This window comes from Myotis yumanensis, unplaced genomic scaffold (genome assembly GCF_028538775.1).
Source record: "Myotis yumanensis isolate MYYU_CA2020_CCGP unplaced genomic scaffold, mMyoYum1.0.hap1 SCAF_5, whole genome shotgun sequence".
Lineage (NCBI taxonomy): Eukaryota > Metazoa > Chordata > Mammalia > Chiroptera > Vespertilionidae > Myotis > Myotis yumanensis.
In genome coordinates, this window is record NW_027223756.1 from 76,040,358 (window position 1) to 76,155,009 (window position 114,652).

General features: G+C 54.7%; 8 protein-coding genes, 1 non-coding gene and 1 pseudogene across 16 annotated transcripts; 6 read left to right on the forward strand and 4 right to left on the reverse strand.

Annotated features, from left to right (window-relative positions):
* Positions 1 to 580: 580 nt before the first annotated feature.
* C2CD4C (C2 calcium dependent domain containing 4C) lies at positions 581 to 3,557 on the reverse strand. The gene is made up of 2 exons (XM_070415576.1): positions 3,432 to 3,557; positions 581 to 2,833 (listed from the first exon to the last, which is right to left on the reverse strand). The coding sequence occupies exon 2, from the start codon at positions 2,797 to 2,799 to the stop codon at positions 1,537 to 1,539; it is 1,263 nt and encodes a 420-aa protein (XP_070271677.1). The 5' UTR covers positions 2,800 to 2,833; positions 3,432 to 3,557; the 3' UTR covers positions 581 to 1,536.
* A 4,351-nt stretch (positions 3,558 to 7,908) lies between these two features.
* SHC2 (SHC adaptor protein 2) lies at positions 7,909 to 24,612 on the reverse strand. Of its 2 annotated transcripts, XM_070415560.1 has the most exons (13): positions 23,990 to 24,612; positions 20,109 to 20,179; positions 19,634 to 19,694; positions 19,287 to 19,406; positions 18,894 to 18,947; positions 18,713 to 18,764; positions 18,491 to 18,617; positions 17,158 to 17,320; positions 16,136 to 16,193; positions 15,507 to 15,650; positions 13,103 to 13,410; positions 10,193 to 10,326; positions 8,516 to 8,602 (listed from the first exon to the last, which is right to left on the reverse strand). In XM_070415560.1, the coding sequence occupies exons 1-12, from the start codon at positions 24,461 to 24,463 to the stop codon at positions 10,198 to 10,200; spliced, it is 1,761 nt and encodes a 586-aa protein (XP_070271661.1). In that variant the 5' UTR covers positions 24,464 to 24,612; the 3' UTR covers positions 8,516 to 8,602; positions 10,193 to 10,197. The 2 variants fall into 2 exon arrangements, with proteins under 2 accessions (XP_070271660.1, XP_070271661.1); XM_070415559.1 differs by lacking the exon at positions 10,193 to 10,326 and having other exon boundaries at positions 7,909 to 8,602; positions 23,990 to 24,514.
* Positions 24,613 to 27,113: 2,501 nt separating this feature from the next.
* On the reverse strand, positions 27,114 to 31,883 carry CIMAP1D (CIMAP1 family member D). The gene is made up of 4 exons (XM_070416958.1): positions 31,757 to 31,883; positions 30,812 to 30,919; positions 28,711 to 28,824; positions 27,114 to 27,649 (listed from the first exon to the last, which is right to left on the reverse strand). Exons 1-4 carry the CDS (start codon positions 31,881 to 31,883, stop codon positions 27,114 to 27,116), a joined length of 885 nt encoding a protein of 294 aa, XP_070273059.1.
* Positions 31,884 to 32,073: 190 nt separating this feature from the next.
* LOC139011415 (small ribosomal subunit protein eS8 pseudogene) lies at positions 32,074 to 39,572 on the reverse strand (annotated as a pseudogene).
* A 9,273-nt stretch (positions 39,573 to 48,845) lies between these two features.
* On the forward strand, positions 48,846 to 54,815 carry MADCAM1 (mucosal vascular addressin cell adhesion molecule 1). Its single transcript, XM_070415577.1, has 5 exons — positions 48,846 to 48,924; positions 49,267 to 49,539; positions 50,444 to 50,764; positions 52,193 to 52,609; positions 54,504 to 54,815. The coding sequence occupies exons 1-5, from the start codon at positions 48,864 to 48,866 to the stop codon at positions 54,668 to 54,670; spliced, it is 1,239 nt and encodes a 412-aa protein (XP_070271678.1). The 5' UTR covers positions 48,846 to 48,863; the 3' UTR covers positions 54,671 to 54,815.
* A 995-nt stretch (positions 54,816 to 55,810) lies between these two features.
* On the forward strand, positions 55,811 to 63,470 carry TPGS1 (tubulin polyglutamylase complex subunit 1). The gene is made up of 2 exons (XM_070415589.1): positions 55,811 to 56,184; positions 62,665 to 63,470. The coding sequence occupies exons 1-2, from the start codon at positions 55,811 to 55,813 to the stop codon at positions 63,200 to 63,202; spliced, it is 912 nt and encodes a 303-aa protein (XP_070271690.1). The 3' UTR covers positions 63,203 to 63,470.
* Positions 61,428 to 61,613, forward strand: LOC139011969 (U2 spliceosomal RNA). The gene has a single exon (XR_011471765.1). It is a non-coding gene; the product is annotated as a U2 spliceosomal RNA (small nuclear RNA).
* A 2,208-nt stretch (positions 63,471 to 65,678) lies between the features above and the next one.
* CDC34 (cell division cycle 34, ubiqiutin conjugating enzyme) lies at positions 65,679 to 76,348 on the forward strand. The gene is made up of 5 exons (XM_070415605.1): positions 65,679 to 65,910; positions 68,859 to 68,945; positions 69,070 to 69,167; positions 70,004 to 70,138; positions 75,208 to 76,348. The coding sequence occupies exons 1-5, from the start codon at positions 65,734 to 65,736 to the stop codon at positions 75,413 to 75,415; spliced, it is 705 nt and encodes a 234-aa protein (XP_070271706.1). The 5' UTR covers positions 65,679 to 65,733; the 3' UTR covers positions 75,416 to 76,348.
* On the forward strand, positions 70,062 to 93,170 carry GZMM (granzyme M). 6 transcript variants are annotated; one of them, XM_070415600.1, is made up of 6 exons: positions 80,544 to 80,618; positions 84,686 to 84,845; positions 85,914 to 86,049; positions 86,153 to 86,416; positions 92,529 to 92,644; positions 92,883 to 93,170. In XM_070415600.1, the coding sequence occupies exons 1-5, from the start codon at positions 80,555 to 80,557 to the stop codon at positions 92,613 to 92,615; spliced, it is 711 nt and encodes a 236-aa protein (XP_070271701.1). In that variant the 5' UTR covers positions 80,544 to 80,554; the 3' UTR covers positions 92,616 to 92,644; positions 92,883 to 93,170. The 6 variants fall into 6 exon arrangements, with proteins under 6 accessions (XP_070271703.1, XP_070271701.1, XP_070271699.1 ...); XM_070415602.1 differs by lacking the exons at positions 80,544 to 80,618; positions 92,529 to 92,644; positions 92,883 to 93,170 and adding exons at positions 70,062 to 70,138; positions 86,930 to 87,219; XM_070415598.1 differs by lacking the exons at positions 92,529 to 92,644; positions 92,883 to 93,170 and adding an exon at positions 86,930 to 87,219.
* A 5,939-nt stretch (positions 93,171 to 99,109) lies between these two features.
* On the forward strand, positions 99,110 to 108,951 carry BSG (basigin (Ok blood group)). Of its 2 annotated transcripts, none has more exons than XM_070415596.1 (8): positions 99,110 to 99,269; positions 105,549 to 105,705; positions 106,373 to 106,461; positions 106,621 to 106,757; positions 106,832 to 107,105; positions 107,820 to 107,844; positions 107,997 to 108,074; positions 108,153 to 108,951. In XM_070415596.1, the coding sequence occupies exons 1-7, from the start codon at positions 99,206 to 99,208 to the stop codon at positions 108,055 to 108,057; spliced, it is 807 nt and encodes a 268-aa protein (XP_070271697.1). In that variant the 5' UTR covers positions 99,110 to 99,205; the 3' UTR covers positions 108,058 to 108,074; positions 108,153 to 108,951. The 2 variants fall into 2 exon arrangements, with proteins under 2 accessions (XP_070271697.1, XP_070271698.1); XM_070415597.1 differs by having other exon boundaries at positions 107,997 to 108,065.
* The last annotated feature ends 5,701 nt before the right edge of the window (positions 108,952 to 114,652 follow it).

Here is a 114,652-nt window from a genome sequence, read left to right on the forward strand (position 1 = left end):
GAACAGGAGGGGTATGAGTTCCAAGCATTTAGCTCCTTGCAGGGCCCTCTGTTGCCCACAAGCCTGGCCCTGGTGGTCTCCAAGTTCCAGAGTGAAGGGGGAGCCCCTATGAAGGCAGGAGCAGGAGCAGGAAGGAGCAGGCACAGGACAGAGACCAAAGGGGGCACTAAAAGGGACCCCAGCTCCAAGGGCCTCTCCATCTCAGCGCAGGGTACACTGGTGCTTTCCCCAGCCCTGGGGGAAATCTGCCTCTTCACCTCTCCCCTCGTGGGGCTGGGAAACCTAGAGTCAAGAGGGACAGTGTTTGAACAGGGAGGGGCGCCCCAGGATTCAATGCGCTGCCCTGGTCCATCCATGCCCAGCAGGCAGCCCAGGAGAAATGCAGGGACAGAGCTGGCCCCTGCTTCAAACTGGGCCATTTGTTTCTCTGAGCTGGAAAACCTCCTCAAAAATTATCCTGACACAAGCAAGGCTATGCAGCCCCCTAGCAGCATGAAAAGTCACACCAGGGTACCCCCCTCCCAGCCTGCCCCTTTGTCCCTTTATCCCACCCGCCCTAACCAAAACCTATTTACACACGTGGAGTAAAAGCCACAGCCATCAGTCACTGGGCACCACTCCCTGGTGTCCAGTTGCCAAGGGTGCTGGGCGGGGGAGGGGGAGGGGGAGGAGGAAGGGGGGGGTAGCGTGGGAGGGAGGGGGATGGGAGTCATGGGCTGCCCTCTGGTGCTTTCAGAGCATCCCTCTCCAGGGGAGGGAGGGTCCAGAACCCCAGCAGCACGAGGGCTCCCATGCAGATGCAGTGGACCAGCCAGGCCCGCCTGTGCCCGAAAAGCAAGCCAAGAAGGTGCCGGAGGGAAACGGCCCCGGGAGGGCTGTCTGGCTCCAGGGACAGAAGCGGAGCCATTGTTCCCATCATTGTTCCCATTTTCATCCTCCGGGATTTCCTGCACCATGAGCTCCACGGCTCTGCTGCCTCCCACAGCCCCATGGGACACTGGCGGCAGAACCTGGGGCCTGGCACTGATTTGGTGGGGGCGGGGGGAGGGGGGGGCGTCTGGCAGACCTGGGGGATGAGGACACTCGTGCCACACAGGAAAAGATTCAGCCCAGGCTCAGGACTGGAAACCTCGGCCGCCTCCTGGCACAGGTTCCCAGCCACCTGAACTCTGTCAGTGGTGAGACCACATCGAGGGACATGGAACTTGGGGCTCAGGGGTAGCGCTCAGCCCTGCAAATGGCCTTCTCTTCCCTGGCAGCCCCCTCTTTGCCTCCTCCACATAACTTAGTCCGTGAAAAGCAGTATCCTGGTCACCATGCAGCATCCCAGGAGAGCCCCCGCCGCAGCTGCAGCATCCGGCCGGCCCAGCCTGAGTTTAAACCCCCCTCCTCCTCCCCCGCCCCCCCCCCCCCCCCGGCCCCTGGCGCAGCCAGTGAGCCTCCTGCCGCCCGCCCGTCGGAATCTGAGTGGGGAGGGGCGGTGGGTCTCCCCTGGGCACCTGCGGGAGGCACGGAGGGCGGGCAGCCGGGGGGCCTTTACAAGAAGGGGAGCAGGGAGGTCAGCGGCAGCTCCTTCTCCCCCAGCAGCGTGTCCCGCTTGAGGCTGCTGCCCTTGTTGACCACCTTGATCCTGAGGGCCAGTTTCCGGGCGCTGGCCGGCCCGAGGCCGTCGAAAAAGAAGTCCTCGTTGAAGACGGGGTGGCGGCTGTTCTTGATGATGGTGCTGCGCTGCTTCTGGAGCTTCCCGGGGACCAGGCACAGGCCTACGCAGCAGTTGATGCTTCGGGCATCGCAGAGGTGGTCGTACAGACCCTCGGCGGCCAGCAGGCGCACCCGCAGCCGCGCCTGGGCCGCCTCGTACTCGGCCAGCAGCCGCACGCTGCCTCGCGGGCCCATGCGCACCGCGTGCTCCGCGCGGGGCACCGGGCCCGGCTCCGCGCCGCCCGGCTCCGGGGCTGCCCGGCGAGTGTGGCGGCGCCGGGCGCCCGGGCTGGTGTCGGGCGTGCTGTCGTCCGCCGACAGGGAGCCGTGGCGGCCCACCGAGTGCTTGAGCTGGCTCACCTTGGCCTGGCTGTCCTGGGCGAAGCCTTTGAGCAGCGACACGGAGCGCGAGAGCAGCGGGGACCCGAACGGGGACGACTCGGCCGAGGACCCCGTGTCACTCTCCCCGCCGCTGAAGTAGCGGCTGGGGCTCATGAGCGCGCCGCCCGCCTCCCGGGACGCGCCGTCGCCCCCGTTGGCCTTGCCGCCCCCCTTGCGGCGCCGCGCCCCCGGGGAGCCCACCTGGGCCAGGGCGCCGTGCTCGCTGTGGAACAGGGACTCCTTGCGCCGCGTGTGCGGGCTCTCGGCCAGCGTGGCGAAGCCGTAGGACGTGTGCGCCTTGGGCACGGAGGGCAGGGACATGGCCCCCTGCGCCTGGGGGTCGGCGTTGGTGGCGGCCTCCTCGGCCGGCCAGTCCTCGGCGCTCTCGATCTGGATCACATGCCGGGTGGCCGCCTTCAGCAGACTCTTGCTCTCGGCCGCCAGCTTGGCCGGCAGCCGGGGGCTCCGCGGGGCGCGGCGGGGAGAAGCCGCGGCCGGGGTCGGCTCGGCGGCCGGGCCCGGCTCCGCCGGCCCTTCCGGCTCCGCGGGGCTGGCCGGCAGCTTGGGGGGGATGAAGAAGTCGGGGATCTTGTCGGGCGTGAGCACGTTGCTGTACAGGGGCCCCTTGGAGGCCTTGTCCCCCGCCTCGCCCCCCGCCGCGCCGTTCTCCCCGGACCCCCGCAGCCGCTCCAGGAACCACATGTTGGTCTTCTTCATGGGGGCAGCGCAGGAGGCCAGGAGCGCGCAGCGTCTGGGGAGGGAAGCGGGGCCGGGAGCTGCAGGCCTGCAGGCACCGGGTGCCGACAGGGGTTCCTGGCACCTGTCTGGGGGGCCACCTGGACAGGCCCTGGGCCAGCAGGACCCAGCGGGGCGGGGGCGGGGGCGGGATGGGCTTGACCCCCACCCCCCGTCCCCAGAGGTCGCGCTTAACTTCCAGGCACAGCCGGGGGAGGCGGGGGTGCCCGGACTCTTGGGGAGCTCCCAGGGGAGAGCGGCCCCTCTCCGGTCCCCACCCCCGTTTTGAGGATCTCAAAGCGCTTTTTAAAGGGTTTCACACTCTGTCTACAGGGACCACACCTCGGGGTGTGGGTGGACCCCCGCGCGTCCCAGCTCCGCCCCCCCCCCCTCCGGCTCCCACCCACCTGTGGCTTCTCCCAGGGCTGAGGGTCCAGGCAAGTGGGGTGGGGGCAGGGAGAGGGAAGGAGTCTGGGGACTCACCGTGCAGCCGGCTGATCCCTCCCCTCCGACCCGACCCCCTCCCCGACCCCCCACCCCTCGGTTAACCCAGCTGGGGGTGGGGGTGGGGTCCTCGTAGCCCCCGCGGATGGTGGCGGGGTCCCTGAACTCACCTGCCAGGGGTGGTGTCCCGAGGCTGAGGCTGTCCCGCGGGCTCGCCGGGGTCTCGGCGCGGGGGCTCCGGGTCTGGGGTGGGGGCCGAGGCTGCTGCTTCCACCAGGGCGGCGGCGGCAGCGCAGTCGGACTCATTCACCGGCCGCGGCGGGAAACCGCCCAGCCCGGCCGCCGCGCCGCCGTATTCTCCCTAGTACCGCCGCCTCCGCCCCCGCCCCCCGCCTCGCGGCGCACCCCGCGCCACCCCGGGCCCCGGCGCACCCGGAGCCTCGCGGGCACCAGGGGCTGACGAGGGCAAGTGGGAGTGGAAGCAGGTGGTCGCGGTTTGCTGATGGACATCCCTAGGGCTGGTCCCTGCGGATGGGGGAGCAGGGGGCGCAGGAGGAGCAGGAACCCCACGCCTCTGCTTCAGTTCATTTGGGGAGGAGCGCAGTCCCATACTAGCCGTGGGCCCTTTCTCCGGTGAGCAGCTTTCCCGACTTACAATGAAGAATAAAATAGCAGCAGCAATAATAACTGCATCTGAATTGACTCCTGGGGCTCTCTCAGTGCCAGGCTCTAACTTCCTTCCCCCAACTCTCCCCTCCGTAGACGTAGATGAAGAAGGTGAAGGTTTCCTTCTAGAAATAAGGACCCACCAGCTCCTCCTGGTGAACGGGCATCGCTCAGCGAGGCCGCCCCAGACGCCAGAGAAGGGGCTGCTCCTCCACGTCATGGGCAGATGTTTATTGAACACTTACTGGATGTTGGGCAATGACACAGACGCTAGGGACACGGCTGTGACCGAGGGGTGCAGGGCCCACCTTGTGATGCATCCCACAGGGGCGGTGCCAACTGAGGGACACAGGTGAACAGAATTGTAACAGGAAAATGTGATTGGAGGAGAGCAGGGAGAGCGCAGGCATGCTACCCACAGAGAGGGAAACCAAGGCAATCCCAGGCCGGCAGCTTCTAAGATCTCAGGATCCCTCTGGGGTCCCACCCCCCTGCCTTGTGACCTGCCAGCCCTAACCCCCCTGCTTCCTCACGCTCTGCCCTCCCTCTCAGCCTCACTTTCCCCTTCTGGCACCCAAGGCCGACCAGTCCCAAGTCCGGTCTCAGTTTGTGAGGGGCCAGCAAGATAATGTGGCCAGCTGGAGGCCCCGCCCCTCCAGTGAGGTGGGCTCAGAGGGGGCCATGACTCCAGGAGGCCTGTCTCAGATTTGCTCACCCAGCAAACACTGAGCCCCGCTTTGTGCTGGGGCGACACCAGCATGCCAGGGGAGGCAGATACCAGTGAATGCATCACCCCACCACTGCCTGGGCCAGCCCCGTGTTACAGCCTGACAGAGCCCTCTGAACCTCAACTTTAGCTGCCATGTAGAGTGCCCTAGAGCAATTACTTGTGTGAGTCTGCTGCCCCACTGGGCTTGGAGCTGTGGTTGGGAGGGTGGTTTCGGTCTTAGCCCTGCTGTGTCTCCAAGACACTGGGGTCTTTAATGAAAACTTGCCAGACAAATGGGCAGATTACAGGGAGGATGACTCCTGGAACAGTGCTCCTTTCTGCAGCGGGGGGCCGCCCCCACCTTCCTCCATTGACAGGACAGGGACAGTGGGGCCCAGGAAGGGGAAGTGACCAGCTAGGGTCTGCAAGGAAGGGCAGTGCCAGGCTGACCTGGGAATTGGGGGCTTCAATCCCCACTCACCCTTGCCCAGCTGGGGGCAGGGTCTCTCTCCCCAGTTGGGTTGAAAGAGGATGCAGTGAATTTATTCTGTGCTGATTCCTATGCTAAGCAACTTAGACATTAATCTGGAGCCACTTAATCAGGGTTAGGATCCTAATACCAATATTTCCTGCTTTGTGACTTCTGGCAAGTGTCCAAACCTCTCAGCCTCCTTCTCCTCAGTGGTCCACGGCCATCACAGCATCAGAGCTACTGTTTGTAAAGTACTTAAACATGTGTGATGTCAGTGTTGGTCATCGGTTCAACTGGTGAGGAAAGACACTCAGCCAGGGGGAGGTCTTGCCAGGCCTCAAAGTGAACCCCAGAACCTGACCACAGCCCCGCTCAGCCAGAAGCCCCACCCCATCACATTTGGGGGCTGAGGAAACTGAGGCCCAGAGTGGGAAAGTACCTGGGGATAGATTCCAAGCACCTGTCCTGTGGGCCGCCCTGGAAGGGACCAGGGCAGGGAGGCCACCAGCTCTGACTCCAAACAAGAACCTCTCCAAGTCAACAAAACCTTCTGCGCCCTCTGCAGAGCCCTGTGACTGACAGGTGTGGTAGCCCCCCACCCCTCCGCCAGGACTCCCCCAAACCCTGAGCTGTAGCCTCCCTGGAATCAGAGATGAGGAGGCTGCCGGTTTCAGGCCCAAGTTAGGGAGGGGGCCCAGACGGTACCCACCATCCCCACCCACCCTAAGCTGTGCCCCTCATGCTGTGGCCTTGGTCGTCACCCCTCCCACCTCAGTCCTCACCCTCTCCTCCATTCCCAGGAACATACTATATGGAAAGGGGAAAGGGGCAGGTCTCAGAGGAGATGCGGGAAGGTGGTACTTCCCAGGATTCAGGCCTGAGTCATAGGCTGCCCCCTGTGGCATCCAGCTGACAGGCTTGGAGGACACACAGGGAGGTGGCTCAAAGACAAAGAGCTGCCATCCCAGCGCCAGGCCTGAGGAGCCACCTTGTGCCCAGGCAGCTCCGGGCTCTAAGCTGCCTTTTCCTTTGAAAAGGGGAGGAAAGGCCTGTCTGCAAGCTCCCAAGAGGGACCAGGCCCAATAAGGCACTCGGGGAGGGGGCAGTCTTCCAGATAAGGAAACGGAGGCATGGCGGAATGGCCTGATTCTGCGGAGGCCCAGTTCAGGGAAGGGAAGTAACTGGTCCAAGGCTGCACAGCAGAATTTGAACCAACATTTCTACTACCTCCCACCCCAGGGCTCCCTGAGGGCAAGGCTAGGGCAGGGAGCATTTGCTAACTAAATAACTGCAGATAGAATGGACTGGAGACAGGGTGGGAACCCAGCTAGAGCCAGGCTCGTAGCTCCTGTCACCATGGGGGCTCCCCAGATAGAGCTTTCCTGGGTCCAGGAGCAGGATGGGGGAGGTAATGAGGTTCGAACCCTAGCTCTGCCACCTCCTCACCCCTCTGAGCACCCTGAGTTTGTGCAGTTCTCAGCATATGCCTAGCAGGAGTGCTAGGTGAAACTTTTAAGGGGGTGGTGCCGGGCCTGGAAGGACCCAGGGCTATGAATGAAAGAATGAATGAATAAAGTGCATTTAGACCTCTCTCTGGCCTACAAATCTTTGGAATCTGACACTTCTTCACACTATTTGGTCCAACCCTCAGAGCATTCTCTCAGCCACCCCCATTCCTATCCTGCCCCCAACAGTATGTTTCCCACTCGGGAATCTTATCACCTCTGTGCTTAATAGGCCCCTAGCAGCTCCCCCTGGCATCCAGCTTTGCCTCCGCTGTGTCCACTCCACAGCTGGCACTAGACACTCTGTGGTGATTTGCTGATTGATGTCATTTGACTGCTAATTCCACAAGGACAGGTCCGCCTTGGTCACTGTTGCATCCCCCTAAGCCACCAGAGCTTCTGGCAGATAAGAGAAGCTCAGTGCAGACAATTAAAGGCTCTTAGGATGCAGGAGGAGGGGGTGTGGATGGACGGACTGATGAATGAATGAATAATAGATGGATGAGTAGGTGGGTGGATGGACAGATGGATGGATGGGTGGGTGGATGGATGGACAAATGGACCAATGGACGGACTGGTGGCTCTCAGTCTCCATGTCACTGAAGTAAGAGACATGACATCAGAGTCCCCTTCTGGCTCTACCTTTGGATGGTTTCACCCCTACTTAGGGGCAGAGCAGAGTGGCTTTAACTCCCCACACCCTTACTGGGCCCCCCAGGTCTGCAGACCCGAACCCTGGGCAGGGATGTGGCCCTGGTGGGATGTGGAGAGGGCTGGGGACACCTTTGGGAGAGATGCCTCCATGTTTGGGGGCGGAGTTAGAGGAGGGTCCCGGGAGAGTGTGGTCTCTGGGAGGGAGCGTCTCAGAATCCATGTGCAGGAAGTGCTGGAAGGTAGAATTCGGTGCTGGAGGAGGAAGTGGGCATCAGGAAGAAGTAGGGGCTTTGAGGGTATGGCTGCTTCTCAAGAAAACGGGGAGGAAAGAAGTTGGGACCCCCAAGGGATCAGGCCGAGTTCAGGGGCAAGATAGGAGCAACTCGAGGAAAACAAGGAGCTTTTTGTCAGATATATTGGGATATCTCAAGAGAGAGGTTTGTAGCAGTGGGGAGATAAAATAGGTGTTTCCAAAGATAAATTAGGGTGCATTTAATAGAGAAATTGGGGTATTCTTATCTCTAAAAATAGAGGTATTTGAGAAATGTTGGGGGATTCTAGGAGAGTGGACCACCCTCTTACTCCCCCTAACAGGCCCTCAGCCCCCCCCCCCCACCTCCTCCAGCCCCCAGGAGGCCAAATCTGGTGCCACCTGGCTTTCCACTGGGGAGACTGACTGCAGCCCCCAACCAAGAGGGCCCCTTAATGTGCAGTGGGCTCACGCTCCTCGTGGTCATTCCCAAGTTTAATTACAAACAGATTCGAAATGTCCAGTGCAGGTCAATACCCCCAAGACTGCTCCCCACTTCAACATCAGCGTGTGTCCTGGTCTGAGGACCCAAAGCACCTCAATTCTCCCTCAAAAACTGTGCACCCATTTTTCAGGTGAAAACACTGAGTTGGGCCAGAAGAGGACTCCAGCTCTAGGCCAGGGGCCTGGGAACCTTCCCCTCCCAGGGTGATGAGGTGAAGTCAAGCCAGGAAAAGAGGCTGTGTCTCCCTACCCAACCAGGACCTCACCAGGACACAGGGATTTCTTTTATATATTTTCGTTAAAGGCGAGAAACGGTTCTGTCTTTGGTATGTACACCCTCACTCCAGGCAGAAGAGAGGAGGTAGGGGGCTCGGTGAGAGAGAGGGGGGTCTTGGGCCCCCATCTCCTGGCATGGTTGACCTGGCCCAGCGAAGAGTGGGCTGGAGAAGAGAGATTCAAGGCCCACGTGGAGAAGGAGAGACTGCAGCGGTTCAGCCTGACCAGGGTCCAGAGAAAGGCTGTAAGGCCACAACAGGGACATCTGGGGAGCAGGGAGAGGAGCCCGAGGTGGGAACCATCACCTGAAGGAGAAAGCGGAGAAGTCAAGGGTCAGCGGAGACAACAACCAGAGACCTGGGTTCACGTGTTAGGGACTCCAAACCTTGGTTACACGGCAGTAAAGTGACACAGCAAGGAGGCTCAGGCCCAGGGGCCCGGGTTCAAGTCCCAGCTCCTCCATTTTCTGGCCGTGTGCCCCAGGGGAGAGTCTTAATCTCGGTGCTGTTTCTTCTGCAGAATGAGAACGCTGATAACAGTGCCTGCCTCAGAACCTCGTGGGAGAGTGGGGAGTCGAGCACAGTCCTTAGACACAGCAACGGCTGCATTAGCAACTATGATAATTGCCATCGGCGTCATTTCTCAGGCCACAAACAACTTCGGGGACAGAAGGCAATCAGGCCATACCCTCGCACATGCCCCAGAGCACTGCAGATCACTTCAGGCATTCCACAGGCCCACCCCCGACTCCTGAAGCCCTTCCCCAGACTGGGAACCCCAACTCTGCCAGCAGCCAGGCCTGTCTGGGGGCAGGGAGGAGACCGGCAATGAGTGGGGAGGAGGCAGGAAGGAGACCTTTGTCATGGGGATAGGAGAGCAGCCCAACCTGGCCCAGAAGCTCCTCTTGCTCAGCCCTTGGGGGAAATTCAGCAGCTTCCTTCCCCTTCGGTCCCTCCCTCCCTCCCTGAGCCCAGCTCCAGCTCCCAGATCCTGGGATCCCCAGGCCCTGTCTCTCCCTCCTCCACAAATGCAGCTCATGTCACTCTACCCCTCGCACCCCAGCTCAGCCATGTCCTCTCCTGCCTGGCCCAGCCCTGAGTTCACCCCAGAGCCCTCCTCTCTCACCAGAGAGGTCCTATATCTGCCTGGCCCTTCCCCCACTCAAGGCTTCCTGTGGCTCCCCAGCACCAAAATCGAAAGGCCAAGGATGCACCTTCTCATCTCACCACCCCCCTGGCACTCTAGCCCGCAGGACCCAGGCCACACTGGTCCCCTCTTCCAGGGTGGCCAAATGCTGCCTCCTCCTGGAGATCTTTATCACCAATTAAACAGTCACCATAACAACTCAGCCATCCCACTCTTAGGTATAGACCCACCCAAGGGCAATGAAGACACAGGCATACAAACACCTGTACACACATGTTCACCATGGCCGATGACGAGTGGATAAATACAGCATGGCCCACCCACACACTGCAATATTCATCATGGAAAGGAGGTAAGTACTGACTCTCTACAACGTGGATGAACCTTGAAGACATGAGGCTCAATGAGAGAAGCCAGATAAACAAAGCCACATAGTGTGATTCCCATTTATGTGAAATGTCCAAAACAGGCCCATCCACAGGGACAGGAAGTGGGTTAGTATTTGTCAGGGGCTGGGGGAGGGGGTGGGGAGTGACTACTAAGGGGGACAGGGCTTCTTTGCGGGGTGATGGAATGTTCTGGAAATAGACAGGGGGACGTTGCACAACTCTGTGAAGATACTAAAAACTACTGAGGTAGCCACTGTAATGGGTAAACTGTGTGGCATGTGAATTCTTTCTCGGTTTTTAAAATGAGAAGAAGCGTGATGGATGGGTGATGGCCAGAAGCCAGCAGGGCCAAATACACACCTGGCTCAGGGCTCCCGCTTGACCACACCTCGCAGGTGCAGCTCGCTCTCAGCAGCCACAATGGGCTGCCCATTCTGCAGGTGATAGTCAATCAGGTGGCTGATGCTCTCAAACAGCACATCCTTCGTCCGAACCTGTGGGGACAGCGGTCTCAGCATCAGCACCGCCAGAGAGCAAGCTGGGGCAAGCCCGACCTGCTGAACTGGAACCTGCATTTTCCAAGCCTCCCCGTGGCTCTGATGCACTCAGGTGTGAGAATCACTAGATCCAAGATTTACAGAGTTGGCCTCAGGATTCCAGCACTAATTATGGTTCTGGAACCACACTTCCTAGCGGGTTGAATAGTGGCCCCAGAATGATATGTCCACGCCCTGACTCCTGGAACCTATGAATGAGAATGTATTTGGAAAAAGCATCTTTGCAAATGTGATTAAGTGAAGGGTCTTGAGATGAGCTCATGTTGGGTTACCTAGGAGTCCCCAAATCCAGTAACTTGTGTCCTTAAAGGAAGATCATAGCCTGTTTGGCAGCTTAGTGGTTAGAGCATCGGCCTGTGCACTGAAGGGTCGCAGGTTCGATTCCCAGTCAAGGGCACATATCTGGGTTGCAGGTTCAATCCTCAGCCCCTGTTGGGGTGTGTGTGGGAGGCAACTAATCAATGTGTCTCTCTCACAACAGTCTCTCTCTCTCTCTCTCTCTCTCTCCCCTTCCCTCCCTCCCTCTCTCTAAAAATCATTGGGAAAAGTATCCTCGGGTAAGGATTAACCAAAAATAAATAAAAAGAAGAGAACAACTTGGACACAGAGACACAAGAAAAACATATGAGAAGATGGGGGCAGCGATCCAAATGATGTGTCAACAAGCCAGGGACTAGCAAGGACTGCGGGCGACCATGAGAAGCGGGGAGAGGGGCATGGGACAGATCCTCCCTCAGAGCCTCAAAAGGAACCAGCCCTGCCAACACCCTGATTTCAGACTTCTAGTCTCCAGAGCTGAGAGAGAAGAAATCTCCGTCACTTTCAGACACCCAGTTTGTGGTCATTCGGTAGGGCAGCCCTCAGAAATGAATACCCCTGGAATCTCAGAGACACGGATCTGAAAATCAGAATCACCAAATCCTACAACCATCTGTGTCTTAGAATGAGAAAATCTTAGCATCGCTGCATGCTAGGTTGGATACAGCACAGAGACCCTCCGGCCCCCTGCTTGCCAGACCTTGCATGGGTAATGCTGGGCTCACTGAGCACATGTCACCTGGACCAGTGGTCGCCAACCGGTGGTCCGCAGACCGCTGGTGATCCGTAAGATCCGAAAGGTTGGCAACCACTGGCCTGGACAGCAGGCTTAAATGCACATTTCTGGCCACACAACCACCTTCCACCTGAGTCTGCCCTGTACAAACAGACAAGGAGTGTATGCAGACTGAGGGCGGTTCTGAGGATTCTTCTGGACTGGTAAGAGCAGTTGGTAAACTCTACGGCTTTTAGCTTCTCCAAGCACCTACCAACTGAGAAATAACTTGTAAAGCCCAAGGCCCTGGGATGCTGGAAAACATTTCACAAATCTTAGAACTGCTTGTAAATCGGAGCATGTTCTTTTTATTTGTTTTTGTTGATTTGAGAGAGAGAGGAAGGGAGAGGGAGAGAGAGAGAAACATCAATCCATTGCCTCCTACATGCACCCCAACCTGGGATTGCACCTGAAACCCAGGTATGTGCCCTGACCAGGAATCGAACCAGCGACCCTTGGGTGCATGGGATGATGCTCAAACCAACAGAGCCACACTGGCCAGGCTGGAACATGTTTTGTAACAACTGAAATGCTGTAGGAACTGTAGAAGACCAAATCTCATTGACTCAACGCAGCTGTTAGATGCATCACCATTTCATGAGCCATGGCGGTGGAAGGGGAACATGAAAAATGAAATAATAATGTGTTCAAAGATGCAACTGATGGGGAAAAAAAAAAATTCAGGCCCTGGCCAGTGTGCTCAGTTGACTGAAAGATCCCAGGTTCAATTCCCGGTCAGGGCACATGCCCAGTTTGGGGGCTCCATCCCAGTCGGGAGTGCATGCAGAGGCAGCTGATTGATGTTTCTCTCTCCCCCCTTTCTCTCTCTTAAAAAATCAATAAAAATATTTTTTTAAAACACAAATTTATTATCTAAAAAGGGGAAAATTTTTTAAATAATTCAGACCTCAAAATAAAAATAATTCAGACCTCAGAGACGTCAAAATGAGAGGAAAGAAAAGTGTGCATCAGAGGGCTGAAGCACTCAGTAACCTCAGATCTGAAGATCCTTGTAAACTGCAACCTGCTCTGGAACCCTAAAACACACTAGGAACTGAACATTTCGTATTGATCAAAGACATCACTATTTGTAAGAGGCACTAGTGATAATAGAACATGAAAAAAGTGCATCTTACAATTGTTGAGATATATTTTGTAAACCCTGAAAGGCCTTGAAATTGGAAAAGATTGTGTAACCCCATAACGCCTTATAGACTAAGAAATACTCTGAAAATCCAAAAATTCTTAAACTGGAAAATAGTTTGTAATTCTAAAGTACCTGGTAAACAGAACAGAATCTGTGAACATAAAGGATTTGTAATCCGAAAAAATACTTCATTAAACCTAAAGGGTGCTAAGGAGATGGGCACCTCCCACCCTCCAATCCCACACACCCACATCCCACACACCCCCACATCCCACACCCCCACCCGCTACTAGCCAGCCCTCCGGCGCCTGGCCCTGCATCCCAGCCAGAAGCCTGGCCCGGCTCCCAGACGCCGCCCGGCCACGCCCCCACCCGCCCCCGGAGCGTCGCAAACCCGGCTCAGCCTCCAGCACCGGCCTCGCCCCACCCCTCGGCCCACACCCAGCCGGGTTCCGGCCGCACGTCCACCTTACCACGCCCTCGGGGTCCACAAGAAGCAGGTGCTTGGGCTGCCCCGCGTGCATGCCTGTGAGCACGTACTGCCCGGGGTTGGTGACGCTGTCGCGCACGAGGAAGTCCCCGTCGGCTCGCAGCAGTTTCTCCGCCGCCCGACGGCTCATCTGGCCGTGGTACCAAGGCTCCTGCCGCAGCTGCTCCTCTGTGGGGGCGATGGGGGCCCTGCGGGTGGGGGGGCTGGGCCACTGGTCCTCCAAGGGAAGGGAGGCTGCTGCGCCCGCGGCCACGGAGCACTCGTGCAGCTTCAGCGCATCCTCGAAGGGTCCTGCGGGCAAGGACGGGTGCGGGAGGCAGGGGGTGGGCAGCTGCCTCCTGCTGGGAAGGAAGGGGGCTGGACAGGAGGAAGGATCCACCCTCGGGACCCACCCGGGTAACATTGATGGAGCACCTACTGTGCATCACACCTGCACTGAGCCCACCACAGTGGGTCATCGGCTATGCACTGTGTGCGGGCCAAGCGTGTGCTGGTCTGCGTGCTGTGTACTCAGTGTGCGCTGTGTGTGTGTGCAGTGTGTGCTGTGCTGTGTGTGCTGAGTGTGTGCTATGTGCTGAGTGTGTGCTGTGCTGTGTGTGCTGAGTGTGTGCTATGCTGAGTGTGCTGCATGCTGTGTGTGCTGAGTGTGTGCTTTATGCTGTGTGTGCTGAGTGTGTGCTATGTGCTGAGTGTGTGCTGTATGCTGTGTGTGCTGAGTGTGTGCTATGTGCTGAGTGTGTGCTGCATGCTGTGTGTGCTGAGTGTGTGCTATGCTGAGTGTGTGCTGCATGCTGTGTGTGCTGCATGCTGTGTGTGCTGAGTGTGTGCTATGTGCTGAGTGTGTGCTGTATGCTGTGTGTGCTGAGTGTGTGCTATGTGCTGAGTGTGTGCTGCATGCTGTGTGTGCTGAGTGTGTGCTATGCTGAGTGTGTGCTGCATGCTGTGTGTGCTGCATGCTGTGTGTGCTGAGTGTGTGCTATGTGCTGAGTGTGTGCTGTATGCTGTGTGTGCTGAGTGTGTGCTTTATGCTGTGTGTGCTGAGTGTGTGCTATGCTGAGTGTGTGCTGCATGCTGTGTGTGCTGAGTGTGTGCTGTATGCTGTGTGTGCTGAGTGTGTGCTATGCTGAGTGTGTGCTGAGTGTGTGCTGAGTGTGTGCTGTGTGTGCTAATGGGAGCCTGGCAAGAAGCACCTCTTTCTCCACAGGGGTTGGTGGGCCTGTGGTGACCACAGGGGACAGCCTGCCTCACAAGGAGCTCACATCAGCTCCTTCCCTTCGGAGGATTGTTGTGAGGAGCCAGTGGGGCTGCGCTCAGTCCGGTGCCTGGCTCACCGGAGGTGCTCAATAGAGCCACCACATGTCATTATTGCAATAAGATAGCCAGTTGTCAGGTGGCAAACATTGTGAAGAAAGAAGTTTCCAGCTGGCTTGGGAGGTGCCCAAGGAAGGCCAACTAGGGAGGTGTCCTGAAGGAGGGACACCCTGCCTGGCCAACATGGGGACCACCCCTCCCACAGTGCTGTGGGAGAGGATGGGACTGTGGGGGAGATAAGAAGGGCATTTTGAACACAAGCCTCCTCCATCAGACTGAGCCCTCCCTCAGGCCCAGGCAGAAGGAAGGAACAAGCTCTACCATCGACTATCAGGACCTGATTAGGATGCCCTCATTGGACTAGGGATCCCCCAGAAAGCAGACAGTGCCTCCCCCATCAGGCTGGGATTCCCATCAGAATGGTTTGGGGCCTCCTCCCTCCCTCAGACCATAGAGTCACATGAGGATAGAGCTCAAATCCCTCCTCAGACCCAATGGTAGGGAGCTAGGCACCCCCAACAGACTGAAGAGTCCCCCAAAAGAAAAGGGGCTGAGCCTTCCCCATCATACTAGCCACTCTTTCTAGGTATATGAACTAGGCCTCTCCCATCAGACTGGGGACCCCCATAAAGAGGAAGCTGTGTTACCCCCAAGAGACTGGGGCCCCACAGAGGGGGAGGCTCACCTCCCTATCAGACTAGGCCAGTGATGGTGAACCTTTTGAGCTCGGCGTGTCAGCATTTTGAAAAACCCTAACTTAACTCTGGTGCCGTGTCACATATAGAAATTTTTTGATATTTGCAACCATAGTAAAACAAAGACATATTTTTGATATTTATTTTATATATTTAAATGCCATTTAACAAAGAAAAATTAACCAAAAAAATGAGTTCGTGTGTCACCTCTGACACGCGTGTCATAGGTTCGCCATCACTGGACTAGGGGGTCCCGTAGGAAACAGACTTCCCACCCCACCAACATCAACTTGGAAAGTCCCAGGGGGAGAAGTCCCCAGGGGAGGAGGCTGTGCCTCCCCCCTAAGACCTTCCCCCTCAGAATGGCTTGTCCCCACATACGCATGTCAAACAGGTCCTTCTTAGGGCTGTCCTCGGGCTGCAGAGGCTCTGAGGCGTCCAGACCCTGCGTGTTGACGTACAGGTGGTCCTCATAGTCTCGGGGCCCCTGGGCATCTGCCTGCACGTAGCCATCCCCTGGCGGGGCTGGGGAGGATAGAAGAGACGGTGAGGTCAGCTGGTGGAGCCAGGGGAACACCGAGGCCCTAGGGCACAGAGGAGGGCAGGGCGGGACCCAACCTGGGAGCCCCACCCATACCCATCTCACTCTAAGAAGGAAGCCTCATGCCCATTTGAGCAGCACCATCAAGAACGAAAAACCCCAAAGATACTCAATCAGGGGCGGTGGGGTACCAGAGGTCCCTACTCTGGTGGGACAGCCAGAGGGAACAGCCACCCACCTAGCCTGCCCCCCTCCGCCAGGCAGGAAAGCGGCCCAGGGGGCCAGAGCTTTCCAGTTTTCGAAGAAACCAGAAACCTCGATGAAAAAAGAAAAACTGATGCTGTCAGATCTCACAATCTCGCAAGTGAAAGTGAAATGATGCAGAGAGGAGAATCGGTGAAGGGGGACCCAGGCACCCAGTGGGGGAGGGGCCGGGCCACTCCTATGGCCCGAGGGCACCCTACCCTACCTGAAGGGCCCAGCTCCCAGTGCAGGCCATGGGTGTCTCTTCGAGGAGGAGATGCTCCCTGAAAAAGAAAGTGAGGGTTCCTCCTGCAATATGCAAGCCCCTCTCCCAGCATTCCCACCCAATCTGCCTAAATCACTAGGGACATAAGTCAGATGGGAAGTGCAGCTCACACCCTCTAACCCAGTGGTTCTCAACCTTCCTAATGCCGCGACCCTTTAATACAGTTCCTCATGTGGTGACCCCCAACCATAAAATTATTTTCATTGCTACTTCATAACTGTAATTTCGCTACTGTTATGAATCGTAATGTAAATATCTGATATGCAGGATGCATTTTCATTGTTACAAATTGAACATAATTCAAGCATAGTAATTAATCACAAAAACAATATGTAATTATATATGTGTTTTCCGATGGTCTTAGGCAACCCCTGTGAAAGGGTCTTTCAACCCCCAAAGGGTCACGACCCACAGGTTGAGAACCGCTGCTCTAACCCTTCCCCCAAGCCCTGGCTCTCCAACTGCCGGGTGTCCACTAGGCCCAGCTTCGCATCCACTGCCCACCTCTGCTACAGCTTCATAAGGCCATCTCCCCTCCGGAAGGTGGTCTGCATGCACCTTCCTGCCACCCAGCACATGCTATTCTCTCCTTCCCTGCACTGCTCTCCTGGGCAACTCCTATTCACCCATCAGAGCCCAGCCCAAACACGGCTTCCTCAGGAAAGTGCACCTGACCACAGACCAGTCAGTCTCCCTTTCGTACAATCTTGTTACCTTCCTTGTAAGCCCTTAGCACAGCCCTGCTTAAATCACTGATATAATTATTTGCTCAATGTCAGTGTATACATCTGAAGGGTCTAGAACAGATCTGCGCAGTCTGGTAAGGAGGGAAGGGTAGGGGGCCTGAGAGACCCTCCTCTAGGATCGAGAACAGGAACAGAAGGAAGAGCTAGGGACAAGGCCCAAGGAGTCAGCACATGGGGACGGCTTCCCGTCCCTCCCCCATGACCATAGGCACTGACCTGGCTGACAGCTCCGACGGCCCCGAGGGCACAGGGCTGTGTCAAGGTGAGCCTGGAGTCCACCAGTCCTCCCAGGGGCGGCTCCTTCCCTGGGATGCTGTTGTAGTAATTGTGTTCCATGTCCTCCTCATCCCCCCAGGCCGACTCCTCCAGCCCGGTCAGCCTGAAGACAGACAGCAAGCAGGAGCATAGGCAGGGACCCCGGTACCCAGGGCACAAGGAACAGGGACGCCAAGACCTGGGGGCTGGAGCTCTGAGGGGTGGGGTGGAAAAAGCCAGGCCCAAGGGAACTCTGATCACACCTCCCATCCACTGAGCCTTCACCCAGGAAACGCTTGCTGGGTACTGTCTTTCTCTTCCCTCTTTTATACAGTGGGACATGGCACAGCTACAGCAGGTCCTCAGAAAAGGTGGTCTCCGTCTTTCTATCGGCTTCTGGCCTGGCCAGGCAGCCAGGACACATCAGACTTGCACCCAGGACCGGGATGCCTGCTGTGCGTGATGGTGAGACACCCTCGGCATTTAAAACGCCCTCACCGTCTGGCCCTGTGGTGGCACCTGCAGAAATGTATCCCCCCAGCGCTCGTTCAAGTAAGCACGGTTCCTAAGAGCAAAATGGGGGAGACCACCGCCTGCCCCTCAATCAGGCACAAACCACAGGTTCCAGTTCGGGCAGCAGAGCAGGACTGTGCCGCCCATGGAGGCAGCAGCAGCTCCAGGTGCCCAGCAATGGCAGGTGAAAGCCACCAGGCACGTGTGACAGATGTGCAAACCCATAAGAAAGGCAAAGAGGCCACAGCATCCCGGCAAAGGCCTCGCGCTGCACTGTGAATTCCTCTTCCTTAGTGTATGCTCATTTGAATGTCTAACAATTAATAGATATTCAAGTAGCTGAGAGCAGGGGTCGGCCCAGGAGCCATACAACGTTTAAATGGTTAAGAAAACATCCAAAGGACAATATTTGGCGGCATGGTGAACGTTCATGAAATTCGGATTTGGGTGTTTATAAATACCGTTTTGCTGGCACGCAGCCCACCCATTGCTTTATTACCCCCCACAGCTGCTTTCACAGACAACAGCCAAGACGCTGAAAATATTGACTGTCTGGGCCTTTGCAGAAGCGTTGACTGCCCCTGTCTGCACGAATGACAGTAATGACGGCAGCGCTGACTGGCTCCTGAATCCTCACCTCAGCCCAGGGAGTAGGGGCTGCTTTCACCTGGGTTTTACAGCCAAGGGAATGGGGATCCTGTGATGAGCTTGCAGGGAGCACAGGGGGTGGTGGTGGGACAGAGTAGACCCAAGCCCAGGAGGAGCAGGTGGGGGCTGGTACCTTTCAGGGGGGACGACCACCTTGGGGGGGCTGTGCAGGTACTGTTTGAAGCGCAGCTCGAAGGCTTGGCCCACAGTGCTGATGACGCTCTGGGCGAGGCCCTCGCAGCACTCCAGGATGTGGCAGGCTGGGGGGGTCGTTTGTGACAGCATCAGTGTGGCCTGGCAGCTGACTCGGTCTACACCGGGGCCCCCCACCACCACCACACCCACTGGACCTCACCTCTCTGGTTGATGGGGTCCTTGGCGACATAGGCCACATAATCTGTCATGTCCTGGGGAGAGAGGGGAGGGGTGAGAGGGGCCGGCTGAACCTGCCTGGGCCCACTGACCAGGATTCCTGGCTGCCCACCTCCAGCAATGCAGGGGACAGAGAGGCCAAGGCCACCCACCCAGCCCCTTACCGTGTCGCCACCCGACGCGAAGGAAATGGACTGCATGTGGTGGTTGGCGATGATCTGCCAGAGAGACACATGCGGTCACAGGCTGTCCTGAGGTCAGGGACCTGAGGCTCGGGCGGGCACTAGACCAGGGCCACAGGGAGGGGACTGGCACATACAGGCACACAGACACACACAGGTATACGCTAGGTGCCAGGAGCACCCCCAGTGGTGACAGCTGTGGGGCTCTGTGAGGGCAGCGGCTGCATCCCTCCGGGGCTCCAGGGTGGGGCCTCAGCTCACCTCCAGGTGATCGTGTCACATGAAGCCCTGCACCCACCATCCCTCCGGGCTTCACCTCATGGGAGTCCACAGAGCCTCCCTTCTGGGGCCGAGGACAGGCCACAGGGCCCTCACCTGGCGTGTGGCAGGCACAGAGAGGTTGAGGCCATCAGTAGAGATGCTGACGGCAATGCTCATGCCAGCGAAGCGCAGGTTGCTCTTGCCCAGGATGGAGGCCAGCGCCTTGTTGGGGGCCTGAGGAGGCAAAGGACCACAGGGTGGGGGACCTGAGGGAGTAGAGGGCTGTAGGGTGGGGGGCTTGGAGGGGCAACGCAGGGTCACAGAGCGGGCAGGATAGGGCTGCAAGGTGGGGGGCCCAGGCTCTCGGTGGGGGCTGCAGAGGGGCTCCAGCTGGGCAGGGTCCAAGCGTGGCCTTGATGTCCCCTCCAGCCCCACTCGGAGACCACAAGCCCCTCACCAACCTTCTTCTTCCAGGAGCCCCGGACTCCAGGCACAGCCTCATGGAGTCGGTTGATGGCCTCCCTGTGGGGGGATGGGAAGGGAGCTTAGAGATCTTTGGGGAGAGGGATCTGGGGAGGAACAGGAGCTCCGAGAACGGTGTGGGTCAGAGGGCAATGGGCTGAAAAAAGGGGTGCAGTGGACCCTGAGATGAGGAGGGCTCAGAGGAGGGAGGGGATGAGAGAGGCAGGGGTGCTGGGGTACCTGGGGAGAAGAGGGACAGAGGCATGGGGTGGGTTCCTGGGCATCTGGCAGATACCCTCCTCAGCTGCTTCTCTCTGTGGGTATCAGATTCAACACAACCCCTGAACTTAGACCCCAACTTCTGTGTGGCTACAGGCATTGAGAGGATGACCTCTGCTAAGGGCAGAGCCAATGAAACCAGCTTCCTGGACCCCTAACCCCATCCCGGCTTCCACAGCCGTCTGGAAGGCTCACCTGGTGACCTGGGTGCGAGTATTGAAGTCCAGGGATCGCATGGAGCGTAGCACCTCGATGCAGCCCATGTACTAAGGGAAGAAAGAACGGGGTGAACTGGTGGAGCCCATAGGACCAGCGGAGGAGCCCAGCTGGGGCTGACAGATGAGCTCTCCGCCTCCTCTCCTGCACCTGCCGGATTCCAGTCCTTCCTTCTGTCCTTGACAACGTCCAGCCTCAGAGTCTTTGCACCTGCTGTTCCCTCCCATCTATTTTCATACTGAGTCCTCCCGATCCCCAGAGTCGGCCTCACCTCCTCAGAGCCGGCCTCCCTGGCTCTACATAATTTGTTCCACAGAATCTGGTTGATTCCTCCAAGCTCATTAAACTATCTGTTCAGCCCTGGATGGTTTGGCTCAGTGGATAGAGCATTGGCCTGCGGATTCCAGTCAAGGGCACATGCCTGGGTTGCAGCCTCGATCCAGAATGGGGGGGCGTACGGGAGGAGGCTGATAGGTGATTCTCTCATCATTGATGTTTCTATCTCTTTCTCCCTCTCCCTTCCTCTCTGAAATCAATAAAAATATCTATAATAATAGAAGGGTAATATGCTAATTAGACCGGACGTCATTCCGGACGTCCTTCCAGAAGAAGCCAGGGCTGGAGGGAAGCCCTCCCAGGTGCCAGTTGGAAGCCAGTACCAGCAGCCAGGGGGAAGGAAGGCCTACTCTTGCACGAATTTTGTGCATCGGGCCTCTAGTATTTAAAACAAGTAAATAAATAAACTATCTGTTCAATCTCTTTTTCTGTTCCACTACAACACAAGCCCAGGAGGACCAGGATGGTGGTCATCTTGCCCACTTTGTGTCCCAGAGCCCAGCAGAGGGCCTGCAAGCATACAGGATGGAGACCGTCTGGCCTATGAAGCCCAAAGCACTGACTATCTGTGATCCATTACAGAAAAGCGTGGTCCTGCCTAGATCACCATTTCCATGGAAAGGTAATTCAGGATCTCCAAGAGAAAATGCTGAGGGACAGAGGAGGTGGAAACAACCAGCAGAGTTCCCAGGCAGCTTCTACTGCTGCCAAGGGTTGGGGCATGAGCAACAGACAATGGCCATAACCATCCCTCCAAATTCTAGGCTGCTGTAGGGTAACTGGGTACAATTGGAGAGCGGCGTGGCAGCATCACAAGATCCCATTGGCAGGAAATGTCAGAAAAGGCAAATCCACAGAGACAGAGAGTGGGTCTGCGGTTGCCAGGAGCTGGAAGGGGAGAATGATGGGGGTGACTGTTCATGGAGACAGGGCTTCCTATTGGGGTGATGGAATGTTCTGGAACTAGATAGTGGTGATGGTTGCATAACCCTATGAATATACTAAATGCCACAGAATTGTACACTTTACGATGATTAATAATTAAATTTTTCATGTGAATTTTACCTCAATTTTTAAGGTAAACTACGGTGATAGAAGCTGGGATAATGGGAGTGCTGTGGGCAGTGCCAGCGAGGAGGGCATCAGGCAGCTGTCTAGCTCAGTGTGGGCTCCAAGCACCTGAGACTTGCTTACACACGGTGCTATATGTATGTTGTCCCTCAATTTTAAAGTCTGACCAAGGAAAAAAAGTACATCCCCACAGATACTTATTAATTACTAGTGGCCCAGTGCACGGATTCCTGCACATTAAAAGGAAATTAATTAGAAGATTCGTGTGAGAATTACATTACTGCAAAAAATTACATGTCAAAATAGTATATATAATATAGTATTATAAATTAAAAAAACAAACTATTTTAATATCGCTATTTGCCCTTTATAATAGAAGTGTCAGGGATGAAAGAAAATTAGTAAAATGTATATGAAAATAATATATAAATTGATTAATAAATAAACCATATTCTGTCGACGCCGCCGCTTTCTTTCATCTTCAGAGGTATGTTGTGCCAATAGTTGGTCTTCAGATACATTCTGGGGTCGCCTGTGATTGGCACCAGTGAGAGCTGTATATGCATTGCGCATGCTGAGTCAACATTTATTTTTAAATTGCCAGTGCGGGTCATATGTACCAGTTGGTCTGACGGACGGACGGACGGACGGTAGGTCACTTGGCCTTTTATATATACAGATAGATAAAGGAAACAAATGATAACTTTACCAGGGAGAAATGTCACCTTAACCAAGGTGTTAGTTTCCTGGGACCACATAACAAAGCACCACTAACTGGACAGCTTAGAACAACAGGGATGTATCCTCTCTAATTCTGGAAGCCAGGCGTCCAAAGTCGAGGTGCTGACCAGGCTGAGCTCCGATTGAAGAATCCAGAGAGGGCCTTTCCTTGTCTACTCCAGCTTCCCATGGTGGTGGCCAGCAATCCTTGATTTGCAGACACATCAGTCCGGTGATTGCCTCCATCTTCACATGGACTTCTCCCTGCATATCTACGTCCAAGTTTCCCTCTTTTTATAAGGACACCAGTCATGTGAGATTTAGGGTTCCTAATAGAGTATGATCCCATCTCAACCTGGTAACATATGCAAAGACTCTATTTCCAAGTAAATTCACATTCTGAGGTTCTAGTGGACATGAATTTGGGGGGACACCATGCTCCCCAGTCACTAAGTGATCACAGTTTCCAGTATGAGTATTGGGCCACAGTGGCACCCCAGCCTCCTGATTCGAAACACAGAGGAGATACAGCACGCCCCTGTGCTTCCTGCCCCAAATGCACAGCCTGAGCAAACACCAAAAGCTGGGACACCCCTGGCGTTTCTCGCACTGACGTCGGCCGTATTCCTTTTGTGTTGTTGTCCAAATTTTCCTCTTCTTATAAAGACACCTGTCATTGCATTAGAGCCACCCCACCCCAGGATGACCTCATTTTAACTTGATTACATCTACAAAGACCCTATTTCTAAATGAGGCCACATCCGCAGGTTCAATGGACATGAATGTGGGAAGGACACTATTCAACCTGTTCCAGAGGAGGGGACTTTGGTAAAGGCAGCAAAGGTACAACTAAATGCAAACATCACTTTCCAGGGTGCTGGTTCCAAAAGGCCAGCAGAGATGTGAATTCTGCCCAATGGTCAATGACACTCTGGGATGCCTGATAACTTCCGTACATGGAAAGATGAACTGTGGGTGTGCAGGAAGACAGCTAGCTCAGGAGACCATGGGGAAGCATTTAACAGAGAGTGTCATGCACTGGCAGCTCACGCCTAGTGGTTCACCAGGGATAGATAAACTGCGCCTAGAGAATGTAACATTTTAACAGTCATAGGTGCAGGCGCACAGGCGATCCATTCGTCCAGCGTTTCCGTATGTTTGAAAGGCTCATTTAAAAAGCTGGGATAAAGACCCATTCCTCTACTACCCCACATTCTAGGTCCCCAGTCTCACACGTCGAATCCTGAGGTCTGGCTGGGCGCCGCCCCTTTGTAAATACCCCTTCCCAGCGCCCCCTACCTCAGGCCAAGGTGGCGGCGGGTTCCGATTCTGCTGTCCGAAAAGGAGCTTTTAATGGGGGTCTGGGTAGCAGAATGCCCCCACCTAGTCCCCTTGGTCCAGACTCTCCCGCCGGACCCGAATGGGGCGGGGGTGGGGGGAAATGCTTGATCTGCGCATGCGTGTCCCCCACCCACCTGCGGGCCTCTGCCCGCCTCTCCACACGTGATGCCGTGGGAACCCCGACCCCAGGGCCTCCCAGCTGGGGGAGCCCAGCGGAGATCGGGCGGGAGATGGGGGCCTGGAGTGGTGGGGAGAGAAGGAAGGATGGAGAGGAGACACCTGGCCTTCAGGGTCCGGGGTGTCCGAGAGAAAGAAGTGGGGGAGGGGAGCCCCAGCCCCCAGGTTGAAGTGTCCGAGGATGGCACCCCCGCAGACCCGGCCGGCGCACTCACCCGAACGATGTAGGAGACCCCGGGCCCCAGGACCCTGGCGTCTGGGTGTAGCCAGCCGTGCGCTGGCTTGTGGATGAAGCTTCCTTTGCGGATCCACTCGTCGGCGGCGGCGTCTGGGGCCCCAGCGGTCCCGCGCGCGCCCCGCGACCCCCGCGTCCCGGCAGTCCGGCAGCGGCTGAGAGTCGGCAGGGGGCAGGGCGCGGCGCAGCGCGGCTCGCAGGCACCCAGGACCGCGGCCGCCAGCGCGGGGACGCTAGCCGGACCGGCGGATTCCGCCGGGGGATCGGCGCCCCCGGCAGCTCCTGCGCCCCCCGCCGCCCGCGCCGCTGCCGGGCCGCGGCCCAGGAAACCGGCCGGAGCGGCGAACTTCCACTGTGGCATGCGCGGCAGCAGCGCGCAGAAGGTGGTGGGCGCCTCGGGCTCCGGGGGCGCTGGAGGCGCGGGGGGCGCGCGCCCGCCGGGACCCTGCGTCATGGCCGCGGCCGCCGGACCGAGCCCGACCGGGCGCTGAGCCTGACGCGGAGGAGGCCCTCTCTCTCCCTCCCGCTCCCTCCCCGCCCCCGGCCCGGTGATGTCATCCGCCCGGCCCAGCGCGCAGCCGCGGGGGGCTGCGCCCCTGGGACCCCGGCCCTCGGCGTCCAGGCGCCTGGCGGGGCGGCTGGGTGGGGAAACTGAGGCCCGCCGAGTGCAAGGCGCTAACTTCGATCTGGCTGTCAGGGAGGGAGATGTTTCCAACCCAGGACCCGGGCGTGGGTCCCCTACTTTGCCCCCCACCCATAGACCAAGTTCCTAGGACAGAAGTGGGAGAGACTTCGAAATCACTTCCCTTCTTCCCTTTTTGACTGATGGGGAAACTGAGGCCTGGAGAGGAGCGGAGGCGCGGTGAGAGAAGAGAGCCCCAACCCCAAGGTCAGCCCCCTTCATTTTCACTGCTCCAGCCGGAAGGTACTCCAATAGGGAAACCGAGACCCAGGAGGGAAGGGGTCTGCCTGGAGGCCGTGCGGAGACGGACTCGGAGCGCCGTGCCAGGTTGGGTTGCCTGGGTCTGCAGAGGGGGAGGCTCAGAGCGAAGCTTCGCGTCCACTCTGCAGCCTTTCGCTGAGCCTGTTTCCCAGGCTGTAAGCCAGGAGCGCGCGCTAGAGGGCCATAGGCTCCCGCATTTCTGGGGAGCCCTATCGGGCAACAACCCCACTGAGCCCTTGGGCCTCAGCCTCCCAGGCCGCCGGTCTCTCCGGCCCCAGCCAACTAGACCCCACCCAGGCCTCAAGGGTTGTCACGGTCACCCCAGGACCCAGCTGCTCAGACGGCCTCTGCGGATCCTCCTCCCCCTCCGGCTCCACCCCAGCAGGGCGGACTGCTGGGAAACAAAAGGAGGGGGCCGGGCGTGCGGGCAGGTGAGGAAGGAGGGGCAGGATCGATACATCAGAGAGATGAGATCACAGCCCAGCAGCCAGGATGGGGGATGGGGGCCCAGCATGGCTGTGATTGGCCCATAACCGGTGGGAGTGGGGGGGCGGGGAGGCGGTGATGCTGCCCGAGTGTCACACTGTAGTCGCCATTGTGAGTCCATGTCCGTGGGTCTGGGGTGAATGAGTGCAGAGGGCGTGGCCTTCGGGTCTGTGTAGAGGGGTAAGGCTTGTCCGGCTTGGGAGCCCCTATCTGGACTTGTGTGTGCTGTGTCTCTAGTATTGTGGTTTACATGCATGTGGACTGCGTGAGGGTCCGGTTGTGTGTATATTGTGTGCAGATGTGAACACGCAGAGGGGTTCTGGGTCCCTCCCAGGTATATGGTTGGGGGTCCATGTGCATTTCAGTGTGGGTGTGTAGGGTCCTAGTGTGTGTCCCTGTGTATGTAGGGGTTTTGGTGTGTGTCCAAGGGGTGTGTGTTCAACTTTGGCACCCCCAGGCTGGGGAAGGGGACAGAGTTAGGAGAGAGCTAACACCCACCCTAGGTCCCCTCTGGGGTCTCCCTGTGGTGCTGTCCCTGGGGCCATCTCCTCCAGGAAAATGCAATGGCAGTTTGTTCCTCCCAAGTTCCTGAGTTAGGGTCTTTCTGGGTCGGAGTTTTTAAGGCCTAGGCTCCGGTGTCATTACACAGAGGGCTTGGTCACATGACATCATCCATATGTTTCCTTTCCATCCTTAGGAAAGAATGGCAGGAACAGAGCCCAATGGCCAGAATTCAAATCCTGGCATCAGACAAACACTAAGTTTATAGTGTGCCCTTAGACAAGTATCCAATCCCTGAAGCACCATTTTCTCTCGGTAAACATCACCTAACTCCTGAGTTGCTGGGAAGCTTCAATGATCTTTATCAACATCTGGCACATTGTAGAATATACCAAACTCCTATGTATCCTTCAAAACCCAGCTTCAACGTCCCCTCTTCCAAGAAGCCTACCTGGATCCCCCCCACTCCAAGCTCTGCCTCCACCTCTGGGCTTCCCCCAGGTCTGGATCCCTCCTCTGGTCCCATCCAGACTCCAGGATGCTGCAGAGCTGGGGGTCTGGATGCTGAGAGCAGTGTTTCAGATCTTCTGTGATGTAAATAGACCCTGGGTTAAATGAACTTGGGTGTGTGTGCGCTGCTGACAGCTCTTGATGCCACAGAGATTTATTGGCAAACAGCTAGAGGGTGGGATGGGGAGGGGAGGGCATCAGGACTACGTCCAGCCTGATTTTGGGCTGGGATCAGGGCAGGAAGCTGTGCTTCCATGAGAAACAATTTAGATCCCAATTTTGGCAGAAACCTGAGCTGTGTTGGGGACCCAGGTCCTAGCAGCGTGGACACCAAGTTCTAGGACACAGGAAGCTCCGTCTCCAGCCAGCCACTGGGGAGAGCCAGGGTGTCTCTTTCTCTGCCTGGCCTTGCTTGGCCTGGCATGACCAGGAGAGAAGAAACTGGGGCGCTGGAAGGAGGCTCACCCTGCACAGGGCCACGGGGTCACAGGCCCCAGGGATTAGAGGACGTAGGTGGCCTAGAAGGACCTCAGACAGTTCAGAAAAGTGGAAGGAAGGAGGTTCTTCCCCCTCCCCCAGCTTCTCTAAGCCATCTCACCCCAGCCAAAGCCAGGCCCAGGGGGGCCTGCCCACACCCCACTTCAGGGGGTAGGAAATCTGAGGCTTAGCCCAGGTGTTGGCCTGCATGCCTGCATTCTGTCCCCCAAAGGCGGAAGGGTGCTGGTGTGGCCGGGGCCATGGTGGTGGCCCGTTTGGAGTGTCGGATGCCCATGGTGAATGCCGGGGCTCTGGCTTTGGTCACCGTGACCCGCTCGGGGCTGTGGGTGCCAGGGCCAGGAGTCTCATCCAGGGGATGTGGGGCCCGGGGCCGCCCCAGCATGGTGAAAGCAGGTGGGCGCTGACGGTAGGCATTGGGGTCTGAGCTCTCATACTGGCCTGGGCCTGGTATCTCAGTGGGGTCCTGTGGGGGGCGGATAGGAGGTGTGCGGCCCACCACTGTGTAGCTGGGGCTACTGGGCTTGATGAAGATCTGGGCACCCCAGAGAGACGGCAGAGTGTAGGCATTGGGGGCGGGGGCTGAGGTGTCCAGGGGCGGTGGACGCAGGCGGGAGCCCAGGGTGAAGGCCGGGGGGGTCCGCTGGCGCACGGGGGCCACCTTCTCCGGGCTGTAGGTCCCAGGGCCGGGTGTCACCTCCAGACCTGCGAGAATGGGGCAGGAGGTTTGGCAATGGCCAGAGTACTCACCTGATCAAAGACCTTCGATGGCTCCCGCTTGCCCACATGCATCCCGGAGCTCATAGCACTTCTGAAGAAGCCCCGAGTTACTTCTCCCTCTTCCCTACCTTGCCACACAGTGTGTTCTCTTTCAAGCCTCCAGGCCTTTGCCCAAGCTCAACCCTCTGCCAGGCAAGCCTTCTGTTTCCCATTCTTATCCTTCCAGAGCCTGAAAGTCCCTGCTCCCGGCTGCCTTTGCCACAGCCCTTCTAGGGGTCCCCTGGCCTGATTCTTCCCTTCTCCCCAGACATGGCCACACTGAAGTGGGATGGTCCCCACCTAAGTCTAACTCCACCATCCTGAGACCTCGTAAAAAAGCAAGGACCTGTCAAATCTACTTCAACTCCCAGCAGTTGGCCTAACATATGTTTGGGAGGATGAGTGAATCAAGGATGGGTGGTGAATGGTCGGGTGAGTGTGAATGAGTAGATGAATGGATCCAGAGGTATATAGATAGATGGATTGATAGATAGATCCTGGATGGATTGATCAGTGGATGGGAAAATGGATCAATAGATGGATTGGATATGAACAGGTGAATGGGTGGGTAGATTGATGAGTAGATAGCTGGGCAGATGGAGGGATGAATCTGAGTGAATGAGTAGATGAGTGATAGGTGAAAAGATGAAAGGGTGGGTGGATAGGAGACTGGAGTCAGGTGATTAAATCTTTAGGTGACAGTAAGCTGTTTGCAGCCTGTGAAGGGGATTTCCACATTTGCCACAGTCCCCACTGCACCCTGTTGTCTCCTGATGCCGAGAATGAGCCCCAGATGCCCAGGTCACCATCACCTTGGCCCACTTCACTCATTCAAGTTCTCTTAGGGCCCCCAGCCCCTCTTCTGAAGTCTTCCATTTCATCATTGCAAAGACACTGAAGTTCGAAGAACTTGGGGATGGGAGGGGGAGAAGAAGACAGAGGCAGGACAGTCACTGAGTCCCTGAAGGGACAGGGTCCTCTTGGGGTAGCACAGGCCAGATACTCACCTCGAGATTTGCCCCTGCCCTGCATGGAGTAGGCAGGAGCACAGCTTCGACCAAACCGGGTGACTTTTGGGTCCAGGAAGTAGACTGGCCCAGGGCTGGAGTCCTGTGGAGAAGCTGGAGGGAGGAGTCCAGGGTCCTGAGTACATCCCTGATGGCCCCGCTGCCCCACTCAGTGCCCCTGGTTACCCCTGAGGCCCTTCCACCCTCCACACACCCACAGCCCCACCATGGAGAGCAGAGACCTCAGCCTCCTGAGGTCTGATTGCCCTGACCGGGAACCTGGATCTCAGCTTGACTTTGTCTTGAGCATGCCTGTGCCTTCCTGATCAACGCTGTCCACCCCTCCACCTCTCCTCTGCCATGAGCTAGGGGAGCAGTTCTAGAGAAAACAGCTCCTGAGTTGGTTAGAACTGTACATAAAGTGAGAGGAACTAGGCTCTGGCTAAGGTTCTGAGGAGGGTCCTTTTAATGCCTGGGCTCACTGGCACGTGAACAGCTTAAGGGAAGGGCTCTAGGTCACATTTAAATCCCAGCAAGGCCTCTGTGAGCTGTGTCCTTGGGCCTGTCAAAGCCTTTTTCCTCAGTTGTAGGATGAGAAGCTTGACAAGTGGCAGCATCCATGGGAGGAGTGGTCCAGAGCCTGGCTCTTAGTAATTGGGACCGATGACTGTGATCGTCATTACTATTGATAAGCACAACCAGATATAAGTGTATAGTCGGTTTGACAAGTATTCATTGGTTTGCATGTGTGTGCCCACACCCTGAAGCATGTTCTTGATAAATGAGCACATCCCAACCCATCTCATTTCCCACCTCCAGGCTTTTGCCTCTGCTACAAACTCTGCCTGGAGTCCCCTTCTCCTCCTGGGGCCTCCAGTGAACTCCTACTCATCCTATAAAGCCCAGATCCCATGCCTCCACCTCCAAGAAGCCCCTGAACATTCAGCAAAGTCTACACTAACCACCCCCACCCTGATTTCCCAGGTGTGTCCTAGAAATAGAGTCGGGGACACAGGTTCCTCAGGGTCATAGGCTAAGTTTTTAACCTTCTGGGTGACACTGACTCCCTCACTTGCCTTCCGGGCCCCCTTGCACTTCTTGAGTTCTCTCTCTTTTGGTTCGGGATGTTTGCTGATTCTGAAAGTGTGTCTGCCAGCTGCTCCCTCCCACCAAGCCTCTGTCCATGCAAATCAAAGTCCCCACACGGGACCCTTCTGGGCCCTGACCCTGGCCTACCTGGGACCTCAGAGCAGCTCTAGAAAACGGGCTGATGGGGTTTGTGGTCCCTGATATGAAGGGTACAGGCTTGCTGGATGAATGATGGAATGGACAGCTGGGAGCCACCTGCATCCCTGCATTTGGTGTTCCCGCACACATTCTGGCCGGGAGAAAAGTCTACACTAGGACTGGCCACCCTGGTGCAGTCACGGTTGATGTAGCCGACAGTGGATGGCAGGGCGTACAAGCCTGGCCCGGACCCTGTGACCTGACGTCACAGAGGTCAGGTCACCCGCTGACTAGGTGAGCCCCACTTCCTTCGCTCTCGCCACCCCTGGCTTGACAAAGGATTTTCATTCTACTCTCACCACACGCTGTGAGGTAAGCAAGGCCCGGAGAGCCCCTGGTTGTTGATGGAGCAACCTCCTGCACGCTGACCAGATACCCAGCATTGTAGCTGCTCTTAAGGCGTTTAACCCTCACTGAATAAACATCTCCAGGCGCCTAACCTTTGTTTAATCCTGACAACTGTGTGTGCAAGAAGTCTATTGTCATTGTTTACAGAGGAGGAACCTGAGGCACAGAGCAGTCAAGTGGCAAGAAATGTGCTAAGTGCAGCGGGCAAATGCAGGTCCTGACCACCACACGATTCTTCCACTCTCCTCCTCCGTAAGGAAGCAGGACCAGAGAGGCACAGCAGCTTCCTGAAGCCCCACAGCAACCCACCCAGATTCCCGCCTCACTCAATAGGGCCTAGATCTATCCAGTGAGACAATGCTCCCTGGCCGGGGGTGGTGTGGGGAGGGGGGGGATTTTGGGGTTTCAGGAGGCCTCTCAGAACCCCTCCTCCCACCCCCACCGCCCTGCCCGCCGCTGGCCTTACCCTGGCTGGGCCTCCGGAGGAGGGAGTAGGCAGGACTGGCCACCCTGGTGCAGTCGTGGTTGATGTAGCCGACAGTGGATGGCAGGGCGTACAAGCCTGGCCCGGACCCTGTGACCAAAGCCCCCAGATCACGGCCTGGGCCTAGGTCCCCTGAAACATGGTGGGGAGCTCAGGGCCCAGCCCTGTGCCCCCACCCAGGCTCCCAGCCACCCCCCATGGCAGGGGTGGGGGGAGCAGGGGCTCCTGCTGCAAACAAGCATTGTGAGTCAAACATGAATCACAGGGGGAGAGGCTGTGGAGCCAACAGCCTCCTCCCACCTAAGGGCACAGGGGATGGGATGACTGAGACCTAGACTCAGAAACGTGCTGTCGCAGGTGGGGAAACTGAGGCCCAGACCCAGACAGACACTCGCAGGGAGGGAAACTGCCAGCCAGATACAGAGAGACACTGTCACAGGTGGGGACACTGAGGCCCAGACACAGAGAGATCCCGCTGCAATGTTCGATGGCCTCTGCAAGAACGTCAGCGCTGCAAGAGCCAGGAAACCCAGCCATGCAGCCTGACTCCAGATGTTTTGTTACAGACGGGGAAACTGAGGCACGATCCAGGACCCAAACCGAGATCCCACAGTGAGTGTCACAGTCGGAACGTTCAGCTCACTGACTGATACGCCACAAACGCCTCCCCGTGCTTTGCCTGGGTCCGTCCCCCCTGGGCCCTCGGCTCTTTGGTTCATGGCTGTGCCCTCAGCCCCTAGGAGGGTACGTGGCCCATAAAATGCTCAGTTCTTGGTGGGTGGGGGCCTATGCAGGGTCCTGGAAGCACTATGTTCACACCCTCCTACTGGGCAGAAAACTGAGGTTTGGGGAAGGGCAGGGACACCTCAGAGGCTCCCAGAAGGGGTCCCACCGCCACGGCCCCCCTCCTCCACGGCCTGCATGTACCGTTCTCCAAGGTGGCCATCCTGCAGGTCTTCCTCAGGCCGGTCTCTGGGATCTGGCACTCTGTGCACCGCCGACCCAGGGGCGCTGGGGTCTGCCGCGGAGCGGGGTCGCAGCTGAGGGTCCCCATGGTGAGCAGGGGTGGGCTGCAGGGAGCCCACGGCTGGGCAGCGCCGACACTTGATGCTGTCTCCTCAGCCGCGGTGGCTCTGGGTCGCAGGGTCCAGCACCGTCCCCAGTCCTCGAGGCTTCTGCCGGTGTTGGCAGCGCCCTGGCCTCACCACACCCTCCCAGGGACCGCACAGACGGCCCCTTGTCCTTCAGCAGGGAGTCTTGGGGCCCTGGCCCAAGCGGGCTGGTCGGCAGACGCTGGCCTGGAAGTGGGGCTGGGATCGAGTGTCGGCCAGATGGCTGGACAGTCCAGGAAAGAGTCCGGTGTCAGCAGAGCGGGTCCCCTGGGAGACGGTGGAGCTGGGCAGCTGGGGCCAGAGCAGGCCCCGGGGGAGCTGGAGCCACAAACACAACACCCACAGCCTTGTAGCGGGAGGGACTGGTGAGGTCATGGACTGCATGGCCCCATTTCTACACCTGGGGAAACTGAGGCACTGCCCAAGGTCATACAGCAAGTCTGCCACTCTGGGCCAGGAAGCTTACTTCCTTCCTTCCTTCCTTCCTTCCTTCCTTCCTTCCTTTCCTCTTTCCTTCCTTCCTTCCTTCCTCCCTTCCTTCCTTCCTTCCATCCTTCCTTCCTCCAACAGTTACTTAATGAGCAACAACTGTATACTAGGTTTTGTTTGGGTTAGTGAGGACACAACAGGACAGACAGACAGGGAGCTGATGTTCTTGGAAGGAGAAAGAGAAAATAAACAATAGCCCAGCCAGCGTGGCTCAGTGGTTGACCAGGAGGTCACGGTTCAATTCCCCGTCAGGGAACACGGTTGCAGGCTCAATCCCCAAGGTGGGGCGTGCAGGAAGCAGCCAATCAACGATTCTCTCTCATCATTGATGTTTCTATCTCTCTCTCCCTCTCCCTTCCTCTCTGAAATCAATAAAAATATGTTTTAAATGATAAATTCATAGATGAGCATAGTATATTACAAGGTGTTAAATGTGTCTTAAAACACAGAGCAGGGTCAGGAGTCTGAGATGGCAATGAGAGAGCCGCCGAGAGCTATTAGGGTTGGATGAGAGGTCACTGCATGGAGAAGGTAAGAGAAGAGGATACAGAATGGCTGTGCAAAGGCTCTGGGGCAGGAGCAAGGACGGCGAGGAGGCAGCATGGTCCTCCAGAACAGCCACTGCCTCCCAGGAGCCCACAAGGATTTACTCCAGCCCAATCTAGAGTTAATCTAGAGTAACATTCCTGCTCACCAAAGGCTGCTATTATGTCAGGCTGCAAGACAGGGCTCAGGAAAACTTGGCTGAACAGAATACAATCCTGTCTCTTCCATCACATCCTTGTTTGTGGCTGTATTGTCGGGCCCTTTTACACTGTAATGTTTTAACAGCTTTATAGAGTTACTAGAGGCCCAGTGCATGAAATTTGTGCATGGGTAGGGTCCCTAGGCCTGGCCAGTGATCAGGGCCAATCTGTGGGGTGACCAGCCGGGCGATGGGGTGGGGGGGCCCTGCTGGCACCGGCCTTAGCCAGCCTAGGGTCTACTGGCTACGGGGCAGCTCCTGCGTTGAGCATCTGCCCCCTGGTGGTCAGTGTGCATCATAGTGACCAGTCATTACACCAGTTGTTCCGTGGTTCAGTTGATTTGCATGTTAGACTTTTATTATATAGGATAATTCACATCCCATACAATTCACTCTGCAATGTAATTTTAATACATTCTGTAATTTTAAACTTTTTAATAAAAATGTTATTGTCTATGTAAAAGGTTATAAAACAAGTCTTAAATGCTTGTATTAGAAAAGAAAAAAAAATCTTAAAATCAATGACCAAAGGTTCCACCTTAAAAATTTTGAAAAAGGCCCTGGCTGATGTGTCTCAGTTCGTTGGAGTATCGTCATCCCATACACCAAAGAGTGGCAGGTTTGATTCCTGGTCAGGGCACATGCCAGGGTTGCAGGCTCAATCCCTGGTGGGGCATGCAGGAGGCAACCGATTAATGTTTCTCTCTCACATCAAGGTCTCTCTCTCTCTCTCTCTCTCTCTCTCTCTCCCTTCCTCTCTCTATAAAATCATTTTTTTAAAAGTTAGAAAAAGAAGAGTAAGTGGCAGGAAGGGGATCAAAAACATAACAGCAGAGCCCTAGCCAATTGCTCAGTGGTTAGAGCGTCGGCTCAAGGACGGAAGGGTCACAGGTTCAATTCCAGTCAAGGCCACATACCTTGGTTGCAGGTTCAATCCCCAGCCCCCGCTTGGGGCTTGTGTGAGAGGCAACCAATCAATGTGTGTCTCACACATCAATGTTTCTCTGTCTATCCCCCTCCCTTCCACTCTCTCTTAAAAAATCAATAGGAGAAATGTCCTTAGGTGAGGATTAACAAAAAACATACAAAACAAACAAACAAAAATGTAACAGTAGAAATGCATGAAATAGGAAATGTAGAAAGAATTAACTACTCTCCCCCCGCAAAAAAAAAAAAAAAAAAAAAAAAAAAAAAAAAAAAAAAGCTGGTTCTTTAAAAGAATCAACAAATTTTATAAACCTCTAGCCAGACTGATCAAGGGAACAAGAGGAAGGGATACCACATCAGGAATACAAGAGGCACATCCCTGCAGACCCACACATGGGAGTGAGCACACGCCCACATGCATATTCTCTATGAGCATCATCTTTCATTATCACAGCATCTCACTGAGGAAGGCGCTGTGACTGAACCTCATCTGTGGTTACAGACGGAGGAACAGGCTCAGAGAGTGGACATAACATGTGTAGGTCCCTCAATAACTCATCAGCAGCACTGGGACTTGAACCCAGGACTCTGTGATCAAAGCTGAGAGTCAAGGCTTCTTCTAGGTTCTAATCCCAGCTTAGCTTTCTGGTTGTGCCCAAAAGCCACGGTGGATTCCTGTGGCCCTAAGAATAAAAGCCAAGTCCTCCCTGTACACAAGGCTCTCTTGTCCCCTCTGCCCTCGCCTCCACCCCTCAATCCTCGCTCCTCCACTCCCACCACGTCAGCTGGCTTGTTATTCCATGAACCACTAAAGTAGTTCCCACCTCAGGGCCTGCACCTGTCCTCCCTCCACCTGGATTTCTCTACTTGTCCTCCCTCCACCTGGATGCCTTGACCAGCAAATGAGCCCACAGTTGGCTCCACCCTCAGTCCCCTGTGGGCCCCCCACATTGGACGGGCCATTTGATTTTTTCCAGAAGCAGCAGAAACTCCAGAGCTGTGGACAGAACTAGGCACTGAGGAGGGAGATGACAGAAAAATACCCCAAACTCTCTCTCTCCGCCTGCCAGTCAGAGCCTCCCAAGGACCAACACTGGCCAGAAGTTCAGGAGCCCAGGGACCCCACCACCGAGGTCAGCCAGGCACAGAAAAGACAATTGTCCCTCTGCAGGTTGCTCCCCGAAGCCAGCCAGGCTGCATCAGCCAGCATGGAGTGCAGATCCCTGGAGACACTGGTTCCAGCCGGAACTCGGACCCAACTGCCTCAGCTTCCCATGGAAGGGAAACTATGACCGCCTTCCAGGACTCAGCTGGGGCTTGGCCCTCATTGCCTCGGTTTCCCCACTGTAACTCGGGAAGGAACCAAGAGCAAGGGCAGCGTGGAATGACCACCTGAGCCTGTGAAGGGCAGCTTTGAGGACCTGAGGGCCCGGCCACCTCACCAGACAGAGACCAGCCCCACTTCAGTCCTCAGGTCCCCCACTGATGGTGCCCGATGGCACCCCTTCTCTCTGTGGCTCACATTTAGCTCAGGGCTCTTCCCCAGCTGCCAAAGAAATGGCATGCAAATGAGCTGCTATTTCACTTAGTTACACATGTGCAAACAAGCCATGGTGGGGGTTTTTATTATTGATTTCAGAGAGAGGAAGGGGGAGAGAGAGAAACATCAATGATGAGAGAGAATCATCTATTGGAACGGACCCCGAACGGACCCGGAAACCCGAGCATGTGCCTTGCCTGGGAATCAAACCGTGACCTCCTGCCTCATGGGTCAACGCTCAACCACTGAGCCACACCTGCCGGGCAAACAAGCCATGCTTTTCATTCAGTCTGACTCAGTGACAGAAGAGAGCTAATCTGAGGGAAAGACTAAAGGAACCTGGATTGGGAGTGAGAGTGTGAGGATCCAGGGGAGGAACGGCACCTCCTGGGCCTCAGGATTCTGAAGGATTGATACAGGTGGTGCTCCCTAAATTGTAGCCTTATCCTAGTTACTAACTCAGCCAGGATGTATCTGTCTTCCCACTATGACCAGGCACTGGCAGGTGCTGGGGAAACGGGTATGAACAAAACACGTAAACTCCCTTCCTCACCGTTTTGTTGCGAGTGGCGAGTAACTGAATTTCAGAATACTTTGGAAGGTAAGGAGTGCCGTGACAAAAGATCACGGACAAGGAGGGTTGGAGGTATGGGGAGTTTGCAGTTTGAAATGGGTGGTCAGGCCCTGGCCGGTTGGGCTCAGTGGATAGAGCGACGGCCTGCGAACTGAAAGGTCCCAGGTTTGATTCCGGTCAAGGGCACATGCCCAGGTTGTGGGCTTGATCCCAGGTGGGGCTTGCAGGGGCAACCAATCAATGCTTCTCTCTCATCATTGATGTTTCTATCTCTCTCTCCCTCTTCCTTCCTCTCTGAAATCAATAAAAATATTTTTTAAAAAAAAGAAAGAAAGAAATGGGTGGTCAGGGGAAGCCTCGCTAGGAAGGTGGCATTGGATAAGAGACTGAAAGAGGTGAGGGGGGCGGGGCGTCTGGAGAAAGGGCTTGCTGAGCAGAGGTCACACAGCCCCTCAAAGGCCTTGAGGCTGGACGGTGCCTGGCCTGTTGGAGGAACAGCAGGAAGGCGCAGGTGACTGGAACGGAATGAGTGAAGGGGTGAGAGGGAGGAAGTGAGGGCGAGGAGGTGACAGGGCAGGTCGTGCGGGATCCTTTTGGCGCGGGAGGACTTGAGCTATTACCTGAGGGACGTGGGAGCCATGAGGGCCAGAGCAGGAACCTGCCCATTCGGTGCTCATCGCATCCTCTGGTGGCTACTGCCGGGAGGACAGGCTGTGGAGTCCGAGGACCAAATCTGACTCCGCTGCTCACGGGCGCCTCCTGGTGGCTGCGAGGGAGAACAGGCCGTGGGCGGCGCCGGGAGACCGCGGTAGAGAAGACTGCGCTGGCCCAGGAGGGATAGTGGGGGAGGTTGGGGGAGAGTTTAAGAGGACCCGGGGTGGGAGGTTGGAGGTGAGGGGGGAGAAGGATGGTGGGTTCCCAGATGGAGGTGGAGGATGGGGGTGATAAGCAAGTGGGTTCTGGGTGTGTTCTTAAACTGGAGCCAACAGGTGTGCGGTAGATTCCGTGTGGAGATTGAGGAAACCAGATGTATTGAGGCCGCCTCCAGGATTTGGGCCTCAGAACCGGGAGGATGGAGCCCTGTAAGGAGGAGGGGGAAGATGCAGGAGGGGCAGGTTTTAGGAGAAAACCCAGAGTCCAGTTTGGAATTGTACGTTTGGGGCTCTGCTAGGAGGTACATGTGGACACATAGTTGTCTATGTGTCTATGCTGGTTGTCTATGCGTCATAACAAATCTCCCCAAAAACAGTGGCTTAAAACAACATGTATATTCTTTATCTCAGTTGTCGGGCTGCAGAGCTGGGTTGTCTGCTCGGGCCGCGTTGATGGTGTTGGCCAGCCCTGGGCCTTACTAGGCTGGACTGGGGAAGGGTCCTCGCTCGGCTCCCTCAGGGTGTCCCAGGATTTGTTTACATGTTGTCATAGGACTGGGGTCCCCCTCCTTGCTGGCTGTTGGCTGGAAGCCACGCTCAGCTTCTGGCCATGTGGCCTTTTATCCTAAGTGAGGTGGGAGCCATGGAGGATTCCAGGCAGAGGAGGGGCGTGGTCCGGTGTAAGAGGAAGGGAGGAGTCAAAATGGCTGTTGTTGTTGTTCATTATCCATTTCTTCCATGTAACACACACACACACACACACACACACACACACGCACGCACATGCACAGGAAGAGGCAGGAGCCGAACCCCTTGTGTCCTGAGGGTCCAGAACATCACTTACCCGTGGCAGGTACACAACAAATACCTGTAGAAGAGAGGGGTGAAGGGGATCTCTCATCAACATTGTTGCTACTGCTGGTTTGAGTTTTCACCTCCCTTTTCTAATATCATTTGGGGCTGCAAGTAAGGGACACCCCCCAACCCCCGCCCAGGAGGCTGGGTTTATCGGATGACCTGTTGTTTTCTGCCCTTGGTGTACAGGAAGTGGCAGGCCAGGTGTTCACAAGAGCTGCCACCCCATCCAGTGTTGGCTCATGCTGGATATGTCACTTCCCACCTCCCCAGTGCCTCAAAATTGTCCTTTGTCCAGTGGCCAGTCTCCTGACTCAGACTCACGTGCCTCTGTGGCCGCCTGCCCCTCTTTCCGTGAGGACTCTAACAAGGAAGCCTTGTTCTTCCCGGAGGACTAGGATGCAGGGAACCTGCCAGCCACCCCCACCCCCCTCTATCCTAGAAAAAGCTGGCTCTGCATATGGGGCCGAAATGACTCTGTTCTATTGGGTACCCTGCTGCGTGGCTGCCAAGCCCCCATTTCACAGATGAGGACACTGAGGTTCGGAGGAAAAAGTGGCTCACAGTCAGAGACTGGGGGCTGAAGAGGGGTCCCAGCAGGCTTTCCTGGAGCCCACAAAGTCCTACCTGACCAGGTCCTTTCTCTGCTCTGGCTTTATCCATCCCTCTGATATAGCCCCTCTGGCCCCTTACCCTCTTACCTCCCCCCTTTTTTTGAGAACAATAAACACTTTTATTACAAGAACTAAGAAAGGAGGGAGGGGAATTTATTTGCCTTTCTGGGCCTTGGTTTTCCTCAGCTAGAACTCCAACGCATAGCCATCTGGATGGCCACACTGGTCTGCTTTTTTTATCCTTACCCAAGGAGTGAGGATCTTTTTTCCATTTATTTGTTACAGAGAGGGGAAGGGAAGGGGGAGGAGGAGGAGGAGACAGAAACATCAAGATAAGAGAGACATACTGATTGGCTGCCTCACACACACACACACCTCACTGGGGTCCGGAAATCACCCACCCAGATATGTGTCCTTGACCAGTGCCCAGGATGGCACTCTAACCACTGAACCACACAGGTGAGGCACTGGCCTGGTCTTGAAGCAAAGCATGCAAGAAGCTTGCCCTGCCGGAACTGCTCCTCTAGAAAATTGCTGATTTGGGCATTCTTTTCCCTTTCATCCTATTTTTTCTGAATTTTCTTTGATTTTTTGTTTGTTTGTTTGTTTAAAATATCTTCCTCCTCAGTAGTTAGCTTGGCCTCCTTCTTGTAGCCCAGGCGCAGTGCATAGTGGGACTTGTACCACTGTCGGTAGGGTGTGCTGTCAATGAGCACCAAGCAGTTCTTTACTAGGGTTTTGGTGCAAACTAGGTCATTGTTGGATGCATTGTCGACAACATCAATAATCCCTGTTTTGCACAGACAACACTCTGAGCCCCAGAAGAAGATGCTCATGTCCAGCCTTACGGCAAGATTCTTGTTGCCTCCCTGCATGCAGTCTGTGTATATTCGGTAAGGGCCAGTCTTAGTGGTAACAGCAGGGTGCCCAGCTCATATATTCACTTTTTGTGGTAGGGCTTTCTCTTGCCCCTGGTCTTATGGTGTTTGTGCCAGTTGTCCTGAGAGATGCCCATGGCTCAGCATCCCCTAGAACAGAGGTTCTCAACCTTGGCTGCACATAAGAATCACCTGGGAATCTTTTTAAAATCCTGATTTCTAGGTCTCATCCTCCAGAAATTCTGTTTCTTTGTTATGGGGTGGGGCCACAACATTAGTAACAAAGAAACAGAATTTCCAGAGGATGAGGCCCAGAAATCAGGTTTTTAAAAAGATTCCCAGATGATTCTAATGTGCAGCCAAGGTTGAGAACCTCTGCCCTAGAAAGAGGCAGCCCATTTGCTTTTTAAAAACATACCAGGCAACCCAGCCAGGCGTGACTCAGTGGTTTAGAGTTGACCTATGAAGCAGGAGGTCGCGGTTCGATTCCTGATCAGGGCACATGCCCAGGTTACGGGTTCAATCCCCAGTATGGGGTGTGCAGGAGGTAGCTGGTCAATGATTCTCATCATTCGTGTTTTTATTTCTCTCTCCCTCTCCCTTCCTCTCTGAAATCAATAAAAATTCAAAACAAAACAAAAACGTCAGGTAGCCCTGGCGGGTGTGACTCAGTCGGTTGGGACCTTGTCCTGGGCACTGAAGTGCTGTGGGTTTGAGTCTAAGACAGGGCACACACCCAGGTTGCAGGGTTGATCCCGGTTGGAGCACCTGGGGGAGGCAACTTATCGATGTTTCTCTCTCTCTCTCTCTCTCTCTCTCTCTCTCCCCCACTCCCACCCCTTCCTTCTTCTCTCTCTAGAATCAATAGAAACCTATCCTCAGGTGATGATTTAAAAAAAAAAAAAAAGCTCCAGGTAGCTCCAGCCTCTGGGCCTTTGCACTCACTGTGCCTTCTACCTGGTACATCCTTTCCCACACAGATGCTTGCTAATTCTCTCCCCTTCCTTCAAGTTGTTGCTCACACCTGTTGATCTGAACAAATCTTCCTCTGACCATCCAACTTGATTCTACAACTTGCCCCAGCTGCATATTGCCAACCCCCCTTCCATTTTACTTTTTCTTTGTCTTCGTAGCTTATCACCAGCTAAGTGTGTATTTGTAGTGTAGTTACTTGTTGCGCAATGGTGGGCTGGAATTTGTCAGAGGTGTGAAATGTGCAGTTTTGCAAGCTGGCTGATGTAGCTGTGATGCAAGAATCAGGACCCACTACAAAGCAGGGCTTTTTGCCCTGAAGGGCCAGTCGTTCAACATTTACAGTTGTCTGTTTATTATGCTTAATGTTTGTGGTTACCCTGGGCCCCATTAGAATGTGAGTTCCTGGGGCAGGGGTCTGCCCACCTTGCTCTCTGCTGTCACCCTGGCACCTAGGACAGTGCTTGGCAACTAGTAGGCACTCAAAAATATGCCAAGGTTGAGGGTTCGATCCCCAGTCAGGGCACACACAAGAATCAACCAATGAATGCATAAATAAATGGAACAACAAATTGATGTTTCTCTCTCTCCCTTCCTCTCTCTAAAAATCAATAAATAAAACATTTAAAGTAAATATTTGTTGAATTACAACCCCGGTCAGGTTGAAGCGGCCCCGGTGTGGTAGGGACGACCCCAGTGAGGTTGAAACAGCCCCCGTGAGGTAGGGACGACCCTGGTCAGGTCGAAACGGCCCCAGTGTGGTAGGGACAACCCCGGTCAGGTTGAAACAGCCCCGGTGTGGTAGGGACAACCCCGGTGAGGTTGAAACGGCCCCCGTGAGGTAGGGACGACCCTGGTCAGGTCGAAACGGCCCCGGTGTGGTAGGGACAACCCCGGTCAGGTTGAAACGGCCCCGGTGTGGTAGGGACGACCCCGGTGAGGTTGAAACGGCCCCCGTGAGGTAGGGACGACCCCGGTGAGGTTGAAACGGCCCCCGTGAAGTAGGGACGACCCTGGTCAGGTCGAAACGGCCCCGGTGTGGTAGGGACAACCCCGGTCAGGTTGAAACGGCCCCGGTGTGGTAGGGACGGCCCCGGTGTGGTAGGGACGACCCCGGTGAGGTTGAAACGGCCCCCGTGAGGTAGGGACGACCCCGGTGAGGTTGAAACGGCCCCCGTGAGGTAGGGACGGCCCCTTTGAGGTTGAAACGGCCCTGGTGAGGCTCAGACGGCCCTGGTGAGGTTGAGACTACTCCAGTGAGGTTGGGACAAATAAAGGGGACCAGTATGGACTGATGAACAGGGGTAGATACAGAAGCAGAGCAACATTGAACAGAATGTTAAACTACAGTGGGAAGCCTGGGGAGGGTTGGGGGGGGGATTAAGAGACCAACTGAAGGACTTATATGCATGCATATAAGATTAACCAATGGACACAAGACACGGGGCGGGGGGGGCAGGGGGTAGGGGTCGGGGGAATGTCAAGGGGGGGAAAAAGGAGACATATGTAATACTCTTTGTAATACTTTAAGAAATAAAAATTATTAAAATAATAAAAAAAAAATATTTGTTGAATTAATGAGTGACCCTCGTCCCTAGCAACTGATACTCACAAAGTAGGACCCTCCTGACAAAATCACTCCTCAGCACACCCTGGTCCCTAGCACCATTATGTCAGTTCCCGGAAACATCTGTTCAACCTTAGATCGAACAGTGGCTGTTCCCTAGCACCTGGACCCTTGGCCAGGCATTAGACTCTGGATGCCTTAGCAACATGACTCCATCCAAGCAACACGACCTTTACCATCATCCCAGCCCCATAGCGAGATGCCGGGTCAGCTCCTGGTGTCCTGATCCCAGCCCTGGGCGGGGGTGGGGGTGGGGGTGGGGTGACAGAGAAGAAACACTACACTATGGCCTCGGACTCAGGTCCCAGGGATCATCCTCTGTGCGTTCATCCAGCACCTTGCGCACCTGCTGCCGTCTGGGTTGAGAGATGCAGTACCTCCTTACCTCCCCCGTGGCCTCCCCCAAGGCAACACGACCTGCCCCTGTCCCTGGTTCTAGGCAATGCATTGCAGCAGGGAACTGGGGGACAGGACGTTGGTTTAAAGAAGCACGGGGTTCTGTAAAAGCGGGGGGCGGGGGGAGGGAGGAAAGTGCGGTGGCGCCGGGTAGGCGCAGCGCCTCTAGCCCAGTCCCCGAGCCGTGCACGTCGGCGGCGCAGGGTGCAGGTGATGGGCGAGTGGGGAGCGGGAGGCTGAAGAGCCGCTGCGGGGCGCGTGGCCTTGTGGGAAACGAAGCCCCTGGCCACGGACCCGCGGCGCCCGTAGCATGCTGGGAGGTGTAGTCCCGCCAAGGCGAGGGGGGACACCGGAGCAGCCGGGAGAGTCAGGGAGCGCGAGTGCGCGGCGATGGCAGCGGAAGCGGCGGCTGAGTCCGGCCCGTAGTTGCTGACCGCGGTCGAAGCCAGACCCGAGCTCCCCCCGACCCCCGGGGCTCCGGGCTGCAGATACGGGCGCCCCACAGGGCCAAGCCGGGGACCGCGGCCGGGGCACCATGCCCGCGAGAGGACGCGGATGAACCGCAATGTCCTGCTGGTCAAGAAGATCGTCCAAGGATGGCGGTGCCGTGAGTACCGGAGGGCCGGCCCGACACGCTGCCCCCGACAGTGGGCACCCACAGCCCATCTAGACCAGCTGGGGCTCAGCGTCGTCCTTGGAAGATGAACCCTGGCCTCATTCCCTGCTCAGGACCCGCAAACCCAGCCTGGTCCACCCAGGCACGGCCCTGCAACCCCGACCCCCCACCTCCCTGCAGATCCACCCCCAACTCCCCCTTGACCCTTCTCTGAATTTGGCCTCACCTCTTCGCCCAGCCTGGCTGCCCGCCTCCCATCCCGCCCGGTCCCCCTGGCCCCCCTCATGTTGCAGGTACAGACACTGCAACTGGAAGAAGCTGCTTTGGCAGAGCACTTCCCTGAGGGGCTCTGGTCTGGGCGCTGACCGAGGACACCACCCCCACACCCCCGCCCCTCTACAGTCAGGCCTCTCCCACCCAGGGTTTCCCAGCCTCTGACACTCCCAGCACTGCTGGCATTGGGACCTGACTATTCTCAGGGCATTGTGGGGTGTCGAGCAGCATCTTTGGCCCCCACCCCCCTGATGTCAGGAGCACCTCCAATCTTGACAACCACTCATGTCCCCAAATATCACCCAATGTCTGCCAGGGTGGGGAGTGGACAAAATTACCCCCAGGTGAGAACCACTGTCCCAACCCCTTCCAACAGCAGGGTTCCCAGGTCTCAGCCCGAGGTGAGGTGGAGAGGGGAGCTCATTACGTGACCAAGAATATTTCCGTTCTGTGTCCCAGGCAGGCCACAGACCCAGCCTGGGGCCAGAACCCCCTGCCCACCAGGAATGGAATTTGAGCTACACAACATCATTTAAATTCTCTAGCAGCCACGTTGAAAAATACAAAAGAAATGGGTGGCATAAATAAAGTTAGTTTTAGAAAATATAAAATAAAATGTACTTTACTTAACCCATGTTGACCCGGAGAAGAATATACTTCGCCAAGAAGGAATCCTAGTGGTTTAGTGGACCCAATTTCATAGCCAGAGTCTAGCAGCCATTTTTTACAGGGGCCTTTCAGCCAAGCTACATGTTAGAGAAAAGCCACAGGCTGGGCTGTCAGGCTCCTGCCCTGTGCTTCTGCAACAGAGTCGCTCTTATGAGAGAACTCCGAGGATCAAAATTTGACCAATAGGACTGAGATATCCCCCACCTAATTGGAGCTGTGCAGCTGTAGCATTTGCAGCTTACTGACCAATCAGAGCATTTCATTCCAACTACTCCGTGCAGTGCCTTTTTTATATATCTATAATAATAAAAACATAATATGCTAATTAGACCAGACGTCCTTCCAGGCGACCTTCCAGATGAAGCTGGGGCTGTGAGGGAAGCCGAGGTCCCGGGTGCCAGAGGGAAGCCGGTGCTGGCAGCCAGGGGAAGGAAGGCCTACTCTTGTAGGAATTTCGTACATCGAGCCTCTAATGTGTGTATATATATATATTGATTTCAAAGAGGAAAGGAGAGGAAGAGATAGAAACATCAATGATGAGAGAAACTCATTGAATGGCTGTTTCCTGCACGGCCCCTACTGAGGATCCAGCCTGCAACCTGGGCATGCGCCCTTGACCAGAATCAAACTAGGGACCCTTCAGTCCGCAGACTGATGCACTATCCAGTGAGCCAAACTGGCTCAGGCCATGCAGTGCTTTTTGGACCAATCAAACTGAAGATTTGGAGTCCTCATTTACATGAGGACTGACCAATCAGGTATGGGCTGGAACTCTTGTTTATATAAACCAGCTTTACCTCTGTCTCCATGGAGGACACTTTCAGTTTTCATTGAGGACTGTGTTTCCCTGACTGAAGTTTTCCAGTAACTGAGTTAAGTATCTGTTTTTAAGTTGAAATTAAAATTAAAATTTACAGCCTTCACCCGTGTGGTTCAATTGGTGGAGCATCATCCGAAAGATTGCTGGCTCCATTCCCAGTCAGGGCACATACCCAGGCTGCGGATTCCATCCCCGGTTGGGGTGCATATGGGAGGCAACCAATCCATGTTTCTTTCTCACATTGATGTTTTTCTCTCTCTCTAAAAATAAAATAAGCCCTAACTGGTTTGGTTGAGTGAATAGAGCGTCGGCCTGCAGACTGGAGGGTCCCGGATTCGATTCCAGTCAAGGGCACATGCTCGGGTTGCGGGGTTGATCCCCAGTAGAGGCTGTGCAGGAGGCAACTGATCAATGATTCTCTCTCATCATTGATGTTTCTCTCTCTCTCTCTCTCCCCCTTCCTCTCTGAAATTAATAAAAACATATTTTAAAAAATAATAAGTAAAAATAAAATATAAATTTTAAATGACATTTCAGGTGGTCAGTAGCTGAGAGTGGCTGGTGGCTGTGCCCTGTCCTGTTTGTTGTGTGACCTACCTGGTTGTTCTCTGCTGGGTCAATCATCCAGGGTGCAGCCAGCTGGTCTGGGACAGGAAATTGCACACATGGGCCCAAAGCTCTGGTAGCTTTGGTACCTTTGCCAAATCCTCTATTTCAATTCATCAGCATCACCCACTCTCTCCAAAGTAGACCACATTCCGGCCACTCTTCCTCTTCTGTACCTGCTCCCAGAGCCCCTTTCATCCACCAGCACAATCACCTGGCCCTGTGGCCCAACACCCACAAGAAGCCCAGTGATGGGTCCCTGAGGCTCCCCCCCCACCCCACCCCACTCCTGCAATTCCCCACTAAGGAGCAGCTTCTAAAGAACAGCATGGCCTCAGGTAGCCGCAGGGCCTGAGGTCAGGGATCAAGCTTCAGATCCTCTGCCTCAGGGTGAAGGAGCCAGCACTCCCAAATCCGCTGTCACCAAGACAGGCCTCCCTGCCCTGTGGGCAAGTGCGGGGCCTTGGCACCCTCAAAACTCCTCCCCACACCTATCTCCCTTGGAGTTGCTCGCCTGAACCCTGTTCCCCAATGGGGGACCAGCTGCAGTCTCTGGGGAGCTTCTAGCCACTTCCAACCAGTCTGAACCCAGGTGTCACCACTCAAAGCCTTCGCTCCCCTTGACACTCCTGGTGACTTAAATCTCAGGCCCCCAGATGGCCGGAAGGGCTGGGCAGCATGCAGACCCCTGGCTCTGGCAGCCATAGGATGGCCACCTGCCACCACCTGTTTTGCCAAACTTGGGTTCAGCTTCGCAAACAGATTCATCAAACAATGTTATCTTTACAGGCATTCTGTTAGTTATTTATTCGGGGTCCTGACCCCCCAGCTTGGTGCCCTCCTTGGTGTCACTCCTCCTGCCACGCCCCCTCAGCTTAGCTCAGGGGCCAGCAGGGGATGGAAGACCTGATGAACTGCAACAGCCCTTCCTGCTCCAGAGCCTTCTATGTGGTTATTTATTAAACAGACCCACCCAGTCTTCCCCCATCCCCCAGACTCACCAAAACAGGGAGCTACCCCAAGGGACAGGACTTGGGCTGACATTTCAGGTATGGGGTCCTCCAGCACCAGAGCTGGGTGGGAGGACCTGACAGGGGTCCCAAAGGACCCAGCCCACTCCCAAAGAAAGAGCCTCGAGGCCCCCAGCTGACCAGTGATGCCAGTGAGGGGAGCTGGCCCAGGCTGGTGGGAAGGGTGTTCCTGGAGAGAAAAGGCATCTCCAGGACGCCCTCTCCTGGACACCCTCCTTGGCCCAGGTCCCTGCAGAGCACCAGTGTTGTCATGGGGCAGGGAAGGCCAGGATGTTGGGTCTTGGAGAGGGGGCTGGGACCCTCCGTGGGAAGGCGGCTTCCTGCCGTGGCCCGCTGAGGACTTCCTCCCTGGTGGGGACAATGCCGGGAAGGGGATCCCAGGGCAGTCTGCAGGAAGCCCAGGCCAAGGGTTGGGGGGAGGAGGGATTGAGCAAGGACCTCAGCCCAAAACCAGGCGGCTCCCATGGACTGAGTCTTCCAGGGACAACACCACATGTCCCAGATGCAGGTGTGAAACTGGTTCAGCCCACAGCTACTGTTGCCCTCAGGCTTCCAGGGGTCTCCCCCTCACCCCTCCCTGGGGTCCACCCAGACTCCTGCCCCATCCCTTTCTTCTCTCCCTCCTCCCCTCCATCGTCTGTCTCTTTCTCCACTCCCTTCTTTTCCCTTTCCCCAGGCTTCACCTCTGCCCAGAACCTTCTTCATCTCTTCAGCCCACCTGTCCTCAGGGTGGTGGCACCGGCCACCCCACCCACCCCAGGTCACGGGGTTCTCAGTGCTCTCGTACAGCGATGTGAACCTGAATGTGAAGATGACCCACCACTTACACAGACAGAGCACAGATCTGGGAGCTTGGGATGGGCAACAGTGGGGGAGGCAGGGCCCAGAGAGCCGGTCACGCCCTGCAAGGGGCCGCAACTGCCAGGGCAGCAGGAAGTAGGGTCAGAGCCGGGGAAGAGACCCATTCACCAGGCCAGCGGGTTAAGGGCCCAGCTTCCCGAGAAGGGCCCACACCTCTGGGCTGGGGAGGACCGACACTGGAGTCCATCTTCCTGTGTGGCCATTCCCGGCACCAGGGCAGGAGGGGGGTGGGGACCAAGGAAGATGGACACTGAGTTCACACACATGGACCCTTGCCTCTTGAGGCCTCAGTCCCTCAGCCTCCGTGTACCCCTTCTGTTCCCAGCCTCTCAGAGCCTCAGTTTCTGCCCCTGACAAGAGGCCGGGGACACACAGACAGGCAGAGTGGTGGTGCTGAGAAATCCCATCTCCGGGCTGCCCAAGGGACACAGGCACAGGCCACACCTTGAGTTTGGATTCCTCCGTTCCTCCTGTGTGTCTGCTCTGATGGGGTCTGGGGTCAGGGGGGCCGCGGCGGACAAGATCCCCCGCCTTCAGTACTGGGAGTTCAGGGCTCTGGGGAAAGCACCGCTGGATTGAGTGAGACGGAGGAGAGGGCTGTGGGGAGGTGGCAGCATTCGAGCAGAGACGGAGCAGGGTGAGGGCACAGCCGTGCCAAGGCCTGGTCCCCAAGGGCTTTTCCCTTATGCCATAGGCAGCCTTGGGGTGTCTGTGTGCCCAGTGGTGACTGGCGGGAAGGGCCGTCGGGGAAAGGGGAGCCCGGCTGAGCGTGGGAAGGTCGGGCGCCGGGAAGATGAGGTCTCAGGACTGGCTGCTGACTGCTGTGGTGGGGAGCCTGGCCGGGGGCCCTTCCCAGGCCGCCTACGGACCCCAGACACTGGTCTCCCGATGGAACGGGGTGTGGAGGCACCCTCCGGCCAGGGGCTCCCGGCCTCCACCAGCTGCCTCTTGGACAGAGGGGAGCACGCTCAGAGGTCGGCCCTGCCGTGTCCCAGGCACGGGTGGGCCTCAGCTCCATCGCCCCAGGAGACCCCCACCACCGGGAGGACCCCCTCCCCCGGAACAGAAGGTTCCATCGGGAAAGACCCTCGCCCCCCAGGAGATCCCCCGCCCCAGGCCGCAGGCTGGAGCGGGGAGGCGGCTGCTCTGCACTGACCCCGCGCGGCCGCTCAGGGCAGTGAAGGCCGAGATTCGCCCGACGGGGCGCGCGCGGGTGGCGCCGACCCTGGGCCCCTTTGGGTTTTCCATTCACTTGACCTCGCGGTCTCCTTCCTCTGGCCCCACCTCCCGATCTTTCCGTCTCTGAGAGTGAGCCCTGGAATTGGCCCAGATCTGCCCTCCACACACACCCCCTTCATCTGTGTGGCCTCGCCCCGCCCCCTGGCCCCCAGCCCCAGCCTCTCTGTCGCCTCCAGGGTCGGGGGTCAGGCTGGGAAATCCCGGAGGAACAGCTGCGGGCGGGGGAGCAGCAGGGTCTTGGGGCGGCAGGAAGGAGCCCGAGGCACCACTATTTAAGCCACTTTTCTCGAGGGCCATGGACAGAGCAGGGGACCCAGCATGGAACCGGGCCTGGCCTTCCTGCTTCCCCTCTTCATGGGGCTCCTCCAGCCAGGCCGCGGTGAGCCCACGGGGTTTGGGGGGGGGGGGGCTCCGGGAGGGCGGGGGGCTTAGGAGAGAGCGGGGAGTGGGTACGGAGGGCGCTGGGGAGAGGAGGGGGTTAGGTGAAAAGAGGGGGTTCTGAGAGGGCGGGGGGCTTAGGAGAGAGCGGGGAGTGGGTGCGGAGGGCGCTGGGTGAAGGGCGGTGGGGAGGTGATGGGGAGGTGATGGGGGTCCTACAGAGGACAGCTCTGGAGGGGCTGAGAGGCTCGGTGGCAGAGAGGGAGCTCGGGGCAGGGGTCTGAGGCGGGGGAGGGGGGGCCGGTTGGGAGCGGGTGGGACTGAGAGCGCAGTCTGCCCGCAGGTGGGCGCCTGGAGGTGGAGCCCCCCGAGCCCGTGGTGGCAGTGGCCGTGGGCGAGTCGAGGCAGCTCACCTGCCGTCTGCCCTGTGCGGGCCCCAGCGCCGCCTCGGTGCAGTGGCGGGGCCTGGACACTAGCCTGGGTGCGGTGCAGTCCGGCGCCGGCAGCAGCGTCCTCTCCGTGCGCAACGCCTCACTGTCGTCTGCGGGGACCCGTGTGTGTGTGGGCTCCTGCGGGAGCCTCACCTACCAGCACACCGTGCGACTCCTGGTGTTTGGTGAGCCCCCGCCCCTCCTCCTCTCGCAGCCTTCGCACCAGCCAGCTCCCCACCCACCCACCCACCCCCTCCCACCCCCGCAGCAGCCCTGCTGTATCTGTTTCTGTGCCACCTCTGCCGGGGAGCCTTCCCAGATTGCCCACCCTGCTCCAGCTCAAACTGAAATGCAATCCACTTGGTTCTCTCCACATCCCCCCTCCAGGCTCCCAGCCTTCACTCCCACACCCCCAACCTACCCCCAAACCTCCCATACCTGACCCCCAACACGCACTCTTTCTGCTCTGGACCCCCCTCCAGCATCTTTTTTACATTATAGCCACGAAAGGTGTGCCTACTGGGTCTTCCCTGTCTCTCCGCACCAGCAGTCCCTACTCCCTCCTGCTTGGTCCCAACTCATCATTCTCCTCAGGGCCCAGTGGTTCCCAAAAGGGCAATTTGATCTTTAAGGGGGGGCAATTCGAGAATGGGTTATTAGCAGTGAATTTTTTACATTTCTTATGGTGCTAGGAGCCTCATATACAGTATATAAATATATAGTGACATATTTATGCATTTCAGTTCTCTATTATATGTTTTGAAACTTTATTTGCTATTTTTTCATATCACTTCATATTATTTTTTAATAATTTCTTAGAGATTTCTTCCTCAGTACTTCAACTGTCCTTTCATTCTTTTACTTTTCTCTTTCATGGATACCATGTTCTTTGGAAGCTTGTTTAGACCAAGTTAATGGCCTTTTAGGCTTCCTCCACAAGAATAGGGTTCACTTTTTGAATAAGAATTATATGTAACAGGAGGGGGGACATCAGGATTTTAGAGATGCTTAGGTGGGCCGTGGCCAAAAAAAAGGTTGGGAACCACTGCTCTAGGCTCAGCCCATGCCCCTCCAAACCTCCCTACACAGCCTTCCCGAACCAGCTGACTGTCTCCCCAGTGGACCTGGTGGCCGGGCGGGACCAAGAGTTGGCCTGCACAGCCCACAACATCACGCCTGCCAGCCCTGATGTCCTCTCCTTGTCCCTGCTCCTGGGGGACCAGGAACTGGAGGGGGTGCAGGAGCTGGGCCTGGAGGAGGACGAGGAGCCCCAGGAGGGCGAGGACCCGTTGTTCCAAGTGACAAAGCGCTGGCTGCTTCCCCCCCTGGGAACACCTCCACTCACCCTCCACTGCCAGGCGACCATGAGGCTGCCGGGCTTGGAGCTGAGCCACCGAAAGCCCATTCCAGGTGAGCCTGCAGGATCCTGACTGCCCTGCACCTTAGTGTCCCCCAGGAAGTGGGTGAAATCACACTACCCAGTGCCTAGGAGCCTTGATGAGTGGTGTACAGCAACTCTTCTGTAATTCTGATTCTGCCCCTCACCTACTGGGTCCCCATCTAGGGGACCTACTCTAGGTCAGAGTCCCTAGGCCCGTGGGAAAATTGCATTCCATCTTGAGTCTGTCCCTTGAGGCAGCCAGAGAGATACTTCTAAATCATTTGTTTATTCATCCATTCAACAAATTTACTGAGCACCTACCCTCCATGTACCCTGGTACCAGCTCTGCCCTTCCCCTTGGTCCCTGGCTCCCACCCTCATCCCCACAGTTTGTCTTCTTGGTGGCAGCCACCAGAGGGCGCCTGTGAACACCTGAGTCCGACCTGTTCTGCTCACAGCCCTTCAGGGCTCCCATCTCCCTCCAAATAAAAGCCCAAGTCCTCCCTGGGGCCCCCAAGGCCCTGCACAACCTATACCATCATCTCCTGCCCTCACTTCCTCCCTTTCTCCCCCTCACTCTGCTCCAGCCACACAGACGTTCTCACTATTCCTCCAACAGACAGGGTCCAGCCTCAGAGCCTTTGCATATGCTGTGCCCTCCACAGGGAATGCTCTTCCCCCAGATTTCTCCTCACTCACCTCTCTCGGGTCACCTTCCCAGTGAGGCTTCTGACTTCCCCCTTCCCCTCACACATGGACATGTTTACACACACACACACACACACACACACACACACCCTTTCTCTCTTGTCGAATGTTTCTTGACACATTTTTATTAACATCTGACCTCCCATATGTTCTTTTAATTTTTTCCCCATTATCTTTCTCCCCTGCTCTTGGCTTCACCAAGATAGGAATGTGTGTATTATTCATGGTTGTGTTCTCACTGGCTAAACAGTGTCTAGAACATAGGTGTTGAAGAGATACACTCTGAATGAATGAATGACTGTTAGAGTGCCTAGCACATAGCAGGTATACAGTAAGCAGGTGCTGAATGATGAAGAATAACATTTAACACGGGCCCTGGCACACAGTAGGTGTTCAGTTTGTGTCAAATGCATCCTCCCTCTCTCCACCACCCAGTCCCATAATAATAAAATCCAATGCTCGTGCTCGCTCACCCTACGCTCCGGGCACATGTGAGGGCCTAGGTGGTGGGCTCTCGTCTCCTTTACAGTTGAAGAAAGTGAGACCAGGAGATTCAGAAGTTCCCTTAGGGTGGGGAGGGCCACAACAGACCAATCCCACTCCTACCCACTCGCATACATTGCGATTCACCAAGTGGCCCAAGGTGGGTGTTGGAGCAATTCTCCTCCAACCCCATGGTCCAGATGGAGAGACTGAGGCAAGAAAGCAACTGGGGTGACAGGAAGAAAAACGGCTGCCCTCTTTTCCAGTCCGGCACAGCCTGACCTCCCAGGAGACCCCGGTCACAACCTCTCTAGAGGCCATCCTGGAGCAGAACTCCACCCCCAGCCCCGGGGGTCCTGGGAACAGCCCCACGCCTGGGAACAGCCCCACGCCTGGGAACAGCCCCACGCCTGGGAACAGCTCCACCAGGCCCTGCCACCCTGAGATCCACCAGTCGCCAACACCAGGGGGTCTGGAGCTGCTGTGTGAAGCGGCCTGTGGCCCTGGCATAGCTGTACATTGGACCCGGGCACCTGGCGACCTGGCAGCTTACAAGAGGAGGGAGGACGGGGCCCAGGCTTGGCTGAGCGTGCTTTGGGCTGGATGCAACCCCGAGGGCTGGTTCCAGTGTCGCCTGGACCCAGGGGGCCACACAGCCAGTCTGTACCTACGCCCAGAGATCTGTGAGTTTGGCGGGGTGGGGCGGGCACGGGGGGAGCCTAGGAGGGAGGAAGCCTTGCACACAGGCCTTAGACAAGGAGGTGCCCTGCCCAGTCTCAGCTTCCCCAACTGTCCAGTGGGTTTCCTTGACACATAAGATTACAGTTGCCTGGCATGGCCATGACTACATTTCAGGAACTACATAGATTTCACAGCAGTCTGTAAACTGAACTTTATAGACTACAACAGCCTGTGGAGTAAAAATAGAATACAACCACTTAGGTCACTTCAAATTTTCTAGTAGCCACATTCAGAAAAAAAAAGTAAAAATGAGTTAGATAATGTTTTTTTTTTAAATATATTTTATTGATTTTTTACAGAGAGGAAGGGATAGAGAGATAGAGAGTTAGAAACATCGATGAGAGAAAAACATCAACCAGCCGCCTCCTGCACATCTCCTACTGGGGATGTGCCCGCAACCCAGGTACATGCCCTTGACCGGAATCGAACCTGGGACCCCTCAGTCCGCAGGCCGATGCTGTATCCAGTGAGCCAAACCGGTTTCGGCTAGATAATGTATTTTTAAAAAACATTTTTTAGTGTTTTTATTTATTTTAGAGAGGAATGGAAAGGGAAAAATAGAAACATCAATGATAGAGAAACATCAATGTCAATTGGCTGCCTCCTGCACACCCCCCACGGGGGATCGAGCCCAAAACCCAGGCATGTGCCCTGACCAGGAATCAAACCAGCAAACTCTTGGTGCATAGGCTGACACTCAACCACTGAGCACACTGACCGGGCTAGATAATATATTTTATTGAACCCAATAATAACTCAAATATCATCACTTCAACGTGTAATCTGTAAAAAGGTATGAGTGGGATAGTTTATGTTCTTACAATGTGTATGATACACTGACAGCAAGCACTTCTCTACCCAGACAAGCCACATTTCAAGTATAGACATGTGAGTGGCCGCCTCCCTGGACAGCCCACTTCTAACTCTAGGGTCCTACATACCTTTCAAAAGATTCACTCCAAAGTCCTTTGGATATTCCAGTGGTTTTTATACATTTCCAAAGACATTCTAAGCCAGTGGTTTTCAACCAGCGTGCACAAGAATTTTTTAAACATGCAATACCTCTTTAGTCAGGGGCACCGAACTCTTTTCCCTTACATTGTCCATTAAAAAATGACAACAGCTCTAGCCGGTTTGGCTCAGTGGATAAAGCGTCGACCTGTGGACTGAAGTGTCCCGGGTTTGATTCCTGTCAAGGGCACATGCCTGGGTTGTGGGCTTGATCCCCAGTGTGGGGCATGCAGAAGGCAGCTGATCAATGATTCTCTCTCATCATTGATGTTTCTGTCTCCCTCTCCCTTTCCCTTCCCCTCTGAAATCAATAAAAATATGTAAAAAAAATTTTAAAAAATAAAAAATGACAACAGCCAACACAGCAATAGTCATCCCGTGTGAATGAATAAAAATTATACCTATTTTTTAAATATTTTTTATTGAATTCAGAGAGGAAGAGAGAGGGAGAGAGATAGAAACACCAGTGATGAGAATCATTGATCGGCTGCCTCCTGCACGCCCCCCAATGGGGATCAAGCCTGTAACCAGGGCATGTGCCCCTGACTGGAATAGTACCCGGGACCCTTCAGTCCCCAGGCTGACACTCTATCCACTGAGCCAAACCAGCTAGGGCTATACCTATTTTTTTGTCATATCGGCAAAAAATATATGTTTTGGTGTGCCATGGGATGAAAAAGGTTAAAAATGGCTATTCTAAGTCATTAAGTCCTTTGTTAAATTCTAGGGAACTTGTTAAAGTTGGAAGACCTTTGGCAGGTTCTGCTGGGCTTATCCCCACAACCTGCAAAGAGGTGTTCAGGCTCCCGATGCTTCTCCCTCCAGGCTCCCCACCAATGTCCGAAGCCCTGTGGATGGGCAGCCTGGTGCTGGGGCTGCTCCTCCTGACGGTCCTCACCTACCGCCTGTGGAAATGCTGCCAGCCCGCCAGGGGACCGCAAGGCCCACCAGCACCTCTGAAGTGGCCTACCTTTCCTTCAACCCCGTTGTGACCAGAGGACGATTGCAGGGTTCTGGGCAGCATGAGGGCTGATGGGGCGTCCTTTGCCCTGAGGACCAGAACAGCTAGGCCGGGTTTCCCCTGGTGGGACCCCTGGGGACCTGCCCCTCCCTCCAACTGGAGAATAAAGAGCCCGTTGTCTGACCTCAGTGGCTTCTGTTGTGGTAGGAGGACCCTGGACTTCTCTGCCCTGGGCGACTCCCCCAAGAAACAGGATAGACAGATACCCCAGCCCCACTAGCCTGGGGCAGGAGGAGTGTGCACTTTGCCTGGGGAGGGAGAATACAAATACTGTGCCTTTCCCTGGATACGGGGAACCTGGAACTCCAGAATAAGTAGGAGCCATCAAAAGAAATGGAGAATGTATGGGGGTGGAGGGGGCGGGCAGTGTGGAAAAAGACACAGAAGAGATGGCTTATTAAGGGAGCTACGGAGAAGACAGCCGAGAGAGAGGCTAGAAATAAGATCAGCAGGTTCCGGGGACGAGCCTGTGGGCCCTGGGGAACGAGGGGGGTGTTGAGAGCCCTAGAGGGTACAGTGTGAGGAAGGTCACAGCCTGGGATGGGGAACTGGGGGCTGTGGGTGGTCTACTCACTCCCCAAACACGCACAGGGGTCTAGGGGCCGTGGGAGCCCCGAGCAGACCGCAGCCTGGGGGTGGCTGGGACAGGGGTCCCCACGAGGTGAACTATAAACTCAGACCAAGACTGGGTTGGGCTGAAGTCCAGGCTGAGCGCAAAAGTCAGAGAAATGGGACAGGGCGGCGCTCAATCCTTGAATCCGGGTGTGTGCATCTCCTCTCAAGCACGGCCAGGGGCTCCCGTAACCGAGGAGACTGGTTGCTAGGGAACCATGCAAGGAAGGACGCGCCCACTACCCAGTTGGCAAGCAGTCCGGCTTCAGGTCAGAAACCAGGCCCTTCCTTGGGAGCCGTTTTTCAGTCTGGCAAAGCTCGGGGCCTAAGCCAGGAAAGGCAACCAGTACGCGTAAAGAGGGAACTGGAGGGGGAATGCCAACTAGAACCTAACGGAAAGGGCGGCCTGCATTACTGATTTCCCGGTCGCCCAGAGGTACCCGGCGTCCTCTGCCCTTAACCAGGATGGCCACCAAGAGGCGCCGGCGCGCTGTGGAGTATGACGGCACTTCCGGTCCCGTTGCCCTCAGCGAAGATGGCGGCAGTGGAGAAGCGGCGGTTGACCATGGCCCCGGCGGCCAATTTCACAGACAGCAGCCGGCCAACGGTGTCCGGGGCAGCGGCCACGACCGAGAGCGAGGAGGACTTCCTGCAGCAGGTCGGCGTGACAAAAATGCTGCGCGCGGCCCTGTTGAAGGTGCTGGAGGCACGGCCCGAGGAACCGATCTCCTTCCTGGCGCACTACTTCGAGAACATGGGCTTAAGTACGCCTGTAAACGGCGGCGCCGGGGAGCCCCCGGGCCAGCTCCTGCTTCAGCAGCAGCGCCTGGGCCGCGCGCTGTGGCACCTTCGCCTGGCTCACCACTCCCAGAGGTGCGGGACTGGGTCGGGCTGGGTCGGGCCTGGGCGGGGGTGGGGCGGGGTGGTGTGTCGGACTTCAATTCCCAGCATGCTCCGCGCGGTTCTTCGCCCCGGGTCCCGGCGCTTGAGTGCGTGGCATGCTGGGAACTATAGTCTACAGTGCCTCCCTGACGCTGGATGCACCCAGCGTATGCTGGCAGTGACCTGCGTGCTATGCGCTGGCTTCAACTTTTGTGATGCCTTTTTGTAGGTAATGAGTTCCCCTTGCAGCCCACCCAACTTTTTAAAAATCGTGGAGCCCAGAGAGGACTTTGCCCAAGGTAGAGCCAGGTCCCTCCTAGCTAGCTCATTACGAGCATAGAAACTCTGTCCATTGAGCCAGAAAAGGAATATTTTATAGGGTTGGGCTGTGGAGACAGAAAGCATCTAGTCACCCAATGCCCCTATCCTAGAGGGAGGCTCCCAGCGTGCAGAAGGGGTGTCCAGGAAGAGCCCTGAGTGACGCACAGAGAAAGGTGGTGCCCCAGGTGCACCTGCCTGGAGGCCATACAGGTGCACTGTGGGACTCACTGCCTTCTCACAGCTGAAGCATGGTGGGGTAGAGGGGATGGCGCCTTCCCACTCCCCTCTAGTCTCTGCTTACCCACAGTTGTAAGCCCATGTAAGGTGGTTGAGGAATATGTGTTGAATGCATGGTCTGCATCAGGTGGATTGGGGAGAAGCATCATCAACTGGACAAAGTCACTGACTGGATGTGGGTGGACTGGGTCTTGGCTAGGGGCGTCTCCAGCAGCAGAGCCTGAGGCAAGCACTCATATGGGGGTGATTTTATAAGAGGGTGCTCCCAGGAGACCCCAGGAAGGAGGAAGCCAACCAAGGGAGCATTTCAGCTTGATTCCCAAGCTATTCCCAGCTGCTTCTGGGCAGACCTCCAGAAATAGTCACAGGTGCAGACCACAAGAAGGAAAGTACAGAGATGCTGGGGAGGGAGCTCAGCTGTGCGAGTCTTGTGGAGAGCAGGCATCTGAGCAGAGCAGCCACATCACCACAAATTAACACAAACTTGGTGGCTTAAAACAACAGAAATATATTCTCCCACAGGAGGAAAGGGAATGCAGGGTATCCAAGATGACAGCCAGACAAGAGAGCAGCTGGGTATCTGGATGCTGGGGCCACCCCTGAGATAGGAACCTGGGAAGAGGAGCAGGTGGGACATACATGGGCTCTGGACATGCTCTGAAGGCCGAGCTGGTGGATTTGCTGCGGCCAGGGTGGAAGGGGAGTGTGTAGGTCAGTCCCAGGTATCTACTGAGATGGAAGGTTACTGGTTTGGGGGAAGTTCCCAGAGTCAGGGAGCTGGGAGAACCTCGTAGCAGGAAAGTGGACAAGTAAGTCTGCAATGAGATGTGCAACTGGGACAGGAAGTTGTCAACTGGGAAGAATTGCAAAGGCCTCAGAAGAGCTGAGAAGAGCCCAGGTTCCAACTTTGAGGAGCCCCAGCCTCAGAGAACCCACAAAAAAATATGTGAAGGCAGACCAGTGGTGAAGGTGGGAACCAGAAGAGAGTGGCATCCCAGGACATCTTCCCAGGAGGAAAAGTGGTCGGTGGCAGGGCCACCATGTACAGTTGTTCAGGTCAAGCAATGCACAAGCCACTCTCCCCGTAGACATCACAGCAAGGATATTTATATGAAGGCTTTTTGTAGAGTTTTTTCCTAATTCACACAAAGACACCGTGTGGGCTGGCAGTAGCCCTGTACCTGATGGTCCAGTAAATGAAGGCTGAGAAGCATCTGTTGGATGTAGGGTCAACAGGAAAGTGTATTAGTTCCCTCTGGCTGCTGCAACAAATTACCACAAACTTGGTGGCTTAAAACAACAGAAATATATTCTCCCACAGTTCTGGAGGCCAGAAGTCTGAAATCAAGGTGTTGCAGGGCTGAGCTCTCTCCAGAGGTTCTGGGAGAGGGTCTTTCTTGCCGCTCCTAGCTCTTGGGTGTCCCTGGGCTGTGGAAGCCTCACTTCAGCCGTTGTCTCCTCATCACATGGCTGCCGTCTCCTCTGTCTTCTAAGAACATTTGGCATTGGATTTAGAGCCACCTCACCCTATCTCCAGATCCTGGACTAATTACGTATTAAATACCCTATTTCCAAATAAGGTCACACTCAGAGGTTCCAGATGGATGTACATTTTGTGGGGACACAAGTCACTGCAGCGCAGGGGAGTTGGGGCTGCTGTTGTAGGCAATTGGGAGCAGCAAGGGCACAGAGGGAGAGCACTGAGCAGGGGGCCCTTTACCATGCCTGGCGGGTCAGGAGTAGAATCGTGACCAGGAAGTCCCAGGTGTGGGAGACAGGTGCTCCCAGGTTGGGCAACTTTACCTGATGCTGCAAGGTTGACCAGGCTATCATGAGGCTGTTCTTGAGCATGTCATCACAAAAGATTTAGGGAGAAGTCAACAAAACCCCCTGTGCAGGTGTCTCGAGAGGTCAGCATTGCTGGCCTGCAGGACTGGTGATGGCATCCCATCGCCCCCCTGCTGGCCTCAGGACCCTGGGTTTCATCTGGACTTGTGGGCTGCATGGCCATGAGGGGACAAAGCCAGAGTCAGACCCAGGCAGTGTGGCTCCAAGGACTCCTAAGCCATCATGTTGCTAATAGTAACTACAAGGATGCCATCCCCCACAGGTCCCGGTGACCTGGGAAGACATGCAAAAGGCACCGACAGGTCCAGGCCAAGGCTTCTGAGCTCACGTCACCTCTGAGGGCTGTCCTGGGTACTGTGGAGTGCTGGGCATCATTCCTGGCCCCCACCCCTCGAGGACTGGAGCACCCTCAGTGTGACAACAAACTACAAATGTCCCTAGATATTATCCAGTGTGCCCTTGGGGCAGGATTACCCCTATTAAGAACCCCTGGTCTAAAGTGAAAAGTCTAACTTTATGAGACATCCCATAAATATATTCTTTTTTTTTAATATACATTTTATTGATTTTTACAGAGAGTAAGGGAGAGGATAGAGTTAGAAACATCCATGAGACAGAAACATCAATCAGCTGCCTCCTGCACACCCCCTACTGGGGATGTGCCCGCAACCAAGGTACATGCCCTTGACCGGAATCGAACCTGGGACCCTTCAGTCCGCAGGCCAACACTCTATCCACTGATCCAAACCGGTTAGGGCTATATTCTTTTTTTGTTTTAACAAATGCTCACATATTTCACAAATTGCTGACAGGAATGGAGCCCTCAGTAAGTGCCCAATTCCAATTTACAGACAGGGAAACAGGCCCAGAGTTCCATGGTGGAGCCAAGATGGAACCCAGGCCGACAAGTCCAGAGCCAGCTGCCTTCTTGCCCGCCCCCCAGATGGCATGGTTGCCCCTCATGATTGGAAACCACCTGGGGAGCCCCCCAGAGGGGCAGCTAGGAAGCCTCGGCCTAGAGTTGGTTGTTGCCTTCCTCTGGGCTTCTTGCCCAATCCTCGTCATAGCTCTGATCTCACTGCGCTGTAATTACCCCTTTGCGTGCCTTGGAGACCAGGAGTCTAAAGATAAACAGCTTCTGGACAGCCCGGCTGCATTGCAGCCCAGGTTATAGCAAATGACAAGCACATATGGGGCCCCTCCCACGTGCTGGCACAATCTTGAACACTGGCATAAGATCTACCCTTCTGTCCTCACAAGACTCCTGAGGCTCAGATTACAACCCTCGTTCTCCAGATGAGGAAAGTGAGAGGCAATGGCTAGGACTTGTGTGCAGGTCTGAGCTGGGGCCAGGAACACCCGGGGAACCAACAAGCACCTAAATGTTTGCCCCCCTGATGGGTCAACCAGGTTCCTGGAGGAGAGGCTTCAGGGACCAGTGTTGGATGGATCATGGGCCACTTATGTACCAGTCGGGGTGAGCCGTGTCCCACCAAATGAACAAATACCCCTGAGGCCTCAGTGGCCTCAACACAACTAAGGTTTGTGTCCTCACATCACGGGGCTGCTATGAGCTTACACTGTGGCAGTGGAGAGTGGACCATGGGGAATGATGTGATGGCTCTGAAAATTTCCATTAAACATGGCCTTCGCATTGCTCACATGCACATTTCAGTCACCAAAGCAAGTCAGAGGGCTCAGTCACAGGGTGGAGAGGGTTGGACAAGCACAGTGCTTTCCAGTCTTCGAGATGCCCCTGGAGGCCCTCACCTCTTGGTATTCACACCTGCATGCACTCGTCTCCCACATCTACAGGATGTGTCAACTCTAGTTGTCATGGACGTGACAGCTACTTCTTCCTGAGAGCACACACTCCATGTGTGGAGGTGCTCAAGTCATTCCATGGGGACACCCAGGGCCGGGACCCAAGGCCTCCTGTCTGAACAGCAGTGAAACACCTCCACTGTCCAGCTTCAGAGGACCATGGCCACAGCTGACATCCTGACCTCGACCTTATAAGGGAACAGGCCAGAATCCTCCAGCTAAGCCTCTCCCGAGTTCCTGCCATACAGAAACCTCGTCATAACTATGGTTGCCAGTTTAGGACACTAAGTTTGGGGGTAAGTTGTTATGCAGCAATGGGTAACTGATACCGGTACTCATGACCGCCACAGTTACACCAGATTCCCCAACTTCCTTCTTCTGGTGAAAGGAGCTAATAAAAGCTCCTACAGAGGGTTATTATGTGGTAACAGTCGTAATCATGGAAACGAAAGTTTATTGAACATGAAGCTGCATCTGGCACCCCTTCTGCTTCCCTGGGTGGTCTTACTCACTGCAAAGGGCCCAATAAATGGGAAGACAGAGGAGTTGATAGCCAGGTGGGTGCGAGCTGGGTCCCAGCTGGGAGAGAGACCTCCCAGGCTACTGCCCTCACCTCTGTGCCAGTTTCCTGTGTAATGGGGTTTTGACCTACATAGCTCATCAGGTCAGCACAGCCATTTATAAGCCTCGTGCTGGGCAACAGAGTCGACCAGAGTATAAGTTTACTGGACACCTATATGTTGGCCAGCACTTACTGGGCACCCACTGCACACTAACCCATAGAAAGGTGAGGTGAGGTGCCTAGGTCACACATGAGATAAGAGTGGTGCTGCAGCCCTGGTCAGGTGGCTCATCATTGTCCTGTACACCAAAAGGATGTGGTTCAGTTCCTGGTCAGGGCACATACCTAGGTAGGTCCCCAGTTAGGGCATCTGCCGGAGGCAACTCCTCAGTGCTCCTCCCGCTTCCCCTCCTCCCCTCCCTCCCTAAAACATATCCTTGGAATTGCTTCTCAGTCTTTTGGCTAAGATCAAGCGTAGTATCTGTTCTTATCAGTCTGAAAGCTATCCTTGAGTGAGGATTGGAAAAAAGAGTGGAGCTGCAATGTGAACCATGGAGCTGAGCTCCCAGAAAGGATGAATATTAAGGCCTAGGGTCAGGCCCTTCCTCCCTGGGATCCTTGGCCCACCATCAGCCTGCCCTGAACCTCACTTCCCAGCTGTGACTATGAAACTAGTAACAGGCCACCAGCCACACTAGCCCTAGGCCACAGGCCAGGTACTGGGCTGTAGATGTGATGAGAGTGAGACATGGGCATCCACTGTACACTAACTGGTTAAGTGTGTGGGCTCCAGGCTCACCCTGCAGCTCACACACTTAGCCAGTGCTCCCCTACTTTGCTCATGAAGCTCACAGCACACATGGCCAGGGCACATAGTAGGACCTCAGGTTGCTCATGGGGCAAGGAACCATACCCACCTCATAGCCCCCACCTTATAGCTGAGCAGGGTTGACTTCTGTAAAGGTGGCAAGTTCTCCCAGCTTTGCAGGCTGATTTCTGTTGTGAACGTTGGACTCTGCCATTGCAGCAAGGAAGCTGCCATAAGCAACATGTCAATGGATTAACGTAGCTGTGTGCCAATAAAATTTTATTTACAAAAACAGGCAGTGGGCTGGGTTTGACCCATGGCTGTAGTTTGCCGACTCTTGGCCAGTGGGCCTCGGGGAATGGAATGAGATAGGCACAGTGTTTGGCCAAGAGTGGCCACCCTGTAAGTGCAAGTGTCATCCTTAGAAGGGCAGATGGAGAGTCCCGAGGGCAGATGCTAGTCAGCTGATTGAGCAGACCTTTATCAAGCACCTGCTGTGGGCCGGGCACTGGTTTTGCACAGTGACTGACAGATAAACCCTGATGTGGACTCCTGGACATTCAGGTCGGAAAAACAAACTCATAAAGATACCGTATAGTGGGTCTGATGGTAGTAACTGTTACAAAGAAAAATAGAGGAGGAAAAGGTTAGGGAGGTGAGGGCCCCACCAGAAAGGCGACTTGGGGAGCCATGGGGAGAGCTGTGGGAAGGGCATTCCAACGGGAGGTCACAGCTGTGCAAAGGCCCTGAGGCTGGGCCAGGCCAGGCACGTTGGAGGAAGAACAAGGGGGGACAGGAACCTGGACTAGGCTGGTGGGCATGGGGGTGGAGGGCCCTGCTGGGCTGGCCCAACACCCCTGTCCGCCTGCAGGACAGCCTTCAACAACAATGTCGGTGTGGCCTATGAGTGCCTGAGCGCCAGTGGGCGCAAGAAGAAGCCGGGGCTGGACGGGCGTACCTACAGTGAACTGCTCAAGCGCATTTGCCGAGATGGGGAGGCCCCTGAGGAGGTCGTAGCACCCTTACTGCGCAAGATCCAGTGCCGGGACCACGAGGCTGTACCACTGGATGTCTTCCGCACTGGCATGCTCACCTGCTTTGTGCTGCTGGAGTTCGTGGGGCGGGCTGGCGCCCTCTACCAACTGCTGGAGGACCCCACCCTGGCCGTTGCTGACCGCCGCATGGGCCAGGCAGTGCTGGACACCCTGGAGGGGGCCCTGCAGGCCAGCAGTGGTGCCTCTGCTCCCTCCCACTACCTGGAGGCTGGCTCACGCCTGGGGCCTGACAGCCTGGCGCAGGCCATGGACCGTGCTCTGGTGGCTCGGCGATCCAGCTCCCCCATGACCCGAGAGGAGTTCCTGGAGAAGGCTGCTGCCCTCTTTATTGCCAAAGTCAAGCCAGTGGGCTGAGCCCCTCCTCACCTGCCTCCTCCACCCGGATAGCTGGGATGCTTTGAGGTCTGGCTCACCTGCTCCTGGGCAGAACATGGGTATGGGACCAGGACTGGGGTTTCTGCATGCAGGGGGAGGTGCGGAGAGCCCTCACCCAGCTCCAGATCTGGAATGATATTCTAGCCCCCTTCAGGGGGTGGCCAAGGGTACTCTGAAGTGGACACCCCTCCCCACATACCTGTAAAGGCCCCTCTGCTCAGCAACAGTAATAAAATCTGTATCCAAAGCAGACCTGATGTGTGTGCTCCCCACACTCCAGCCCTGTGCCACAGAAATCTTTCTCCACCCAGCAGGCCCACCACTGCCCAGAGGCCATATTTGCCACCTGGAAATGCCAGGGTGCCCCTGGACGCAGCTTTATGGGAGCAGAGGGCAATGGGGTATTCAGTGAGGGGCCCTAGACCCAGGAGGCCCTGAGCCTCAGTTTTCCCAGCTATCAGAGGAAGAGTTCACAGCAGATACTAATGGCAATGATGACAGAAACAGCTAGCATGTTTGAGACCTGCGATGTCTTATTTGACTCACCACAGTCCTATGAGGAAGGTAAGTCACTACCCTCATTTGACAGATGAGGAAACCCCACGGGAAAATCGGGTGCTGTGGTCAGAAAACAGGAGGCAGAAACTCTAGACTTCTGCCACTGCAGATTTCAGAGCTTGAGGCGCAGGCTTTCCTGAGGGACCAGGCCCCATGGACCAACCCAGGGCAGGGGGCAGAAGCCCAGCACCTTCCTTTACATTGGCAGCACTTCCCAGTACATAGGGAGAGACTTTGGGAAACCTCTCTGGAAAAATCATGATTAATCTAATAACTATTTATTGACGAGCTGCCACATGCCAACACCATGATATAGGTTTTATGGGCAGACAATGAGGCTAACACCTGGACCATTCAGCAAAGGCAGCAGCCCATTTGACAGATGAGGGGGCCCAGTCCAGGTCCCCAGGGTGCAGGGCACAGGTGAAGCCTAGAGCTTTATGGTTGAGAAAGCCACGGCCCAGCGCTGGGCAGCCATTTGAGCTGCTGCTCTGCCAGGGCTCTGACTCTTCTGTCCTTCCCACTGTTGAGATTTTATTTGCCTTTCCCAGAAGGTTGACCTGCCTGCCAGCGGGGGCAGGACAGGGGGTCAGGTCCTGGGCATCTGGGTGAGGGTGTAACTTTGGTCCAGCCTGCAGCTGTTGCAGGTGTGGGCTGTCCAAGACACCTGCCAGGAGGGCCACAGGCACAGCAGGAAGCCTGGGCCACAACAACATGTTGGTCACCCTCACAGGGAGCTGTCACCTGCGGAGGTGGAGGAATGGAGACCAGGGCACCACACCTCTCTCCTGGCCCAGGGACTCAGCCAGATCAGAGCTTGGGCAGGTCAGGGTGAAGCCCTGGGTCAGGACTTGGGCGGGGTCAAAGGTCAGCCTGAGATGAGGGCCCAGCCAGGATCAGGGATGGATCAGTCTGGGGATTCGGCCAGGATGGGTGCCACATGAGTGCTGAAGGGGGAGTGGACTGGCTGACTCCCGTTTCTCCGTGGAGCAGCGTTTTGTCCATCTCTTCTGATTCCACTCGGTGGATCCAAATGGTGACTAAAGCTCTGCTCAGGCCTCCTCACCCACCTCGTGTCCGCATCTGCCAGAGCTGGGCCCGATCCTCACCCCACCGACGAGACACAGGCACAGCCCGCCCAGGACCGGGGGCGTGAGCTCCAGCGGGGCTCTCACCTGACCTCCCGCCTCACCATCGGTGTGGCGTCCCTGCTGGGTGCCCCCAGCGACCCGGGAAGGGAATCCGCCAGTCCCCCTCACTTACAGGAAAACAGTATCAGGACGGTGGGGTCACGACCCGGCCACTCCGCCTCGCGGGGACCCCGCCCTGGCCCGGCCCAGTTCCCAATTCTCCGCCCCTGCTCCCAATTCCCCGCCCCGGCCCCGCCCCGCGCCGGGGACGTCACAAAAAATGACCCCAAAAGCCCGGCGTGCGGGGCCGCGGCGGCGCAGCCCAGTCTGCCCTCCTCTCTGCGGACAGGCGTCAGGGGTGCTTGCCGAGCCGGGGGCTGCAGCAGCCTCCCACAGGTCGGAAGCTCCAAGGCACTGGGGCGCTCGGCCCCCTCCCTCCCGGCTGTCGCGCTCGGCGCGCGCCCGGCGGCCCGAGGGAGGGGGACTCCACTTCCCGGCGTGCCCCGCGGGGGAACGCAGGTGTCGTCGGGGCCGGGCCGCGGCACGCAGGCGCGGTCGGAGCCCGGGGGCGGCGCGCAGGCGCAGCCCGGGGCGGGGCGCACGGGCCGGGCCGAGGGCAGCGCCGGGCAGGCGGCGGCGCCAGAGCGAGTGGAGCGCTCGGGGGTCGCGGGCGGCGGCGGCGGCGGTGTAGAGGAGGAAGGCGGCGGCGGCCCCGGCGGCGCCCCCCCGGCCGGCGCGCGGCCCGGTCCGGCCCGCGCCCCCGCGGCGGCCCCGCCACCCATCGCGCCCCCGCTCCCGGGCTCCTCCTCTGCCGCCGCCGCCATGGCCCGGCCGCTGGTACCCAGCTCCCAGAAGGCGCTGTTGCTCGAGCTCAAGGGGCTGCAGGAGGAGCCGGTGGAGGGCTTCCGGGTGACCCTGGTGGACGAGGGCGACCTGTACAACTGGGAGGTGGCCATTTTCGGCCCCCCCAACACCTACTACGAAGGCGGCTACTTTAAGGTGAGCCCGCAGCCCATTCGGATGCCCCGACCCTCTCGCATGGTGATCCCCCTCTCCCTTTGCCCAGGCTCTCCGCTGTCACTCGGGATTCCTCAGTCACCCCTTCCCAGGCCCCAGGAGTCCCCGAGAACTTAAACTCAGACCCCCCGCCCCCCGAGTGGAGGCTCGGACGCTGTTTTGTTTGGGCGGGTTCTTGTGTACCTCCCTCCTGGGAGGTGTCAGCCCCTGGTGCCCCCTTCCCGGCCCCGCCCTGGCGAACCCAGCCTCAGCCGCTTTCCCAGCCCCCTGCCCGGGACAGACAAAGGCCTCCCCAGAACCAGCGAGCACTGTTGTTGGGGAGCATCGGCCTCGGGGAGGGAAAGAGGGAGGGAGGGTGGCCGGCGGTGTGGGGGTAGGGGTCTGGCTCTGCCACTTGCTCAGATACTAACAAAGGCCTGGATGGGGCTTTGGCAGTCGGACCTGCTTGGAAAGCAGCCACCCTTGGCGATAGCAGCGGGCCAAGCCCTCTCGGTTTTATCCGGAGCTTTACAAAACCTGTTCTCTCGGGAAGGTTGGGGCGGAGGTGTCACTCCTACCTCCCCTGTCCTGGGAGCCACACTATGGGGGAGCCCCCGTGGGCCTCCAGGACCCTCGCCTCAGAAGCTCCAGCTCCTCTCACCCCAGCTGGCCTTTCTCAGGTTCCACTAAGCAGATGGCCAGAATCTCACTCTGGGCCGTTTCTTCTGTGGTTTAATTCCAAGCAGTTCCCTGTTGTTGTTGGGATCAGGAAAGGGAAGTTGGTGCTTTCCCCGGGACTGGTGTGACAAAGGACTCGGGCAGCTTTCTCATCCTCATGATCTTAGTCCAGATGTGGCCTAGGAAGGACCCCTTTCAGGTTTCAGGCCTTGACTTTTTGAGCCAGAGGGATGAGGCAAGGGGTCTCCCTGTGGGAGAGGTGAGAAGTGAGCATTGAGCATAGGAACACACCCCATCACAGCCTGCCAAGAGCATGGCTAGGACCTGCCAGGTTTTGCCTGGCTGGGAGGCCTGGGTGGGGAGCAGAAACCACAGCGAGGCCAGGCTGGGGGTGGGGAGGGAGGGGCAGTGCTGCCCAGACAGATGTCTCTGTTTGCACTTTTGACTAATGTTTTGGTCTCACCTGCTCAGTTGTCTATGAGGGAGCCGCCCGGCCTGCTGGGGTGGGATGAGGGGAGGAGTGTGAACAGCCCTGGTCTGAGTTGTGAATTTGGAGTCAGACTGCCCCAGGCGGGGAACAGATTTGGGGCTGATTGCTGAAAGGTTTACCCAGCCCCCTCCCTAGCTGCCTTTGTCTGCTTGGAGAGCAGCAGGCTGTGAGGATAAGGGCTCCTTCAGAACCAGGATCTCACCCTTAGGCGAAGCCAGGCCAGGACTAAGGTTGCTTAGAGTGGTAAAGGATGCGATGTCTGGCTATGGCTTCCTAAGTGGTTGCAGGGCTTGTGAGGAGAGCCTCCCAGGTTTTTCTGGGGATAATCTCGTTTTCCTAGAAAAGAATGGATTGTGGAGGGAGCCTGCCAGACTTTGATCACATCTGCCTTAGGGTCTCTCCTCAAGGAAGCCAGGATGGAGTCTAGGGTGGTTCTGCCACCTACCCAGTCCTCCCATTCCGGTCTCCATGTGGTCAGGTAGGGAGTGGGTTTAACCCTCTTCCGCAGGAGATGTGGAAATGCCCATGGGCCACCATCACTTCCCAACCACTTCCTCCAGCACCTTTTCGAGGCCCAACCCAGCTGCCCCTAATTCTCCTTTATGAGGCAGGTCCCCGGGCAGTATAGTGTGCTAAAGGGGGTCAGAGAAACCAGGTTGTGGAGCCCCCTCCACACTTCACTTGCTGTGTGCCCTTGGGGAAGGTGCTTTCATTCTCAGATGAGACCTGGTGGGTGCTTGGTGCAGGGAAGGCCTGTCCTCCCTGCTCCACTGAGGAGGCCTCAGCCATGTCTCAGGCCGTCACTTAGAAGCCCAGCACTGGCTTTGGGGGACCCAGGTTCCAGACTTGTTCTGCTGCCACAGCTAGTGGCCTCATCATTTAGCCGAGAGCAGAAGGACTTGACCCAAATGGCCCCACCCAGCAGAGATGCCCTGTTCCTCTGTGGCCCCTAGCCTGCTCTTCGCCCCTGAGAGCCTGAGGCACTGCCAGGATCCTGGGCCAGATGTCCCGAAACCTGCGACTTGGGGCTTAAGCAAGCAAAAGAAGCTTCCTCACCTACTGAAACTGTGTAGCTGTGTCACCCAGTCGGTCAGGTGGCCCTCCCTGTCTCCCACGTGACCTGCTGCCTTCCTGATCTCCCAAGATGGACACCTGTGGGCAGAGAGTGTGTCCACCCAGCACTGACTCATCTCCCACAGGGCCCAGGCCACAGAGGTATCGGGAAGACCTGCCAAGTGAACACATATCTATTTTAATCCTCCCCACAACCTGGGCACTGAGGCAGGGAGTCCAGCACTGTACTGAGGCGCACAGCTCCCAGGGCCAAGGCCTAGGCCCCCGCCGGTCTGTGGAGCTGTTTGCTAGTGTGAGCCCACCTTGGGGCCCAGCCTCCTGACCCTCCTACAGGCCTGGGCCAGGTGGGCTTGGAGCTGCTCCTTGGGCAAGTGCCCACACTCCCCAGTAGCAGGGTGGTTACCAGGATCAGCTCAGGTGACCCCCAAAAAGCCCATGGCAGCCTATTGTGCACCTGACCCCAGATCTATTAGGGGTCTGTGCAGCTTGTGGGATTCCTTGTGCACTCAAGCGCACACAAGTGCTCGTCCCAGCTGAGCAGCCCTTCTGTAGTGGGGTATCCATCCCAGCCTGATGTCCTTGTTTGTGTGTTTATGGACGGAGTCCTCAAGAGGTATCCTGTCCTGTCCAGCCTGCACCCATACTCGGCACTGATGGGACAACAGGGCCAGCCCTTGTTGAGTCCTCCTGCTCTCTGCCCACCCCCCAGGCACGCCTCAAGTTTCCCATCGACTACCCTTACTCCCCACCAGCCTTTCGGTTCCTGACCAAGATGTGGCACCCCAACATCTATGAGGTGAGCCTGCCTCTCCCCACTTACCCTTCCCGGCCTCTCTGCAATGGGGGCGGGCAGGGGAAGGGCACTGTGTGGCCTGACATGCTGGTATGGGCACTGATCCCTCCCTCCTGTCCCTGCACAGACAGGGGACGTGTGCATCTCCATTCTCCACCCCCCAGTCGATGATCCCCAGAGCGGTGAGCTGCCCTCGGAGCGGTGGAACCCCACCCAAAATGTCAGGTGAGGCTGGTCAGCAGGTAGACGTGCCCCCCCACCCCCAGCATTTCTGACCTCTTTGCTCCAGACATGGGGAGACACACCTGTGTCATCCTTGGGGTCACAGCTCCTTGCAGTGCTTTGGCATCTATTGAAACTGGTCTTCTGCAAGCGTGCTGGGGCCCTGGGGGTCCGGGGCCATCTCTGCTGGCCTCTCCCCTCATTTCCTGACACACACTGCCCCATCAAATGGGAATCCTGTGTTCATTTCTTTCTGCCCACAGGATCTTCCCTCTGCCTTACCCTGAGGTCTCCCCTCCTTCCTCATCCTCCACTGAGCCTAGCCAAGTCCCCAGGCCTGGCACCCCACCTCTTTGCCTGCATAGCCTTAGTCCTGCCCAGGCCATAGTAAGAGATGGTAGCACAGAGGGACCCTTTTGCCAGGCAGGGCACTAGGGCATGGGAGAGGCGTGTTTCAAGTGGAAGGAAGGTGCTCCTGGGCTTGACTGCCCACACATATCTTATCCAGAGAGCTGGGCATGCGGCAGAGGGCAGGAGTAGTCAGGGAAGGCCCGCTGAGAAGTCCAGACAGATGTTGCTTTTGGGATAGGAAGGTACAAGGGGATCTCTGAGTGGGTGTTGGCTTTAGGGTGTGTTCAAAAGCTCCCCAAGTGACATTCAGGCCTCAGAGACTGCAAAGCTGGGACTTTGCGTGTTCTCCAATAAATGGCAGCCACCAGGGGGCTGTGCTCAGCCTGTGGCTCCTGCTACAACGTCGGACCTGGCTTCCAGGATGTGTAGTGCAGCCAGTGAACACCCCTCACACCCTGTACCCGCTGACTTTGTGCTCCCTCCCCCAGGACCATCCTCCTGAGCGTCATCTCCCTCCTCAACGAACCCAACACCTTTTCCCCAGCTAACGTGGACGCCTCTGTGATGTACAGGAAGTGGAAAGAGAGCAAAGGCAAGGACCGGGAGTACACAGACATCATCCGGTAAGGAAGGGCTCCCAGATAACCTGGCTTCTCACATCTCTCCACAGGGCAGGAATCACTAATGGGGAAATCTAGGCCACTGGACAGTGGAAAAGATCCAGCCAGATTCAAGCCCAACCCATTGGTTCTTTCCTCCTGTCCTCTTCTCTCTCTCCCTCCCTCCCTCCCTCCCTCTTCTCCTCCTCTTCCTCCTCCTTCTCCTTCTCCTTTTTAAAAATTTTTTAAAAGAAAATTGGGTGTTTTTTGCAATTTCAAATATCTTTCATACAAGTCCATGTATTTAATGTAGTAAGTAGACATACTGTGTGTGTGTGCATGTTGGGATATGGGTGTATCACACACACAGGCATAATAGTGCAGCACAGAAATAGACACCCAGGTGTCCAGCAGCAAGCTCCAGAGGTCCTCCCGGTGTTCCCTTTACCCCTTGCCCGCCTCTCTCCAGGGCAGCATCCCTGAGAATGGGGGCCTGTGGTAAGTGTGTCCAGCAAATGGGGGTATGGCTTGCCTGTCCGCTTTTAGGTGCTTCATGACCCACATCTGGGCATACACGTGTCCTTCCACTGCTTGCTTCTGTTCCTCATCAGTTTTTCATATGGTCATTTTTCATGTTACTGAGATTGTGCTTTGTGTAATGTTTTATCTTTCCCACTTAATAATTTGCTGTTGCGAACATCATTTAAGTTTGTAATTTTGAAACTTGGAATCATTATTTAAAGGCAGAAAAACCATATGGTATCAGCATATTTAGAAAATAGCCTTCTTTTCTAAAAAGATAATTTTTTCTTGGTTCTAAGAGCAATGTATTACTTAAGGATTTGCCAGAATTAGCCTCTTATTCTTGTAGTTGTTCCCAGTACTCTTCCCTCACAAATGAGCAGGCAAACATCTCCCAGACTTTGTATAGTGGACTCTCAGCAGTGCAGGTGCCAGATGGGGGACTGAACCTTGTTTAGGGCACCGGGTGTGCAGTCCATTGGCTTTCTGTCCGGGCTGTGTGACCCATTCTTTTGCCTATTCTGTTTGTCGAATTCTGTGAGCTCTTGTGTCCATTGTCCATTGTCACTTTTTATCATGGAGTTTACTGATTTGTTTCATGACAAACAGCCCTTTATTAGGTCTTTTCTAAATACCTTTCAGTTTGTCATTTACCTTTTATTTTTTATTTATTTATATTTTTATTAATTTCAGAGAGGAAGGGAGAGGGAGAGAGAGATAGAAACATCAATGATGAGAGAGAATCACTGATAGGCTGCCTCCTGCACGCCCCCTACTGGGGATTGAGCCTACAACCCGGGCATGTGCCCTTGACTGGAATCGAACCTGGGACCCTTCACTCTGCAGGCTGACGCTCTATCCACTGAGCCAAACCAGCTAGGGCTCATTTACCTTTTAATTAGAAAAGTAAATAAGAAGTTAGACTCACTCCTGCCTTACGGCCCAGTCATTCCAGGCTTAAGTACTTACCCAAGAGAAACAGGCACATTCTGCACCAGCATCCATGCAATGTTCAAAACTGCATCAACTCACCAAAAACAAACAACAACCCAAATGTACATCCACGGTGAAGGGTGAGCAAGCTGTGGCCTCTTCGCCAGCCATGTGGACACATCTCCAGGTGTTAAGCTTCGTGAAGGAAGCCATCCACAGTGAAGGGTGAGCAAGCTGCGGCCTGTTCACCAGCCATGTGGACACATCTCCAGGTGTTAAGCTTCGTGAAGGAAGCCAGAAACAAGGGAGCACGCTCCTGGACAGGAATCCTAGGAAGTGCATCTGTGGCCATCAGGGATATGGGCTTTAAGAGGCATAGGAGCCATAACCGTTTGTCTCAGTGGATAGATCATTGGCCTGCAGACTGAAGGGTCTCAGGTTCGATTCCAGTCAAGGGCACGTGCCCGGGTTGTGGGCTCAGTTCCCAGTGGGGGGTATGCAGGAGGCAGCCAATCAGTGATTCTCATCATTGATGTTTCTATCTCTCCCCCTCCCTTCCTCTCTGAAATCAATAAAAAATATATATGTATTTTTAAAGAGGCATAGGGGCTCTCGCTTGTTTAGCTCAGTAGATAGAGCATTGAACCGCATCCAGTACAGCCAGGGGTGAACCTGAGGAGGGGTGGTGAAGGTTTAAAGCAGTGGTTCCCAAACTTATTTGGCCTACTGCCCCCTTTCCAGAAAAAGTATTACTCAGCCCCTGGAAATTAATTTTTTTTTTAATTTTAATAGCAGTTATTCATCGCCCCCAAATGCACCTGTGGCCATCACCGCCCCCCTGGATCGCTGCAGCGCCCACCGGGGGGCAGTAGCGCCCACTTTGGGAATCACTGGTTTAAAGAAAATAGACAAGAGAATGTAGCTGGGGCCAGGTAGGATCACTGCCTAGATGAGAAAACAGTGACAGCTTGTAAGCGAAGCTTTATTTTATAGTCTGATCACACAAAGCAAAACAAGGGGAGTTGTCAGCATGTTTGCAATGTTCTTGTGAGTTTCAAAAATCTATTTCGTTACTCAAGCCTTGTTTTGGCAGCACTTGCTGCACTTCCCACAGCCGATTAGCTACCTAGGAACAAGGGAGGACTATAAGGTCAAGCTTAATTGTGCTAAGAGGGCTCTGCCCTCCAAGCTGGGATTTGTATGTGGCTCTGCCACAGGTGAGTCTGAGGTTTGACTCTATAGCCCCTCCCTACAGAGCGTCAGCCTGTGGACTGAAGGGTCCTGGGTTCGACTCTGGTTAAGGGCACATGCTCAGGTTGCAGGCTTGATCCCCAGTGGGGGGCGTGCAAGAGGTTGCCCATCAATGATTCTCATCATTGATATTTCTCTCTCTCCCTCTCCCTTACTCTCTGAAGCCAATAAAAATATATTTTAAAAAATAAAAATAAAAGAGGCATAGGGTCGTCTGGGGGTGATGGATACATTTGTGATCTCATTTGTGGGGTGCTTTCAGGAGGCACATGTGGGTTAGAGCTCACTGCTGACACATTACATGGGTACAGTTCGTGTTAATAAAGCTATGGAAACAAATCAAATAACGAAGGCAAAAACGTTTATGCACAAATAGAAGCAAAAACCCCATGATCCTAATACCTCATGGTTAATGTCTGGGTGTATCCTTCCAGATGTTTATCCAAAAAATGGAACCACGCTGTATACGCCACTTTGTAACCAACTTTTTTTTTTTTAAATATAATTTATTGATTTTCCACAGAGAGGAAGGGAGAGAGATAGAGAGCTAGAAACATCGATGGGAGAGAAACATCGATCAGCCGCCTCCTGCACATCTCCTACTGGGGATGTGCCCGCAACCCAGGTACATGCCCCCGACCGGAATCGAACCCGGGACCCCTCAGTCCGCAGGCCGACGCTCTATCCACTGAGCCAAACCGGTTTCGGCTGTAACCAACTTTTTAGTCAGGTTTGTTGAGATGTCATGTCCAGTGGAGCTCATCCTTTGTGGAGTCAATTTGGTGAGTTTTGATAGTTAACATGATTATCTCCTTGCTGAGGTGCAGATCCAGCTCCACCACCTGAAACTTTCCTCCCACTCCTCCGCCATCCCTTCCCTCCCACTCTACCCCAATAGCCCCTGCTCTTACCTCGAAAGTAGGAAACAGCTTTTAGTAGCTTCCTGGGGCCTGATCTTTGAGGCTGTCCATGTGCTTACTTGTCATAACTTGCTTTTCCCTTCCTAAGAAACCAACCATTTTTGTCTCTAAACAGCCCTCACTTCTCCGTTTCACCTCATCCTGCAGTTTGACTAGTCCCCTGTCTTACCCACGTGTGTGTGCACCTGTGAGCACATGTACGCGCACACATGGCATTGGTGGCCTTGCAGTGTCGGGTCTCCTCCCTGTCCTGTGGTGCCCCTCTCTATCAACTTCTGTTTTATTTTCCTTTACTAAATTCTGCTGGCTTCTTTTAGTCTGGCCTGTTTTTGCTGGTTGTTCGGTAGTGGTTTATGTAACAATTTTCTAAACCACTTTGACACACACAGCCCCCAGGGGACCCATGAGCAACAGGGTGCACCCTTCTCTGCATCCCGCTGTGGTCCCCGGAAAGCTGTCCTTGATGCTGGGCAGTCATAGTTTCCAGTCTGTGGAGCTGATGAACTGTGATGGACATAGCAACACTGGTCCCCCACCAGCCATCCTCGGCGGTGCTTGGCAAGCACCTGCTCTGCCAGCCTCATTTGATACTTGTGCACAACCCTCAGGGTCTCAGGGTGAGTGCTGGGTGGCACCTTCAGAGTATCCTGCCCACGTGGCCCGCTCCTTTGCCAGTTCTTCCCCGCCACCTCCCACATGGTGCCAAAATAAAATCCAGACTATTTTTATCCCTCCAGACTCCCTGTGGGCCAGCTCACATGTGCCCACGTGGGTAGCTGTGATGGCTGCTTTCTGCCTGTGTGCTCACCCCCATCTGCGTTCCCACATGTTCTGTCAGCGTGACCAGGCAGAACCCCTGGTGGGCTTAGAGGTTTTAGCATCTGTGGATTGGTCCTGCGAGGTTCCAGTTTCAGATGTACTTGGTGCTGGGGCTAGGGTGTTGACGGTCAGGTGTATGTCCCAAGGGATGTTACTACCCTGTGTCACCTCATTTGTCCTCCCTTTCACTGTAAACAGGAGCATTTCCCAAATCTCGCCTGCTGCCTCGTGAGCAGTGCAGTGCTGAGTCCACACTTTCCAGGGTGAGCCCGTCCCATCCTTTCTCTCTCTCCCAGAGTGTTGTCCCCACCATCCACTTTTCCTCCCTCTGCCTGCCTCCTAGGCTCCTCAGCTGGTTGAAGTCCTCAGCTGTGGCCCTGGAGGACTAACCCCCCTTGATATTTTGTCAGCTGGGTTAAGTGTAGTTTCGTGGCAACCTTTTAAACCTAGTGTAGCAATCTTCCGGGATCCTTGGTCCCTGCTGCTGTGTCCCCTGTGGCTTGGCCTCGGTCAGGCCCCTCCCCGGGGCTTAGTGCACGAGTCACACTCCACAAAGCTGCCTGGTCACCTCCTTTCCTCCAAGGGCATCTGGCTATGGATCCTGACACGGCCATAGCTCGCCTGACTCCCTGCCTGTCTCTCCCCCAGGAAGCAGGTCTTGGGGACCAAGGTAGATGCGGAGCGGGATGGTGTAAAGGTGCCCACCACGCTGGCTGAGTACTGCGTGAAGACCAAGGCCCCGGCGCCCGATGAGGGCTCGGACCTCTTCTACGATGACTATTACGAGGATGCCGAGGCCGAAGCTGACAGCTGCTTTGGGGACGATGAGGATGACTCTGGCAACGAGGAGTCCTGACACCATGTCCCGCGCCGAATAAACTTACAGATTTTACCTCACCAGGCCCAGGCTCTGTGGGCTCTCGGGCACCTCCTGACGCCGAGACTACCTCAGGGAGGTGGCTCCGCTCTCGCCTTGTCCCCTTGGTCTCGCTTTCCTTTTCCCATGTTTGTTCTGGGTTTTCCTCTGCTTCAGAGAGGAGGGGCCCGTTAGTGCTGGGCACCTGGTGGGCCTCAGGGCAAAGGTGGCCTGAGGGGCCCGGACTCCAGTCCTGTCTACTGGAGCCAGAGACTTGGGGCTCCCAGCTCATGAGTGGACAGATTAACTTGTCGTCACCTCTTCTCTCGGCTTTGGTTTGTTTGGAATCTAAATAAAACAACTTTATGAGAAGCCCAGAGACCAACCTTTCCTTGGCCTCCCCAAGAACTACAGGGTACAGTGGCCGGGCCTGATGCCTGCAGCACCTAAGTGTGTGGAGCCCAGGGGCAGGCCTAGCACCTGGGTGCACTCTTGAGGCTGAGGATGTGGGCCCAAGGTCCTGAGCCCTAGGCTGGAAACAACCTGCAACCTCCAGCCCTCAGGTGGCTCCACCCTACTGCCTGCAGATGCTGCACCCAGTGTCACCCAAGCCTCTGACTTTATTTCTGTGTAACCGAAAGGCCTGGAGCAAGCTGGATCTAGGGTCTGATGGTGACATCAGAACAAAGGCCCGAGTGAGGCCTGGCCTGACTGGTTACTGTGGCTGGAGCCTGTATGACCCACAGGCAGGTGGCGGACAGGTGCACCTGTGCCCTGGCAGACCCCATAGAGCCTACGCGCCTGATCTGCTTCCTGCTCCATGAATGCACCACAGCCCCAGTGCCACAAGCACAGCTTTTATAGTTGGTCCTCACAATTTTGTTTGTTTGTTAACATGAATGATTTTCCTACATTAAAATGTGCAAAGTTTCACCCAGTTGTTTTAATTTCTTGCTTTCCTTAAACTCAACTGGTGGGCCGCACAGGGCCAGTGAGGCTCCTCTGCTCTGACGAACACACCCACTCACCAGAGTACTCAACTGGATTTGAGCAGAGTTCCCCCACCCCCCATGGCAACCACACCCTTCCTCCTCCCTGGGCCTTGTCTAGGAGCCTCTGAGCCCCACTGTGCATTACAGGTGAGGCAGCCCTCAGAGCACCCATGAATATTCTTGGACCCCCACCTGTATGACCCTCTGCAGGCACCAAGGCCAGGACAACAGCCTGTGTTTTTAACTTGCAGGCACCTCCTGCTGCTCAGGCCTGGGGATGTACAGCCTCTCTTCAGTTCCTCTTTAAGTTAGAGGCATTTCCTGAGGGGGAAGCTGAGTCAGCCTCTGCACCTCGCGGGTGGTGAGGGGGAAGATGTCACCCACAGTGTGAGCTACTCTCAGGCTGTTTCCTGTGAGCCCGGCAAGTTGGTGGCAGCCTCCAGAATGGCAGTGAAAGGGAAGGGCCTCCTGGGGCCCAGGAGCCACTAGCCTGCACCGGAAAGCCTTGTATCAGCAAACCAGGACCCTTGGCCAAACTAGCCACACCCCCTTTACTGGGTCTGGCTGTTTATGAGCTGCAGCTACAGTACTGAGTAATGTCCCAAAAAGCCAAAAGTACTTAGTTTGGCCATTTCTAGAACATTTTGTCAACCTCTGTCTTAGAGTCATGCCAGCACCCACTGCCACCCTCTGGCTTGTTGGTTCAGCTTCTCTCCTTTGGACCTCTTCCCTGTCTCCACACTCCCAGTGCTACAGAACAAACCACCTGAACTTAGTGACAGAGCCCCTGCCACTTTATACTTCGCTTCTGTGGGTCAGGAATCAGGCGGCTTGTCACCTCGTCACCATATGTAGGTGACTTAAATCATGGGACCTGGGGTCTTCGGGAGGCATCTTAACTCAGGTTGGGTGCCTGGGCTGGGGCAACTTCAAGCCCAGGCTCAGGGACTGAGTGGCCCGCACATGCCCCCACACCCATCACCAGGGCTTCCTCTCAGCATGGTGGCACAGGCTCCAAGATGACGGTCCCAGGAGCAAGGTCAGTTCTGAGCAGCCTTGGAGGTCACACCATGCCGCTTCAGCTGCACACAATTGGTCTAAAAAGGCACAAACCCACCCAGATTCTAGGAGGGGGGACACAGACCCTACCTCTTGATGGGAGCCTGTCTGACAATCAGTGGCCATGTTCTAAAACCGCCACAAGCCCAGTCACCGTGGCACAGTGGTTGAGTGTCAACCTACGAACCAAGAGGTCATGGATCAATTGCCGGTCAGAGCAAAAACAGGACACATGCCTGGATTGTGGGCTCAATCCCCGGGGGTGGGGGGAGGGGTGCGGAGGGAGGCCATGCAGGAGGCAGCCAATCAATGATTCTCTCTCATCATTGATGTTTCTATTGCCCCCTCTTCCTTCCTCTCTGAAATCAAAATATTTTTAAATAAATAAATAAAACTGCCACAATCTGCCCTGGCCAGTGTGGATCCATTGGAGCATCGTTCCATACACCAAAAGGTTGCAGTTTGATTCCCAGTCAGGGCACATACCCAGGTTTCAAGTACAATCCCCAGCTGGAGGCAACCGATCCTTGTTTCTCATATCAATGTCTCTCTCTCTTTCTCTGTCCCTTCCTCTCTCTCTCAAATCATAAAAGCATGTCCTCGGATGAGGGTTTTTTAAAAATAAATAAAACTGCCACAATCTGTCCCCCTTTCCTCCTTAGACTGTACTCCGCACGATTGCCAACAGCTTTTGCACACACAGATGTGACTAAAATATCTGAGGCCTCCAGTTTTGAATCATCTTTACTGACCAAGCCAAGGACAGGTGGCTTTGACATGCAGAACTTAAGTGTTCTAAGCTGCATAATCTATATATACAAAAGCCTAATATGCAAATTATCCCTGCGGGAGTTCAGCTGGGAGACGATCACTCGCTATGACATGCGCTGACTACCTGGGGGCGGTGCGGAACTAAAGGAGGCCCCGGCCGGCATCCGGAAGGCTCCGATAAGCCCTGATTGCCGGCCAGGCGTAGGTACCCTACCTGTGCATGAATTTCATGCACCGGGCCTCTAGTGGGGTTAATAATTAGAGTTGAGCCCTAGCTGGTTTGGCTCAGTGGATAGAGCTTTGGCCTTGGACTGAAGGGTCCCAGGTTCCATTCTAGTCAAGGGCACGCACCTTGGTTGCAGGCTCCTCCCCAGCCTGGGCCCGGGTCAGGGCTCGTGCAGGAGACAACCAATCGATGTTTCTCTCTGTCTCCCTGACCTGTGGTCAGCAGGATAACAGCCCCAGAGATGTCCGTTCCCTAATCCCAGAGTCTGCTCTGGGGAAAGGCAGGAAACAGTTCTTCCCCGAGGGTCCTGCCTACACCGGGGTTTAGCCCAGTGAGGCCCACTTACTACTTCTAGCTTCCAGAACTAAGAATAAATTTGTGTGGTTTTAGGCACTGAATGTGAGGTAATTCCTCAATCTGTTACAGCTGCAGGCGGAAACCAACATCCCCAAACTCCGCTTTCTCTGTGTGGGCCTCCTCTCACTTTGGGCCACCCCCGGGCTGACATCCTTCCAGCTCCAAGTCCAGCAGAGAATGAGGCCTGTTTCTGAAAAGTTCCAGTAGAAGAAACCCACACCATGGCCCTCAATGAGACTGCTTAGAACAGTGGTTCTCAACCTTCCTAATGCCACGACCCTTTAATACAGTTCCTCATGTTGTGGTGGCCCCCAATTTCATTGTTACAAATTGAACATAATTAAAGCATTGTGATTAATCACAAAAACAGTATGTAATTATATATGTTTTCCGATGGTCTTAGGCGACCCCCAAAGGGGTCGCGACTCACAGGTTGAGAACCGCTGGCTTAGAACATTCTGCCCTGAACCAAAGGAGGGGGAATGGAGCAATCTGATTGGCCAATTTGGGTCACATGGATAGGGAGGGCTGAGGAGTAGCTGGGAGGGAGTGAGGACTGAAGCCCCTGGGAGCCTTCATAACTGCCCCGGCCATGCCTGGCCCAGAACAGACATCACTGCTCAATATAGCACTCCATGCAGGTGAGCCTGACTAGGACCCTCAGATTTGTGGTCATCCCCCAAGTGCTCATAGCACACGAGTGTTCCTATCATCTGTATCCAGAATAACCAAAGTTTAGAAACAGCCCAAATGTCCACGGAACGATGAAGGGATAAACAAGATGTGGTCCATCCATACAATGGAATGTGATTCAGCCTTACAAAGGAAGGAAATGCTGCTATGTGTTATAACATGGATGAACCTTGAGGACATTATGCTCAGAGAAATAAGCCAGACACAGAAGAACAAACACTGTGCGACTCCACTCATACGTGGTCCCTAGAGGAGTCAAATCTGTAGAGACAGAAAGTAGATAAATGGGTGCCAAAGACCGGGGGCGGGCGGGGGGGAAGGATTAGTGTTTAATGGGGACAGCCTGTCAGTTTGGGGAGATGAGAAAGTACTGAAGATGGATGGTGGGGTTGAGTGGCTACACAACAACATGAATAAGCTTAATGCCACTGAGCTGTACATTTAAAAATGGTTAAGGCCGAACCGGTTTGGCTCAGTGGATAGAGCGTCGGCCTGTGGACTCAAGGGTCCCAGGTTCGATTCCGGTCAAGGGCATGTACCCTGGTTGCGGGCACATCCCCAATGGTGGGCGTGCAGGAGGCAGCTGATCGATTTTCTCATCGATGTTTCTAACTCTCTGTCCCTCTCCCTTCTTCTCTGTGGAAAATCAATAAAATATATTTTTTAAAAAAATGGTTAAGATGGTACATTTTATGTTATGTATGTATTTCATCATGATAAGAAACAGGGGGCCAAGAAAACAACCACCTTAAAACCACACACACGGAGGTGTGAGATGGGGGTTGAACATGATGGGCTATTAGATGATGAGGGGGAACTTTTGTTAATTTTTCAGGCGTGATGTGTAGTGTGGTTTTCTCTTCAGAGAGCCTTTTAGAGAGACTTTTCTGAAATGCTTCTGGGTGAAAAGCAACTAGCTGGGGGTGGTGTGTGTGCTGTGGAGAGTGAAGCTGTGAATGCGACCTCCCCTATAGGAAGGGGTGGGTGGGGTGGGAGGTGCTGGGGGCCCAGGCAGCACCCAAGGCTGAGTTCCCCAGCGCCATGGAGGCCTCCTTATCTCTGCTGCTGCTGCTGCTGCTGCTGGCCCCGGGGGTCCTCTGGGCAGGTGAGTGGGAACTGAGCAAGGGGGGAAACGCCTGAAGCTTTGGGCGCCGGGTGTTCGTGGGTGGGCATCACAACAGATTGGAAACAAGTCCATTGTCCCCAGAAGGTGACTGATGGAAGAGAGATCGGCCACTCCAAACAGGAGGCAGGCTGAGCCGGGGCCTGAGGTAGAAAAGTCAGGTCACATCAGGGCAGACACTTTCAGATTTTTTCATTTGGACTTAACTTTGATCTTACAGAAAAGTCACTAGAATCCTACAGGTAACTCCCATCTCCTCCTCCTAGATTTCTCAATTGTAAACATGTTGCCACGGTTGCCTTATCAGCCGCCTCTGGGTGTGTGTAGAAAAAATAAATATATGTGTTATTTTTATAAACCACTAGAGAGTAAGTTTCAGGTGCATGGCCTCTCACTCTTAAATGCCATGGGGTGTTTTCTGTGAGCAAGGACGTTCTCTGCACAATCATGGCAGGTTTCTCAACACCGTGCATTCATATTAGCTCATCTACAGACCTTATTCAAAAGTCCCTATAGCGTTCCTCATGGACACAGACCACCTGACCTCCTCCTCCTCCACTACGGGCAGTTTCTTCGTTTCCCCCTGAGTCTTGTGATGCTGGTATTTGTGATGCCTGTGGGTCTGCCTGCTGTGTCCCTGAGGAAGGGTTCAGGTTGTGCATTTTCTGCAGGAATCACAGAGGGTTCGCGCCTGCTTCCTGGTGCCATTGTCTAGATCACTTGATGAAGCTGACAGTCACCAGATTTCCCCAGAGTAAAATCATTAATTTCCTCTTGTAGTTGTTTTATGGGGAGACTCTGGGACTCTGAAAATATCCTGTGCTCCTCACATCTCACCCTGGAGCTGGATTCACAGAGCACCACAGAAGGTGGGGCAGATGCAGGCTTTTTGCTTCCTGGCAGCACCCGGCAGGCAGGGTCCTGATATACATACTGGGTTGCAGAGCAAGAAACTACAACCTAGTGAGTGAGGCAACCTGCCCAGCATCGCCTGGTTGGAAGGACAAAGCTGGAATTTGAGCCCCTGCTAGCTGCCTCGCCAAACCATATATGCTTGGCCAGGACTCGATGCCCGGAAGCTTAAGAAGGTAGTGGCAGACGGGCATCGCAGAATTCTAGCGAGGCTGGATGAGAATGACTGTGATGAATTGGGGACCCAGTGGGATACGTATTCAATCATCCACCCATCATCATTTCTTTCTCTCCCTTCCTTCCATCCATCCATCATTCTTTCTCACTTTCTTCCTTCCTACCATCTATCGTCCATCATCCTTTCTCCCTCTCCCTTCCTTCTACTGCACATCCATCCATCTTTTTTTTTCATTACCACCAAACCAGCACTGCAAGAAATGCTAAAGGGACTGTTATGAGAAGAAGAAATAGAAAGAGAGGGAGGAAGGGAACATCGATGTGAGAGAAACACATGGATTGGTTGCGTCCCACACATGCACCCCAACTGGGTGCTCTACCCACTTAGCAACACCAGCCAGGGCTCTCCATCATTCCTTCTCCCATTCTTCCTTCCTGCCATCCATCATCCATCCACCCATCATCCTTTCTCTCTCTTTCTCCCTTCCTTCCTTCCTTCCATTCATTTATCAGCCATCGGTCATTCAGCCATCAGCCATCCATTCACCTATCACCCGTCTATCCATCATCCATTTACCATTCCTCCATTCATCAGTTGTCAGCCATCCATCACCCATTATCTATTTTGTCGTTCATCCATCAGTATTTGCTGAGCACATACTGTTCAGGCCTTTTGTAAACACGACAGACTCGGGGCCTGCCCCCAAGGACTAGCGGGGCGGACAGTCAATGAGCAAGTCTGTGTGCGACACACTGGCAGGAAGGGCTGAGTGCTAGGGAGAGAGCAGAGCAGAGGAAGGGGAGGAGGGTTATGTTAAGGAAATTGGGGCGCAGGTGTCTGAGAAGATGGCTTTCGAGCAGATACCCAGGGAGGAAGCCAGAGTTGGGAATGTCTGGAGGAAAGGCTGCCAGAACAGCGTGTGCAAGGACCCTGAGGTGGGAAGGAAGGCAGCGCACTGGAGGAGCCGCCGGGGGTGGTGTGGCTGGAGTGGAGTGAGGAGGTGTGGGAAGGAGGCAGGACTCGCTGATATGGCTCTTGTGAGTCATGGGGAGTTTGGATGTTTAAAGCATGAAGGGGAATCATAGGAAGATTTTGATCTGATTTACATTTTAAAACTTTTAAAAAATATATTTTTTTATTGATTTTAGAGAGGAAGAGAGAGGAAAAGAGAGATAGAAGCATCTATGATGACAGAGAATCATTGATTGGCTGCCTCCTGCACACCCCACACTGGGGATCGAGCCCACAACCCAAGCATGTGCCCTGACCAGGAATTGAACCATGACCTCCTGGATTATAGGTTGACGCTCATCCACTGAGCCACACCAGCCAGGCCACTTTAAAACTTTTTATCAACCTTTCAAAATTAATGATTGGCCCTAGCTGGTTTGGCTCAACTCGATAGAGCGTCGGCCTGCGACTAAAGGGTCCCGGGTTCGATTCCAGCCAAGGGCACATGCTTGGGTTGTGGGCTCGATCCTCAGTAGGGGGCGTGCAGGAGGCAACCGATCAATGATTCTCTCTCATCACTGATGTTTCTATCTCTCTCTCCCTCTCCCTTCCTCTCTGAAATCAATAAAAACAAAAAAATAAAATCATGATTGATTTTAAAACAATTTTTATAACATTTTTATTTTGTTTTGTTTTTATATATGTTTTTATTGATTTTTAGAGACAGGAAGGGAGAGGGATAGAGAGATAGAAACAATGATGAGAGAGGATCATCATTGATGGGCTGCCTCCTGCACTCCCCCTACTGGGGATCGAGCCCATAACACGGGCATGTGCCCTGGCCAGGAACCGAGCCCTGACCTCCTGGTTCCTGGGTCAATGCTCAACTGCTGAGCCACTCCAGCCAGCCTATAACATCTTTATTGAGTTATCATTCACATGTCATACAATTCACCCTTTTAAAGGATATAATTCAAATGTTTTTACTGCATTCAGAGTGTTTTGCAACCAGCACCTCTATCTAGTTCCATAATGTTCCATCACCCCAAAATGCAGCCCCATCCCCATTAGCAACCACTCCCCATTCCCTCTCACAGCCCCTGGCATCCATTAACCAAGCCCCTTCTGATCTCTGTGAATTTGCCTGTTCTGGACATAAATGGAGTCACACTGTGTGGCCTTTGGTGTCTGGCGTCTGTCACTGAGTGTCATGTGTTCAAGGTCCATCCACACTGTAGTGAGTGTCAGGGCTTCACTCCATTGTTATTCATCACCTAATGCTGGAGATTTGGGCAGTTCCCGCTTTTCCGCAATGTGTGAGCCCCACTGCCGTGAATGTGTATGAACAAGATTTGTGTGGATATATGTTGTCATTTCTCTTGGAGGGGAGTTTCTGGGTCGGGTGGTAACACTTTTAACCTTTGAGAAGCTGCCAGATGGTACCCACAGTGGCTGCACCATTTTATATCCCATGGAGGGGATGTGAGGGTCTAGTTTCTCCACTTTATTTATTTATTTTTAATATATTTTTATTGATTCAGAGAGGAAGGGAGAGGGAGAGAGAGATAGAGATAGAAACATCAGTGATGAGAGAGAATCATTGATTGGCTGCTTCCTGCACGGCCCCCTGGCATGTGCAACCCGGGCATGTGCCCTGACCGGGAATCAAACCCAGGACCCTTCAGTCCGCAAGCCGACGCTCTATCCACTGAGCCAAACCGGCTAGGGCTAGTTTCTCCACTTTAAACAGCTCCTGCAGCTGCTGCACTAGGCTGCCGCTCTGTGGTGCCCAGGGAGGGGATGTGAATGTCAGATGGTCACCTGCTGGTAACCAGGACGTGGGGGTGAAGGATGAGGAGGGATCAAGGGCAGCCCTACCTGTCAATCTGAATGTCTCGGGTAACAGAGGGGGCTGTGTTAGGGTCCAGGCTTCTCGGGCTTGGGGTGGAAGGGTCATGGTTGGGATGGGGCACCCAGCCCTAACCTGGCACTCTGTTCCTCTCCCCAGGAAGTGTCGCATTTAAGACACACATCATCGGTGGTCATGAGGCTGCTCCCCACTCCCGGCCATACATGGTCTCGCTGCAGAAAGCCGGCACCCACTTCTGTGGGGGAGTCCTCGTACACCCGCGGTGGGTGTTGACAGCTGCCCACTGCGTGGTTCAGCCGTGAGTGACCAACCTGCCCAGCCCTCTGCCACCCCAGGCATCCCTGACTCTGTCCCGTGGTTCCCTATTCTCACTAGGGAGTGGGTCCTGACAGATTTAAGCCCATTATAGGGTCATAGGGGCGTCCCCTTTCCCTCTCCTGTGATTGCTGTGCCGTGTGTACGTGACATGGGCCTGAGGCTTGCATAAGTGACATTAGGCTGCAGGATTCCTAGGGAAGCGTTACCTGCTACCACAAAGCACCTTCCAACTGGACAGAATTAGGCCTCTTGTGACACCCAGGAATGTGTCTCCCACTGTGGCCATGGGGATAAAGCTGGTCTGTGAGAGTGGCAGACCAACCCAGGAAGCCACCAAATAAATCAATCTTGGAGCTGCCCTACCTCTGGACTAGCCGCTAATAAAGATCCCAGATCAAACTGGTCAAAGTAACCAAAGGGGATCTATTGGCTCGTGTAACTGAAAAGTCTAGGAGGACGTAAGGCTTCAGGAACAGCTGGATCCAGGTGCTTGCACGAGCTAGTCAGGAGCCTGCCCCTCAGCTCTTCTGTTGTGTCACTCAGCCATATAATCAGGAAGGTTCTCACAAGGTGGCAAGGATGGGCCCCCTTAGATCCTGTGGAAAGTTTGTTTCTCTATAGTTGGGGCAAAGTTATGAGGATTGATACTGATGAGCCTACCTAGGTCTTGTGCCAGCCGTAGAACAAATCACTGTGGTTGAGGTATAGCGTATGCACTGGATGGGGCTGGAGCCCCTGCTGAGGGGAGCGCCACACTGAAGGTCATCATTTTTGGACACACAGCGCCTACCTCTGGTCAGGAATGAACTGGAGTCTGGGGCAGGGATGGCAGCAGGGCTAGCTTCCTGGAGAAGGTGGAGAGGAGGCAGTTGAGAAGGAGCAGGGGAAGGACCAGGCAGAGAGAGGCCTGGTAAGGGAGCAGGGGGAGGGGCAGGATCGAGGACCTTGAACTCAGCCTAGATGGACCCTGGAAGCAAGGCTCAGGGTATGTGGGGGGGGTCCGGAGGCTGCAAGATGGCAGCCCGTACCCTGATCCTGCCGCCCACAGGACCCAACAGCTGAGGCTGGTGCTGGGGCTCCACAAGCTCAGAGACCCTGGCCTCACCTTCCGAGTCAAGGCAGCAGTCCTGCACCCCAAGTACAAGCCGGCCCCCAAACTGGACAACGACCTCGCTCTGCTTCAGGTGCGGGGCCTGGCGGGAGGAGTGACAACTGCACCCACGTGCCCTCTCCCGCTGCCGCTGCCCCACTGTCTCTCACTCACCTGTCTCTTTCTGTCACCTGTAGCTGGACGCTAAGGTGAGTCGCAGCAGGACTGTTCGGCCCCTGGCCTTGCCCCGAGGGCGCCAGGCAGTGGCAGCAGGAGCAAGGTGCAGTGTGGCAGGCTGGGGGCTGACCCAACAGAGCGGGCAGCTGGCGGGAGCGCTGCGGGAGCTGGACATGCATGTGCTGGACGCCAGGATGTGCAACAACAGCCGCTTCTGGAAAGGCAGCATCACCCACAACTTGATCTGCCTGGAGGCCAAGCCCAAGGATCAGGCCCCCTGCAAGGTGAGGGGCAGCAGCAGGGAGGTGAGGCAGCCTGGCCTGAGAGAAGGGCAGAAGCCTCGGCCAGGGGGGACCTGGGCCCCAGCTCTGTCCATTCTCTGGAGAATTCTGGAGATTGGTACTAGCATTACTATTTCTCAGATACAAAAACTGAGGCACAGAGAAGTTTAATAATTTGCCCATGGTCACATAGTCAATGAGCAGCAGGGATGTGCTTTGAGCTCTAGCACCAAAGATAATTATAGCACGTGCAAAGGTCCTGGGGTGGGAAGAAGAAGCAAAGAGTGTTAAAAGAACAGGAAGGGAGGAAGGAAGGAAGGAAGGAAGGAAGGAAGGAAGGAAGGAAGGAAGGAAGGAAGGGAGGAAGGAAAGAAGGAAGGAAGAGGTGGGGTGGGGGAGTAAGATGCATGTAGTGACATGTGGGACCAGGGTACACAGTCAGCCTCCCACCCTCAGGAATAATCATGCTTTGTCCAAGCGACAACAAATGTAACCTGTGTCCTGTGGGTCTGGCAGGGGGACTCAGGTGGGCCCCTGGTGTGCAGCAAAGGCCGGGTGGCTGGAATCCTGTCCTTCAGCTCCAGAGCCTGCACTGACATCTTCAAGCCCCCCGTGGCCACCGCCGTGGCCCCCTACATGTCCTGGATCAGGAAGATCATCGGCCGCTGGTCGGCCCCACCACAGGCCTGATGCTCCACGGGTGACCCTGGCTCCTTCGTTTGCAGGACCCTCCCTTGCAGGATTATGGGGAGGGGCAGAGAGGGTACCGGACACAGCTCAGAGGACCAATAAATTGTAATAAAGAAATTGTAAGAGTCCTGCCTGGATTCTTTTTTTATTATTATTTATTTTAGAGAGAGAGAGAAACATCAATGATGAGAGAGAATCATTGATCAGCTTCCTCTTGCATGTCCCCTACTGGGGACCAAGCCCGCAACCCGGGGCGGGTACCCTGTCCGGGAATCAAACCATGACCTCCTGGTGCATAGGTCAATGCTCAGCCACTGAGCCACGTGGCAGGGCGAGGTTGCACTTTTGAGGCGGCTGCAGGGAGCCCAGCAGCAGGCGAGGGCAGGCTTCTCCCAGGAGGGGCTCCAGGGTGAGGCCCAAAGGGTGGCAGTGGATGCCACTGTTGTGAATTCACTGCCATGGACACGTGTGCACTAGTATTTGTGTGGACCCACCTTTCAGTTCTTTTGGGTGGGCACCAAAGGGGGAGATTGCTTGGCTGTAGTGGGTGTGTAACTGTTTGAGGCACTGCTGTTTTCCAGGGGGATCTTTTTTTTTAAAATATATTTTATTGATTTTTCACAGAGAGGAAGGGAAAGGGATAGACTTAGAGAGTTAGAATCATTGATGAGAGAGAAACATTGATCAGCCGCCTCCTGCACATCCCCAGCTGGGGATGTGACTGCAACCAAGGTACATACCCTTGACCGGAATCGAACCTCAGTCCACAGGTCGATGCTCTATCCACTGAGCCAAACCAGCCAGGGCTCCAGTGGCATCTTTGCATCATGAAAATCTGAAACACACAGCAAAATTGAAACAATGATACAGTGAGCACTTCGGTGCTTCACCATTTCTTGTTCCTCTGTCCATCTGTCCATCTGTCCATCTGGCTCAGCTGTGGATGCATTTCACAGCACAGTTCCCCAAACCCTTCAGCAGGGGTTTGAGTCCTTCTCTTCCTCTGTCTCGCTCTGTGTCTTTGTCTCCATCTCTATCTCGCTCTCTCCCTTTCTCTTGAATACAGTAAAATGCATAAATCTAAGTGGATGGCTTGCTATTTTGACAAAAACTGACAATTGCTCGAAATCCCAATCCCAGCAGAGATGTGCATTAGTCACCCACACAGACTCCACAGCCCCGAGCAGTCTTGCCTTAAATTTAGTTTTTAGCCGGGTAGCTCAGTTAGTTAGAGCATCGTCCTGATACATTAAGGTTGCAGGTTTGATCCTTGATCAGGGCATAAATAAGATCAACCAATGAATGCAAACACTATCTGCTTGGCTGCGCCTGGCTGTCAGCTGCCGGCCTGCCCCACCCCCCAGGGCATGTACCAGGAGCCTGAGCTGTCACCTCCGTCCCTCCTGTCCCTCACGCACCTCACCGTCATGATGAACCTGCCAGCCCAGATGTGAGGTTTGCTGCAAAGGCCGGTGCTTCTTTTTTTTCTGGTCCCAAAACAGCCGTCATATTCACTGAGCACTTACTACGTTTCAGTCCTCTGCAAAGTATCAGGAAACATCAGGAGACTCTTTCCTTTTTTATCTATTACAGAGCAGGGGTGAGAAGGAAGGACAGACACGGTGCAAGGACAGGACGGGGAGGATCGAAAATGCAGATTCCCTCTCCTTTAAAAAATGGTTTTTTTATTTCAGAGAGAGGAAGGGAGAGGGAGAGAGGGATAGAAACATCAATGATGAGAGAGAATCATCGATTGGCTGCCTCCTACACACCCCCTACTGGGGATTGAGTCCAAAACCCGGGCATGTGCCCTTGACCGAAATCGAACCCAAGACCCTTAAGTCCACAGGCCAACACTCTATCCACTGAGCCAAATGGCTAGAACAGGGTATTTTTTTTCCCCATTGATTTTTAGAGAGTGGAAGGGAGGGAGAGAGAAACATTGATGTGAGACACATCGATTGGTTGCTTCCCAAACTTGCCCTGACTGGGCTGGGATCGAACCTGCAACCCAGATACATGCCCTTGACTGGGAATTGAACCCGTGACCCTTCGGTGCATGGGCCAACACTCCAACCACTGGGCCATACCGGCCAGGGCTATAAGTGAATTTTTAATGTTTAACCTTCTACTAAAGCATCTCCTTTGCAGATAACACACCCAGGTCACAACAGCCTGGTGACTTCTCACAAACCAAACGGTAATGCTGTGATTTAATCAGAATGTATGTCTGGGCTTCACCCACATTCCTGGCACAGGGCTTCTAAACCTTAGGAGTTTCCTAACTGATGAGACCAAAGGGGCCTTTTGTTGATAACGAGCTCCCCTCAACCACATCTAGGACGGGGCTAACAGTCAGAGAGACCCAGGGGTTAAAACAGTGATTTTCAACCTTTTTCATCTCCCGGCACACAACTCTACTAATATTTGTGACACACCAAAAACCATATTATAGCTGAACCGATTTGGCTCAGTGGATAGAGCGTCGGCCTGCGGACTCAGGGGTCCCAGGTTCGATTCCAGTCAAGGGCATGTCCCTTGGTTACGGGCACATCCCCACTGGGGGGCGTGCAGGAGGCAGCTGATTGATCTCTCTCATCGATGTTTCTGGTTCTCTATCCCTCTCCCTTCTTCTCTGTAAAAAATCAATAAAATATATTTTTAAAAAAACAAAAACAAAAACCATATTATAGTTTTTGCCTATCTGACAAAAAACAAAAACAAAACAGGTGTAATTTTGATTCATTCACACTGGACAGCTATTGTGTTGGCTGTTGCCATTTTTTAATTTGATACTCTAAGGGAAAAGAGGTCAGTGCCCCTGACTGAACAGTCAGGTATTGCTGTTTTAAAGGTTCTTGTAGCACACCGGTTGACAGTCGCTGGCTTAGAAGGTTGGAATTTTCAGTCCCAACCTGGGAAGGGAGGGTCTGCCAGTTGAGCTCAACACAAACTCACACCCCTGTTCCTCGGAGACAGAAGCTCCTGCACTCTCGACCTTCTGGGTCTCACCCCGTGTGGCTCCTCTGCTGTCAGTCTGCGCCCTTTATCACCGCACTGATTATTATTCTGTACTAGAGGCCCGGTGCACGAGATTCATGCACTTGTGTATATGGGGGGGCGGGGGGCGTCCCTCAGCCCGGCCTGCACCCTCTTACAGTCCACAAGCTCTCAGGGAGGCCTCGTGGGGAGCAGGCCTAAGCCAGCAGTCAGACATCCTTAGTGCTCCCACTGTGCTCGCCAGCCATGAACCTCGCTTCTGGCTGAGCAGCGCTCCCCCTATGGGAGCACACTGACCACCAGGGGGCAGCTCCTGCGTTGAGCGTCTGCCCCCTGGTGGTCAGTGTGTCTCATAGCAACCGGTTGTTCTGCCGTTTGGTCAATTTGCATATTAGCCTTTTATATAGGATAATAAGCAGGTGCCTACATGTAAGGAAGTCTTTCCCTGGGGTCTGTGAGCAGCTCGAGCAAATTAATCAAACCCAAGGAGGGGGCTCTGGAAACCTCTGACTGTAGTCTGTCCATCAGAAGCACAGGTGACAACCTGGACTCTTTTTTTTAAAAATATGCTTTTATTGATTTTTAGAGAAAGAGAAAGGGAAAGGAATAGAGAGATAGAAACATCGATGAGAGAATGAGAGAAGAACATCATTGATCAACTGCCTCCTTCACAGCCCCACTGGCTCCCGCAGGGCCCCCACTGGGGATTGAGCGGGGATTGAGCCCGCAACCCGGGCATGTGCCCTGATCACTGAGCCACACCGGCCGGGCACAACCTGGACTCTTGACTGACACCTGAAGTGAGGGCAGTCTAGAGGGACCTGTCCTCCTCCCGCCCCACCTTTCATGGTGTGCATTTTCAAGCTGAAAAGTTGGAAGGTTTTACGGACAACAGTATATCCTGCCTCTGGATTGGGTAACATTTTCCCATATTTGCCTGACCAATTATCTATATATGTAAAAGCTAAGCGACCGTAACGACTAGTTGCTATGACGCTCACTGCGGCTGGCCAACTGACCCGATTGGGGCCGGGCCGGCCAGACCCCACCTGTGCACGAATTCGTGCACCGGGCCTCTAGTGTGTATATATAATTTAGAGGCTGAAGCATTTTAAAGTGAGTTCTGGCCCTTCATCCCTACATTAATTTACTTGCCTCTTGTCCCAGGAGGAGTGAGCATCCCCCCCCCCATCTCCCCATGAGGCCTTCATTAGGGGTCACCAGGCATCCCACCCAAATTCCAATTCCTTTGCACTTTAAAAAAATCTTTTTAAGCTCTGGCCATGAAGCATTGGTTAGAGTGTTGTCTCAATGTGCCAAGGTTGTAGGTTTGATCTCCTGTCAGGGTACATACAAGAAGCAACCAATGATGCATAAATAAGCAGAAAAGCCTGGCCAGTGTTGCTCAGTCAGTTGATCATTGTTCCAGGCACCAGAAGGTCCCCAGTTCAATTCCTAGTCAGGGCACATGCCCGGGTTGTGGGCTTAATCCCCAGTGTGGGGCGTGCAGGAGGCAGCCAACTGATGTTTCACATTGGTTTTTCTCCCTCTCTCTAAAATCAATAAAACAAACTAACAAATAAGCAGAGCAACAAATCGATAAAAAAATTTAAATATCTTTTTAGCCCTTGCCAGTTGCTCAATGGTTAGCGTATTGGCCAGTGCACCGGAGGGTCATGGGTTCAATTCCTGGTCAAGGGCACATATGTGGGTTGCAGGTTTGATCCCTGGCCCTGGTCAGGGTGCGTTCAGAAGGCAACCAACAGATGCATCTCTCTCACATGGATGTTCCTCTCTCTCTCCCTTCCTCTCTCTGTCTCTTCCCCTCCCTCCCGCCCTTCCTTCTATTCTCTAAAAAAAAAAAAATCAATGGAAAAAATATTCTGGGGAAAGGATTAACAGAAAAAAAGGAAAAAAATTTTTAAAAAACTGTGGTGATATTTACATAGCAAACTGTTGCAGATGGGGGACTATTTCCTGCTCGACCCTTCTTTAGGGCTTGTGGCTGAACTAGTAATAAAATAATAAATCTGCCGAAACCGGTTTGGCTCAGTGGATAGAGCGTCGGCCTGCGGACTCAAGGGTCCCGGGTTCGATTCCGGTCAAGGGCATGTACCTGGGTTGCGGGCACATCCCCAGTGGGGGATGTGCAGGAGGCAGCTGATCGATGTTTCTCTCTCATCAATGTTTCTGACTCTCTATCTCTCTCCCTTCCTCTCTGTAAAAAATCAATAAAATATATTTAAAAAAAAAAAAAAAGAAAAGAAAAAAAAATAAATAAATAAAATAATAAATCTACACAAGACTAGATCAACAGGAGAAACATCAATTCAATACATGTGCATGGGAGGATCAGAATATGATGCTCAGATCATAAGATGAGGCTAAAAAAATGATCAAACCAGGCTCTTTTTATACTTTTTAGACAAAGAAGCAGTGCATTTGTGAGAAATCACAGGAAGGAATCGGAGCAGGGCGTCAGCGTGGTGGGAAGTCAGCAATGTGCTCATAGAAGCTCTTTGGTCTGGACTCTTTGCTCTGGTAATGAGGGGAGACTTATATCCTGAGTTTAGGGGACAGAGAGGTCAGGGTTTCCTTCTTGCACAGGCAGTTTCTCAAGTAACTTTGATGCAAAATAATTAACATGCCATTAATGTGGGACATCTTGAGGCAGCCCGCCCAGGGCCCTGACAATAGTAGTTACTCGTTTAAAGTATACGATTCAGTGGTATTTAGTTCATTCACAATGTTATGCGACCACCCCTCTATCTAATTCCAGAACATTCCATCACCCGAAAAGATGCCCCATCCCCATCCGCAGTCACTCCCTAGTCCCTGACAACTACTGATCCACTTCCTGTCTCTGGATGTGCCTGTTCTGGACATTTCACAGAAATGGAATCACACACTCTGTGGCCTTGTGTATGGCTTCTCTCACTGAGCACCATGTGTTCAAGGTCCATCCACGCTGTACCGAGGGTCGGTGCCTCGTTCCTTTTCTTGGTTGAATAATATTCCACGGTGTGGATGGATATATTGTGTATATCCATTCATCCTCTGATGGACACTTGGGCTGTTTCTCTACCTTTTGTGTAGATTTTTTTTATTATTATTGTTTCTCTACCTTTGGCTGCTAGGTACACGGTGGCCTTTTCTCTCTGACTGCTGGTTTCCCTCCGTTAAGCTTCCAGAGACTGGCTGTCATCCCTGCCGGCCCCACTCAGCCAGCACATGGTCCCTGACTGTCTTTGCAAGAAGCTTTGGTTTTTGTTGTTTTTCATCCTCTTCAAGTGAGACCGGATTTGGAGGCACCGCAGATCTGAGAGGCTCCACTGGACCAAGATCAGTGGAGGCCAGGCCTGTGTTTGCAGGGCGGGAGCCACCCTAAGGGAGAAAGCTTATCTTGCCTTCTCAGCTGTTCCTTCCTGGCCCAGCTGGGTCCCTGCTCCACCCCCAGGTGTACAGGAGGTCTGGGGTTGCTTAAAGGGACAGGAAGACACCAGCTCGATGAGATGCTGCAGCTCCCTCGGGCTGGCGGGCTGGGGGGCTGGGGGGCTGGCGGGCTGGCGGGCTGCGGGGCTGGTGCGGAGGGGAGGTGCTGAGCAAGGCCCTGCACCCGGTGCCCTGTCCTGCCTGGGGACTCAGAGCACTTCCCAGCTGGCTTCTGGATGTGTCCACGGCTGAGTGGGCTGTGCTCCGGTTTCTGATGCTTCCAACTGGACAGATAGAGGGGGGGGGGGGGCGACAGTGCCACCGAGTGCTGCCCCTGGGGGGCCAGAACAAAGCACCACAGACCAGGTGGCCCAGAGCAACAGACATTTCTCCCCACCTTTCCGGAGCCACACATTGGAAATCGAGGTGTCGGTGGGACCACACTCCCCACACTTCCTCCTGCCTCCCGAAGCTCCAGGGGAGGGATGCTCTTGCCTCTTCCAGCTCCTGGGGGTTCCCCCATCTCTGGGCCTGTAGAAGCCTCACCCCAGTCTCTACCTTCTGGTGGCTTAGCCTCTGTGTCTGTGTCTCATCTTTTTTTAAAAAAATGTTTTTATTGATTTCAGAGAGGAAGGGAGAGGGAGATAGACACATCAATGATGAGAGAATCATTGATTGGCTGCCTCCTGCACGCCCCCCTGCCCCCACTGGAGATGGAGCCCACAACCCGGGCATGCGCCCTGACTGGGAATCAAACCGTGACCTCCTTATTCATAGGTGGACATTCAACCACTAAGCCACGCCGGCCAGGCTATGTCTCATCTTTGGTCTCCTATAAGGACACCAGTAACATTGGATTTAAGGCCCACCTAATCCAGGACGACCTCATCTCAAGACCCTAAACTTAATACACCTGCAAAGACCATTTTTCAAAATAAGCTGCCACAGGTTCTGGGGGCGACCATTCAGCCCACTGCACCATCCTGTCCCCTACCCCAGTCCACTCCCAGCGCTCCCGGCCCCTCTCCCCTCAGTGGTACATACAGATGACGATCCTCCCTGATCCTCCCTTTCTCCAATCCCTCCCAGGGCTCCCCGGTGCCCAGAGAATAGAATCCACACACTTCCCCACCCCTGGAGTCACCATCTGGGAAGGGGTTGGATTTCAAAGCCCCACCCTTTCAGAAAAATACACAGAGTTAACCTGGAACATTTTAGGATAAATGGATGGAGTGGGTGTGAAGAGAAGAAAAACCCTATGCCCTCTTCTCTCCCTGTGTCTGTGAGTACGAACGGTTTTATAAGAAAAAGTAGGAAGCAAACAAACCAAAGCCAACACCCTGTGACGGAGCCGCGTCTGGTGTCCTGAGTATGAGGCACTGGAGCCAGGACCGGCAGGAGGGGCCTCTGCCAGGAGGTGGCCAGTACCACCATGTAAGGAGGGAGCCAGGCTACAACCTGGGGAGGGCATCCCTGGCGGCAGGCCAGCCCGGGCAAAAGCTTGGAGCAGGAAGCGGTGCCAGTGAGGCGAGAGCCAAGGCTTCGAAGAGACGGAGGGTGCTGACGCCCAAGGGGTCAGCAGGGCCAGGCCTGTGGGCTGTGGAGAGAACCTTGGCTTTTCCTTTTCCTGCAGGAGGAGCTGGAACAAAGAAGGAAGGGCTGCCCTGCCTTCTCCCGTGGCCTCTCTAGCCAGGGAGGCCTGTCTACTGCCCAGAACAGAGTTGGAGAGACAGGCTGAAGAAGAGAGCTGCTTGCCCAGCCAGCGAGCGTGGCTCAGTGGTAGAGCATCGACCTTTGAACCAGGAGGTCACGGTTCGATTCCCCGTCAGGGGGCATGCCCGGGTTGCGGGCTTGATCTCCAGTATGGGGTGTACAGGAGGCAGCTGATCAATGACACTCTCTCATCGTTGACGTTTCTATCTCTCCCTTTCCCTTCCTCTCTGAAATCAATAAAAATATATTACTTTAAAAGAAGAAGAGAGTTGCTTGCTTTGCCCTCTGTTGGAGGAAGATGTCCAGATCTATCCCAGAGGGTGCAGGCATCAGAGGCAGGGACGGGAGGGTGGGAGCGGGGGAGAGAGGACCACCCACAGCTAAGCAGGGGCAGCTGTTGTGTGCAGATGAGTGCACAGCAGGAGCCCAGATGAGGTGGCTGTCCCTGACCTCACACAAGGTCAGAGGGTGACCAGTGCCATGAGGGCGGGGGATGGAGCCAGGCTGCCTTCGAGTGGGTCAGAGATGCCAGGTGAAATACAGGGTGGCCAGTTAAATTTGAATTTCAGATATAGAGCAGATAATGTTTTTAGTGAAAGTAAGTCCCAGATACTGTGTGGGATATACTTATACAAAAAAATTACTGATTTTTAAAAATCTGAAAGGCAAATTTAACAGCGTGCCCTGTATTTTTACTTCCTAAGTCTGGCTGCCCTGACGGAGGGGTCCTGAAGGCCTGTCCTTGGAAGCAGAGGGGGACTCAGGTCCTCCTGCCCTGGGGTGGGGCCAGGACTGAGCCAGGCAGGGGTCTGGGGAGTGGGGGTGAGGGGGCAAGGCAGGCTTTCGAGGGAGAGGATCAGAAAACTGGGTCTTCAGGAGACTGAGCTTTATTTTGAAAACAAAAGCAAAGGCTATTTCCCACGAGCGCTGTCCTCAGCCCGGCCTAGGAAGGGCAAGGGCGCAGGCTAGGAGAAATTCCACCTCCCAGGCTGTAGGGGTTTTGAAGCCAGCTGGCTGTCTTCCTCCCTCATTCTGCACGTAGCTCTCGATCCCCATCTGTGTGGCCTCGTGGCCTTGTTAAGCCTGGGGCTTTCAGTTGGCTCTGAGGCTCCCAGGGCCTGAGAGTGGATCTGCCAGGAGTGAAAGCCTCATCCTACAGTCCCATTATCAGCAAGTTGTGGCCTATCTGCTACATCCTTCCAGCCTTTTCCTTGAATGTCCGCTGTAGCTGGGACTCCACACGCTCTGCCCAGCCTCCTCTCTGGATGCTGCCTTCCCCACCTGACAGGCTGTTATCAGACTACCACTCACTCCTTCCCATGGCTTCCGCCTCCTCCTCATTCTTATGTCACCTCGTATGTCATTGACAGCAAGAAGCTGCCTGACCCCTTATGCAAAGCAGCCCCCCTTACATCACCCTATTATTTTTTTAATCCTCACCTAAAGATATGTTTTTATTGATTTCAGAGAGAGAGAGAAACATTGATGTGAGACAGAAACATGGATGGGCTGCCAGGGCCACCCTTTTTTGTTGTGGATGTTCACCTGAGAATAGTTTTTCCATTTTATTATTGTTATCATCATTATTATTATTATTGACTAGAGGCCCGGTGCATAAAATTTGTGGACAGGTGTGGTCCCTAGGCCTAGCCAGCGATCAAAGCGTGAGAGTCTGGCATGAAAGAGCAGGTCCCAGCTGAGCTCTGGGCCCTGGGCACCCAGGACCCCACGCGCCCTCCTCTGCCTGAGTCCCCAAGTGGAGATGTGGTGATCGTGGCTGGATGCTGCGGGCTGGGGAGCAGTGTGGGCCTCTGGGCCACCAAGCAGCACCACACAGAAGCCGGGCCAGCCTCGAAGACTGGCTCCTACACGAACCCACAGGGAGCCCGACTGGCCCCTGTGGTCCAGTGTGGGTGCGGGGCGGGCTCCTCGCTGGCACCTGAGCGAACCCACTGTGGATCGAACCCACACCTAGGTATGTGTCCTGACTGGGAATAGAACCTGAAAACTTTTTGGTGTATGGGACCATGCTCCAATAACTGAGCCACCTGGCCCTGACCAGGGCAATAATTGTGTTTAACTGTTGGGGTATTTTTTATCGGTTGCACCGTTCTGAATTTCCACAGTAATGCATGAGGGTTCTAGTTTCTTCACCTTCTCCAACAATTATTATCTGCCTTTTTTATTTTTATCTATTTATTCTTTTAATCTTCACCTGAGGATATGGAGAGAGAGAGAGAGAGAGAGAGAGAGAGAGAGAGAGAGAAACATGGATCTGTTGCCTTCCATAGGTTCCCTGATGGGATCAAATACAAAACCCAAGTAGGAGCCCTGAATCCAACCAGCAACGTTTTGGTGCACCAGACGACACTCAACCAACTGAGCCACTCATTATCTGACTTTTCATTACAGTCATCCTAGTGTTTGTGAAGTAGTGTCTCACTGTGTTTTTGATTTGCATTTCCCTGATGGCTCATTATATTGAGCACTTTTCATGTTCTTATTGTGCACTTGCATGTCTTCTTCAGAGAAATGTGCATTCAGATTCTTTGTTCATTTTTAAATTGGGTAATTATATTTTTAAATTAAGTTGTAAGTGTTCATTGTATATACCCTAGATATAAGTTCCTTATCAGATACATGATTAACCTCAGTATTTTCTCCCATTCTGTCAGTTGTGTTTTCACTTTCTTGGTGTTCTCTGAAGCACAAAAAGTTTATTTTTTAAAAAATATATTTTATTGATTTTTTACAGAGAGGAAGGGAGAGGGACAGAGAGTTAGAAACATCGATCAGCTGCCTCCTGCACATCCCCTATTGGGAATGTGCCTGCAACCAAGGTACATGCCCTTGACCGAAATCGAACCTGGGACCCTTCAGTCTGCTCTATCCACTGAGCCAAACCAGTCAGGGCAAAAGTTTATTTTTTTAAAGTCCAACTTATTTTTTCTTTTGTTGTGTGTGCTTTGTCATATGTAAGAAATAGTTGCCTAATCCAAGGTCACAAAGATTACATTACCCTGCTTTTGTTTGAAATTATTTTGTACTTTAAAAAATATTTTTATTGATTTCAGAGAGGAAGGGAAAGGGAGAGACAGAAACATCAATGATGATTTCAGAGAAAGGAAGGGAGAGGGAGAAAGAGAAACATCAATGATGAGAGAAAATCATTGATCGATGCCTCCCACACGCCCCACACTGTGGATTAAGCCCCCAATCCGGGCATGTGCCCTGACTGGGAATTGAACCGTGACCAGTTCATAGGTTGATGCTCAACCACGGAGCCACACCAGCCTGGCTATTTTGTAATTTTTTAAAAGTGTTTGTTGAAAAACATTGGGAACTCGGGCTAGGTTTTCCAGACAAAATACAGGACTGACAGTGACATTTGAATTTCAAATAAATAGTGAATATTAGATAAATAACGAATACTTTCTTTGCATCACTATGTCCAAATATTGCATGGCATAGTTCCATTAATAAATTACTCATTTTTTACCTAAAATTCAAATTTTAACTGCCTTCAAGGTGTTTTCACGAAATCTGGCAGTCCCAGCCAGAGGACTTATCCCACTTGTTCACAGGGATCCATATGGTCTCCTTAGTGTTTTGTGTGTCTGTTTTTTGGAGTGTGGTAAAATACACATGATACAAATTGAGCATGTCAACGACAGTCACAGTTTAGTTGTCAACACTTTCTGGACAAATGAAGGCCCCGCCCCCGTTTCCGAGCAAGGTAGCCACACCCCCAGCTCGCAGGGCGTGGCCCAACGCGGTCACGTGAGGCGGCCGCCCAGCCTTAAGCAGCGCAGGCCTGCCGGCGTGCGGGGCTTGCGTGAGTACGTGCGTCTGCACGCGTGCGCAGACGGCTCCTCCCTGTGCACCCGGGCCCGGCCCGCCTTCCGGGTTCTTATAGCGCCGCGGGCGGCGGTTGTCGACGGGGACGACGGCGGCGACATGGCGGCGGCACTGCTTGTGCTTCTGGGGCTCGTCCTGAGCGTCGAGAGCGGCTCCGGGGCGGGTGAGGACTGGGAGGGGCGGGCAGGGGCCGCGGGCGAGCGCGGGCTCGGCCTCTGGGGTCCCTCCGGCAGGGGCGGGGGGGAATACTGGAGAGCTCCGCGGGCGGGAGTGCCCGGGGTCAGGAGGCGCCCAGGTGTTCGGAGGCACCCACGGGACTCCCCGCCGAGGTAGTGTGTGGGGAGACCTTGCCTTAGGGGCCTGAGATCCGACAAGGGAGATCCCTGGAGGTGAAGTCCTAGATTTCCGACCGCCTGGGGGAGGGACGGGGTCCGGGAGGGGCCTGGCCCGTTGGGAGGGATTCAGGAGGCGGCCTCCCACCCTCTCCCTGCGGAAGAGGGACCCTGCGGCTGGGTCTTGCAGCGTCTCCTTTGAACGGGAGCCCAGGAGCCTGGGGAGGTAGCTTGAGGGTGGGCCCCCGCCCGGGGTGTGCTGGGGCAAGGGGTGCGGCGGCGGAAGGCCCCCTGGACTCCCCGGACCCTTGGCTCGCATCTGGGCAGGAGGCTGTTCTTAAGCGGACGCTGGAATCACATGCGTGTGAGTGCCCCTGAGGCAGGCGGCTCTGGAGTCGGCAGGGATTGTCATTCTTGCCGGGATTTAGGTCTGAGTCTTGCCCCGGGTATGCCCCTGCCCCTGGTATCCGCACAAACATTTGAGTTTAAACCCTGGTAGAGAGCCAACGGGCATTGCTGCCGGTTTTTCTGATTTCTCGGCACAGATAAAAGGTCTAGTCCACACCTCCCTTCTTTTACAGGGGTGGAGTAGGCCGGGAGGGAGGGGAGATGTTCCAAGGTCACCCTAAGGTCGCCCTGGCCACTGGTAAAGAGCAGGAAGTGGAGTTTTTGCCGACTATCAACAGGCACTACATTTTGGAGCTCTTCTTGGGGGTGGACAGATGTGGTTTGAATGCTCCTGTGAGAAGTGGACGGAGGTATCGTTTTCCAGGGGAAGGCCTGAGAGAGACGTGTCTCCCCCCCCCCCCCCCCCCCCCAAGACTTCCCAGTTGGTTCTGGGTTAAAGATTTATAGTGACCAGAATGGAGGGGACAAAGTGCAGACCAGAATGGTCTGGGGCTCTTCTGGGGAGGCAGGACCTGTCGGGCTCTGAGAGGCTGGTCAACTGTCCTGGGCAGGAGCCCAGAGGGATTGCCTCTAGTGGAAGCTTCACTGGGGTGTTCCTGATCTGTCTTATGATCTCAGTTCGCCTCTTTTGTCTTCATTATCATCAAAACAGCCATGTATTGAATGCTTCTGGGTAAGGGCCTGGCTTCCTGCCAGCCCTCTCTGGAAGGACTCAGGAACCTGTAGACAAGTGAATTAGGAGGCTACACAGCTGCATTTGGCAGCGTGAGCCCTTTGGAGATAGAGCCCTGGACGGCTGCGGACGGCCAGTGGGTGGAAGCCCCTGTGGTCTCCCTCGGCTGGGAGCACAGTTCCTGAGTTTGTGCCTCTCTCCTTAGAGCAGAAGCACTGGGTGCTTCTGAGCCCCAGCCAGGAAGCCAAGAGGATCTGTGCCATTTTGCATCTTTGGAGCTGGTCTTGCACACTTGCCTGAGTCTGACCCCCGGGGACTCCTCTCTGTTCTGTTCTCTTTCACTTTGGACAGCACCCCTTTTCCCAGGGTATCTTGGAAAGATCGGAAAGTCTTTCTGAGGACGTCACCACATGTCCTTTTTCTGCCTAGAAGTGACTTAGTGACAGTGATTGCCTCTCCTGGCCAGGTCAGCGCCCCAGAAATGCTTTGGAGGCCCTGCCAGGAACAGGTTCCTTGTGAGCATCAGCAATCAGCACCCTGTCGTCTGAGGCCCTGGGTCGATTCTCCTGCCAGAAGACCCTGGCTCTCCCTGAGATTACCCAGAATCCTGGTGTGTTGGCCAGAAAGGTTGGGAGAGCACAGGCTTTCCAGCTGATGACTTGGCCTCTCTGAGCCTCAGGTGAAGGGAGCAGGAGCTGCTTCCTGATGGGATGGAGGGAGAGGTGAGGAGCCACGGCTGGTTTCCCTGAAACATTCTTGGCTCCTATCTGAGCCCTGCAGTGAGGCCATGGGTGGGGAGAGGGCGGGTGCCTTCTGTCTCATCCTGCAAGTTCCTTGGCTGTTTACCACGAGGCCTGCCTGGCCCCACGCCCCGGCCTGGCTGCCGAGTGGGCACGGAGGAGGGGTAGCTGTTTTTAGATGAAGGTGACTTCACTTGAGAACGTGGGTTACAGTCACGGGGCCAGAATCACAGAATGGAGTTTTCACTTTTCTCTCCCTGTCTCCTAGTGTAGTGTCCTAAGGGTGGAGGCTCCTGCCTCTTCTCCCTCTGAATTCTAGGGGTGCTTCCCCCAAGTCACCTGGGCACTGGGTTTGGTCAGGGGTTGCCAGAGGATTTGCTTTTCAACCTTTCTCCAACATTGCTCAATCCCCTCCACCCCCCACCCCCACCCCCACCCAGGAGCCTTTTGAGACTATTTTTCCTAATGGCCCTGTCCCAGTGATATTTTAATATCACAGATTTTAACATCACTTACAGCAGCAGGTCTCTGTGTGTGGTGACCCTGGGTAGGGCCACAGTCATTGTAATGCCTAAGACACCCCCGCTTCCCCCTGGGAGTGATGTGGCCCTATTGAGGAGCACGAGAGAGATGTGGTGTCATGGTGGCCAGCTCATAGGAGACTCCATGGTGGGAAGGCTGGCAGGTGGCCCAGGTGGAGCCTTGGTCCCCTGCTGTACATGGCCCTCAGGCTGGAGCAGGGGTGTCTGCCTAAGGGGTTTTAGGCTCACTTTTGAGCCACCTCATTCTCCCACAGGGAGGCAGGTGCAGCTGGGACAAGATCTGACTGACCTCCTTTCTAGCAGCTCCCTGGTGAGGGAATGAGAGCACAGATGGGGGTCCCAGGCTCTAGAGTAGAGAGAGGCAGGCCTGTCGGAGTAGGGCTGCCTTGGCCTCACTTCCTACCCTGACTGCTCCCAGCTTTTTATGTAGCTGCTTGTTATGCAATCTTGGAAATTTTGATTCCTGAGAAGTGTGGATTACCAGGATGCGTCCAGATCAGGCAGTGGAGCTTCTAGCTTCACACCCCTGTTTGGTTGTAACTGTGCCTGTCCTGAGTCCTGTGAGGTGCCTTCGGGCCACTGCAGGTGGGGAGACCTGACGGTCCACTTGTTCCTGAGGCTTTGGGGCCACCTTGCCCCAGAACAGACAACCTGAGGCCCCAAGACCTCCTTGGCCAGCAGTCTGTGCTCTCCTGCACGCAGCAAGGGAGCCGTGTGCATGTATGCACACACATATGTATGCGGGTACACATACACATGCGTGTGCCTGCCCCTATCACCCACATATGCACACATGTAGTGGTGCATGTATGTACATGGCCTGGGATCAGATGGATGCCCCAGCCCCAGAGGCCTCCTCCTATTTTCTGTCTGGCTGTTGAACTTTTTTTTTTTTTTTAAATATATTTTTATTGATTTCAGAGAGGAAGGGAAAGGGAGAGAGATAGAAACATCAATAATGAGAGGGAATCATCGATCTGCTGCCTCCTGCACGTCCCCTACTGGGGATCAAGCCCGAAACCTGGGCGTGTGCCCTTGACTGGTATCAGACCTGGGACCCTTCAGTTCCCAGGTGGACGCTCTATCCACTGAGCAAAACCAGCTAGGGCTGGCTGTTGAACTTTTTGCTTCATCCCCTGCTTGCCTGGAGTTCTGAGTCATCCTGTCCTCTTTTAAAGAAAGAGCCAGCAGGTGGCCAGTGGTGGGTCAGGAGGACTGGTCTGCTCAGGAAGAGGCCCTGCCTGGCTGTGCATGTGTCCTGTTCACAGGCAGGCCACCATCCTCCCAGACTAGAAACACAGCGGGGCAGCTGGGTCTGCATGTGTCAGGTTTGCAGTGGGACAGGGTGGGGGTGCCAATAGCCCACTGAGGACATAGTGCCAGGCCCCTAGCTATTGCCCTGGGACCCAGTGCAGGTTTGGGGTTAGGACTGCACCCTCAGGGCATGCTGATCTCAGCTGCTCATGGATCGTGCCAGATCCAGCTGTGATGTCTCTTGAATAAAGTTTTCCTGCTGCCCTTTGGGTTTTGAGGTTTAATTTTCTTTTGTTAATCATCCGGGGATATTTTTTCCATTGATTTTAGAGAGAAGGGAAAAGAGAGAAACATCAATGTAAGAAAGACACATCAATTGGTTGCCTCCCACCCATTCCCCAATTGGGGTTGGTAATTGAACCTGTGACCCTCTGGTGCCCAGGCTGATGCTCTAACCCAGTGGTTCTCAACCTTCTGGCCCTTTAAATACAGTTCCTCATGTTGTGACCCAACCATCAAATTATTTTCGTTGCTACTTCATAACTGTAATGTTACTACTGTTATGAATCGTAATGTAAATATCTGATATGCAGGATGGTCTTAGGCGACCCCTGTGAAAGAGTCGTTTGACCGCCAAAGGGGTCGGGACCCACAGGTTGAGAACCGCTGCTCTAACCACTGAGAACACTGGCTTGAGATTTAATTTTCTTAATGACCAACCTGGTCTCTCTGTGGATGGGTGAGGCTGAGAACCTGGTGTCCACTGGATGCAGAATACCTTTCCTGTCATTTCCTCTGGATTGGCAGTATTAGGCCTGAGCCAGAGGTTTGCTGCCCAAGGAATCAATTTATACTGTTGCTGAGTTCCAGGCAGCTAAGATAACCATTCAGACAGGGGTCACTACCTCTAGCAATTCTGCCCAATTTCATGTGTTTTGTTCTGTGATTTCACAGTTTTGCTCTAAAAAGTCACTATGTGAGGAAGCAGGGGTCCAGGTGGGGCAGGCCTGCTGAATGGCTGCTAGACTGCTGGGTTTCTTGTAGCTGCTTTTCTGGAATGGTTGACTCTGAACAGAAGTTGTTCAAATATAGTCTCGTATCCTGCTTTTTCACCTAACTTTATACCACAGGCTTCTCCCCACAAACCAAAAGGAAAAGAAGCTCATTGCAAACAGTTATGGCTGGATCTGTTTATGCTCAATCCTGTGGGCATAGCTTTTAGAAGCATCAAAAGGTTGCTGGTTTGATTACCGGGTCAATGTGCAGGTTGAAGGCTTGATCCCCAGTAGGGGGCATGCAGGAGACAGCTGATAGATGTTCTGCTCTCATATCGATGTTTCTCCTCTCCCTTTCTTTCTAAAAATAATTAAACCATTAAAAAAAAGAAAAAGCCCTAGCCAGTTTGGATCATTGGCCCGTGGACTGAAGGGTCTTGGGTTCGATTCTGGTCAAGGGCACATACTCAGTCACTGGCCCCAGTCAGGGTGCATGCGGGGGGCAACCAAAGACATCTCCAGGGTTCTAGCCTGTGGGTGACCATCCTGGAAAAACAGACACTTCTGAGTAAAGCTCTGCTTCGGAGCAATCCCAAAGAAGGCAAATGGAGGCCAGTGTGGACAGCCCTGTGGTGCCTGGGACCCCATGGTGGTTGGGCAGGGGTGTCCCCACAGCACCTGCCCCAACCTAGGGACAGGGCTCCGGTGTGGACATGGGTGTGCTCACTGCCCCACCAATGGTGGTTAGCATCTGGCATGGCTGGGCGGTGGCAGACCCTGCCCTCAGCAGAGGTCTCCATTTCCCTCACCCTCAACTTCTGGTCCATGGAACACCTGCCTGGCTTTTTATCTGAACACTGGGAGGGCTGGGTTTCACCTCCCATCCCTGGTCCCTGAGGAGGAGTTCTCCCAGCTCACCTCCAGTCTCTTGTGCTTCTCACCTTCTGGTTCCTAGTGATTTTCACATTTCGATTCTTCAAGAGACCATCTGAAACTAACGGGAAGATTTGCCTAATTGGAAATCGAGTTGAAGGGCCTTTACTCATTGAGTCCACCCTCAGTGTCCTGGGCAGGACAACATATTGTCTCCTGTGCAGTGATTTTGTGGCAGTTGTGAGTGGGCTGTGGGAACTCGACCTTCAAGGAAATTAGGATCTGTGCTGGGCTGGACCCACGAGTTGGGACTCTGGGTGGGTGTTGGTCTCTGTTCCCACACCTGCGATCCATGTCTCCTCGACAAAACCTGCCTTGAGCCCTGCATCCTGCCCAGTAGCCCATCACACCCAAAGTCCATTAATTCTGTAGGATGTTTCCTTCCTGAACATGCCAGTGCGATTCGAGACTTGTTAACAAGGCTGTGGCTTCCCTGCCAGGAGGTTGCAGTGACTGTGGAGGAGCCACACTGGATTAGTTGTGGGACAAGTTGGCAGGTGGCTGTGGGGGTCGCAGGCTTTGTCCCCCTCTGATCCCTTGGCTAATCTCTCGTTTGGCCACACAGGGAGCAATATCACGACTTCCAAACTTATTGTTGACTCCAAAACACGCCTCACCTGCACCTTGGATTCCAGTGACACTGCCATCCTGGGACACCGCTGGACGAAAGGGGACAAGGTGCTGCAGGAGGACTCGGAGCCCGGTCTGACAACGCAGTATGAGTGCGTGAGGCCCATGGAAGCACCCAAACCCCATGTCCCGCTGGGCCTAGCAGGAGAGGGGTGGGCCTCATTTCAGGGAGCTGGTTTCACCCTGGGGCCCTGTTGCCCTGTTTGCTCTGATGTATTCTCACTGATAACAGCCATGTGGTCAGCAGGAATGAAGACTGTGATCCGTGGGCTCACTTTGGACAGACGTTAGGTACAAGCTCTGTTCATATCCCTCAGTTGTGAAAAGCTCAGGAACCAGGGAGGGTCATCACGGCCTCCATGACCCTTTCTTTTTCTTCCAGGCGCTGAAGGGGAGGAGGCACTACATGAGTCCCCCTCAGCCTGGAATCCCTGTGTTCCCAATTTATTAAGGTCTTGGGCACTCAAGGCTGCCCAAGCTGAAGCCTTGTCTTAACTGAGCCCAAGCCAGCTCTGGAAACACAGTGCTCTGTGGTTTATGGGCTTCTAGGGTCACGGTACAGAAGCTCATTGGTTCGGGTGCCGGGTCAGGAGTGGGGCCAGACCCATCTGCCATCCCCAAAATCACCTTCTCCCTTCTTGATGGGACATGGGCAGTATGTGCCCTCCTGCAGGATCTCCTGATCATGACCTTCGAGGTTTGCTCTGGCCCCACAGAGTCACCGGTAGAGGGTCAACTCACGACTGCGTCTGCTTGCAGGGTAGACACACAGGAGAGCGCAGGAGAGTACTTCTGCACCTTCCTCCCCTCGGAACCTACAGGCAGAACCGCCCGCGTGAATGTGGAGGGTGAGTGAATGTGAAGGGTGAGCGGCTTTATGGCCCCCAGAGCACGGAGGAAGGGGCAGGCTCATTCATCCCTGGGGTGAGGGGAGCCCGCACACTGAAGGGGGGTTGGCTCCTCCAGGCTGTGGGACTCAGGCTCCACTGTGCTCTGCTCCCCACCAGGGCCCCCCAAGATTAAGGCTGTGAAGAAGTCAGAGCATGCCACTGAAGGAGAGACAGTTGTGCTGGCCTGCAAGTCTGAGTCTTTCCCCCCGGTTACCGACTGGTTGTGGTACAAGATAAATGATGATGCGGTCCAGGTGAGGGCTGCACCTGCCTGGGGTGGGGCAAAGGCCTGGGCCTCCGCCCTACTACAAGGTCTGCCTGTCCCCAGATTTTCAGCAACGCGTCCCAGAACAAGGTTGTGATGTCCTCGGAGACCAAGACGGAGTTGCACATCCAGAACCTAGACTTGGAGGCAGACCCTGGCAAGTATGCCTGCAATGGCACCAATGCAGAGGGCACTGACCAGGCCGTCATCACGCTGCGTGTGCGCAACCGCCTCGCTGCCCTCTGGCCCTTCCTGGGTATCGTGGCTGAGGTGCTTGTGCTTGTCACCATCATCTTCATCTATGAGAAGCGGCGGAAGCCGGACGAGGTCCTGGATGGTGAGCTTGCCCCATGCCCTCCGCTCCCCACCTGTCGGGGACCTGAATGCAGTATAGTGGAGGGCGCTTTGGGGTTGGGACAGCCCCCTTTTACAGGTCAGGTCAGGTCCCCAGGCTTCTCCTCAGGAGGTGCTCCACCTTTTTTATTTTTAAAATTTTTATTTATTTATTTTAGAGAGAGAAACATCAATTTGTTGTTCCGCTTATTTATGCATTGATTGGTTGATTCTTGTATGTGACCTGACTGGGGATTGAACCTGCAGCCTTGGCATATCGGACAGTGCTCTAACCAACTGAGCTACCCAGCAAGGGCCTCCTGCCCCACCTTCTGAGGCTGGGATCTGCTTGCCCCCACAGCCTCACTTGGCTGCTGGCAGGTGTCCTCTTGTGAGCATCTGTCCTCAGTTGCTCAGCCTCCTCTCACATCAGCTGCTTGGGTCCAAGGGCCAGGGCCAAGCAAGCCCGTGACTACCTGATGAAGCTCAGGAAACCTGAGCCGCCTGGCCAGGTGAGGGCACCTGAATGTCTACCTGCAGGTGGACAAGGAGAGCAGGCAGGGCTCCCAGAGGCCCTTGGGCTGACCCCATAGCTCATTTTGAGGGTCCATGTCCCAGGGATGGGACTGCCTCCCCACATGACCAGTCCCTGCAGCACAGGAACCACCTCTGACACCTGTTCTTCTCTTGCACATGGCTTGGCTGCGCGTCTGCACAGATGAGGACACGGGCTCTGCTCCACTGTAAGTCCTGGCCTCGCTGAGCGTGGGGATAGGGTGGTGGTGTGGGCAGGATTGGAGGAGCTGCTGACCTGGATGCCCCTCCCTCTGTGACTGGGGGTGGAGGGCAGCTGTCTTGTCCTCCTGAGCACTGAAAAGCCCCCTCCTGTCCCCAGGAAGAGCAGCGGGCACATGAATGACAAAGACAAGAACGTCCGCCAGAGGAACGCCAACTGAGTGAGCAAGTGAGTAAGGTGAGGAGCGTGACAGGGTGGGAGTGGGGGCTCCTGTGCTGGCAGAGCTGGCATCTGAGTGCCCCTTCCTTCCTGCAGGCAGTGAGGAGGAGTCTGCACAGGCCTGAGCTGCTGTCCAGAGGAGCCTGGTGTTCCTGGTGTTCGCACCATTCCAAGTCCTCTCCTCTTAAAGGAAACCTACCCTGCAAAGTAGACCACACTGTTGATTCAAATCACATGTTTTCTCTTTTAAAAGAAACTAAGCTAGGGTTTTCTCTATGTAGAATTCCATTCCTTAGGGGTTTTGCTTTTTTATTTTTAAGAGCACTCCAGGGGAGCTTCGAGGTTCTGTGGGGAGCCCCTGCTGTCCCCTGCCTATGCCCTTCATCTTCCTTCCTTGCACCCCCAAACCATACCCTTGGTGTCCCCTGGGCATTTAATTTAGCCTCTAGTCCATCATGCTGGGGGGGCTGTGGATGACAGACTGGCTTTTCCCTGAGACTCCTCCTTCCACAGCTCACCTCCTGAGGTTGCTTTCTGCTGCTTCACTGCCCTTTTCAGGAGGTCACAGGTCACAGTGCCTGGCGTCCTGCCTGCCTGAAGCAAGTCCTGTCACATCACCGCAGGTCTATGTGACCTAGTCCAGCCTGACTTCATGGCCACCCCTCAGAGTATCCCCCTCACTGCTCCTGCCCTCCCCACGCTGGGGAGGGGGGTCTGGATGACCATCATGGGGTGGGAGTTGCTGTAACAGCCCCATTTGCATCTGTGCTCATGGTGACTGAAGAAACCCCCTCCCCAGTGGAGCCTGAGGCTTCTTCCTTTACAGCATCCTGACTTACATGGGAGCCCCCAACCCCACCTGCCTGCTCACCAATAAAGGCTGACCCACCTCTCACTCTCCTGGCTCCTGTCTGTGCCCGTCCTGAATCTTACCAGGAGAGTTCATTGGGCAAGCGCTAAGCTGTACTGAGGCCCAGAGGTTGCAGTGCACGCAAGGGCCAGGGCAGGATAGGAATGAAGCGGAGCACTTGGGTTGGGAGCTTTGTTCCTAAGATAAAGGGTAAAAGGAGGGGTGGGCAGGCCACAGGACCATGGGGGGCCCTGTACCAGGTCTGAATGGGATGAGTGGTCAGGTTTTTGAGGCCCTGGACAATGCCTGGGGTCCTTCCCACTGGCTGCCCAGTAAGGGATCGGCAGCCTCTACCCACCCGTCCTGTGTGGCCAGGGCAGCCAGGACTCAAGAGCTGTGTAGGGGAAGGTGCAAGTGGGAGCACCTGGAGCCTGGCCTCTTGGGACTGTTCCAGCTGAGGAGGGCTGGGGCCTAGAAAGCAAGAAGGGGGTGCCTGTTCATCCCGACTGCACCCCGACAGGTGGGGAGGTGTGGACAGGTTGAAGGGCCAGGGAGCATTCTGGTGGAGCAGGAGGTCACAGGAGAGAGGGCCTCACTGAACCCTGGACTAGTAGGTACCATCTGGGCCTCCCACCTGGTACAGGGGGGAAACTGAGTCCAAGAGAGGGGAAAGAGCTTGTCCAGGGTAAACCCATTTCTACACCTAGGGACCTCCTCCTCCTAGACCCGTCTCAGACTGTAAGCAGGTCCGGGTGAGGGTCGTGGGGAGCATTGGACCAGCTCTTCCGGGATCTCCAGAGAAGCAAGCTTTTTCCGGTGTTGGGAAAAGGTGTGGCATAACTGCCACGAAGCTGAAACAACAGGCTGTGCCCACCGGGCACTTCACTGAGGCCTCTAAGGCCACACAGCCGTCAGCTACCAGTCTGATTTCCCCAAGCTTGGGGGAGGAGTATAGGGGGTTCACCCTCTTTATCCTGCACCCCACAGCCTGGAGAAAGCCACCCCTTATTTCACAGAAAGGAACCAAAGTTGCTCCATGCCAGAAATTCCAAGCCTGGTTATTGGGGACCGGCCCTACCCTCTGGCCGCCACCAGAGGGTGCCACATGCACACTGCTGAGTGGAATGGGCCAGGAAGTAAATTCACAGAGCCCCTTGTTTTTTATTTTATTAGAATCTTTTAAAAGTGTTTCTATTGATTTTGAGAGAGAGAGGAAGGGAGAGATAGAAACAGTGATGAGAGAGAAACATCATCTATTGGCTGCCTCCTGCATGTCCCCCTGCTGGGCATCCAGCCCACAACCCAGGTATATTCCCTCATCTGGCATCCAACCAGCAACCTCTTGATTTATGGATTGATGCCCAACCATTGAGCCACACCAGTCTGGTGAGAGCCCCTTGTTTTTACTGCCTGGTCCTGTGTACCTTCCAGCTGGACACAACTGAGTGCCAACCTCCCTTGGCCCCTGAGAATACACCACTTTAACTTTTCTGTGGCCCATAAGTTACACATGCCTACTCATGCTCAGCAACATTGATTGGACGCCAATGATATACATGGGGCTGAGGAGTCTTTGGAGAGGCCTGAAGTCCAGTGGGAAGATCCACTGGTGACAATGAGGCTGACCCTTCACTAGGGATGGCTTGGCTAGGCCTGGTCAGCCTATCCTCTAACTCTGGGGCTTGAGTGGGGGTTTGCTTGCTCGGGGTCAGATGAGGCAGCTGCACTGGGTTCTTCATCAGGATGGGCCGTGCTGCCCTAGTTGGGTGGCTCGGTTGGAGCATTGACCTATGCACCAGAGGGTTGTGGGTTTGGGGTACATACCTGGGTTGCAGGTTTGATCCCTGGTTGGGAGTATGGGAGCCAACCAATCAATGTTTCTCTCCCCCAACCCCATTCTTTCTAAAATCAATTAAAATTACTTTAAAAAAATTTTTGAAATAAAAGATTGTCAGTGCTGTGGGGTCAGACGTGATTCTGTGGAGCACAGAGCAGCAGATGGAGGGTATGGAATGGAGAGGTGAGCAGGACTCGGCCTCCTTGCAGGTTTACATAAAGCATCCTTCCTCCAGGGAGAGGCTGCTCATGGTGTGTAGATCGCCATCCAGTTCTTGTGCACATAGAAAATAAACATCATTAGCAACTGGGCCAGCAGCCTGGTCCCTTTTCCTCACGTTAGGTATTCTTGTCCCTTCACTCAGCAAGCAGCCCTGTGCCACTGGGAGTGTTCTTGGTGACAACTCACTGAACCTACCTCAGTGTCCCCAGGAGTGAGATGGAGCAGTCCAAGCAGCCAAGTCTGGATTTATGAGAACATCTTTGGCAAGTGCTTGGAGGGTTCAGGAACCAAGGTCTCGGGGTCACAGCTTGCTCGGAGCAGAGGGGCTGTCAGATGAACAAGGGCCCATCCCCCAGGCTGCTTGGAAATGTTCCACCTGCTTCCCTGGGACACCGTGAGGACGGACTGTGGTGGAGGCCTCTGTGGGCCTCCCCGAGCCTCGGCATCAACCCCCATCTGGTGCCATGACCCTAAGAGTCCCTCTACCTGAAACAAAGGGCTGTCACTGGTCCTCCCACCCCTCCCGACCCCACCAGAGGTTCTGGGGGCAGTGAGCTCAGCAGGGAAAGGAGACCCAGATGAGTCCTAAGTCGGCACAACTGCAGGCCCCACTCATGGTGCGGACAGAGGCCCTGGGGAGGGATGCTCTGCCTAAGGTCACTTGCCACTTGGGGTGGACGCCAGGGCTCTGTCCTGCACAATGGTGTCTAGCCATGCCACCCCCCTTCCTAGAGGTGAGTGTGGGGTCCCAGTCCTGCCATGCATGGCTGACCAGACATTCAGTATTTCTTGAGTGTGGACATGGACTTTCCAGGCAGCTCTTGAAGCTTCAACTCCAGGGCCCCTCACTGGTCCCCAAACTATGGACTTTAGAGCTTTGGATCTGGACCTGCCCCAACTGCTGAGAGGGGTTTGAAGTGGTGGCTGAGAGTCATGACCAGTGCTGTGGGGTGGCCTCGATGGAGGAGAACAATAGAGTAATGGCCTGGGGCCTACTGGAGGCTCAGTGTGGGGAGGCCTGTGTGCCCAGAGCTCTGGATGGTGGGAGAGACTGGGGTTCCTTTCAAAGGCACTGGGGAGTCAGGAGCAGTTTTAGGCAACAGAATTATAAGCTGACTTAGAGTGTTATACCTGTCTACACAGTCTAGCCCCATGCTGCCATCTCTGGGTGTCATCTACACTCATCCCCTAGGTCCTCAATATCCCTTCCCACACAGGCAGGCACAACTACCTCAGGGCATTTACACAGGCTCTTCCATCTGCCAGACACTCTTCCTGCAGATGTCCATATAACACTGTCCCTCCCTCCCTCCAGGTCTTCATGCAGACATCACACCACTCACCTTCCTTACCCCTTTCATGGCTCTGAAAGGTTGTGTAGCACTTACCACCTTCTAAAGGACAATATGTTGCCCTAACCTGTTTGGCTCAGTGGAGTGTTGGCCTGCAGACTGAAAGGTCTTGGGTTCAATTCTGGTCAAGGGCACATGCCCAGGTTTCAGGCTCGATTTCCAGTAGGGGGTATGCAGGAGGCACCGATCAATGATTCTGTCATCGTTGATGTTTCCATCGCTCCCTCTCCCTTCCTCTGAAATATATATACATATATATACATATATATACATATATATATATATATATATATACACACACACATATATATATGTATGTATATATATATATACACACACACACATATGTATATATATATTATATTTAAAAAGGATGATATATATTAAATATATATTAAAATATTTATTTAAAAAGGACAATATGTCTCCTAAACATAATGTTTGCAATATTGGTTATCTGTGTTCTCCACTCAACTGTCAGCCCTACCAGGGAGGGGTGGCCCATTAGGCTTACTTTTGAGTCCCAGCCCCTGATCAGACGCTTAATAAATATTTTGGAATGAATGAATGAGTGAGTGCATTCAGTGCAAAGAATCCTCTGACCTGGCAAGTAGTGAGAGTGAGTGGGAGAGATGGGGGAGGCTGGTGGCAGCCCAACCCAGGGGTGAGACCTGTACTTTGTGGAGGAGTCACCGGGCCCTGGGAACACAACTCCAAGGCTCAGAGAGAGGCTGGGACCCCGTAGGCCCCAGAGTCCTTTGACTTGCAGGTCCATCCCAGGCCCTTAGGAAGCAGTTGCAGGTCTGCCTCTCGGCTGCCAGGCGTGGTGGGTTCTCAGGCTGGTCGCACAAAGTTCACTTCCCTACTCTCAGCAACCAACCCTGGGGGTTCTGGCGGCTTGCCCAGACCGACATCTTCCCAGGGCGCACATAAAAGATCCCCCTTCAGCAAGAACACACATCTGCCGGGGGGGGGGGGGGGGGCACAGCCTGGCCCTGCCAAGTCTGCCCAGCCTCTCTTGCTGCCTCTGGACAGACAGTGGCCCTGCCTGCCTCCCCAGGGTCTGGCTGAGGGCAGCACAGAGGTGGTCCCTGGTGAAGGCGTAGGAATTCCCAGAGCTCAGGGCAGCCTAATGGAGGCAAGAGATGGCCTAGCTCAGCTCACGTTGTCCAAATGTGCAGGGACAAGTCACATCTCCACTCTCATGGCCCTGACATCTGGTGGGTGGAGGCACCCAATATGACATCAGGCTGAAAAGTGCCATGAAGGTGGGAGGGTCCCGGGAGGTCAGGGCTCCTGTGTCCTAGGCTGAGGTGTTCCTCCCACTCTTTGAGACCCCTCCTTTCCTCTCCTCCCTCTGTCTTTCCTTTGTGTCCATCTCTAACTCTCCATCCCTCCATTCTCCTCATGACACTCTCTGGTTGCGGGGGGTGGGGGTGGGGGGGTGTCGGCGGCAGAATAGGGGAGGGGCGAAGGACAGAGTCCTGTCACCTAACACCAACTTGGCTCCAGCCCCAGAAACAAGACCTCAGGTGCCTCCTCAGAAGTGGAGGCAGAGGGGCTGGAGGCTAGTGGCCTGTCTGGGGCAGAGTAATTGGGCTTCTGGTGGGAAGGGATGGCAGGCTCTGGGACTTCCGATTTTTTAAAAACTATACGTCTTTATTGATTTCAGAGAGGAAGGGAGAGGGGGAGAGATAGAAACATCAATGATGAGAGAAAATGATTGATTAGCTGCCTCCTGCACGCCCCCCACTGGGGACGGAGCCAGCAACCCCGGGGCATGTGCCCTTGATCGGAACTGAACCCGGGACCCTTCAGTCTGCAGGCTGACGCTCTATCTACTGAGCTAGGGCCCAATTTTTTTATTATTATTTATTTCAGAGAGGAGAGGAGAGGGAGATAAGAATGATAAAAGAGAATCACCAATCTGATGCCTACTGCACACCCCACACCGGGGATCCGGGATTGAGCCTGCAACCTGGGTATGCACCCCGACCAGGAATTGAACTGTGACCTCCTGGTCCATAGGTTGACGCCCAACCATTGAGCCACACTGATTTTAAAGCCCATTAATTTTGTCCTGGTTGGGTAGTCAGTTGGTTAGAGCATTGTCCCAATACACCAAGGTTTCCGGTCTGATCCCTAGTTAGGGCAAGAATCAACAAATTAATGCATAAATAAGTGGAACAACAAAGTGATGGTCCTCTCTCTAAAATCAATAAGTAAAAATTTTAAATGCCCACTAAACTTACACTGTGGTCCACTGTGGTTTAGGACCCTGCTTGAGGGTGTGAGTCACCAGCACCCTTAGGTGGCTCTTCTATTGGCCTCAGTT

Bases quoted from the DNA above. Each gene is read 5' to 3' on its own strand.
- BSG (XM_070415596.1), top strand. From the start codon at position 99,206: ATGGCGGCGGCACTGCTTGTGCTTCTGGGGCTCGTCCTGAGCGTCGAG. The intron at 105,706-106,372 runs GTGCGTGAGGCC...GTCTGCTTGCAG, and splicing joins GGTCTGACAACGCAGTATGA to GGTAGACACACAGGAGAGCG. The intron at 107,106-107,819 runs GTGAGCTTGCCC...GCGTCTGCACAG, and splicing joins GCCGGACGAGGTCCTGGATG to ATGAGGACACGGGCTCTGCT.
- TPGS1 (XM_070415589.1), top strand. From the start codon at position 55,811: ATGACGGCACTTCCGGTCCCGTTGCCCTCAGCGAAGATGGCGGCAGTG. The intron at 56,185-62,664 runs GTGCGGGACTGG...GTCCGCCTGCAG, and splicing joins CTGGCTCACCACTCCCAGAG to GACAGCCTTCAACAACAATG.
- SHC2 (XM_070415560.1), bottom strand. From the start codon at position 24,463: ATGACGCAGGGTCCCGGCGGGCGCGCGCCCCCCGCGCCTCCAGCGCCC. The intron at 18,948-19,286 runs GTGAGGGCCCTG...TCTCTCTGGCAG, and splicing joins CTGTGCCTGCCACACGCCAG to ATCATCGCCAACCACCACAT. The intron at 17,321-18,490 runs GTACCAGCCCCC...GTCTGTCTTCAG, and splicing joins GTGGTCGTCCCCCCTGAAAG to GCTGACCGGGCTGGAGGAGT.
- GZMM (XM_070415598.1), top strand. From the start codon at position 80,555: ATGGAGGCCTCCTTATCTCTGCTGCTGCTGCTGCTGCTGCTGGCCCCG. The intron at 80,619-84,685 runs GTGAGTGGGAAC...TCCTCTCCCCAG, and splicing joins CCCGGGGGTCCTCTGGGCAG to GAAGTGTCGCATTTAAGACA. The intron at 84,846-85,913 runs GTGAGTGACCAA...TGCCGCCCACAG, and splicing joins GCCCACTGCGTGGTTCAGCC to GACCCAACAGCTGAGGCTGG.
- MADCAM1 (XM_070415577.1), top strand. From the start codon at position 48,864: ATGGAACCGGGCCTGGCCTTCCTGCTTCCCCTCTTCATGGGGCTCCTC. The intron at 49,540-50,443 runs GTGAGCCCCCGC...CTCCCTACACAG, and splicing joins CGTGCGACTCCTGGTGTTTG to CCTTCCCGAACCAGCTGACT. The intron at 52,610-54,503 runs GTGAGTTTGGCG...TTCTCCCTCCAG, and splicing joins GTACCTACGCCCAGAGATCT to GCTCCCCACCAATGTCCGAA.
- CDC34 (XM_070415605.1), top strand. From the start codon at position 65,734: ATGGCCCGGCCGCTGGTACCCAGCTCCCAGAAGGCGCTGTTGCTCGAG. The intron at 65,911-68,858 runs GTGAGCCCGCAG...CCCACCCCCCAG, and splicing joins ACGAAGGCGGCTACTTTAAG to GCACGCCTCAAGTTTCCCAT. The intron at 68,946-69,069 runs GTGAGCCTGCCT...GTCCCTGCACAG, and splicing joins GGCACCCCAACATCTATGAG to ACAGGGGACGTGTGCATCTC.
- CIMAP1D (XM_070416958.1), bottom strand. From the start codon at position 31,883: ATGGGGACCCTCAGCTGCGACCCCGCTCCGCGGCAGACCCCAGCGCCC. The intron at 28,825-30,811 runs GTAAGGCCAGCG...TCCTCCCTCCAG, and splicing joins CCTCCGGAGGCCCAGCCAGG to CTTCTCCACAGGACTCCAGC. The intron at 27,650-28,710 runs GTGAGTATCTGG...CCATTCTCGCAG, and splicing joins GGGCAGGGGCAAATCTCGAG to GTCTGGAGGTGACACCCGGC.
- C2CD4C (XM_070415576.1), bottom strand. From the start codon at position 2,799: ATGAAGAAGACCAACATGTGGTTCCTGGAGCGGCTGCGGGGGTCCGGG.